This window comes from Cyrtonyx montezumae, unplaced genomic scaffold (assembly GCF_038088225.1).
Source record: "Cyrtonyx montezumae isolate F1298 unplaced genomic scaffold, pur_monq_1.0 scaffold_0, whole genome shotgun sequence".
Lineage (NCBI taxonomy): Eukaryota > Metazoa > Chordata > Aves > Galliformes > Odontophoridae > Cyrtonyx > Cyrtonyx montezumae.
In genome coordinates, this window is record NW_027071824.1 from 21,838,312 (window position 1) to 21,959,804 (window position 121,493).

Sequence of the window (121,493 nt, forward strand, 5' to 3'; positions counted from 1 at the left end):
ACCACATGGTAAGTACAGAGAGCTAACCATCAAGAGACAAGGTCTTATCATATAGTGGAAAAAAACATCACTACCTGGGTATAGTGATGACTGAATACTGAAGAGTAGTTTTATTCCTATTGTGGAGACCTATCAGGTTCAACTAGGAAGAAGGAAGAAAATTTTAAAATGGTCTTTAACACACGAGCATGTTCTGCTGCTTTCTGCAAAAGTGCAGCCATAGCTGCTGTACCAAGTTCTACCATGTTTATGCGACCTACAAAAAAATGCTCAGGATCAGCTGAAAGTGGTATGGACAAAACTGTATTAAATTTTGAACAAGAGAACAGAGATCCGAAGGTTTTATTTCAGTCAGTATAAAACTGTACCTTTCAACTCACTTTTATAAAACAAGATGAGAAATCAGTAATCGAACTAAAACATACAACTAATTTTCAAATTATCTTTTCTATACTGATGGGGTCCCAAAGAAATTATGATAGTGATAAAAATGCATTCTATTGTGCACAGCATGCAGTTCATTGAAATATAGATCTCTGAACATGAGTATGTTCAAGGTGATTGAAGATTTCTTCTTCTGTTTCTGGAGTGAGCTGAATGTTATCTTTGATTGGAGACAGAGGGTCTGATTTTTTACAAGAAGGGAGCTTTTCATAGTCTCTGCCAAAAAAACAGACAAAAATAAAAGTTATGACACTATGCAAGCCCAAAATGAGCCCAGCAACACACATTTTACTACTGCTGAATAATTTGAATCATTTCAGTTATCCTGTGAATGCAACAAATCTATCATCCTCATCTGAAGTGCAGTATGCACCACATTCTACTCTGGGTTGTATGCGCTTCCTTAAGATCCAGGTCTTCTGGAAGACTGTAGTATCACATATATCTTGTGAATGGTAAGGACAGAACAGATCAGAGTCTCGTGTGATCTGCTTGCCCTCAGACAATATAGTTGCTTACAGACAACTTCAGAAGAGCACTTAAATCTGCAGAAACAGCAAGCAGAGCACTCAGACCTAAGGCAGTCCTGTCAGGGGGGAAAACATTTTGAGAAATAATTTATGAACAACATCCCTTAAAGGAAGGAATAGCTATTTTGATTGCATAAAATTAAGCAGTATATTCAAAATACGCATTTCTGGTATACCCCCAGAAATTATCGATCAGCAAAATTGTGGATAAAAGTACGTATGTTTATGTTGGGGGCTAAGTCTTAAAACCACCAGCAGAGTAAAGGAGCACAGTGCCAGTGCTCACTGCCTTATGTCTGCATTCCAGTCAATGAAAGCACGTGATTCTCTAACAATCTTGGTCAGACATTCCCAATTGTAAGCATAGACAAACACTGTCACTACCACTTTGAAACTTGTTCTTAATCTGCATCAAGAGGATAAGAGAATAAGATTTCTAAAAATGTTCATACCAGAAGGAAGTACAATATTTTTGAACAACCAGCTGTAGACTTACAATAACCTAAACCTAACTTTATTAAAAAAAATTCAGACTTAACACAGGCTCAGTCTCTTTTCCACACTAATTACATTTCAGCTTCTAATCCTTATAAATAAAAGACACCTCCTACACAATTAGGGACCATCAATTTTAACAACAGTTCAAAACAATGCACGACTTCAGTACCGTTTTCTAGGTTTCTATCTAAATAATTTATCAGATCTTATTTCCGAGTTTAAATATTCATCTTCTCAGTGCAAAGTGTGCAGTCACTTCACAATTTGCTTCATGTTAATGAGAATGAAAAACTTCACTGAAAAACTGTTCATCTGAAGTTGAGAGAGGTAAATGAAGTATAGAAGGCTTTGTCACCAGGAATTTTTATTTGATCCCAAATGGAAACAGTACAAGTTAAAATACTCACATTTAATATTATTTCTATTATTATAAGTAAATAAATCATCCACACGAGGGAAAAAAACATTTTCTAGTGTCCAAAGAGGCAAAAAGGTCTCTTATAAGCAGAGACCTTGTTTAGCAGTGCTTCGTCATTTCACCAACATTCTGAAAGGAAAACAGATCTAACAAACAGCCAGCCTGAAGTGTGAGAGGTGAAGTTAAATAAAACCAACTTGCTTTCAATCAAGTTTGGCAACTTAGGCTGTTTTTGTATCTAAACTGAAAAACATCTTTTGGTGTTTTTCATGAAAAACCTTGTGGCAATAACTTTCACATAAATTATGTTACATTAAGTGCATTACTTCAAATAAATTGATTTTAGCTGAGTGTTCTTTTTGGTTAGTAAGAAAAGTAATTAGAATTAGAAACTATATTTATTTCAAATTATAACTCATGGCTACACTGAACAAAAAATCTAAACATTCCTTGGAAATGAAGAATTGTGTGTAGAAATATTATCTGAAGCTGTCCTCATTGTTTCCTCCAAATAACTCAACACCTTCTCTGAAGATGACTTTTTCAAGGACTTAAAACTGTAAAAGGTTCTAAGTAAAGGATTAAAGCATCTCACCTTTTAAACTGGAAGTTCCTCCAGAGTTCACCAATGGTAGCTTGTAGTCCCAACTTATTTTCAGCATCACAGTGATTTCTCTTTTGCACAGGTGAAAGCTTTTTACTTAATCCACTTACTTTAGCTGGTACCAACGGCTTGAGTTTTGTCACAATATGTGACCCCAAAGAACTGGATTTGTGTAAACCAGGAACCTGCAACATTTTCAATACCAGAGTATTAATGATTTAAATAAAAGTCTATATGCAGCATAATATGTTGCAAGGCATTTAAAAAAATGTTTGATGTGGTGTTAAATTAATGCAATATGATTTCACCAACACATATTTAGATAGCTTTTCTAATTCAAATCTTCATCTCACATAGAAATATATACAGAAGCTGGTTTCTTACAGCTGCATTCTTTGCACCTTAAATGGCTCCAAAAGTATATTTCTTTGGAAGGCAATCACAGAAGTTTACTGAATGGTTGTTTTCTCATATATTCACATGGGAACACAAGAAAAACTTTTCAAGACAACTTTCACAATTAAGAGAAATTGCCATCTGGTATCACCCTCCAGGATACCTGTGATTCATTTCTTTCATGAAATATAAGTAGAGCAAAGATATCAGCACAATTAACCCCAGGATTATACCTCTAGTTGGATCTACGTGGAACACAGAGCAGTTGTGCTTGGCCAGAACACATCTCAAAAGGCAACCAGTCTTATGTTTGAAGACACCAAGTAATACACATTGCTTCATCAGATAGTTTAATCTAGATACTAAATATTCCTATTATTGATAACACATACCCAGTTTCCAATTCCTTCATCAACTTCCAAACTCTGATTCTGTTTCTTGATATTTAAAGCATTTGAAAGTGGTTTTCACATAACACAACTACCAGCAAATCTCGGTTAGATTATTATATTTCATCTAATCGCCAACCATAATCTCTTCTAATCCTGCCAGTTTTCTAGGGTCAGTGTCAGGCTAACTGGTCTACAGCTACTCAGAGTGCTGCTCCCATTCTTTCCAGGACTGACACAAGGTGATCAAGATGATTTTTTTCCCCCCTTACAGAACATCACACACAAAGAGTACTAAAAGTTGACTTTCACAACATCATATAGTCAGCTTGACTTGTTTTTCTGCCTGCTTGTAGAATACCACTTTTCATAAAATAAAAACTATTGGTATAGGTTTAATCTCTTCTCTTTTGTGCTATACATGTATAATCACAGTACAATAATTTAATGCATCAGCAAATTTAAAGCTTCCTTGGCCAAACAAGTTAATAAATGCCTGTAAGTATTTTAATTTCTTATGTGTGCCTAGTTCTCCCCAGTTTTTGGGAAATAGATTAAGCAAAGATGCATGTCCAGTACACACTAAGAAACTTAAAATGAGAACTGATTACTTTCTCTTTATTTTGCAAACATTAGCTTCTTTATTGAGCGCATACTAACTCATGAGGAAATTATGATCAGTAAAAACCACACGCAGCATGGATGTTCTCACGGGAACAACAAGGCCCTCAATGGAGCTCATTCATGGACATTGATTAGACAAAAGCTTCTATAAGCTTCAATATTAGAATTGACCAGCTATGCATTTAACATTCTAGACTGGAACCACGACAAAAGTTGATAGCTTCCCCAGATTGCCTCTCTAAATTAGTAGGATTCTCTACAGATAAGCTATATTATTCAACAACAAAAAAAAAATACTGGTTAAATGCTTCTTTGCTACATCCAGTACATGCTTACTGTAGAGTGTAATGAAATAAATAGCAAAGATTTCCTTTATTTTACATTTCCAGTAGGCAAACCTAAAGGTAAACTGAGCCAGTAGCAGCATTCTTCATTTCTACCCTCTAGCCTCACTAGTAGTGATTTGCTCCAGCTGACTCAGCAGAGGTACCACTTACAAGTTGTGAGTGTGCCAAACTAACCATTCCAATACAACCTCTTGGGTTTTATTGACGAGTTACTTTTTAGTCAGATGAGCTTTCTAGTCTCACCAATTTTTATTGTTTCCAGCTCATAAAGGTAGCAGAGCAAACACATGGCCAAGAAAATAAGGGAAGCAAAATCTCTTTTCTTAGCAGCCTGCTTTTAAATAACCTTACTTTCATTGTGGATTTTCAGCAGAACTGTATCGCCCAAAGAGCCATCCTGAAGATATGCTCAAATGACATTCACACTACCTCAGTACCCCCACATGTCAAGAATTCCCTAATACTTAAAATATTCATTCTCCAAATGTTATTACATTAAAGATATTTACGCAAACCATATTAAGCACATTATTAAAAATAGTCATACAACTCTGATCTCAAGATGACTTCAGTTCTTCCTTAGTTTTGTTGAAGAGAAGCAGGAAAAGTATTATTCTAACAAATAAACACTATTTTTCATAAACAAGTCTTCCAGAATGAAGCTGGAATTGAAATCTTTAACATAGAAACTAGGAGAACAACCACAAGATGTCACCATCGTATAACACGTACACTACTCCTGCTCTGTAAAGAAGCTTCTGATTTTTATTCTCATTGTCTATGGGAAAGAAACTAGCAGGGGTGTACATGAAAGAACAAAAACATCTTACCTTGACTTTTGAATCTTTTAGCCAATTCTAATTTCCTTAGGAGTTGTCATTAAAAACTAAACATCTGAGAGGAATTTAGAAACTTCATAAAATAGACAGGTACAGCTCTCAAAAGTGCCACAAAGATAGGGAATTTCATTCTTAGACAAAAGAAACCACATAGAAGACAAGTTACAGGCACTCAACAGGAAAAGTAACTGAAATGTGGGCTGTGAAGGAAAATTGACTATTCTTAACTGATCTAATGTCAAAAAATGCCTTTAACTAAAGCAACTATGGAAAGAAGCTGGGTTAAAAGTTTCTCAGGTTTCTAAATTAAAACACTTTCTAATTGAAGAGCAAAAGGCTGCTGAACTAGTTGACTCATCTGTACAAGGAGTGAAAAAAGGCTGTATCACGTGACTTCACCTGAATTGACTGAAATTTGTATCATAAAACTTACATTTTCAGAATCCCAGAAGAAAATAAAGAAGTGGGTTTTTTGAGTTTGCTTGGCTTCTTAGTAAGCAAGCTGCAACTGCACCAGTGATAGGGAGCCTGGATATATTTCATCTCAGCTCTGATAAAATGAGTAAAAAAGCAATTCTCTCTTGCTAAAAGGCACGCTGATACATTGAAAGTTCTAGAACAAACCATTAGACTGTGAAAACTAATTTTCAACATTCAGTAGAACCAGTAGTAAAGTTAAAGGTGTCCTTACCTTGATCTTTGCTACCATATTCTTTCTGTCAGCGCGAACAGAAGAAAATACTGGAGACCTCCGAGTACATTGGTTATCAAACAGTTTTGAATTGGAGTCAGATTCCTTGCAAAAAAAAGAAAAAAAGAAAGTAATTTTGCTTTAAAAATTTTTTAGATTGTGTGTGCTTCCTATATCAAAATATCTATACTAAAAGTAAATTTTCAGCAATTCTAAGAACCTATATAAAATCCTTAGTATATTTTCAGCAAGAAACACTAGCCTGAGACAGAAGTTCTTTCAGAGGACATCTTCATGGGCTTAAAAAGCAGAGAACAAAAGTAGCCTACAACTGCAGTATCACAACTCATTGTGGTAACAGCAAACAAAAGACAAAGAGAAAAAATAGATTTGATTTGAGCCAGAAAGTCAATCTATATTACACAACTACAACAAACACCAACAAGTTTTGTGAGTAGAAGCTATATAATCAGTAGGGTATAAATCACAGAAAATAGGTTGTGAGGTTCTCTTCCTATCTTAATAAAATAAACATAAGTAAAGGTTGAAACACCTAGTTTTCTTACTTTTGCATTTGAATTGTTGTTAGATACCTGTAATATTTTTGAAGACCCTAAACTGCTTTCTGGTGGCTCAAAAGACTTTTGAGACTGGGAGAAACACTGTGGTTCTATTAAGGGAGAGGATTCTTCATCTGATTCACCACACACAGCTCCGCTCTCAGCCTGTATCCCATTAATGTCATCTGCCTGGGATGCCACGCATTTGCTTCTCTGTTCATGAAACTGCTGTGAACATACAGTACGAGATGGACCAGGATTTCCTGAATGATTTCCCAGGATGCTAAGCCACTGGAAGCAACTTCTCTGTCTTTCTCCAGGAAGTGATGAGACAGTCTTTGTTTTTTCAGTTTCTAAGAGTGGAGAATCATCTTCAGCTGCATGTTTTACTTCCAACTGCTTGCATTCCTCCTCAACATCTTCAGTTAAATCACTATCATCCTTTGCTTTAAAATCTAGCGTATCTGCATCACTGCAGAAAAATCTAAAAAACAAACAAAGAAGAAAACAACAACAACAAAAACCTAAGTTTAGTAAAGATTAAAGCAACAGAAAAGAAAGTAATATCAGGAGAGCATTTCATCTTTAAAGTCCTACCCACCAATTTGATTTTTGAATTGCATTTGAAAACAGACTGTTTTGATCACAGGCAAATCACCACCATTTTAATTCTCTAGTCTACCATGAAGGCATTTAAAAGACAACAGTAAAATTATTTTGTTTCAATAGGAAAAAAGCATCTGTAAAAAACATCCCTCATTCACCAAAGATAATAATAGGCCCTCCTGAGAGGAGAGAAACCACAAGATCTACACTATAAAAATTCATATAGTACAAACTTCATAAAAAGTTAAGAAAATTATAATAGCTATACAATAATGAAACTCTTCCATGCTTATTGAGAAATCTAGAAATTATCCAGCTCTTTCCATGCTACTGCAGCAGCTCTTAAAAGTGAGTACTACTCAAATTGTTTCCCACTCACTGAGCATTTATTTGGAGGAAAGCCTGCCATCACTGACAACTCATAGCTTTTGATGAAACCAAACCTCTGTATTAAGGAAGGCATGAGTTAAAGAACATCAATACTAAGAACATTTTATAAAATTATACCTCTCACACAATAATCATCAGATTACTCCATGTAAAAAAAAACAAAACCCATCAGATCCATGACACTCATTTGTGAAAACCAGTTCAAATAGCTGTGGTCAAATGAAAACAGCAAAAAAAATAATTAAAAAACTGAGAAACCCAAAGTCCCTCTTCTCAAACTGTTGGGGGAGATGGAAGGAACATTACCTGAATGGAATTGGCTAAGAAGAGGCATGTCACGTGGACAACCAGGTACTGCTTTATTGAAACAAATCTTCACTGAGTTCTTGCTTATAAGTCAATATACAAGTAATTGCTTATTTATTCAGCAAGGGTAGCTATATTCTATTTTCCACGTTTATAAATATTTTTAAATGAGTTGTCATGAAAATGAAGTATGATCAACACCTGAACAATCCATATGCAGAGACTAGACTGTATTGGGCTGTTTCCCAGCCTTCATTTCTGCAGTTAAAAAAAGAATTTTTCTTATTTTATCTACCTTTGCATCTCACATTGCATGTTTAGCACAAGAAGTCCATCTCCGCTAAAACTACAAGTGCATCGATACAGTTGCATAAGAAAGCATAGAGCATCATTTTATATTTTCTTTTTCAGTATTCACATTATTTCAGCAACCACGATGCTGAACAGTATCTTGCTTCTCACTGAAGCACATGACACAAGTGTACCTGCTTCTTGTTCCTGGAACAATCACAGCATCCATCTGTTTGTTTTTCCTTTGCAGAAAGGAAGCAAATTTATTTCTAACTCTGGGCAGAGAGTTAGAGCTTTCTTTAATAGCAGAATTCCCTGAAGAATCAATGCCTTGTATTGCAGAAATGCTCTTTTGTAATTGATCATCTTCACCACTCTCCTTGAATTTTTTTGCTTTCGAAAATGAGTATTGATTCAACAGATCTCCATCCGAGAGTTCTTCCAAATCTAAAGACAATTAAAGAGTCATTGTAGAAGCTTGTTCTAGAACTAACCAGTTACAAAAGAAATGAACATTACATTGTTTATCCTTACTGCCTTAAAAAGTGTTCCTGACATTACGGTTCAGAAGTTGTTTTTACTGTTACTTTGTATTACAAAAGCTTAAAGTAACTTGCTTTGGAAAGGCAGATGAAGCCAGGGACAAACAACTGAGATTAAAGAGCACATACTTTGAAATCAAATTAAGTTAAAAGACATCTGTCTAGTAAACTAATTAAAAATATCAATGAACTAAAGGGTTAGAAGACCGTCGAGAATAACAAAGGTGAAAATGAAATCCTAGTAGCATAAACAGAAAGGAGGATGCAAAAGAAGAATATAGAGAAAAACGTACCAGGTAAATCACAGTGGGAACAGTGAGCTCCCTCTGTTGAAAGCCCACAGGCTATTTCAGCCCAGATAGTTACAGTGACATATAAGACAATACAGCATAGTTCGAAAGCAGGGAGAAAACAGGAGTAAGGCATACCAAGGCAAGAGAACTGCACAGCACAGTGTTAGCAGGATACAGAAAACTTGTAAGTTTCTACACAGCCAAGCCTCAGCTCTCTAATAGACTATTCTCATTTCTTCACGTGCTACAACCAAGACAAAAGTTAAAACAAAATACACACTGCAGTTTTCTCCATTTTAAAAGATTATGTCTCAAAACTGAAAAGGACAACATTTTATAATAAGGTAAAATCCTTACTTTCATACAACCTTCTTCTGATACTTAACAAAAAACATACCATTTATTCGCCTTTTTGCTAAGAGCTCTTTGCCTGGAAGCTTTAACCCTTTGATACTGATTATCTTCTCAATGCCTTTGGTTGTTGATTTCTCTGGTAAGTGAGTTGTATGAGGAACATCATCATCTGTACTTGGGCCAAGCTTGTAGTCTTTGCTCCAAATGCTATTCGCAGGATTAGCATGTTTGTCATTCCAGCCACGGCTTCTTTGCTGCAGAGGCTACAAAAAGAAATTTTAAATGAGAAACAGGCTCATAAATTTACCTTCTAAATAAGATATCCTCATTTAGTAAAAGAGTGTTTTGACATACACCCATTGTTGACATGGGTGCTGTACAGAAACATTTCCTTTTTTGTTCCCATATTTATGTTTTCCTGACAATTTCTTCTTTTTCTGTGCTACCATAACTTCTTTATTCCAATATGGGATAAGTGGCTAATTGCTCTTCTCAAAATTAGAGACTTAATCATTACTTCTATTAAATAGAATAATTAAACAGAATAATTTTGGAAAATATTTTCTTCACAGTTGAATTTACTTGGAAGAAATATAGTCTCCAATCACTTTAAGAAAAAAAAATAATCTTAATTAGCTATTTCAGTAAATAAGATTAAGGTCTTACCAAAAAAGTCTGGAGGTAAAACAGCCAAATGACAGTCAACAAACAATGACAGTCATATGCTCTAAAGAATAAAGTTTTACTTGTACAGAGAATGAGAACTAAGGATTTGTATTCTGCAAGTCACCTGATTTAGGGTCATCTTCTCTGGATACCCTGATACCAACATTTAGCTAATATAACTTAGTTCAAGTCCCTACTGTAAACTGAAAGAATATAGGCAGGAAAGGAAAGAAAATCCCCCAAGCCTCACGTATCACATCAGGATTTCCATTAAAAACTTCCAAATCACTAGAAAATAATTTATTCCTTTGACTATCCACATACTTATGTTTACTAACATGCCCATTACAGAAATAAGGAAAAAAAAACAAAAATCAAAACAGGGAGCACACCAAACCCCCAGTAAACACAGAAGATTTAAATCTGCAAACACACAGGCTTGGCTGCACAACTATTTACTTACATAAGTTATTTCATAATTTTATACCAGAAGCAAGTAGCCATGATGGAAAAATCCAGTCAGGATTATTCCAAGCGTAACTAAATCATTCATTCCACCACTTTAGTTGTTTAATGTGTTCAAGGGCCATCTAGGTCACAAACGTTTTTCTGCTTACTTTCTCAGAAGATGCAGAGAATTTGAGGGAAAGTGAAGAGTCACACAACACTAGGATAAGAAGGTGACCACAGACTGATTTGTCACCTTCAAAATAATCACAGCAACTCAAAAGACTAACAGCTAGAACAAAGGACTACAGCCAGATAAGCAATTAGCAGGCATAGATCATCAGAACTAGTCAGTCAGAAAGCAATAGCTCTTAAAACTATGCCTTTGTATTTACAAAGACTAGATGAGCTGTAAAGTCACAACAGTAACTACTAGTTTAATTGTTTTCAGTAATCACTATTGTGAGGTTTTCAAAGACTTTGCAATAGTTTGTAGACTAGATGTCACCTTCACCTCAAAGAAATATTAGTACTCTCCTCATGGTCAGAATCTATAGTGAGTTTTCTATTGGACTGCTCTTTGTAGCATACTTCATATGCTTCCAGTACAATTTTTGTTCTAGCAGGATAGCTTGCACTGTCAAGTCAATTACAGATAACAATCAGTTGTATTTTTCCATCAGCGTCCAAACCCGTGTTATTATCTCAGTATGTAATTTTAGAACAAAGGTGTTACCTGCACAGTATTGGGGTTATAGTCATCAATTTGTTCCATCGTATCAATATCAATGTTCCCAAGGGCAATTTGAAAAGCAGTACTATCTCCAAAGTGCCTGCACCCATCATGTTAAAGGAAAATATATCTGAACAGTGCAACAAATGAACTGTAGCATTAAAGTTAATTTGTGATATAGCATTAACTATTATTATCAATATACATGGTTATGGCTCAATATGATGTGAAAAGTCACAATGTAACTGCAGTGCTTGGCACACTAAGCAAGCCTAAAGGTAAGCATTTAATCACTGAAGTCACTGGAAAAATCACCATCTTTCTCCTTCCTAGCATCTGGAAATGACAGAGACTAGCTAGCCTGGAGAACATACACAGATAGCAACTACTTAAACAGGCCTCTCCCTTTTTTCTCTTTCTTTTCCATGCTGAAATTTATGACAAGTATCAAAATAATACTTGTTTCACAGGGAGACATATCTGGTAAAACGGGGAATTTTTAGATCATATACTCACAGCAAGACTTTTAAAGTGACAGATGACAACACATAACACAGGCACAAACTAACAAGTCATGGAACAACTCAAACAGTCAAAGGATAACCTGTACTTTGGAGTTATTTTATGTAGCTGTTTTATATATACATACAATGAAAGGTCACTCTTTATTATTCAGTTATCCACTGCACTTAAAAAAAAAATAAACAAACCTTTATGAACCCCCATAATCTGTAATACTGCTGAAAGAGAAGGATTTAACCAATAGCAGAGGTGCAGTAAAAGACAGTGTAAGACACCACAACTGTTTAAGTTTCCCTCCCAGTTTCAATACAAAAAGGATACCGTCCTGCATAAATTAGTGTTTCTGGATCAATATCGTCAGCATAATCATTCAGAGGAACTAATTTTCTCTTGATGGGATCAAAAACCAATTGATAAAGGAATGTATTATTGGCCCGTGTGAAACCCTGTATGTATTCTTCTGAGACAGTTACATTCATCTTCAAGTAGTGTCCCATTTTCCTAATAACCTGTTAAAAAAAAAAACACAAACAAGCTTGCATTTGAGCATATAATAGAATTCCATGTTTGCCTTCACAAGTATTATTCCAAGCCCTTCAATTTTTAATCAGAATTTCTATTTCTGCACCTAACAGAAACATTATGTGGAGAGAACAGTTTCTTCAAAATAAAACTCAAGTAATTAAAGTTAATTATATTTCAATTACTAGGTATTTTTGTTTATCATTAACTGTAGGATGCATTCTGTCATGATCATCAAACAGGAGAGATGAAGCAGGAAAAACAGCCTTGTGTATTGCATTCTCAAGTCCAGCTGTTTATGATCATAACTATCACAACTAACACCTCAAGAAGTCTTCTCATCCAACAAATAAATAGCTCCAGCACTGGCCAAAATACTTCAGAACATTCTTCTCAAAACAGAGAAAGCTAAGAACCACTCACATTTTCAATTCAGTGCCTTATATAGAGACATAAGCCCCCGAATAGCCAGCACAAAGCTAAATCAAGATTACCTTTATAATATCTGGATTGTTAGCTAATTTTAGTAACTTGCACGCTTTAGCTAACCCAATTCCATGAATTGATGCGAGGTAGTCACAACCAGACAGAATACACATGTAACGGAACTTCTCTTCAGTGAATATATTTCCGAGCTGCTTACAGTTTCCGAGCCGACTTTGATCTATCTCCAGTCCATTTCCAAATTTGTCAATTTTCAAGAACACCTGGAAAATAAAGTAAGAAAAAATAATTGTCACCAACATAGGCTCAGTGTTCCATTCGTACATATGGCAGCTTCTTGCACTCGGTGGAAATAACAGAGGTGGGTGCTATTCTTATCCCTTCAATTTGCCCAATTTATTGTAATGGAATAAGTCAAACGCATCTAGCCACTTCCAACTCTGCTTTCCAGATATCACTGAAAAGCAAGGGCTATTAGTATTTTCTTCCATACCTTTTTACATCCAAAAGCTAAAAGATCAGAATCTTCTGTAATTATGGCCTGAACCATGCCAGTCTTATTAAGATAAGCCAACTGAGCATCAGCTTCATAGGGAGCAACAATACAGTCAACTCCTCGGGCTCGTGCAGCCTGTACACAAACAGGAAACATAAGCATTTAGAAACCATTTTCTTTATTTATCTATATCCCCCACCTGCCACTCTTTTCCCCCGCCTCCCCTCCATCTCTTAAGGTCCTATCTTTCATATTTAAAACCCAAGTTCCAAGGAATTTAAGGTTGATTTATAAAACAGCCTCTCCAGTGTTGGCATATAACATTATGCACACTGATCAGGATTGCATGCTTCATGCTCCTGCACAGTACATTCTGGACAAAGAAAACAGCAGTAGGACAAATGTAATACTATTCTTTTTAGAAAGAACCCATGACTGCAGTGGAAGGATGGCAAAGGAATCTGGAAAGGTTTTTTAAGAAGCCAGAACTTTTTTCAGGATCTTAGCTGAGGTGGGTATCTAATACATTTTGACAATTCAAGATGCTACTTAAGTCAGCTAATGGATTTTAAAATAGCTGTATTTAAATTGACAAATCACTACTATTTATACAACTGGGCATAATAAATCTGAAGTAAAGTTAACCACTTCTAACATAATCCAGTGTACACTGTAGTCTAAGAAGAGGTATAGGGAACATTTTTTTCCTACACAGATGAGGTAGCATTGTAGTTATATAAAAGCATAGTAAGACATACTACTTAATGCATTGATTTTTTGTTTGATATTGTTCATCTCAGCAGCTGTCATGGTTTTATGATTTTAGCTATGGGTACTCCACATCGTACCATCATGTAAGGCAGTGGGAGTTAAAGCATTAATGCTCCAGTCCTGTGGACTGCCAAATTTCCAGGTACCTGGCTCTCAGAAGAAGAACTACATAGCCCCAGAGGTCTTCGCATCCCCATTTTCCACACAGATGGAAAGATAAAACTGCACACAGGTCCTGAGACTGCCCCCCTTTTTGCTGCAGGCCTGCAGTGTGCACTTTGCAGCTGTCTCACCTTCAGCTTCAGAGTAAGACCTTTGGTTTCAGACATACTCTTCCTCGCTTCATTACTTATTAGCTTCAATTACAATTGTATTGTATTATGTTATTTTGCATTCCGGTACCTTATCTAGCCAATTAGTTCTCCTCCTTGCATTGCTGCTGCTGTTTTGTTTTTAGGCCCATCTCCCTACCCTTTCTCTTTTTCCCCCCTTCCCCTTCCCTGAGCGTGGGTCTTCGGGTCCCCCTGCCCCATAAATTACAGAACTGGGCCAAAGCAGCCCATAAACCATTGGCAGCAGCACTGCCAACTTACTTTGATTACTTCATGAGCCATAGCATGTGTAACATTTACACTGCGAGCAAAACAATCCCTTGCTTCTGAAAATTTCCCTTCCCGAAACAACTGCTTTCCTTTCAGAAGATTGGCTTGACGCTTCCTAGAAGAAAAATATCCATCAACTTCTGACTATATTTTTATTTAAAGGAACAGGTATTAGAAAGTATCAGAAGACAGTGATAGAAAAGGCAGGAAAATTGTTTTGCAGTTGAATGTACCCCATATCCATTCTACTGTGTAAAGCTCCAAATATCAGAATAACTGCAAGCCACAAGAGGCACTGACATTGGCACAGTGAAATACACAGTGAGAAAACAACTACTCCAACTGAAATCAGCAGTGAAAAAGTCACACTCATAATCAGGATGAAGTAAAATAAGCATAATGGATTTTGGGAGCACCTGATGCCAAATGCTCACTGGTTTAGAGAAGGGAAGGACGGAGCCATTTACTTCATTTCAAACATTGGAAATTGTTTGCACCGATCTCAAGGAAACAGGTGTTCCATAGTGACTGATGAACAGCAACATTTTAAAGAAAAACTCCCAGAGTTTCAGTAAAATGTACAGTTACATAGGAATAGAATCCAAAGATGAAATAGTTTTATCTGGTTATTCAGAGAGAATGATAAGTAAGGTGGTATTAATTTTAAATGAAGTTATATTACGTAAGAATGTTTTCCAGAGAGATCAATCAACTGAATCAATGAGCTGAAAGGCTTTAACACATTACAGGAAACAGCACTCAGTTTATTTCCTTCCTCTCTAAAAATGCTTTCATTTATGAAACGCATTTCTATTTTTGGAATTAAATCTCTAAGAAGATGTCTGTACAATTTTAAATGTAAACTTAGTGAAGTTAAACAACACTGCTGGAAAGATCACCAAAGATCACTGCCCTAATAAGTTTGAGTCTTTTCAAACTTGAAAATGGACAGTGGCGTTAAACATACCGCTGTGCTGGCTATCAATACTTACTCTCTTCGGGCCTTCTCCACTTCTTTCTTAGAAGGTAGGGTGCATCCATCAAATACCAAAATTGGTTTAATTCCGAACGAGAGAAGCATATCAACAAGCTTCATGCAGAAAGCTACATAACTGTGTCAACAACAGGAGGGGAAAAAAAGAAAAACACTTCACTGATAGAAGATCTTAACAGGCCTTGATGTCCGCATCCACGAGGATACATTTTTCTCTCCCTCATTAAATAGATATAGTCAAGAAGTCCAACCACCCTACAGCTCCCACTGACAGTTCATGTTTTCCTGCCCATCAGTTTCTTTTTAAGTGAAGTATATCTTTTCTCAGAATTCCAAAGGATTTCCACTATTATCAAAGACAAGCAGCAGAGCTGAGTGAAGCTCCGCAGTGTTTCTTACCAATAGAAGAAGGAATTAAAGGTTTGAATCAATTTGTAATCAATGTTTTCTTGTCTCCAGGCAAATACTTAATCAAAATCTCATGAAGTTAAGTCCAGACTAAGCTAGCATTTTTATTTCTAAAGAGAAGAGAGAAAAAATGTTTTAGAAGAAAAATTGAAAACAAGAGGCCAACTTGTTTTAGTTTGAGAGTTTTCTAGAGGGAGGACAAGAATTCACAGCAGCCTGACCTATGCTCCAAAGCTGGACTTGAAGCATGGACACAGCTTTTGTGTTTTTGCTTAGAAATGGGGCTATGCACTGGAGAAACCCACGTTGCAGACAAAGAGCTACTGTTACCAAAAATGTAACGTGCCAAACAAAAAAATAAAGAAAATAACTCGGGCAAGATACCTTGCTTGAAGCCCGAGGCGCGTGCCTGATAAATGAACTGAGCTGCTTTAGCTTCGCTGTTAGCTCAAGAGCTCCCGGGTCGCCGAGACTTACTGTTCCGTGGGCTCCCCCCTGGCCAGCTTCTCGGCGCACGCGTAGGAGCCTTTGTGCAGCCAGCAGTACGCGTCCACGGCCACCGCCTGCCCGCGATACTTCTTGACGTGGGCGGGCTCCGCGGCCTCCTTGATGAACTGCAGCAGCCCCTGAATCCCCATGCTGGGGCTACGGGAGGCAAAGCGCGCGGCGTCAGCTCAGCACCTGAGCACGGAGGAGACGGCGCCGGGCAGCTCACTCATCGCGCCGGGCCGAACCGCCCCAGCCCGCCCAGCAAGATGGGGAACCCTCGAACGCCCGCCTGAGGACAATGAGGCCCGAGACGGCGCCCAGCCGCAGGCGCTCCCGCCGCCGCCGCCCCTACCTCGGCCCGCGCCGCCGCCTGAGAGAGACAACGGTCCCAACCGCCACGAGCCGCCACGAGCCGCCCCGCGCGCCGCTACCGCGCTGGGGGGAGAGGAGGAGGAGAAGCCGAGCGCAGCGCTGCTCCGCTCCGCTCCGCCGCCCCACGCGGCACTCAGCCGTGCCGCGCTACCGCCGCCTCAGGGTTTCAAGCAGCGCGCGCTCTGCGCTGAGGCCCCGCCCCCATAGCGGACTACACTTCCCAGCGTGCTCCGCGCAGGGGAAGCCCCACCTCGCCCCGCCATCAGACGGCCTAATCTCCGTGTGATGCGCCTCCGCGAGATTCTGCTCTCCTAGTCAGAGCACACCGTAACGTTTCCCGATGTTTTTGTTGCGATATAACATAAACCATCTTGCAATGTCAGTGCTGCGGTTCTACTGCAGCAATTTCAAGGGAGGAGTGAGAAGTAGAACGTTTGAAGTAAAGCAATCAGCATCCAGCCAGTTTAAAGTCTGTGATAAACCTTCTTTTCTTTATTAAGTTAACGGGAAGATGTGCTTGCTTGAACTGAAATGAGATTTGCCGTCTAGGCTGATACCTCTTTTAACTTCATTTTACTGAATGCCATTTTGAAGTCTGCAGAGCTCTTTCATAATTTTGACCGTGTTTTATGGATGACTCAGTCAGCAGGGCAGAAAAGCAGTTTTTCGTGACAGTACAGGGCTGAAATTCAATATATTAAAAAGAAACAAACAAAAATAGTACACTGGAATTAAAACTTCATAAGTATATTATGTGCAGTTTGAGAAATGCTTAGAAATACTCTGTCCATAATGACAACGTAAGATCTTTTAAAGCTGAACATACCAATCAAGTTCCTCTTTACTGATCGTTCTTTTATTAATTTTCACCCCATGATTCTGCCTATATTTGGCATGCTCCAGTAGTTTTCAATTTAATTGAAATTTGGATTATGATCACTTATCTTAAGAATATGTTCTTACATAAGTTCTAATGTTTCTGTTTTCCTTAAGCTGTTCTGCTCATGGGATGAAGGATAACCAGGGTAGACAATATAATCTGTGCATACAAATTAAAATGCCAAGAGTAATTCAGTTAAATCTACTTATGACTCTTTTCTGACCTCAGAGTCAGAAACACTGGAGCCAAGGAGTGTTTGTTGAAGAAAACCAGAACCACAGAATTCTTGACTGAAAATTTCCTCTTTGCTTCCTTAGTTTGAAAGGGTGGATACCTTCAAGGTGAAGAGTTAGCATTATTACATCAAATCTCTGAAAGCTGCAAACAGATTTATAGATTTGGAAGGCATCAGGGGTCAGTGTCATCACCCAAAGCAACCTTTTTGTGTTAGTTCCTCTAGAAATGAATCCTGAAAGGACCTCACAAAAGTTTGTCTGTAGGAGTATGTGGGTGATATGCATTAGTGTTTGGTTTGTTAAAACTATCTTCAATCAGATCATATCAAGAGCATGGGCCATATTTCTCATCAGCCGACTATCTTAAATTTCTAATGCCATGTTCAGACCTCAGCCACTGAGCACGTACAGAGGAGAACAGAAAAGTAACCATATCAATTTCCTGTATCAGAGTCACATTTACATCATTTTCAGGTTTGGCACCTGGGCTGGTCATGATTTGCTCACTGCTGGGTGCACGCAGCTTATGCAGTCATTTCTCATTGGAAAGATGAGTGGATGTGATTCTGACATTCTATTCCTGTGCAAATCTCACTGTTTGCTGAAAGTCTGCTGAGGTAAGACCCATGCCCATCAACTTCATAAGAATATGGCTGTGGTATGAACACTGTTCTGATAAAGTAATACCTCATAAAGCTCATTGATCTCAAAAAGAAAACAACCCCAGCTTAGAAGTATTTGAAGTGGATGTTTATCAGTGCCAAGAACATCTGACCTTCTCCCTGTGTCCTGTATTTTTCTAGCCAAGACAAAAGAACATGAACCTGTATGTTGCCAGTGTGTAGCAGAAGCAAGCTGCTCATGAGTAATCCCACGGAAATGAGCAGTGACCTATAATTTGTGTGATCCCTGCTGCCAGTGGGAACCTGCTGCCAGCCATCCCAATGTGTTGCCAACATTTTGATTTGGTCATCTCCTCACTGCTGTGAGTTCTGCAGGTTCACTTTGAATGCTTGAGCAGTAATTCTTGGCTGTGAGTATCTCTCCCCCTGGATACCCAGATGCAGAGTTTTTTGTTTTGTTTCTGTGTTGTTGCTTTTTAAGGTGGAATCATTGGCACAAACAGATTCAAAGTGAAATAATAGTATTGTGGCTAATTATACTTTACCTAATGATTTTTTCCTGGGAGGAAATAAAGATATAAGTGGCAGCAAAAAGAGGTTGTGGAATAACCGCTTACTTTTACTGTATCAGCTATTCAAAGTTCTGGCGGTGCTGGTGATGAGTTGGTTTTGATCTCTAAAAATGGATGTCAGTATAGAGAACAAAAGTATGCTAACTTGTAGTATACCAGCATATAGCTATAATTTCCCTTTTGTGATCTCTGTGTTGTGAATTGATGCATCTGGGTGCAGGTGATGTCAGTGCCTGTGGCAGCAGCTGCAGGACTCGGCCTGCCCTCTAGTGACCTGCTGGTTCAGTGTCCGAAGTGAAACCCAGCGCAGTGGTCAGTTCGGTTTTGCTTTTGAAGGCACCAAATTGGTACCAGCTCACTCTCCCTTTCTTTGTAGGTAAATCTTCAAACTATTCCTGCAGCGATTACTACCAGTTTAAAATATTGAGGATTTTTTAAACCTCACAGCAATATATGTTTACCTACAATAAACAGAAAACGTGGAGCCTGTTACAGAGTTCAATTATTTCTTCTTCGCATGGACGTCCTTGTAGAGAAGACAACAAACAGGTAAATTCTCCAGCATATTCCTCCCTACTTGAAGGTGTTCCTCTGTTAGAGGATAAGAACAGATGTTCAAATCCCTTGGGAAGACGTGTGTTTTGCTATGAGGTCCAAAATACCCTTCTAGACTGTATTACTGTGACTAACATTTTTCTGCTGTAGTACCTATGCCTTATCCAGAAAACCACAAACCAGTCTGAGGTCACTGGTTTCCTCTGCTCTGTCTGAACCTGCTGAGGGCCTGAGCTGTACCTGGGATATTTTCTCCCAGTTAGGGAATCTTACAGAGATACGTATCCAGATTTTTTAAAACAGGATCTACTAATAGTGTTAACAGTATGATTCAATCATTAACAGGAAATTGCAGAGATGCGAACAAACTGGTTTGGCAGGTGATGGGAAAGGAACAGCTGTGTCATCACACTTGAGCTGAAATTCTGAGGCGAAGAAAGCCTGACTCAACCCTTAAAGCAGCTGAGCAGTACCTATGTGGTGTTGCTGTTAATTTTATTAACTTGGTGTTGATCCCCACTGTACTTGAGGTAAGCTAAACCTAGACTTACACGGATGGCTTTTGTTGCTTTCCACAGGTGGTCCGTTTCCCTGATAAAGAGGGATTCTGAATAATACTTAAAATATTTTTCTCCACAGTTCTGGTAATGCAGATGGTGAACTAATAGATAAAGTCTTGGGGAGACCTAGGGAAGCATGAATAACATGCTGATGTGGAGACAAATTTATTTTAAGCTGAAAACTCTAGGATAACAACTGAAGATCCTGTAAGACAAGCAAACAAACTTTATGGCAGCATGTCAAATGTAGGGTGCAGAATATCTTCTTTGCTGATTACTGCTCATTCAGATTTGAGGACAGACATCGCACAGTAGTGGAAGGAAGCCTTATACAGGTAAGTGGGTGCACACTGCTTGCTATGGGTTCTTCAATACTTTCCAATATTACTAGGTGCTGTAATACTCTCAGGCCAAGCCTGATAGACAGATTCCCGAAGTTCTTCAGGTTTTTTATTCTCCTCTTTGGCTGTCCCTCTTATCCTCTGTGTTTCTGCAGGTGATGTGGTGATAATGACAGGACAGACAACAGCACAGACTGTTAATGTACCCAATTACAAGCCCTTCAACTGGCCTTGTGAAGCTTTTTTTAATTCATGAAAGCATCCTTTTCTTGTTCTTCTCACTGACTTTATTAATTCATTTTACATGGTTTACATGGTATCTTGCTGAATTGCAGCTTTCCAAAACATGTCATATTTACTGACGGCTTAAAAGTATCTTAGCTCTCTTGAAGAGAAAGGAAACCTGAAAACTAAAGAGACACACCATAATGAACTCGTATCTATTTGTGACGATTTCACAGTGATTTAGCCTGGTGTTGTCACCGTTCACGCCTACAGCAGCCTGGAGAACAGCTAGAGGTAGAGCTTAGTAGCACTCAATTTTCATCTCATATATTTTCATCTGTAAATAATCTAAAATTTGTCTTTTGCTTTTATGCAGGTACTGCCATATTCCTTTTTGTTGAATTTTCCAGAGGGAAATGAAAGCTATGTATCTGTTCCTCCTTTCCATTCTATATTTGCTTCTGAAGCCCACTAGCAGCAGAGAAGTTATACTTGGCTATAATCATTTTACTGAATATCAAGTGGGCAACATGAACCTGATCCTCTCCGTGCCACATGGTGGGTCAATGGAACCTGATGACATCCCTGATCGAGAGGCTGGCTGTTGGGATGCAGAGACATCTTCTTGTATTTTCTCTCATGAGTGTCCTACTGGAAGCATTCAGAATTATGAGAAGTGTAAAGTATCTACCAAACAAGACAGGTATACCATGGAAGTGGCTCAGGCTCTTGCTGAGGAAATCAACAAAATTACTGATGGTTTCTTTCCACACATTGTTATAAACCACCTACAGAGGTTCAAGATGGATGCCAACAGGGAAAAGGAAGAAGCTGCCTTTGGAGTTCCCCAAGCAGAACAGGCCTGGGAGGATTACATGGAATTTTTGACCACTGCAAAATCACAGATGACAGGGGGACTGATTCTGGATATCCATGGACAAGCACATCCTGAACAGTGGATAGAATTAGGTTATACAATTTCAAAAACTTCTCTTAACTCAGGTATCCTTTCTCCATCAAATTCCTCCATCAGATATCTGGCCAGTCAGCTAGTCGGTGTGTCTTTTGAGACTCTGCTTGCAGGGAACAGAAGTTTGGGTAATTATATCGAAGAACAAAATAATAATTATGTTTGTGTGCCTTCTGTATCCAATCCTAGTCCAAATAATGGGAACTACTATACTGGTGGATACATAACAGAGACATTTGGCTCCCGTAGTTCTGGTGTTGTTGATGCCATTCAGATTGAACTACCACAGTGGGTGAGGGCACCTGAAGAACGTCCTAAATTCTGTAAAGCACTTGCAAAGGCTGTAATGAAATTCTGGCAAACTAACTACTGCAGCCAGTTCAAACACAAGTTTCTGCCATGCTAAAAAAAGTTACTTTAATTAAGATCCTTTTTCATAATATAGTAACGAACTGAAACAACCAAACAACTGATAACACCTAAAACGCTTAAGCCTGAAATATAAATGTGGATGCTAGAGGAAAGATAATACTAATACTCATCAAGCCTATTGACAAACAGTGCTATATCCAGCATTGAAAAGACTGACTGAAAGATATATTTGGAACTATCAATCATCTGATAAGCTTTTCTGTTCTTAATTTCTTTCCTCTAGCATCCTCTAGACAATAAGTGTTTGTTCTTCTAATTAATTCTGCAGTGCTATAGTAGATTGTCTATTCAGTGAAACTGAGTGTCTCTGCTTTTCTTCTGACACTTAAAAAAAGCAAAAGAATGAATTCATTCACTACTTCCCAGAAGCAAGCAGATATTAAGCCACTACCTGGGAAGCAGGGCCACAGCACACATAGTGATTACTGAAGACAATATAATCGTCTCACCTTTCTCCTCCTTTTCACAATCTTTTATTGCTGAGCAGGATGTTGTATGGTGTGGGATATCTCTGGTCAGTTCTCGTCAGCCACACCAGATGTGGTCTTTCCCATCTTCTTGTGCACCTCCATCCTACACATTGGGGGTGGGAAAAAAACACCCTGATGATGCAGGCAACTCTCAGCAATAACCACAACACTGTTCTGTTATCACACTTTTTTAATCACAAATCAAAACAGTTTTCTTCATAGCACTCCATATGCTACTATCTTAATCCTAGCCAGAGTTAGTACATTTCTTACTCTCCAGAGACATCTGCATGGCAGCAATAAAAGTATTTTTGCAGATTTGTGGCCCTGAGTCTTTAAAGCACAGTAAGGTGCTTTTCGTTCTTAACCATCAAGAAGTGGAGTGAGATAATCATATAATAATTACAGTCATGCTTGGATTTTTTCTCTGCTTGAAGAACTGGGACGGATGCTAAGATTATATTTCTATATGCTCAAGGAACCTGCTAAACCACTTGCCTTAAGGTGAACATAATATTTATTTGTCTTGATTCTGTTCTCCACTGAGCTCTGTCTCCATTGGCAATCCAGTTACAGTGGACATCTCAGGTGTATTCCACTGAGGATCTGTAGAAATAAATTGCAAAATTTGAAGATCTAATAAATATATACATACAGTCAGATCTCTTTATAGTGTTTTGTAATGGCACAGACCAAAAAAGTTGTCATGCATGTAGCTTACAAAAGTATCTGATCACATTTTATGTAAATCTGTTGTGATGCCATTGGCTTCAATTTATTTCCTCCTAACTTGTCAAGAAAATAAAACGTAGATTTGCAAGGCACATTAATGGTCAGAAAAACAGAGCATGCGTGCCATCTATTTGAGCAATTATGTACCAGCTCCTGCATTCATTAGGTTAGTATGGATGAGATACCCATCTGTAATGCTGCTTTTAAAAACCAGAAGTCATATATATTTGAGTGCTCTATTCATCCCACCTAATGAGCCATCTAAATGTTTGGAGTCTTGTCCAGACTAGTTCAGTAGGCTCTCCCTATAGAGGGAAATCAGCACTTCTTCAAGGCATCATTCTTTCCATCCCATAATAGGTGTAATTGATAAGGCTGTGGAAGTTCTGGTCTTGCTCCAAAGAAGGAACAACCTAGGAAGCCTTGTTAAGTTCATAATAAATCAATAGTACCCACAGAAAAGTGTAAACTTACAAGGTTTGTGCAGAATCAAGAGTCTTTGTGCTGGCTAAAAGAAAAGACTCTGAAACAAAAGCTTAATTAGATGAGGCTGAACAGGAGAAATAAAATGGTTGGACTACTCACTTTGAAGGATGCTCTCTTCAGCTGGTGTCTCAAGCTTCCACCAAATGGAGAACAGAGTTGGGTTGGTAGTAAGGCAGATGATGTGAGGAAATTAAATTGAGAAACAGTTAACAACAGAGTGAGCAAGTACATGATGTCAATCATTTACTAGTGCTGAGGACTTCTGCTTGAACACCACAGCAAAAGGTGGGAAGCACTTGTACTTACCTCATATATAGGAAGATGCCCAAATACTGAACCCATCACTCTGCTTCTTGACTCAGCTCTTTCCAGAGGTTGTCTAGGAAGCTGATCAAGAGGAACCAAAGTGAGTGCATTACTAGCTCAAGACAAAAGCTTATGAAGAAATCCTATTACTTTTATTGAATAGCGTGGGTGGAATTCATTATATCTGAAGAAGTTAATATCTTTACTCTGTGGTGAATTTGTAGTTTATTCACAGGCTTTGAACGTTTTTAGATTAGAAGGGGATTCTTCTGCTACAGAAAAGAGAAAGCAGATGAGATTCCAGCCTCTTGAGGGACAAAATTTCAGCACAGTTATTAACAACTTTTTTTTTTAAATCGCCTAAATTAAATCAAGTTTTAAATACTTAGCTATATCACCTATTAACACTTTGTTAAGTTTTATACAGGAATCATTTTCAAGTTATTTGTCATGTTTGGCGGATGCATGCTATTAGAGGACAGTGGAAAGCTAGCTGAAGGGTAAGTTAGTAAGAACTCCTTCCCACATGATAGTTTCATCTTAGGACTGTTGGTCTGGCTTACTCTTTTGAGCTATGCAAATCACAAACACTTCTGCAACCGGTTTGGAATGATGTAAGTGAACAAAGGGACATTGCTGTTGTAAACTGTAGGAAACTTCAAATTAGTGAAAATACCTTAAGTACCTCAGTAGTTATCTGCATTCACATGATTCCTTAGACTTACCTACATATTATACGTACAGATAGGGCAGGATATGTAACAGTTATTACACAATATAACAGTCATTTCACCCTAGGACAGCAATATATGGTCCTCTAACATGGAAAAATAATGTACTTAAAACTTGAAGTAGTGCAAATAACTCATATCCACCAAATCTGAAAGTGAATTTAGTTTGAAATGGTTTAATGCACAGAAACTTTCTACAAATATATTTTTTCACACAACTGAGTGTGCTGCAGTAATAACAGTATAAGAAATCACACAGCAATGAAAAACATTCCTCAAGGAATCTATTCCAGACAGATATTGCTTATGTACATTAATTAACAGGCATTACTTTTTTCAGAATGATTGGACATCTGGATTACAATAAATTTATTATATATATGTTATATTTGCACGGTCACTAAAGAGCAGACCTCTAGACTGAAGTGCAAACTGCACTCCTCAGAATATTTTTCTCTAAGGCTAATGAAAAGAAATAAAACCTTTTTCTTAACAAAAGTCCAATCACAAGAAGACTCCAGTGCTAGCTTGTGTGAACAGGCGAGTATTTTCCACTGTGAGTCCTCTTCTCGAATGACTAAGTAAAAGCCGAAGTGGCACTCGCCTCTGCTGGCTTGTCCCACGGTGTACTCAGCAGAATCTCTGACTGGTATGACTCTTACATAAGGGAGCTTGTCCTCTTGTTACTGCCTTGGGGCGAAATGACAGAATGCCTCAAAACTGCAAGCTTGGCAACAAGAAATCCTCTAGCTCCAAGTAGATGAACATTCAGAGGAGATGAGAGCTGATCCTTAGTATCGCAGAATTAGGAAGAGGAAAGAACTGTCTGAGCAAGATGGGGCAATGAACAGCAGAGAAGTATGTTCCATACTCCTTGTCATTTCACCGAAGGTACAAAGAGAGAGTAATAACTTCTACTGACTACTGTTTGGATCTTAATTGGTCACATTAGTATTAGGATAATGGATTGTGGTACATAGGAGATCCACTGTACCACAAATTTTAGGAAAGGATGTTAAGAGTTCATAGCCCTTGCTAGATGTGGGGGGAAGAATAGTCAAAAAGGTGTTAACTGAAGCTTTTCTTTTTTTTCACAAGTGCCCACAGAGTTTGTACTGTTTTTCTTTTCTACTCCAATTCCAAAAGGAGAAGTTTCATTTGTTCCCATGACTTTTGAAGGCTATGCCATGTAAAGATGGAGGAGTTGAGTTAGAGCAATAGAAAGAACTATTATATACAAGCAGGTGCTCACCATTGTTCTAATATTTTCACACATCCTTCTAGTGAACCTTGGATACTGCTTGGACTTCTATCGGACCATGTGAGAATGCTGGGATTTAAGTTTTTTGTGGTTGTGATTGTAAGTTTTTTTAACGCTATCAAGCCAAACAAGTGAATCAGAATGTTCTTTCTTCCACATTGGAATGTAGAAGTGTAAAAAACAAAAAACAAAAAGAAAACCACAGAACTTTCATTGATCTCTCTGTTAATACGTTTTCTAGCTTGTCTACTGAATGAGAAAATACAGAGTTATTTATGGCTACTTTCTAAATGAGAAATTCAGTTGCATTTCCTACTATGTTGCACAGAACTGAAACAAATCAGTAAATACATTAGATACCTTTGGAGAAGCCAGAGCTTTGAAAAACTTCAAGTCCTGAATTATGCCCACGTTTATCCTTTTTTAAAATTGAAGGTGATTTGGTCAGTGATTTCCACCTGTGCACATAAAACAGAAAAGGACAGAGAATTAGAAGCTTCTATCTAAACAGCTGATTTAAATTCAACACTCTTAATTGCCACCAAATAAAATCATTTTGAGGTATAAATTACTGCATATGTTTTCAAAATATAATTTATATTGGAAGCTTCAAATTTGCTATTAAGTGTTCTACCAGCAAAAGAAGAGAGATTTAGGTTAGATGTTGGGAAGACATTTTTTACTCAGAGAGTGGTGAGGTTCTGCAACAGGTTGCCCAGAGAGGTTGTGGATGCCCCATTTCTGGAGGCATTCAAGGCCAGGTTGGATGGGATCCTGGGCAGCTTGATTGGTTGGCAACCCTGTTCATGGCATGGTGGTTGTAGCCAGATGATCTTTAAGGTCCCCTCCAACCTAAGCCACTATATGATTTTATGATATATCTGGTTTCCAAAAATAATCACAAGAATGAAATGATCTAGATTACTGCTGATTCACAGAGATTCTTTTGTAATCAGAAAAATCAAATAGTTCATACAAGCTAAGGAACTGTAAACAACAGAGAGAAACAAGTAAATTTTTTCTGTATGGTTCTATCTACAGGCAGACATTTTTCAGTAGATCATTCATTTAAAGTATGAGCACCTATGCTATTCAGTTTGCACTTTTTTATGCATGTAGTTATTTGAAAATCCAAACTATTATATTAGTTAATCATGAAACAGCTATCCAATAGGAGATTAGAAGTAGTATCATGAAGATAAATAGACTTGAACCAAGAGATGCTCCTATACCCCAAAGAGGAGACACTCAGATACATAACTAACGCAGCCTTCTGCCTAGAAGGAAAGTAGTCCCATACTGCTATTGAGCATACAATTATGTCAGTGTCAGAACAACAGGATCGGAGGTACGTGAATGACTCTACAGTATCCCAGCAAACTTAATAAAATTGTTTTTAAAATGGAACAATTGTTTTTAGGTTCAGACTGTTCACTGTAAGCTTTTCTAATAAAGTTTTGGGTATCCCAAAATTCTAACAGCCTGCAGAACTGAAAAAAATAGGCTAGTGACCTGAACAGTAGAGATAACATGCAAACTCTAATTAGAATAAAATTGGAGACAATTATCTAGTCATTATGATTATTTGATTCAAACACTGATTATCACCTAATTGTGACAGTTAACTAGTTATAATAATAGTTATATTTATCCATGGTTTGTAAAACCTTTTCTTCTTTCCTGAAAAAATAAAGGCTTACAGTAGTTCCTCATGGGAAACATTTTTATTTTTATGACCTTCAGATAAAGGGTGCTCTATAAGTATAATATTTCAGAATTATTCCCCTATTCACACATGTATTTAAGTATTTGAGATCTTACTTGTCTCTCTCTGGCATGCTCTTCTTTTCCATATGCTTGCTTTCCTCCTTAATTATCATAGGAACATCTTTAACATCACAAGGGAAAATCATTCAACTGATATCTGATAATTGCAATTTCCTGGGCTGTCCAAAGTAACCAAGATAGCATCCATTCATGGCATGCCAGAGTCTACAGATATAGTAAAAGCAGTGCCAAAGGACAGAAAGGAAAATTAGAAGAGCAGGAGTGAAAATACATTATCAGGTTCTGCAGCATTGCTCTAAAGTGCAGTATGAGAGTTAAAAAAAAAAATCAGTGAGAATGAAGTTCAGCGTTTACCGTGCAAGTAACTTGAGAGCAGAAAAAAATCTCAGAAGGATGTTGTAAACATCAGAAAACAATTAAACAGTTAATCATTATAATTAAACTGAGGAACAAAGGCACCAATATTCTGAACTGCTCCAACAGTAAGGTGCTGCCACCACAGCAAGGTCTGTACAAAGCTTCCTCACTGACTCCATAAATAAAAAAAAAGAAAAAGAAAAAGAAAAAGAAAAAGAAAAAAAAGGAAAAGGAAAGGGAAAAGGAAAAGGAAAGGGAAAAGGAAAAGGAAAGGGAAAAGGAAAAGGAAAGGGAAAAGGAAAAGGAAAGGGAAAAGGAAAAGGAAAGGGAAAAGGAAAAGGAAAGGGAAAAGGAAAAGGAAAGGGAAAAGGAAAAGGAAAGGGAAAAGGAAAAGGAAAGGGAAAAGGAAAAGGAAAAGGAAAAGGAAAAGGAAAAGGAAAAGGAAAGGGAAAAGGAAAAGGAAAGGGAAAAGGAAAAGGAAAGGGAAAAGGAAAAGGAAAGGGAAAAGGAAAAGGAAAGGGAAAAGGAAAAGGAAAAGGAAAAGGAAAGGGAAAAGGAAAAGGAAAGGGAAAAGGAAAAGGAAAAGGAAAAGGAAAAGGAAAAGGAAAAGGAAAAGGAAAAGGAAAAGGAAAAGGAAAAGGAAAAGGAAAAGGAAAAGGAAAAGGAAAAGGAAAAGGAAAAGGAAAAGGAAAAGGAAAAGGAAAAGGAAAAGGAAAAGGAAAAGGAAAAGGAAAAGGAAAAGGAAAAGGAAAAGAAATCCCTTCAAATGTACATCTTAGCCAAGAAGGAATCAAAGTTTTCTACAATGTAGCTTGAGATTACAATGGCTTAATTTGCAACACTCCTTGTTGAGGACTGAACTTAGCAAGTACTGAAAGCTAAAATGGAATTAGAACAGGAGGACATTTCTAAAATTATGGAACTGTTTCCTATGCAGTCAAAGTCACCTTGTTGAAAAAAAACTACAGTCTTGTAAAAGGACTGACTTACTGGGAAAAGTAGAAATGTTTGCATCAAAAACTTAGTTCTTGCGGGTGCAGAACAGAAACTTCATCCAATGCTGTACTTTTAAGTCCAAGCCTATATATGAGTCCATCAAGAAGAGGATCTTGGTAGGCAGTTCAATTAATTGGCCATAGAAGTAAGAGGTATAAGTCATTTTGTACCCGACTGAACCATCAACAGATGCCGTTACTACCACATTTTTCTGCTCTTCATGAAATAAGTCAATGACTTCATCAGAGTGTGCCATCCAACAGAGCTTCTCCTTTATTTGCTGAGGGGAAAAAGCAATGTAACCACATTTTAGGCGGTTCTGTATGTCACCATGGTTACTGGCTTAGTGGTTTTACCAGCAAGGCTTTCTGAAAATTAACTGATGATTTATCATTCTCTTCACCAAACAGGCTGCAAACAGTATGTGGTAGAAATTCTGCTTAGAAGACAAGGATGAATTCATTCTAGTGTAATCTCTTTTAACACAATGGAATAATGCTACCAGCATTTTACTTATGGCTTTTTTTCTGTTTGTTTTTCATGTCATCAAAATATTATTTGATGACCTTTATGTGCAGGAAACATTTTAGTCCCTGTAGAAGTCTGAGTCCATTTTTTTTTCACAGTTTGCTTTACCCTATTACACTGCTCAGGTTAAGAAAATCTCAGATTTTTCCCTTACATTCTTACTGTTTTGTGGATCTTCTAGGAATGAAACAATGCTCCAGCACATAACATGTCCTTCTGTTTAAAAATGGAAAAAGCAAAATGTCAATAGATTCCATTATTGCTACACAGTTCTTGTTGGTAAACACTCCTGGTAAACACCCGGAAGAATGACAAAAAATCACCATTCAGTGGAAATTATTTTAGTCGAAGTCACTATCTCCCTGTCAAGCACACAGAGTAGAAAATAATACACCATATATTAATATGCAAAGAAGTACACATACCATTTTGAATAATGTTTCTTTGAATAGATTTGAAATGGAAAGAATGCAGTTTTTCCTTGAGTGACATGAGATAATAACAAGAGTTTTCTAGACTATTATCTATTACACAAGCTAGATATGAGTTTCCAAGAGATGAAAAACTATTTTTCTATCTTGGTAAAGTGGACAAAAATTATGATTAACTGCATACATAATGAAGGCCTAATGTTTTACAACCTTCTAGAGCACCCAGGTGGAACTAGAATCAAAGAACCATTTTTCTTATGACCTGTGACTACTCCATTTCCCAATTAGGCTCCCTCTTCCCTGCTGATGTTGCCTCTTACATCTCTGATTTCTACAGCCAGGCAGAGGAATCTTTTGTGTTATTCTAGCCTTCTTACTGGACACATCTGATGTTTAGGACTGCATCATCAAGCAAGCAGAGAGTCTGACAGAGCGTTTGATCCCCTGAAAAGGAAAATCACTAAGGGAAACAAGATTGACATAAGCTCTGCAGATAGGAGAGTGCAGAAGGCATGAGAAGCACATATACTCAGTGGGACAAACACAAAAGGGCAAAGAGAGAGTGTCAGATGAATAGGTAATAGTGTGGATGCTTTTCCACAGTTGGTTAAAATCACGTTGAGTGCACACTACCTTATTGATTTGAATCAATGTAGAGTGGAAACTCCTCTTAATTTTCAGCACTTCAATCTCTTGTTCAGTTTTGAATCAGATGAATGAAAAAGAATAAACACACAAACAGCAGCAATGACAACAAAAACACCTCAATCCATCCCAGTGTTGATAGCATAACCAGTAGGAAACAGTTCTAATAGATATTTTAGAAGAAAAGGGGCACATTACAGGACAAAAATCTCCTACGACAGATGCAGAAGAGGAAGATTTCTAGGGTAAGTATAGAGGTATGAAAGAAAGTCAGGCAGCAGATAAACTCTTAGACTTTGTCCCAAATTAAAGCTAGATTTGATGTGAAATCAAATCTAAAAATGATCTGCTAGCACAGACCACAAGTGCTTTTTTTCCTTATGTAGCTGTGTACCAATGACACCATTACTACATGCACTGTATCAGTATCTGAATCACAGCTCTTGGTACAGCCAAAACATCAGGTTTTTGTTTAGTTATGTTACACCACAGGTGCGACTTTTTTTTTTTATTCTTAGTAGCTTTTAGTATTAATACAGTAATGCAGATGGAAGATGTGAACAGATTTTGTAAATAAAGAAAATTGTAATGTCTTTTTGAAAAACTATTGATAATGCTATCAATTCTAAGCTTTAATCTACCATCCTTTTATACCAGGAAATACCATTTTCCACTGTTTAATTATAGCTTTGATGGAGAAAGCCTAGCAGCATTTGCATCTTCATTTTCAGATTTCTGGCACATTAACAGCACGATCTTCTGTAGTTCTACAAACTGTCCTAGAAGAATAACTAGCACATTCACTTACCCTTACTGCCTGCCAGAAACATTTCTGTAGAGATGTCTGTACATAAAGCTGTCAGGGGAACTGGGTGATATTTTGAAAATGGCAAAATTTCTTTCAGTAATTTCCCCTAAAATAGAATAATTAAAATCACATTTATCTTTATAACACCTACATGAACATAAATTAATTAAATAAATGCATCAGAAGTTGAGTGCTATTTTTTCAATGTGTTCATCTTCACCAGCTTATACCCATTGGGAAAGCTACTGAAAAAGTACTCTCCTAACCTAAAGAATGACCAATATAGCTGAGGTGTATTCTTCTGGTTTGTCATCTCTTTTGCATCAAAAGTACAACATATTTCACTCTTCAGGCAATTCACAACTCAACTGTACCTATCTCTACCTCAACACATACCTCTCATTTGCTGTGAAATATCACCATGCGTTTCATTTTCTACTGGCCTGTCACTGATTGCTTCAAATAGACACATGATGTCTCCATCACCAACCTGTTTTGTTTTCAAGCAAGTACCAATAACCTTTCTCCCCAGAGTCCCTTCAGATCTGGGAGGTGAGGGAAACAGTCACGCAGATAAGGAGAACCTTGGCAGTGTAATGATGATGGTGATCATGCCAGTGATGACAGCACCATCATGTGAACTTGGAAATTCCTACAGGAATCTAAGCACACAAAGTCTGTATCTACTATATTTGTGAACATACCACTGTATTATATATATATTTTTTAAAACAAAACATCAGAAATAGCTACTTCATTATCTTTCTGAAGAATTCTCCCTAGAATTTGCATTTGCTGTTTTACAGGAAGCTAGGGCTTCCTGTTAGGCTCCTCCTTCAATCTGTATTTGATTTTCATCTCTTGTTTAGAATAACATGCCTTCTGGAATAGAGTCTTACTGACTTGATGTGATACAACAACTAAGCCACTGGCATTCTGTTGCATGATTGGCTTTACACGATTGTAGCTACAGATCAGACGTGCTCAGATACTACTCTCTCCTAATTTGTAACCCTACTAGTGCTAACTGGCTTCTGAAATGCTCTGGTCATATTTGTCCTAATCTGAGCCCATGATACTTCACTTTATGTATTTTACTTTCTGAGATGGTACATGAAGTGGGTGAAAAATCAGCTTCTACACTTTCACATAACTTTACAGCCAATTTTCATTATAAATAATGTTTCTTCATTTTCCTGGAAATTACTCTCTGCCATCTTTATTAAAGCAGAAGTAATTTTTGTCTGTGGAAGAAACTATTAATGAAAATAAAACAATGAAATATCTTCTGCTGAAAAATAAAAAGCATATTTCCAAAGATTAGTACAATTAACTTTTTAACATCCCATCACAAAGGCATCCAGAAAACTACCTGAATACTCCATAGGTAGATACAGCCATTTTCATGAGCAGAAGCCAGTACTAGTGAGTATCTTCCTACATCCCTGGGTAATTGTACATTTGTCTTTGAGTACTGCATACATTTATACTTAAGTATGTCTTCTGCTTTGGAACACAAATGATTACATATTTTCTAAACAGTTTTTAGTACTACTTTTAAATGTACAGAAATTACATAACAATAGAAAAAACTAAATTTGAAAATAAACTCCATCATCAACATAGAATTACCATAAAAAGGCTACAGGTATGGATAGAAGACTATTGACAAGAAATGAAAATAATCTTAATGGCCTCATCTAAACTGGACAGTATTATTACTCCATGATCACATGGAACCTTATTCAGAGCAGTAGCAACAGATTTTACAAAAACTGCACATGCTTTCAAGATTGAAGGTTATCATCAGGACAGCTGAGGAACAGTTCTGAAGTTTCTGCATGAGTATTAATTTAGAGACTAATATAAATTTAGCTATTAAATGAAGTTTAATAACTAAATGACACTTACTGTCTCTAAAATCATAGATTTTTATGCTCATATATCAAATTCAAAGCTTTTGATAAATTCAATGTAATGGTCACAGCCTTTTCTGAGTTCCTGCTGTGACTTGACTTCCCCAAAGCTAGAGGTGCTTAGCATCCCTTGTAGATCCTCAGCAAAATGTACATTCACCAGGGGAAAAGATGTACCATGAGTGTCCAATTCATTGAGCAGCTACGGGGCTTAGGGATATGCTGCTTTCAGGGCATGCTTTCTTTGCTGAAAATATTTAGCCTAAATCCAGATTTCAAGTGATCACATTTCTTTTTACTGGGGAAAATCTACTTTCCAGCAGAGGATGTTTAAGGGTCTCAGTAGAATCTGGAGGATCTACATTTTGCAAATGGATCAACTCCCTTTGCACAGCACAGCTTTAACTCTTAAGCACTTGGCTGCCTATTTTTTTATTTATTAAGGATACATAAAAGAGCTGCTCCAAATTTATTGCTCCTGTTTTATTAGTGCTGGCATATGACATCAGAGGCAGATGTTGGTGGTATGACAGTAGAGGTTGAATCTTCCCACCAGTATTCCATTTCATGTTGTTGCCATGTGACAGATGGCAGCAGAAGGGCAGTCAGACAAAATGGTGTCTGACATGTAAGTGCGTATGAAGCAAAGATGTGTCACTGAATTCCTCCATGAGGAAAAAATGGCAGCCATTGACATTTATCAGCACAGTAACTTGGTGGATGGTGCATTTCAGCTGTGGTGACAGCAACACTGAGACGAGCCATGCTCCAGGGAGCTGTGAAGATTTTCATTAGTGCGGCATGCAGGCTATTGTTCACCACTAGCAAAAATGAACAGCTAATGATGGTGGATATGCTGAAAATTAGTGTTTTGCAGCTGAGAATTTTTGCTACCAAATAGTATTATCCTGCTCATTGAATATATTGTAATTTCCATGGAAATAAGTATGAGGCATTATTTTTGGAGCAATCTATGTACTATAAGAAAGACTTTTCCCACTAAAATTCATTTAGGGTTTCAGACAGCTTTTCATAACTTTTCATAAGTAGTTAAATTGTGATGGATTAATGACATTAAAAAGTAGGTAAAAAATGCACCCGTGCAAAAAAAAAAAAAAAAAAAAGCAGGAGCCAAATGGAATAATGTAATTTCATTCAGCCAAGTCTTTTCTTGAGATTATTTTAGAGAAAATTGAAGTAACATGTCAAAATTAACAAATTACATTAACGTTAGAAAAATACCTTGTTCCTGGTATTCAAGCCATTCATATGTATGAATTCTGGGTAAAATACTTTCCTTACAAAGCAGTTACTTCCCCCTCATATATAGGGAGGCAAAAACAAAGAGACAAAACTGGAACTGCAGTTTTTATTATTTTCTGTGGTGCAAGAAAAACTCAGCTCACTTTTTCACAAACATGCCAATTCTACACATAACAGATGATGTGAAATTACTGGGGTGGATAGCTAAGTCTTGAATGGTCTTAAAAAGTCATAGGTTCCTTCTCCAGCACAGAAACATGGATGTGCCACCCCACTCAGTGTAACCAGACATGTTTAACTGTTCACCTTTCTGATGCAGCAACTCATTCTATGCAAGTTTTTGGAATTATCCTGCCCCTCCGTTTTGTTACTTTCAGTGAAAAATTTTTATTCCTGAGCATTCAAAATCACTTCAGATTTATCCTTCTTAAATATGACTTCTAGTTTACTAGGTTTGGAGGATTTTGCCCTCAAAGTAATCACTGAAAAACTGCCAGTAATGACACTACACCTTCCACCTCCTGAAGAGTTACCTGTCATAATGGATGTGGAATATCAACAATACAATAAAAATCATAAAACCATGACAGTACTCAATTAGTATACAATCTGATCAAGTGAAGATAGGTTTTCTACCTCTCCTGTTTCCACTGTGAATGAATAACTGACTAGACATGGATCATTCTTGTCTTGCAATCTTGAATTGCTCCAAAATAAAGTAATAAATAAAAAGGATTTCCTTTGCCTTATATGCTGCAAAATATCTTGTAGCATAATAGTTAATGAACTCTTGTGAGAGCTGTGGGTTCAAACCCATCAGATAGAAATAGGAACTGAGACCATATCTCCAAAGTAGTAAGGAGTACTTTAGCCAGGATCTTACTGAGTGTGAAACAAGTTTTGTATTTCCTCTGTTCCACAAATATCTGATCTAGGCATTTCAAGTTGAAGTGAGCACTTTTCCCTGATCAATTTTAGTACTCTTTGAGTTGAATAAAATGAAACAAGTTTTTAGCTCATGCTAATTCAAAACACACCTTCTCCCTTCTCAGTTAGGCTGCCAAATACTTGCACTAATTAACCGAGAATTTTTAAATTAATGCTACTGATCTACATAAAGTATTTGCTAAAACTATGGAAAATTGATTAGTGACACTCGAAAACACTTGATATGGCATCTCATCTGGGCAGCCAGCCAGCTGGAATCACAAAGACCTCCCAATAAAATGCTGCTACTCTCTAGTGATTTGGCAAAGAAAAAAACTTCTATAAAATGTCTAGAAGTAAGAATAGATACTTCAAAATGAGATTAAGGAGAGTATTTTAATCAGACTTAAAGGTAAGACTAAGAAGATACTTGAAACTAGAAAGAACAATACCATCAATATAGACCAAAGGGAAAAATGCTGAATTGGAAGTAGGTAGATATTACAGTTATGAAAAGACCAGAGTTATGAAGACCAGAGGATAATACAGAAAACTGAAATAATAAAAATTATAGGTTTAGCCAAAATAGTTCTTCAACAGTCCTCTCCAAATGAGTTTATTTCACTTAAAATAAAAATAATTATATAACTTTCACTGGTTGTGTCTCTCTTTTCTTGCTATTTACTGAATGACTCAGTTTTTCCTGTTGACACTTTTCCCCTGTTCAAGGAAGCAGAAATATCTGTCCATCATCTTTAGCTTTTTGAATGGAATACCTTTCCACTGTTCTACCTTTCTCATTTTCAAGATTAACAAAATCACTGCTTAATCCTTCAATCTCAGCTCAATGGATTGTGACACTCTTGTTTCTGTCTGCCTCATTTTTTATGATTAGTTTGGTAATGCCAAATCATCCTCCAAAAACAAACCTAAAGAGTCTTTTTACTGAAGCACAGCTGCATTTCCCTTTTGAAAGTACATCATAATAAAATTAAATCCCAATCTGAAGTACAGAAACATGGTCTATTGGACATTTCTATTTCCCTCTTCAGTGAACGGCTGGAACTCGGGTACACATCTGTGAATGTCACCTCCTTGCTATTGAGAAAAATATTTTGACTAATCACCTGTCCAACAGAACAAGAACTGTTGAATGATTCAACAGCCTATCTACTTCAACATTTGTACTCCAGAAACACCATAAGATAGAAAGAAATTATGCAGTCTTTTGAAAGGGATGTATAAGAGCCTTCCCCAAGGCTACTCGCACATTTCTACCTTGTGTGAGAAATTTTCATATGAAAATGAAAATGCATCTCAAAAATTGTTTGTCAAAGCAAGAGAATGACTTTTTTTTTTCTGAGGTGCATTTCTTTCCAAAATAAAAAGGAAGAAAAGTTAAAATAAACAGTCAAACTACTAATCACATTAGTCGGCAAGAATGTAACACATCTGTGACTATTAGCTGAAGTCCTCCAGAACACAAAACTTCAAAAATAAGGAAATTCTACAGCTCATTGACAGCCACTAAGCAATGACAATGACTTGCTTAGTAAGCTTCATTCAGAGGCAGTGCTGACATTTGAAAACACTATTCTTGATTAAATCATTCCTTTCACAAGTGACTCCTTTAATTATTTCTGCTAACTGCAACGTGGTAACTAGATAGCAAAGTAATTCGACATGGGAGGGAGAAGACCTCAGATAAACTTCTGCTTTAACAACTGCTTGATGATCATCCTTTATAGTTGAGTAGCTTAGAAGTTCCAATATGTTGTTTGGAAGGCTTTTATGAAATGCTGGAGAAGAAAATTCCTCCATACAAACAAGGCTTACATGTATCTGACAGAGTCTGACAGAGGCAGATCTAAAATCCCACAAAATTATTGCACCATTTTCCTGTAGTTATCAAACTATGTCCTTCTCCTTTTAAAACATCAAAGCACTTCATTTTCACAGAAGATACAAAGATCTGCAAAGAACATTAAAAATAATTTTAGTAGGAACAGTATGGACGCTAAAGAATGACCTTTTAACAGCTAACTTAATAAGATGTGTAAATCAACAGTGAATACAACTGCATAATCAATATTATTCTAATGCTATTGTATTTGAGCTAGACAGAAGCACCAGAAGGAAGCAGAAAGTGATAAGTAATGGAAAACTCCCTGCTGCAGAGGATGAGGACTTTCATTTACCAACCTGGCCTGATATACAGGGAGGTTTTCTGCTTGATGGAACCTCGGATTTGGAATATTATGAGGAGGCTGCTGGGGCTTGTCTGACTTTCAGACTACTTAGTACACCCTACTGCTCCCCTGGTACCAACAATCCTGTCAGGAGGCATGTGGGTTGTGTCAAAATTGACTGCATAGCTCTGGGTGTGATAGTCAAGGGCATAGCAGTTCAGGTGGTTTTCTCCTTTGTCTTGCTTATGGAGAAGGAATTGAGGTGCAGTGGACAGATACTGTGGGTCCAAAACTGGATGTGCAGCTTATATCAACAAAGACTTGCTTTTATGAATAGGGGATTGCCTTTAAGCTTTGAAGAAGAAATGGAATGCACATGACAAACTGAAGCAAAAACATCTTTGCCAATATGTTGACAAATTTAGTGAAGAGAAGTTTAAATTAGAATCAGCAAGGGAGGGAAAGGATGATAAAAAAAATCAAGTGAGAAGATGGTGTACCAGGTTGGCAAACAAGATATGTGGTGATGAAGATGTGCAAGACCTCATATCAACCAAATGGAACCAAAGGAATGAATGAGCCTACTCTAAGTACATGAATATGAATAAAGACCTGTCCACAGAACAATGTAGTGGAGAAAGCTGTCACACCTTACCAGGGAAGTCACTACAATAAGATGCCTCTCTGAATTGCCTGTACACCAGTGCACACAGCAAGGGAAACAGGTAGGAGGAATCAGAGATGTGTTTGCAGCTGCAGGGCTTGTTAAACATGAGGATAGATATCACTTCAACACTCAGCTTGGCTTTTATGTGCCACTATTGCTGAAGGTCAGGCTATCTATAGTACTGAAGGAAATTCCATTCTAGAAGATTCCTAATGCAAGGACTTTGACTTCTGTTTTTGTACAGAAGTGTGAAGTGTGTATTCGGAGCTCTTTAACCATGGCAAAAACTATGCACTGTTATTAAGATCTATCTCATAGAAACAATAGCCCTCTTACATGATTTATTTAGACCTTCAGTGTACTGGAAAGTTTTAAATACTTGGTTCTTATCCTGTTGAACCTTGAGATCCTCAAGGGCACAGTAAACCTTTTACTTCCAAATCTTCTGTAAATGATGTGGAACCTTAAAGTGTTTCTCACCTCTGCATTATTGCTTATAGAACTGGTGTCAGAGGGTAGCTGGATATCTGGAAAAAATTTGTTTTTGTAAACTGTCTGGCTTCAGGGACAGCAATTGAACTGGATTTCTTTGTAGAAACAACACTGCCTCAGGAAGCACCCAAGTAACCTTTAGATATCTTTGATTTTCATTACCCTGCTAAAATAATTAGCTTAATGAAAGAAGGGGAAAAATATTTTGTTGCTCATAAGAAAATGGTCAGCAAGTGCACATCAAAAGCTTTTTTTCTGTGCCTAATTAGAAGAACCATTACAAACTTTATCTGACATATGCATTTTAATTTCTCATTTAAACTGAGAAACTTGAGTTACAGCTGCTTATTTTATTAACATTGACAGTCTCCGGCTCATTCATATCTAGGATATTAGCAAAGCTGATGGTGATCTCAATTGTGTGAGAAGAACAAACCGTAGTTAAGCCATTGCTTTGAGTTATCAGTCCCTCCCTATTTTGCCTATCTAAGGACAGATAGCCATGGAAAAGTGTATTATAGTAAGTTCAATCCACTGTTTTTTTCCTGTTTTATTTCTATAAATAACAAAATCTCCAAATCAAACCACAGACTGAGTCCTTATTAGATTCCTATCAGGAACTGTATCTCTTCAGAGCAGGCTCCCAGCAACTATAAGCAAGACCTGTTACCTATCATTTAAGAAAGAAGCCACTACTTAAACTCTTAAGATACTAACTCAACTTTTATTTGATTTTCTTTAACTAAAAATAAGTCACAACAGAACAATCTCTTGGAGAAACGGACTCTCTTCTGATATTACATAGGCCTCATACTTACCCTCAGTGACAATGACTTCTGCTTTTCCACAACATGTGAAGCCATTGACCCCTCTTGGAACAGAAATTCCTTTACAGGTCTGTAATCATCAACAAAATAGTAAGAAGCATTAGGAAAATACAGGCAAGAGCAATTCCACTTCACTCTTCTGTAGTATATAGAATTGCTGTTTGCATAATATGTAATTATTTTTTTTAACAAGATACTGCATAAGTGTCTTAGAAATTAGCATCAATGAAACTGGAACAGGGTGCACTTCCCACTAAAATAGTGTGTCTACAATTTGAATATCTGAATCCTTTGCCAGTCATACTCCAAACAGAATCCTAAAGTGGTGATTGTTGCCAAAGGAAGCCTTCGCAAAATAAGTGATATAATAGAACCACAATTATTTACGTGAAAGGCACTCCAAAGTGATTGGATGTATAGCTATTTTAACAGTGTGATTATTCAGTTGGCTAAATACAATTTCATTTAGCTATTGTATTACAATGCTTAAAGATATGTTTTATAGTGTTTGAAAGCACAGTTAGTCAGTGTTAACTGAAAAAGATCTACCAAGACATTTCCATTTAATGTTTTATAGAAAATGATTGGTGGTAGCACATAGACTTTTGAGTACTCTTCTGATTTTCCAGCCTTTTTCTTACAAAATTAATTCTAGCTTTCCAAAGCTTACAGGAAGCCTCCAAATAAACTGTTCTGATTTAAGCTAGTGAAACCAAATCTTGTGAAATTAAATCTGTAACTAAAACTCACTTGAATATATTTTCATGGATATAAAGTTTAAATAAGTGGATACATGATATACATAGAAAAAAGATTGCTTTGTTACAACTAGAATCTTCCAACTGAAAAGTTAAAGCAGACAACACTGCCAGTGTAATGTATTTTCAGGGGTAGTAAGCAATAAACAAACATCAGTTCTCTCCTGCATTAAACACTAGGAAACAAAAATGTCCAAATATTTAAGCAGTGGTATTTTCTTCAGTGTTAGTGCTTTAGAAATGACAGCTTCAATACAACAAGATGGCATTTTGTAAGGCACTGATCTCATGTTACAAAGCAAGAAGTCAGTTTTTTGAAAATCATCATATATTTACAAGTTGTCCTCTAGTCGCTTTATGTCATCCAAAACAAATGAATGAATGCTGTCTGAGGAGCAGGATCCAAAACAATTTAGGTCAGAAATATACTCTACTTTCAAAACCCAGTCATCACGTAGCTTGCATTTAACACTATGAATACAAATTGAGATGTCATCATTAGCATTCAGCAGCATCTACTGCAACATGCCCATATCTGGACAGGGATTTTGTCAGTAAGTTTATATACAAATGCTAACATTTAATATCCAGGCCAGACACCTCTTTCAGCTCAAAAGCTAACAAATCTTAGAGAGCTAGTGTTAGAGTTGAATCACACTCTTCTCTAGTAATAATGATGCTTCTGTTTAATAAGACACAATAACGCTTCCCTCTGTCTGGCTAAAAGCAATTGTGAATTCTTCCCTGGAAGTTTGCCCTCCAGCCTTTCTGCTGAAAGGTCTACTGGAAATTATAATCAGTTCATTCACACAACAATAAACAAATTATATTACCTGCAATTTTCAAAACCTATTTTCTTTACTAGGTGAGGTTAGTTCACACAGAAGCTGATACTCAATCCAGTGTACCCCAAATTAATATTGCCCAATTTAAAATACTTTATCATAACTTACATATTTAAATCTTTGGAATCCAAGATCTGAAGTTGTGATTCCTTTTTACCTTTACATTGCTTCAATCCAAAGTGATCACTCGTCACCTTAAGTAGGTTAACATAACCTTTGTCATCTCCCATTAGGATATTATCCTCAGCCAGTTGATCAGATATAGTTGCCATGCAAACACAGAGCAGGATTGTTTTCCATTGGTTTGATGATAAAGTAATTATTCTGTGAAATTCAGTGAACAGTTTATTGGGGTGGTGTATTTGCTAAGATTATAAACTGTTTTCTGCTGAAAAAGATGTCGTCTAGAAGAAAATGTGAAGTAGCTGATTTACATAATTATTCAAATCATAAAATAAGCAGTAGAACAGTTTGGAAGTTATTAACACAGACTAGGAATACCAAATGTGCTTGAACAGGCAGGTGCTTGAATTTTTAGGAATTGAGACTGGGCAATGAATACAGTTGCAAACTGTTGTGGTATTTTTCTACATAGAGACAGCCTGGGAATATTATTTGGGGTCAATTGCCTTATACCACCTATTGGTTCCACGGTCTTGACTCCATCTCCTGTTTAATTAAAACACTCTTGCCAACCTAAACTGTCAACAGTTCATATACCATAGGAATCAGCTTCTTCACAGTTCTCTGTATTGCTTAGAAACACTGAAGAGAGATACCATAGCACGTCTGTTTATTATTCCCTTAATCTCAAAAGAGAATTATTTCTTATTTAGCCACAAGACAGTTACAGCTATCACTGATATAATGACTGGAGGAAGCCTGCATGAAAAACATTCAATCCTTCCTTTTCAGAATTCCAACTGAATTGAAAGAAGGTCTTACTCTGATTTACCCGAGTACAGGAGCAAGACTTTTAATACTAAGAAAACAAATGATAAAGTCTAGAGTTTTATCTTATCCTTAAAATATTTACTTTGCTTCTTCTACTCATATCTCCTCAGAACTGCTAAGAAAACCACAGAAACAGGGCAAAAAAAGCTAAGGCATGGATGGGAAATCCTTGTAAAAAAATAAATAATTCTGTAATAAAACAAACTTGCATAAACAAAATTGCTTGAACATGTATCATCAAAATCAAGATGCTTTACACTTGAAAAGTCCAAATAAAAATAATATGGAAAGAAAGATTTTCTTTTGAGGTAAATTCCCAATTCAGAGTCTATGCTGAATCACTTTGGAAGACCTGTCCCTTGTTTTTTAAGGGTCTATGATGTCTGCACACATGCATCAGACATATGTGTACATGCATGCATTAGATATATGCAGAAAAAACTGCCTTGTCAGTTTGTTTGCAACACAGGACAAGATTTTCCTTTTTCTTTCAAGTTAAGACAGTCTAAAAAACACATTTGGCGAGGAAAGTGTTCTTTCTTTAGTGTAAATTACACCATTTCATTGTGTTTCTTCCTACAAAGACGAAAATTGATGCGTTCATCCTGTTGGGCAAAAGGGATATGAGTATACATTGAAAAAAATAGATAAACCTTCAAATGTCCTTTCACCTTTGCTTGATCTAACACACTACCTTTTCCCCTATTGAGTTGTAGTCCCAGACGATGATTGTCCTTTCAGTTACAGCCACAACACATTTCAGCTGAGTTAGGAAATCACATCCATTGATCCAAGCAGTATCCTGATGAAGATAAAAAGGGTAACTAAAGGATTTTTGCTGAGAACTTATAACCTTGTCTGTTGGTTTAAAATACTTTCTAAACCATCTCCACATAAATTCCATATACTCAGCACTAACTGTTGCTAGACCCAGACCAAACTAACAAGACAGAGTTCTCACCTCAGGAGTAGCTCACAGATGCAGTAGCTAGGTTCAGCTTTTATCAGTAATTCACATCAGATGCAAAGACCACACATAAGAAGACAAACAAGTATATTGTTGGTTGAACTCTGAAAAAAGTATACTGAGGATAGCAAATCAAAGTTAAAAGGTAACATCTGTGTTAAAGCAGATTGCTTTCTTTGGATACAGTTTAATTAAAAATAAAATGAAGTTAAAGGCAGTTAAATTCCCAGCTGTAGCTTAATCCCTACCTCAAAAATAAACCCTACAAAAATGAATGTCTATAAAAATAAGTATCTGTATTAAATAATTTAAATACATACTTCCAATAGGTAGAGTTCTATATTTAAATATATGCAGTACATATGCCTGCATTAACCCATCTTTTGAGTATACCTGCAATTATATAAATAAATGTAAAACAATCTTGCAAAGTGGAGACTACTACCTTACAAGGTACGACTATTTGATGTACAAGTACAGTTGTAGGTCGCTTCAACTTCATATAAGATTATTAGAATCTGTTGACTTTTTTCAATAACATGCCACCATCAAGCTCCATAATATTTGTGGTAAAAGATAGGAAGTGTCCACTGGTAACAGATTATGTATGAACTCACAGTTCTACAGAAGTACTTCATGTTGTTTCTGATGGAAAAATATTTTCAGAAAGGAAAACTGAACGGTTTATAAAAAAATCCATTAACTGGGACCCAGTCTACAGAGACTGAGGTTATCAGAGTATTTCTATGAATGTGCTTGTTTTCAGAAATCAGCTACTAGGATATTCAGAAGTTCTGCATCATTTATTAAGAAGAATGAGAGGGCCAGGTTGGAAAATTCAGATTAGTGTTGAGTATAATGGGATAACATATGTAATTGCATAGCAAATATTTTATTAGCTGCAGAGATAACATACTGGTTCTAGTTATCAGAAGATATTACAGTTGCTATGCTACAAAACATCATCTTATCTCTTTGCATTTATTATCTTTTAAGGATTTAGCTGTCATTGAGTTCTGAAAACATTAAAATCAATTGAGGTCAGAAAAGATACATCTTGTGAGATCAGCAGGCGGTCCAGTGAGTGAAATATGCTCTTTAGTCAAAAGTGTACAAAACATGGCAAAGCAGTGCCCAGAAAAGTGAGATAGACCTTCCTAGCCATTACAATGGGAAGTAAATTACCTCTAGCCCTACTTTATAATCAGAAAAAATAACAAGCGGACAAGAAAAAGAATAGACTAGATTATACAGGAGTTGCCAATAACTTGTCATAAACCTGAAATTTAGGCCAAGAATAAAAAGGCATCATGTTTTTGTCCAAAGATTATTTTTTCTTAGATGCCTATTTATAGAGTTCTCTGCTTTGCAAGTCAGTTCTCTAGCTGACATTTTAACAACAACACCAAATGTAGCAGCAGAAGTGTTAAGTTCTGTGTTTCAGTTTACAAATGATGTAATGTAGTTTGATATAGAGTTTATGAAAAGTCAACAGAGAGATGGGAAACAATATTCACCCAGCCACAGCAGTACTTCCTTCTTCAGCAGAATTTTTTTCACATATATACATGAAAGATTCACATCTTAAAAGTTGTACTAAATTTGTCTTGAATAATTCAAGAGAAATTGCTTGAGACCACTGGATTTGCCTTACTTTATAGCATGCTCCAGAGAACACCCAGCAAGAAATTTAGAACAGAAATGCAGAGATTGTTCAACATGGGCAACACTTCCTTCCAGGCTAGTTCTATGTTCAAGGATGTTAGCCTATGGAATAAACAAGCTGTGTAAATAGTAGAGAACGGTGATATATCCTTAAGATTCATAAGGAAAGTTCTTGCCAAAGGAGACTACCTAATGGGACTTGAGACTTATCAGAAACAAATAGAATGAAATCCTGAAGAAAGCAATATGCAAATTAACAGATTGATTTGACACACTGAGAAGCTGCTGAGACAAGAGTCTGACAGACTATAAGCAAAACATGCAGCCTAAATACGGCTTAGGAGTAAAAGATTTATGCGCTTCTCCTCTTAACACTGCAGTACTTGACAGACAACCCAGACAAGCCGCACCAGTATTCACTATTTCTTCCTTCCCTCCTTTCACTCCAGGGCTGTCTTCATTCCTTCATGTCCAAAACAATTTTTTATTTCATTTTGTCTGAGTCCAGCTTCCATTCACTGGTTCTGTCTATGCTATTCCACATTATCTGTCTCTTAAGACATTTCACTCCCATCCTTCAAAAGAAACAGCTTATTCACTATCAGTACTTCCACTCAACAATGTTTCCATGTTGACTACTATTTTTGATACCTGTCAATTGGACTGTCTGTAATCCATTTAATGTGCACTTTAGAATTTTTTTTGCAGTGATCATATTTTAAAACAGAAAGCATGTGGTATGAAGTCAAATACAGTACAGTTTTAGGTTTTACATTTATGCCTCTGTTCTTTCCACTCAGCTACTTAATCTCATCAAGCAATGAAATCAGGTTTGATTGAAGTGACCTGTTCCCCATGAAATATCTGTAACAAAATTGTAACTGATTGATGTGGTATAGTCATAGTTAAATTTCTATTTATTCTGCCATAATACTGTAAAAGTTCTGATGGCTGCAACTGACTTGATTTTGTTCCTAGAACTACTGCATTTCACAGCCTTTCTACTTCACAGTATCTGCAGGGCCAAGACCTCTGTCACTCTAAGTCTCTGTTTTGTAGCATTTTAAGAGAACACTGAATAAAAGAAGGCAGAGGAACCTAAAAATTGTCCTGAAACCCATTAGCTACTTCCTACACACATCATTGTTAAACAATAAATGAAAATTTTGGATTCTAATAATTTACCTGTAAATTCAGTACCTTAATTTGTACAAGGATGCATAGAAATATACATTTTCATCAAATAGCTAATGTTGGTTCTGAATCTGATACTAAAACAAACGTAAACTGCATAACAATTAGTGAGAAAATAGAATTTTTTTCTGCAGATGCAGGAGAAATGCAAAGTCTGAAAAAAGCAAAAGCAGATTTCTCTCTAGCTAATTAGAAATTGAGGTATTACTCACAGTTACACATTATAAGACCACCATAGGTCTTCAACAAATATAGTTCATCTCTTTTTTTTTTTAGCAAGTCCACAGTTATCAATGACTTCTGCTCATGTTAGATATAGATGTTTGATTTTTAATAACTATTTAGGTAAAAGCTATAGAAATGAGAACATTCAGCTTTAACAAGTTTGTTTCAAAGTAATTAAAGAAAACAGCAAACAAACTCAATCCAGTTCTAGAGATATACCTCTCAAATTAAAAACAAGATCCAGTTAATAGCACCATACTGTAATGCTGTAAGACAATGGAAAGCACAGCAACAGCAGTATAATAGCAAAGCCCCAGGATTCAGCAAGTGAGAATATGCTCAAATCACAGATACACAAAATTGTAGGGGTTGGAAGGTACCTCTAGAGATCATCTAGTTCAACTGCCCTGCCAAAGCAGCTCCCTAGAGCAGGTTGCACAAGGTGTGAACATCTCCAGAGAAGGAGACTCCACAACTTCTCAGGGCAGCCTGTTCCAGTGCTCCATCACCTTTACTGTGAAGAAGTACATAACATATATGGGGCAGCTAGAAACACAGAAATAAGAATCTGCAGAAGGTCTCAAATACACAGAGAACACTGTGGAGAGACTTTGCCTCCACTACCTACCCTTAAATGATGTATGGGAAAGGGTGGATTCCTGGCTCCACCTCTTCTGGTCACTCAGGAACACTGCATGCACCTGAGCTCCCCTGGGTTGGCCATGCTTTTCTACCAGGTGCTCAATCACTGATCCAAGTTGTGACTTTATATTTCCAATAAACATACATTTCTACTGCATGGGAAGTAAGTGGAATTTATTCTCTCAACATATTTTATTTCAGAGCAATTGGGGATAAGGATATAGCATCTCAGTTTGAAAAATAATAGCTTAAAACATTATGTTCTGCAAAGATTGAAGTCCTTTAAAAAACATCAAAACGTCCCAGTCAAAAATAGCCAGTTTAATTCTGTTTTCAGTGCAGTAATTAAAGGAAGGATGAGAGGAAGCTGTATGAGCTAAGGAGAAAGACTTTTCAGTGCAAGCATTTAAACAGAAATTTAAAATTAAGGTTGCTCATTTCCTAAAACAAGGCAGAGCAGAAAGCAGAAGAGGAACATTTTTAACAAAAGTTGTGAAAATTTCACAATTCTAATACCAGAAAAGGGAATATAGTAACTGCTAATCTCCCAGACAGAGGGCTAGAAGGATTTTATAGCATTGTATGCAACAATGACCTCTGGTGATTCAGTGATACCCAGCAGCAATGATAGTCCACCCCAAAGGGAAGGAATCTAAGGAAGGATTTCATTTGAAATCACAGTTCTAACAACTATTATACTACAATGCTGAGATGCATCATCATACTAAACCCTCCTCCTTTCTGACCTCTTATGGCAGAGGTCTCCTTGAACAGTGCCAAATTCTGCCATGGTTGCCAAATATTTTCCTGCTGCCACAGTAAAACACCATCCACATCAACTGCTGATTAATTATAAAACTAGTGTCTATTGTCCAGATGAAAAAGATGACCATACAGCCACATACTGCTCACTGCAACAGCAAGCTGGCATCCCAGCTTCTTCCCCTCAGTGTCTCTGGAGACAAGCACTGAATATTGTTCTGATCTAATTCTACCTTTGCATATTTGGACTGGAAAAATTGTTCTTAGGAAAAAATGCAGGAACAAATTGTTACAATTCACTCCTAAATCAGGATGGTAAGAGAAGCTCTAAGTTGATCCTAGTTTGTTGCCAAAAGTCAGCACGTCTTAATGTTCCTTATAGTTTCCACTCTCCACACTGATTCCACAGATCAGATTAGCCTTGCAACAAATTAAATGCAATCCAGGCCAAGATTTGCTAAGTTCAAATAGTAGGGCCGCTGACCTGGAGTATTTCTATTTCATTCTAGAACATTCAGGATATATGAAAAAATCAACAAAGTGTGCTGTCCCCTGGCATAAGACACCTGCAGAGACTTTAAGGTCAAGGGATCACATTGCATTGTTAGGTCTGATGGCAGTGCTCTTATCTGCAGGTTAACTAAAGGAAACTAACTAAAATGTGCCTACCAATCCAACTAGCAAGATGTAGAACTGTTTCTCCCTATTAAACTTATATTTCCATTCAAATTTTACACAAACAAAGGAAGTGTTTGGGCTTATAGGAAAATGTCTTGAAAAGGTAACGAGTAGGAAGTCTACCAATAGACAATTTGTAAGAAAAAAATTCTCATGTCTTTTTATCAGAAAAAAAAGAATCAAATTACCTAAACTTCTGTATAATTAAAAGGAAAAATCTGAGTGTGTTCATCCAATGCCATCCCATGTCAGATTATGCAGAAGTCTCAGGGTCAGAAGACATGTTAGAAAAACATTCAGTTTCTAATTATTTCTCCATAGTACTTACTGAATTTTAATTCAAATGATTTATAAGGAGGAAAATGAACTTACTCTAATATTGGTGGTTGCCAGAACTTTCATCTGAAAAATAAAATAACACATTAGCAATTAAAGTCTATAAACAGTTTTGATGCACCTTGGGCAGAACAGAGCAATAGTAGCCAATAGAAAGTTTGCAGTTAACATCTGAGAAAGATATTTAATCCTACTGGCTGATCCTTTATAAAGTGAGGAATTTTAATTCTTATTCAATCACAGCTGCTTAACTGTTTTTAATGTTTATGATGTTTGATAGAAGAAAAGCAATAAAAAACAAACTTTTTTTTTATAGAACTACTAGATCTACTGTTCTTCTAACAAAACTGTACTTTGAATTGTCTTTCACAGCTAGAACAGAAACTCAAGCTGATTCTGGCCCAGATTACATAAACTAGTGTGAGCAGGTAGAGATAGCACCTCACGTTGCAAATAGGAATAATCATATTGGTACGGTACCTTTCAGCAAAGGTAATTAACGGCAGACAGCACTATATATATCTTGAAAACTAACATGTTGAAAGTCACAGGAAGGTAGGCATATCTGGCACCATTATACAGCAGAGACAGGGTCACCTTTGTCCTCTAGCCAAGATTAAATTCAGTATTCAAAAGTAATTTCTTCCCTCCTGAAACACCTGTAGATGCTCTTTCACTCTATCTTGCCCGTGCTCATCATCCATAATAAACCGTAGCACCTCATTCCCATCCCCACAGTTCCACATTTCACAAAACAAGTAACAGCAATCATGGTATTTCTGTTCATGAAAATGAGATGTACAGTTAGCAGGGGTGGTGTTTGAGTAGAGCTTAACAGCACTATGAAGTTTCACACTGAAATTTACTACATACACAAGCAGTGCAGTGGTTTAAGAAAAAGAACAATAAAGAGACTTTATTTTTAAATCAGTTATTTTGCTTTTTTAAGCTATTCCCAGGTTTCACACCATATCAAACGCTAATTATATGTACTTTTCAAAGAGCAGATAAAACAATATAAAATTGATCTTGTAGAAAGTTTATTTGCACTGGACATCAGTTTGTCTCATTGTGAACAAGCAGAATGTGGCCCTACCTGTATATATGCTTCTTAACAATCAAATGTCTCATATAGCAAAGTTGCGTCAGATTTCCGGATTATATCAGACAAAATATTATTCATCATTCACACATGGAAGACACTAACTTACATGAGATATATATGCATCCAAGAAGACCATATGTTTAATGTCTGCACTTTAAAAGTGCAAGAAATATACAAAAATAAGTTTCACTGTCTGATCGTGAACACATTGCTCATGAGCTCATATTTTAAGCAGAAGTCTTACTGAGCAGCAGCTCCAGGGCAAGTACATTCATAGTCTTTTACCAACGTGCTAAAAAAAACAGATTAGACAAAACAACTCACTAGCTGAGACTTAAGGACAGAACACTTTATTGTCCTTGGCCTTTGACTGAAGAAAATGATGTAAAAGGTGTTAACTCTTTATTTGGCTTTATAGTATGAAGTCAAATTCTAGTAACAAGATTCAGGTGACGGCAATGCTAAACTACAATGTGAGGCAGAAATCATCTTACACTTCATAAAGTGCAAGGTTAACAGATTTAAAAATACAAAACTGTATAAAGTTAAGACAATTTATAAATAACACAGACTATTACAACAGAAAAAGCAACAATCAAACTAAAGGTGAAAAACACTCACCAGAATCCTAGGCTCACAACAAGAAACTACAAAGGAGCAACCTCCAAACAGAAAATCTTCCCCAGGGGTGGTCAGCCCTTAAATGGGGTCATATGAGAGTTGGAGTCAGTTTCCACCCCCTTCTGGTCACACAGGTGAATTGTCTTCACCTGTGCTCCCACAGCTGACTCAGCACTCACCTCAGGTGATCAATCAGTGGTTCAGGCCATGATTTAACAGTTCCCATACACACGTCATTCATGTTTGCCACTAAAAATAGAGCTTTCAAAGAGTCAACCACCTTCAGCAAAGAAATGCAGAGGATTCTCAAGTTCTTGATAAATGATTGCTGTTAGACTAGGATAGATCTTTATTTTGGAACCACCAAATGATTAAGAGCAGACTCAAGTAGAACTATATAGAAGATTTAAATATACATATAGTATGGGAACCACAGCATGAACCACTGATTGATCACCTGAGGCAAACACTCAGACAACTGTGGGAGCACAGGTGAAGGCAATTCATCTGTGTGACCAGAATGGGGTGGAGTCAGATTCCAACTCTCATATGACCCCATTTAAGGGCTGACCACGCCTAGGGAAGGTTCTCTTGTTGGGGGTATCTCTTTCCTGTAGAGTCTTGGGTGAGCCTTCACCATCAGTGGCAGGTATGCTTTTCCTTATTTGCTGATTGTCTTTATGCCATCTGGATAAGCTGTACTAAATATGCTATCTATTTCTGTTATTTTGTGTGGGTGCTAGTGTTTTTGGGTATTCATCCTACTTATGTTGATTTATGGTTTTTTTTCACAGAAAAATGCAGTTTGAATGTGGGCATTTTGTTGTGGAGAGTGCTAGGAATTTAGGAAACTCTTGAAAATGGAGGCTCTTGAAAAAGAGAAACATCAAGAAGAAAAAGGAATGAAAAGGTTCATATAAGACCATGATCTTTTAGGTCATGGAAATAAACCCTTGTCAAGCTAAAGTGGTGCTAGTTACAGAGAGATATATTTGAAAGATTTATGTCTGTGAGAGCCAGCAGAGAGGAAAATGGTCAGAGTTAAGAGTTCTAGGAAGGGAGAGAGACAGAAATGATGAAAGAGAAATGTCAAAGTGACATGTATGCTTCTTCCTTGGCTTCCATGATAAATGAATAATATTACATAAACAATGTAGCATACTTAATATTTAAGAATTCTGATTTGTAAGCTCAGTTGATATGAGGATTGCTCAAAAAGTAATGCCTCCTATTTTATTATGTTGGCTGGCAATGTCAGAGGTGAATTTTGATGGTATGGCAGTAGAAGTTGCTTATATTAAACACAATATTAAAAATCCATACCTCACACCATTCTCTCCTTGCATCAGGATTGCTGCTTATCTTCTTGAAAAAGGTCTTAACATTATGCTCCTTGACTTCTGGACCAAAGAGTGTGTGTGTGGTTCTGTAGAACTTATCATAATCTATCTCATCTGTATTGGAGGAACAACATCTAGAGTTAAAAAGTGACAAGCTACATCTTCTGACCTTGTTTTCCATAGCTCCTGTTTTATTTCTCTTTCAATGTCAGTAACATGCAAGTTTCAGCTCCTCACACTGCATCCATTAAAGCATTTTGCCAAAAAGATGTTCAGCCTTACTCTTCAATACCACCTGCTTTAATAAACATGAGAGAAAACAAATAGATAAAAAAATATCTCGAATTCTTAGTTATTCTTCTCTTCCCTTAGCTCCATAATACAATACTTGTTTTGCTCCTTAAATCTTAGACTCCCACAGAAGTTCATATGAGATGCAGTTGTATGACAGGTATACCAAATAGTACACAATAAAAGGTGACCCTAGTTCAGCATTTCAAGTTGGCAAACTTGCTAGTGAACAGCTGATGTCACAACCCCCTCCACATCACAGAATTCTACATACTGAAGAGCCCTAGGTCACAGACCAGTACCATAGAATCATAGCATGGCTTGTATTCAAGGGATCTGAGATTATCTAGTTCCAACCTTGCTGGTGTGGGCAGGGTTGCCACCCACTAGATCCACTAATAAACTGGGAAGTAAGATTAGCTCTTGGAATCTGGTGAAATTGCTGGTTGAACTTGCATGAGCTTTCTCCTTTCAGATTCAGACACAGGCTTTATCAGGTTTCAATTCTGCTACAGCTGGCACTGCTTTAGTGACTCATGATAGCATTGTCTAGTAAGAGTATACCTATTACAAGTTTGTCCTATCTTTCTGACCTCTCTACTGAAGGAGGAGGAAGAAAGATTACATCAGTTATCTCTAAGACTCATATTGGTTTCTTATGCTTTGGATTCTCTTCAAGTTTTCTGCCAAGAGCTGCTCACCAACTAATGCAGTTAGGAACAGTTACAATTGTGGAGTCCCTTGAATACACATCGTATTTGGTGAAGAACTATAGAGCCAGTTCTCCTTTTACATTTGCTGGTGATAGAACAGTCTGATGACATTTTGGCTTTCACTACTGTTATAAGGCCAGGTCAGAGATCACAGTTAGGTGAGGATGCCTGCTTTTACAGTAAGAAGAGCAGAACAAACCAAAGGTGAGCAAAAGTGTTCACAGCATTTGCCAAGCTTAAGCAAATTTCACATTTATTCATTGATCTTCCTGTTAGTGAAGTTGTTAATTCATTAATGCAAACGTATTTCTGTGATCATTAAATTCCAAAGTTGTTTGGAAAAGTACATTAGAGATAATGAATAGAGGCTGGTATTTTCTGTCATCCAAGAAATAATGAAATAACTAAATAATACATCTGCCAATGATGTTGTGAGAAAGGTTGTCCCTCTCATTCTACTCATCCAGGTAATTTACGCAACATGAGATTTATTTATTTTAAAATCCAGTGCAGACACTGATGCTTTATTAAGCAGATGATTGATCAAGTTTTGGATATGAAAATCTGAGTAAAGCAGGCAGGCTGAAATATCCTGTCACCCTAACTAGAATTCATGCTCCACTGTTTTAGAGAAGCACCATGAATTCATAACCTTTAAATACAAACAAACCATCAGACTTCCACACCCTCTGAATCTCAGATCTTTAAATATCAGCAATTTATCATTTTCAACAGTGTTCTTCTAGAGCATAACTTCCAGAAAGGTATCCAGTTTTCACATGCAGAAGCCAAAAGAAGCCAAGAATCCATCATGTTTGTTCCAGAAGTTAACTCATGTAGTTTAAGTTTAAACATCTCATCTTGTGTGGAGTCCCAGGTGAGCCTCAAGAGGTGAGCCCTTCCTAATTTATTTGGTGTCTTTATACCATCTAGATAATCTGTCCAAAAATATACTGTTCAATTTTGTTATATTGTGTAGGTACTATTAATTCAGGGTATTCACCCTACACAACTCATAAGTGCAAAAATTAAAATTCTTAAAAATTGAAATTCTTCCATAAAACAGTGATGAACATGTGCTATAAAGTTCACATTGACATTGTTTTTTTCTCCTGACTCCATTTTTCACCATGCCTTAGTCATACAGAAGCATTATGCTCCTTGCTATAAAATACATTTGCTCTCCCATGTCACAAACAACAGATTAAAAAGACAATTTAAAAAGACATACTTCCTATGTGATTTTAGCAACTTCTATGCTGGGCTCTTCAAACTTACTGGCCTCTTATAATTTATCAATCACTTTTACCTCCTGTTTGTCATACTAATGAGAAGCCACAGAATAGCAATAAGCTCCTATGGTGGATGGTTCATTTAAAATAAACAGTTTCTATCACTAGTGAATTTTATAGGCTTTCAGTTACAAAAGCTGGTACTAGTGGTCTGACATATATTTACATTTTTGTTTAAGGTTCAAGCTTCCCTAGGAGCAGTATTTATACATCCAGGGCAAGTATATTGGCAGCAGGTGCAAGTATGTATCATCACTTATTTTAACCTATTTAGTAATTAACAGGTGCCACAGAGGCATCAACATGCATCTGCCAACTATGTGTACTGCAGATCCACATGGATTTCTGTAGTCAAGATGAAATTCATGTCATCTCACTTAGGCACCTGAAAGTTATTTATCAAGCCTGGTGGTAAGCCAGTCAACAGTGGAGGAAAAAAAGCACTTCAATGGTGATTTATCTTGCAGGTTTTAAGTGTTTAAATGCCTCATTTAGGAGAGACGAATTGCACCTGCAGCTAGTACAGTTATTCGTACACATGTCATGTGTATTAGAGCTCAGGCATTACTATACATGTTGCAGTCAACTTGCACATATGGCACAGATGTTTCAACAGTATCTCACTACCTCCCAGGGTTACCTATTTGGGCTACCTCCATGCTGCAAGCATCTGTGCTTGCCTCAGGGAACTGTGTTTGAGATAGCTTCTCTCAATTCAGATTCTTGCAGATTTGTCTACCCTGCTTTATGGCTTAAAGTTCACATCTCAATGCAGACTACATTGCATAGCTGGGATTATAAATTTTGTAAGATCAAGCCTTATAATTTTGAACTCTTGCCGTTATGTTTAGACATTTTTTATTATATATTGCATTATCAGCAGATGACATTAGAAAGGGGCTTTTAATGTAGATGGACAAGTGCTTTTTAATGCCAAGATAGAAGGATTCTTCTTTCTATAATTCTTCCTTGTGCTATAGGTAGATCCTGCAGCTATATATAGATACCATGAATAATCACTGGCCTTTCCTCTGCCTTTAAGGCTAAAGAATGTCAAAGAGAACATGAATGAAAACAAATGCTAGGAGAAGACCTATAGAAATCCTAATTAAAAAGCTGAAGACTGGTAACTACTTCTGTTTTCGCTGTTGTTCTTTTTAATTTTTTCTTCTTTTAGAGGTTGCAGTCTGGCTTTCTACTATCCCTATGAAACAATATGTTTTAGAGAGTTCAAAACAAGCAACAAAAACCCACCACCATCTGATCTGTGAGAAAAGGTACTGAGTATTGAGGGATTTTCAAGGACTGTTTTATGGTTCAACACTGGATACATTGTATTCCAGCTTCTTGCTGCACTGTTTTAATCCTATAAGCTCAGCTTCATATATATTTAGTCCTTAGAGATACACCTCCAGTAAGCCACACAAACACCTCCAGCAATTAAAGTAATGGGTTGTAAAATAGTGCAAAAAACACAAAGTAGATGTCCCAGTTTCTTAAGCGTTTCAGCTTTTTAAAAACAGGAACATTTAGAAAGTGATTGGCTAATGAATTATTTAAATGAACAAAGACACAGCTATGTTGGCTGTGTCGGCCTACAATGTTAGGCAGGACAAGTGCTGGGCTAGAACTAGAAGCCAGGATTCTGTTTCCAGTTTTGTCTTTGATCTGGTATGTTACAATAACATATTTTTGTTGGTCCTCATATGAGTTATGATACTGCATTTTCCTGGAAGATGAATGGAACTCTGCTCAAAAGTATTCAAGGTCACTCAAATATCGTTTGTAATTTGACTGTATTAATAATGTGACCAACATAAAATCAAGCATTGGAGAGACTGCATATATGGATCTACTTAATTTTACAATGAAAATGAATCTCTAACCAGGAATTTTGATATCTTTTTCATGTTTAATGTACTCTTTCTCCTATTTTTGAGAAATCCAGAAGACATCTAGAGTGAGTATTTTTGTCAGGTGCTGAAGCTGAATGTTACTTAACAATTCTGAATATATTATGGAATCTGCCAATGGGCAGTGCATTGTCTAAAATTTACTGCTTGCCTCACTAAATCATTCCCCTGTGCCTCCCTATCAATTTTTTTTTCTCTTCACATTTTGCAGGGCAAAATAAGGTATGTTCTTAGTTGAAGTATTTATTTTAAGAGTAGAAGATAGAGATACTTTCACCTTAATGAGGTGCATCACTAATTAGCTCAGCCATGTCTCATAATTATTAGACTTCTACCATGCAGTAGCTGGTAAAAAAAAAAAAAAAATCACAACCAGGATGGTGTATTGATATAATAATTTTACACATTGTCTTTCATGTACAGGTAAATCATGTCTACTAACAAAGAAGCTGAAAGTTAAGCCTTCTGTGTGGGAACTGTTGAGCCATGGCCTGAACCACTGATTGAGCACCTGGAGAAAAGACCTGGTCAGCCCTGGGAGCATGGGTGAAGGCAATTCAGCTGTGTGCCTGAATGGGGTGCAGCCAGGTTCCACTGCTCTTAGGCCTCATTTTAGGGCTGACTGCCACTGAGGAAGGATCTCTTATTAGAGATCCCTCCTTTGTGGAGTTTTTTCAGTGAGCCTGGATCTTCAGAGATGGGTGTGTATTCCATTTTCTTATTCCATTTTCTTCTTTCTTTGTATCACCTCACTGTATTGGTCCTGTTGCCATTACACCTTCCCTAAAACTTATGCTGAAGTGCTACTGGTCTGTTACTGGAATCTTTGGGTGGAAGTAATGCGTTCTTCTACTAATCTAATTTTCAGCATGGAAAACAGATTTGATTTGAGAAAGACTTCTGCTTTTTTTTTTCCAAGTAATGAAGACAGAAGACAAGTGACAAAGTGAACTAGCTTTTTAAAGTAAGTTTCAGTTATGGAATATATCATATTTGATGCATGTGAAAACATTATGTATAAAGCTTGTATTGATAAGAACATTTACATTGATCAGTGTTTTATTTTCCTGACCCATTGCATTCCAGCACTGTTTTGTCCTATAAAATTGCCACAGCAAGCCCATAATATGTATACTGGAATGCATATTGGAAAAGATCAGAATTTCAGTTAATCAGGTTTTTAGTCTTGGTCTGCAAAGAACTGCACTCTTAGGTGCAGTTTAACTCTATCAATACCACTATTCATATTGAGAGGGAAAAACAAGGAAACAAATGCAAAACAAGCAGATAAAGTTTGCCAGGCTGCATTTCCATGAAAATCCTTTTGCTTCCACAGGTTACATCTTTTTCAGCCTAAGCTGAATTTTATCATAGAATCTTATGGCTTGGTTTGGAGGGGGCTTCAGAGATAATTTAGTTCTGACCCCCTGCTGTGGGCAGGTCTGCAATCCACCAGCTCAGGCTGCCCAGGGCTCCATTCAACCTGGCCTTGAATGCCTCAAGGGATGGAGCACCCATAACTTCTCTCAGAAGCAGTGCCAGGACCTCACCAACCTCTGAGTAAAAATGTATTCCTAACATCTAACCTAAATTTCTCTCAGTGTAAAGACATTCCCTTTTATCCTACCACTACTGGACAAAGAGTCTGCTGCTCTCCTGCTTGTGAGCTCCTTTCAAGTACTGGAAGACCACAATGAGGTCACCCCAGAGTCTTTTTGTCTCCCAAGATAAAACAAGCCCATTCCCACAAACTTTCTTCATAAGACAGGCACTCCAGCCCTCTCATCTTTCTTGTGCTGGGTGCTCCAGATGGGGTTTACAAGGGCAGAGTAAGGAGAAGCAATTCTCTCCCTCACATGTGTGAATGCTAATCCACACTAGCACATACAGTGGATGTTCCAATCACAATGCATGTAGGTCAGCTAGTAAAGAAAACAAACCAGAGTCTTCCTGTGGGTAAGACTGACGTTTGTTTTGGCACAATGTTTTAGGCCTGAAGCCATGTGGAGCAAAAATTGCAGTGATATATATATTCAAGGAGAGGCGAAGTTTGGAGACAGTACAGCTAACCTAGTACAGGTGGGGGTTGGTACCACACCCAGGCTACTACCAACTAGACTTGTACACAGGCAGGTTTCCACGCCTTTTTCTCACAATGTACACTGAAAAAAAAAATATAAAAACCTGATGACTTCCCAATGCAAGCATTGGTACCTGCCATGACTTATTTGCCTTGTGTCTGACAGAAAGATTTCCACCTGCCCCACAAGGTTACCCTGCACTGGACACTGCTAGCTACTTTGTGAGGATGCACTGTCACAGCCACCTCAGTGTCAGAGAAGTACCTTGCAGTCCTGGGCAGGTTTAAGTGAAGAACTGCTAACCCCACCTCACTAGGGATGCACGCACAGAAAGAAGCCAGTCATAATGTAAACTATGGAAGGGCTTTCACTGGTGAAATATCTGGATATTGGCTCAGCAGTCTCTACGTCTTCCTGAAGCACGGCTGAAAGGTCTGCCCTGCACGGGCACGGGCTGCTGAAAGCAACCACACCGAGCCCAAACACTCGAAGTACCTCAACACCAGGGCACAGCCCCAGACTAAGCGCGGCCGGGCTGCTCACTGCAGCAAGCAGCACAGCAAAGCCGGGGAGGTGCCATGCCGGGGTCGAAGGGTGTGCCCTCCGTGGGCGGGAAGGCGGAGAGGGCTCCTCCTCCTCCTCCCCCTGCCGCCCTGGGTAGCGGCCCCGCTCCGGCCGGGCGGCGGCAGGCGATGAGCCATGCAATCGGGGAACGGCACGGGCGCGACGAGCCGCCCGCAGCCTGCGGCGGCGGGGCACGAGGTGCCCGGCGAGCGACCGCTCTTCAGCGCCGGTACCTACGAGCTGCTGGCGCTGCTCGTCGCTACCATCGGTACGCTGGGCGTGTGCAACAACTTGCTGGTGCTGGTGCTCTACTACAAGTTCAAGCGGCTCCGCACGCCCACCAACCTCTTCCTCGTCAACATCAGCCTCAGCGACCTGCTGGTGTCCGTCTGCGGCGTCAGCCTCACCTTCATGTCCTGCCTGCGGAGCCGCTGGGTGTGGGACGCCGCCGGCTGCGTCTGGGACGGCTTCAGCAACAGCCTCTTCGGTGGGTGCCGCCGCTCCCGGCCCCTGCGGGCCTGGGTCCCTCCCCACTCCCTGCCGCCCTCCCGGGGATCCCGAACGTGGCTGTCCCGCTCCCCTCCTTCCGTCGAATTCCTCGCAGCCCCGGGGCGAGCTTCCCCCTGCGCGAGGAGCTGCCGCTCGGCGGCCGTCGGGAGCCGCTTTCCGCCCGGGGGGACCGGCGGCCGAGCTCGGGCTGAGTGCGGTTGGTTCCTCCCGGTGCGAGAGGAAAAGTGTGGAGAACGGCGGGAACACGCCGTTAGAGGTGCCCCTACAGACTTAACGGAGTGCTTACTCTTAGTATGCCTCGTTACTGCGTGAGAGGTGTAGGCTCCCCAGCATCCAGACTTCTCTACCTGTAAAACTATCCAAAACGTGGCAGCACCTTGAGGTTTTTTCTTTTGATGAGAGACTCACTGTTATTTTTCTGCCACAGCAGCGTCACAGGAGTATTTGGGCAATCGCTGATTGCTGTGAAATAGGATCTTAGTGCTACAGAGGCGTTTCCATCTAGAAAGCAAATGAACAAACAAAAACCAGCAACCCACGCATCAGGTCTCAATTTTCTTCCCTGAAGTTGCCCTTTACAGAAATCTGCAGGGGATGCAGTCCAGCTGTGTGCTTAACTGACATGCAATCCATTAAAAGGAATAGAGAGCTTTTTTTATTTTATTTTATTTACTTACAAAGGATGTTGTAAAAAACACATTTATGTTTTTAATGGTGAAAGATAGCATCCAGTCAGTAACACAGTATTAAGGTTACTTTTTTTATTCTGGCAGTGGCATGTAGATGAGAGGTGGGTCACTGTGTGCACTTGATATGAGCTCGCAGAAAGTTGGTGTTCTTGAGGTAAAATAATTAATTTAAATAAATTCTTCTGCAAGAATTGCAGCTTTTCTGCCTAACTTTCGCTTCACATAGTGCTGTAGTTTGTTTTTGGTGGGCTGCTTGGAGGAAGGTATATGCTTCCCCTTGATTGATTTGTCTGCTGCTGGATAGCGCAGCCAGAGTGCTGGATCTTGAAAAGCAAGGTGCGTTCAGGAGGCAGTGAGACCTTTGTGCAAGGCTTGGCATTGCGTAATATTCACTGCGAGTGGCTCAGGCTTTTGTTTCCTTGTGTCAGAAGAGAAAGTATCAGAGAACCCAGCTAGCATCAGGCTGTCTACATCAGTCAGCTCACTCAAATACCTCCAGCTGATTCTACAGGACAGATGAATGTTAAGCTCATGCAAGAGAAGTTATGTATTGTTCTGTTCCTATCTTTATCCTTTATGTTTTGCTGTGGATTTTTATTGAAGGCATTTTGTATAGAGAGTCAAAAAATAAGATGCATGCTAAGGTCAATGGAAAAAAATGTACTATAGTAGTCATCTCTTTAATTCCAAAGGTGGAATTAATAGAAACAACGAGATACAAAATGCTTGATCATACATGACCTTTCAATTCTTTTTTTTAGTGATATGTTCTGTCACTGTGTATTCAGTGTTAATGCTTTCTTGCTTCACTTTGATATCAAACTTATTTCCAAAGAAAGGTGGTCACATTTGTGGGTCTTATTTATAGAATGATCCTGATAGAATTATGCAATTTTTGTTTGCAAAATTACATCTTCTTGTGCTTGGCCATATTATTTTCTTCTTAGATGGTGTGTGTCAGTGCACATAATTTTTTTTTATGATGTATTAAAGTACATGTTTTTGTGTGCTGCCTTTTATATGCAAGTGGAGAGTAAGTTCACCACTTAATTCAGGCATTCAATATTCCTGAACATTGCTTTAATCAGCTGCCATGTGAAGTATAAATAGAAAAGTTTTCACTTGACTATTCTAATTTGTCTAACCTAATAATACCAGTTGAAAGGTTCCTTCTCATGCATATTTTTTACTTCCAAATTTTCTACTGGAAATACATAGATTATTCTCCTCTGCCAGTGAAGATTAATAGTTCTCCACCTAACTGAGTAGGACAGGAGAAGCATGTAAATACTGGGGGAAAAAAATGCCCTGCAGGTAGCATCTCTCTTTTCTGTTTATCATCTGGACTACTGCCACCACAGCTTCTATTTTAAATTTCAATGTGTCTATGAAGAGAGCAATGACTTGAGGATATTTTTCTATTTTGGCGGTATCTTAAGAGACTGATTGGAGGTTTAATTCATTGTAACCAGGTATTGTATTATACTTGCGAATACGGTTCTCTTTGTATATAAAAGCCCCATATGTCAGCTATTTTCTTGAGGTGAGGGTTGGCTGGGAGAAAATAGGATAATGAAATCTTATATGCATAATATCTAGTAGTTATTGTTACAGAGTAGAATTCTTCTTTTGAGAACTTCTAGAAATAGTATGTTCTCTGATGAGATGAAATTGACATCTGAAATTGACACTTAAAAGTAGAGGCTTCACTAACTAAGCAAAATATTTGTAGCTTTCAATTTCAGTAAACCAAAGTGATCTAGTAAAGACTATTCTAGAATAAAGGGGAGGTAGGTGTCTCTGATTCTATGGCTGTGGAGTTCATTCACTCATAATATCAAATAGTGTGATGCTACTTTACTGCTGTGGATATTTGTCTTCTGGGTTTGGACACATTTCAGCTCATTTCACACCATATGACCAGAATCTGCTTATTTATAATGATGTGATTATATTCTTGATTTTAAACTTGGTATTTGATATACAAGCTATTTTGCTCCCTTCTGGTCCAAAGGCTGTTTGATTTCAAGCTATTTTTTTTCTTAGAAGAGCACCCATGAAATCAGTCTAAGCTGTCCTCTGCAGTTAGAATAGTTCAGATGGAAGAGTCTTAAAAGGAGTCCATTGGCCTGACAGCTTAACCAAAAGTAAAAGGGCATTATCCAAATTCCTTGTGAATGTTGACAGGCATGGGTCATCAACCACTTTACTAGGTGGTATGTTCCTGTGTTCACACTTGCAGTAAAAAAAAATTTCTGAAACTCTCCCCTGATGCAGCTTTTTGACATTCCCATTTGTCCCGTGATTGGTTTCCAGGGATAAGAGATTATCACCTCTGATTCCACTTCCTTTCTTCAGGAAGTTGAGAGCAATAAGGAGGCCAAATTCTTGGCCTTCTTTTCAGCAAAATAGACAACCCAAGAGTCCTCAGCCTCTCCTTATAAGGACATGCCTTCCAAAAATAGTTATATAGTCTGTAGTTGATGTATAGATGAGAACTGGGAGGAAAGATTTTGGATTTGAGATGTATGAGGCTGAAAAGCACTACCCATTCCGTGCTTATTAATGCAGCTAATTCCAATAACTTCTAAAACTGCCTCTGTGAGGAAGATGAATGGAAACAATTTCAAATAGTGGGATTATATTCATTGTGGACTTTCTAGGACTTCAGTCTTGAGCAAGTAAGGTTTTCCACAATTTAAACTACAGTTTTCCCTGACTGTGAAAACATTTAGGATATGTGATTAAAGCTACTTTAAAACAGCTGTGACTTTCATTTTAAACTGAGAGCTTTTTTCTCAACAAGTTTTGAAAATCAGATTCTTTCCAATTACTGTAGCTAATAATCCAAAATGAGGATTCATTTTGAAAGTCGTGATCATGCAGCTGAAGTTTTAATTGTCACCTATGTTGTTATAGGTGGTGTGTGCTTAATGCAAATGCTAGCAGTTAATTTTTTTTTAGTCTTAGTTAAGTCGTGATGAAACCTGTTTGTTTTGAGAGTCCTCTCTACGTTTTTCATAGAAACTTTAGATCAGAGAATCTAAATATTTCCTTTGCAAAAATGCTTGTGATTGTACCAGACAGTCAGACTGAAAACACTTGAGAACTTTAGGTGTTATAAGCAAACTTACACATTCTGAAACTTCAGTTGAGAAGAAGGTAACAGAGCTACAGATTGATTGTCTTTATGGGCATCTGTTGGCTCTTCACAAATAAGATTTTTAAATGGTAGTGACTGTTGTAGAGCATGATGTGTGCAACAGAAGTGTGCATTTACAGGTTTATCTATTTTATTTCTACATGCTATGAAGGAATGCTACCCCGTAACACCATCTTGCATTACCAATGTATGTTATATGCACTGATTTAATATCAGTAAAAGCATTTTCTGCTACTTGGCAGGCAGCTTTAGGATCTTGTGTTACAGACAGCTGGAGACTTGATCAGCATACTTTCAGCATTAGCAATTTGTCTGAAGTGAATTAATCACTTGCAAGATTGAACCTGGAGGAGGTGATTAATTCCATTGTATTTTTGTAGTTCAGATGAATATAAAATATACTTTCAAGTCTGTTCTGTCCAGAAGTGATTTTTGGCTGCCTAGATTAGGCTGAAGTTAAAACTTGTTGCAAGAATAGCAATGGTAATGCGCTCTTTGACAGAAGGCTTTGACTGTCTTAGAAGAGAATCTCGTTGTATTAGGTTGTAGTTAGCTTGTAGAGCTGCTCAGTCCACCTGAAAGGTGTAACAGTATTTTGTTCTAATTAAGGTTTAGAATGTCAGAGTATACATACATTGTATGGAATGATACTCTGCAGCTCAGATGGACTATAGAAACAAAGAACTGTAGAATCACCAAGGTTGGAAAGACTTCCAAGATCATTCAGTCCAGCTGTCCACCTACCACCAGTATTTCCCCACTAAACCATGTTCCTTAGTACAACATCTAAACGTTACTTGAACACCTCCAGAGACAGTGAGTGACTTTACCACCTCCCTAGGCAGCCTGTTCCAGTGCCTGACCACTCTTTTGGAGGATAATTTTTTCCTCATAGCCAACCTGAACCTCCCTGCTGCAACTTGAGGCCATTCCCTCTAGTTCTAACTCCAGTTATGTAAGAGGAGAGGCCAGCCCTCACCACAAACTCCTTTCAAGGGATTGTTGAGAATGATAAGGTTTCTCCTGAGCCTCCTCTTCTCCAGACTGAAAATCCCAGTTCCCTCAGCTGTTCTTCATAAGGCCTGTGCTTCAGACCCCTCACCAGCTTCATTGCCCTTTCCTGGACACGCTCCAGGGCCTTTACGTCTTTCTTGTAGAGAGGGGCTCGAAACTGAACGCAGTACTTGGAGTACAGCCTCACTCTGTGGTACTCTGTTGCACTCTTCTCCATGATGTCTTACACTGCATAGCTTGAGGTATTTCATGGTTTATCAAGAGTAATGTGGCTTCTGGAAAAACCCAGAGTACAGAAAAAAGAGAATGCCGTATATGAGGTGTGAAGAAACCTACACCAAATGCAGTATTTCCAGTAGGAAAGTTGTGGGTTGTTTTGTTTGTTTTTAACTGGTAAGGAGTTGTGAAGTGTTTCTTATTCTCAGCTCACTACTGGAAAAGAGTACAATCTGCAACGTAGAAATTGCATGTTAATAGCATAAACAAGACAGCACTTTTGTTCTGCTATGTTTGACATATACAATTTAATTGAGAACGACTCCTCTCATACCAATGTAATTCTAGGTTTAATTCAGAGTTAAAACTAGTATCTGTATTAACACAGTGTATTTATAATCAGTACTCAGTACTTAGGGAAAGAAGTATTCTCTGAGATGGAAATCTATCGATCAGACAAGCGTTACCTGTAAATACTGGTTAGTTAAGTCTTCCAGAAGGAGTTTAGAAGTCTCTGATTTGCTAGTAAATTAAATCCATTTTCAGAATGTTGGGCCTTAGTCTTGGACCAAGAATAAGTACCTTCAGTTAAGAGCCAAAACGATATTTGAAATCATGTTTTGCTAAGAGAAAGTATTGAATTTTCATATTTCCCTGCTTTGCTTGGAAAAAAAAAAAAAGTGCAGATTTTCATACCAGGGGCTAATACCCAAATAATATCCATAATGGCTCCCTGTAACGTGCTTTTTTTTTTTTTTTGTAATTTAATCTGCATATACTTCATTATATTAAAATGTAGAACTCATTCAGGATGAAAACTACATAATTTATAGCAAAGCTGCTTAGAGAAGGGAAAAAAAAAGAAAAACTCAGTGTTTTCCTCTGCTGAGCCACAAAACCTGATTCATATGTGGAAAATAAATTGAACTATGTACATATGTAAATAAAATGCAAGGTAACTGTAAGCAGTGCAGGAGTACAGGTGATGTACATAGCTGCTGGGCTAGAAAGATTTTTCTAGGTGAGAATTGCCACTGTTGATACTGATCAAAGGATAGCACTATTCAAAGCACTTTTCTGTGGAGGCAGCACAAGAAGCCCTGCACCTGTGCCCTTATCAGAGCTCCACCAGGATTTTGCTTCATCTAAGTAACAACTTTACATTCAGAGGTTACAGTAGACACTGGAACCTGCTGTTTGCCAAACCGAGTTGATTGACAGTCATGTTTTCTGATCGATTGTTTGATTTTATTTATTTTTGTGAGGTAGAAAGGAAGATAGAATCTTCTTTGACAAAATCACTCAAAACCAAAGATTCATGGCCGCATCATAGCATTTACATAAATTAACTGATTGAGGAGCTCTTCATTTTGTATTGACGACTGTGTATGGCCATCCAGAGCATGGCTTGTCTTTTGCGTCACTATTGCCTCTGCTGAAATGCAACAGCCATTGCCTCACTGCACTCACCTCTACTGTTTGGTCTCCACAGACATTCAGCAAGTGTCAATGAATGTTAATAGGTGCAGTTTTGTCTGCGTGGAGGAATTAAATGAGACTTCTTTGCTTCGTACACTCTTCCATGTCAGATGCCATTCTGTCAGAGTGCCTGTCTGCTGCCATCTGATACACGGCAACAACGCAGAATGGAATATTGTCAGGAAGGTTCAACTTCTACTGCTATACCACCATTAGAGATTCAGCATCAAAGAGAGGAATGTAACATGATATGCTTTGACTAGCATTACATGCCTTATGTAATCAGTAATTCCAAATACACAGAAAACCAGCACTTGCATTTCAGTACATGCTGGCTGACAAGGTTCCTTTTCCTGGTAGAAAGCTCAAGTTTCTTTTTAAGGAGCACTGGTTTCAGACTTGAGCTAAAACTATTTGAAGAATTATGTGCATGTACCACTTAGAGACACTGAACTTTCAATGGCTTTCTTTGAAAATGTCAATGTCTCAGTAAATTATTGGTCCTGAGCTGAACACCTGTGCTTTCAAATTGTTCAGCCAAGGAAGTATGATTTTGATTTTGTCATGACCAAAATTCAGTGCTTGCATATATGCGGGGATGCTATTTGTTAAATGACCTCACTTATCATCTTAGTTTCTTTGAGCTTCTAGTGGAACAGAAAGAAGTGATACAGACCAAGGGATTAAACTAGGAATTTTGCTCCACCATACTGAGAAACAGAATCCTCTTGCTCTGCACTGGTCACAAATGAAGCCTTATATAACAGATAAGCCAACTTTGGCATGAGTTGAATGATATGACTTCTCTTCCATAACCACATCTGTGGATGATTTTGTTATCCATCAGGTAAAAGTTTATAATTTCTGGGTTTTATAAAGATCTAATGGAGATCTTAAAGCACATCCTATGAGATACCTCATCACCATCATACCTCATACCAATCAGCAAAACCAGCATACTATTGACACAGAGGTTAGTGTTTCCCTAGACTTTTTTATTCTTACTTGTACTCCTAAAATTCACATTGCTGGTGCTTAAACACACTATTGTAAATTTGTGTTGCATAATGCTTATGCTTTTTCAAAGTGAGACAAGAAATTTATGGTATCCTATGAAGGTTTCTGATGGATAAAATGACTATTCTCTTTTAAGCAGATCTGCATATTCAACCTTCTCACAGCTGTATAAATATATATTATGACTGATACAAATGAAGTTGTAGAATTGAAACATCATGTGTATGTGTGATACTCATGCTTTTTTAAGATAAAATGTACACATACTTGAATTTGCTCATAATTTGCTGTGAAACCCTTTCGTGTGCAGGCTGTGTTGTTTAAAAGGCTGTGTATGAGAGCTTGATGTCTGAATCGTAAGTGAGATTTAAACTGACACCTGTATGATGAGCAAATTTGTTCTTGATCATTAAATTTCAAAGACCACTCAAACTGAATTCCTTATATCCTAATCAAGACAGAATTATCCTGACTTCGTTAAATTATAGAAGTGTCTGGATAGGCTGGTTTTGAGAACTGAAAATAACACACAATTTCTGTCATGACGCATTGTGTAGTGTATTAGAGGTGGACAGAAAAGGATGAGAATGCAGAAATAATTGAAATGAAGACTATGGTATCTTTATGGTAGCAGCAAGATAGAAAAGGACACTCAAAATAACTAGATCTCTTCCAGACAGAAGCCCTTCAGCAATGTAATGCTTTAGTAGTTGTTCTTTGAAACAGACTTACATGAAGTCTTCAGAGAATCTAAAGTTCTGCTAGTTATTTTGTTCACATTGCAGGTGTATTTCATTTCTTCCAGTTCTTGAAGGCTTTCTTTGACTTAAGTTTCAACTCTGAATTGCCTGGACTCCTAATAGGTTTTGTTATTATTAATTCTCGCATTTTTATATGACAGCTTTTTCTTAAAAGGACAAAAGAAAGGAAAAAGAACAAAGCAAAAAACCTCAGAACTTTGAAGCATTATCTCTCAATAATGAAGAACCGTTTAGAGAAAAGTATTAGCTTATCCTTTTTGCTTGTTCTACCTTCTTTTCTGCTCTCTGTACATAATAGGTCATATTGCAGTACCCTGTCCTGAGTAGTTCTGAAGTAAGAGGAACTGTTTTGATTCAGTGGATAGTGATTACTGAGTTGTTACCTAAAAAGCTTATTCCTGTTAGATTCGTAATACGAGCTTACTAATTTTGCGTGAAATGTTTAATTTGCTACGAGGTTATCAAGAGGATTTCAGTCCAATTTACAGTGTTTATGAATGATTAAATTAAATCTCCTTTTCTTACAGGAATTGTTTCAATTATGACTCTCACTGTTCTTGCCTATGAACGCTACATTCGAGTAGTCCATGCAAAAGTGATTGACTTCTCTTGGTCTTGGCGTGCTATCACATACATTTGGCTTTATTCATTAGCCTGGACTGGAGCACCTCTTTTGGGCTGGAACAGATACACACTGGAAATTCATGGATTAGGCTGCTCAATGGACTGGAAGTCAAAGGATCCCAATGATACCTCCTTTGTGCTACTCTTTTTCCTTGGCTGTCTGGTAGCACCTGTTGTGATCATGGCCTATTGCTATGGCCATATTCTATATGCAGTAAGAATGGTAAGTTGATGGAAATAAAACTTCTCTGAATGGAATATTTTCAGTGAAATGCCGATAGGCTCTGATCCAAATTTAATATATACTAAATTTACACTCTCACTTCCTGTTCACGTTTCAGGACCTTAATGTTTAGCTATGGCGGGGACCATTAGAGAGGATGTAGAGTTGAAGGGGAGCTAACCTAGAACTAAAAAAATCTATTTGTTGAGTAGTTTTACTGGGCAGCATGTTACAGATAAAAGGCAGGTTAGGGAACTGTTCATGCTCACTGATCAATGGCAAAATCCATCTTTAAAAAGAGGGAAAAGAGAGCTTCAGTTGCAGTTCTAATCGTTGAATAACTTTCTCTCCTCACTGCTCTTGAGGAATAATCTGTAAAATTATTCCAAGTGGAAAATAAGCCCTGTTAAACAAGTTTTTCATGTTCAGGTAACCTATTTTAATTCAGGCCAGATCTTCAGGTATTACAAAGTATTAGTTAGTGTTTCATATTCTGTGGATAATAAGTCAGATGACACTGTTTGAGTTTGTGATCAACAGTAAGAGCAAAACTGACAGCTCTTTCAAAGAACATTCACATACATGTTCAATTTTTTCAGCATTTTATCACATGAACTCAGATAACACGGGGAACCTGCTGCCTAGTATTCTGCTTTAGAGATTTTAAAATTTCAGAGTGACAGACTAAGTGGCAGAGAAGTATAGGGAAATCTATTTATCAAATTGTTATCAGCAGTCTTTAGAGGAATGAAAAAAAATGCAGTCCTAAGACACCTAAGTTTTCAAAGGATCAGTAAATACAAACTGAATCTCCTGAGTTAAAGAAAGTTAGTTCTCCAAAGTTTTTATTTTACTTAATATACACAATAAAAAGTCCAGGTAGCATGATGCAAGCTTTCAGAAGAGCTCCAGTTCATAAAATGAACATAGAAGCATCGACACCTAAAACTGTTAGATTTTTACAAGTAAAAATAGAACTATTCAGTGCTTTAACATTTTCCTTTGCCTTTTACAGCTTCGATGCGTGGAAGATTTTCAGACTTCTCAAGTGATTAAACTTCTAAAATATGAAAAGAAAGTGGCTAAAATGTGTTTCTTAATGATCTCTACCTTCCTTATTTGTTGGATGCCTTATGCAGTTGTCTCCCTCCTAGTAACATATGGCTACAGCAACCTTGTAACTCCCACAGTAGCTATAATCCCATCTTTCTTTGCCAAGTCAAGCACTGCTTATAATCCAGTCATCTACATCTTCATGAGTAGGAAGGTAGGTACAGGAAAGAATTCATTTGACTAATTAGTAGCATGTTCCACAGTTAAGGAGCTTAGATCTGATTTACTTTTATTTGTAATGCCCAGATTTTTTTTGTTTTTATTCAAATAGCGAGGATTGGAAAAGGATTTTAGAGAAACACCAAATAATTACAAGAAGGATTTCCCTAGATTTTGGTTATCTCTTTACCTCATTATAGAAATAGAATTTTCTGTGACTTGGGGGCCAGTCAGCGGTGCAAATAGACAAAACAGCCAAGCTCATGTGTCTGATCAGCCCATTGCATGACCAGGCAAAGGCATTGCTGCAGAACAGCCCAGGCCATGCCAGTACTGCTCATGAGTGGAGGTAGGAGTCCCCCAGTCTGCCATCTAGCAGCTCGTCACACACTGATCTTTTCATGGCAGATAAATGCAGTGTTACACTGCTGGAGGATGTGAGAGCTGGCCCTGGATAGAGGTTACTAAACCCCAGGGATGGAGAGGGTGGGAAAGGAGTTATAGAGTGGTTGAACTTCATTTAGAACCTTGATAACAATCACACTCCAAAGGAATATTATCGATTGAGTGATTTTAATGTGGTGGCTCTGACACTGTACATAGATGTCAGACTGATTTGTTTAATCTGATAAAGTTTTTCTAGATTCTGATACCCAGAAGTAAATCAGTAGCAGGTACAAATGCCAGTAAAGTCATAGCCAGGAAAAGAATGATTCAGCTAAGTGTTTGCATTGTGAAGTGCTTTTTACTGACCTCTAATTTCAGATTAATGCCAAAGTGATAAGATTTTTGCTCATCTTCTGGGTTAATTTGGGAATGGAAAAAAACCTCCTTCACTGTTACATTCTTCTTAGATCTGACCTGTTCTTCCATGCTACTCAGAAGTACCACATTAACTCTGAAATATTCAAGGTCTCTGCATGATGACTCTGTGATGTTTTCACATAGTATCAGATCATGTTTCATTGTCATTTTAGGTTCCCTTCCCAACAAGATCTACTGCAACCCCTGTATCAGAGTAGGATTAGTTTTCTGTTATATAACTGTGTTCCAAATTGGCATACCAGAGATTTTCTTGTATGTCACTAGACAAAGTCATTTTTTTTGTGTGTTTTTTGTCTTGTTTGTTTGCATTTGAAATGCTCTCCAAGAGCACTCCAGGCATGCCTTGTTATGAGTTAAAAGGAAGGTGCTGACATATTCCTTGTAAAAGTCATGATGGTCATAAGTGAGCCTTATGTGTGCACAGAAATGGAACTACCGATTGGGTGCATCTTACAGCCCTCATACTTGAATACTTTGCTTTGTGAAGGTGAGACCATAACTGGAGCATTTAGAACAATGCTCCTTCTGGAATTGTCACTTTCTTTACTGATGAGAGCTTTCACTGAATATCTCATATTTTTTAGTCTCAAAGTAGAACAGACTACAGGTATCCTAAGGGGCTTCTACTTGGCTGAAAGACTTCCTTCCCTGTTCAAAGGGAACATTTTAGCTTTGCATTACTGACTTCTGAAATTTTATTTCACATTGTTATTCAATTATTTTGTTCAAATTCCAACCTGTGGAGTTATGTAAATGGAAAACTTCACTTTCATTTAATTTCCCTTTGCCCTTTGTTCCTTCTCTATATTTCCTCCAGTGAAGTGCTTCTGAGAACATTCTTCTCCTGCTCAATGAATTTGTACTTTTTTAAATACTCAAGTGGAACAATACCTACATTGTGTTCTGAGGCTGAGTCCTCTTGTTCTTTAGTGATTGCAGAGATCACTGCCAGTAAAATATTAAATTGTATTTTAGTACCCTCTACTAGCCATGTCATCCTAAATGCTCTTTGGTGTGTGGGGGAAAAGTGCTTGCTAAAGAGCCACTGAGAAAAATGTTGGGAGGAGGGAGGGGAGTTAGCAGAAGTTGGTTATTTTGCATAATTTACTGTATTACTGTGTATGACTGTATTCACTGGATCAGTCTTGATACTGAACACTTAAGTTCACTTGAAGTTGTAATTTTGTGCTGTTTTTTTTTTCTTTTTTCTCTTACAGTTTCGACAATGCCTTTTGCAACTCCTGTGCTTTCGCCTGATGAGATTCCAGAGGACCATGAAAGAGCCCTCGGGAGCAGGGACTGTCAAACCAATACGACCGATAGTAATGTCTCAGAAAGTAGGGGACAGGCCAAAGAAGAAAGTGACATTCAGCTCTTCCTCCATCATTTTTATTATCGCCAGTGATGACACTCAGCAAATAGATGATAACAGCAAACACAACGGGACAAAAGTAAACGTCATCCAAGTAAAGCCACTATAGGGATGAGCTTAAGAGACATTAAGAATCTGATCAACTCCAGTCAGGGACTGTTTGGTCTGAAGATTGGTTTCACTGATAGAGCCAGTGGTCTGCCAAAGGAAGGCATATTAAACTGTGAAGTACTGAAGTAATTCTGCATCAGAAGCTCTGTAGGCAGTTCAATTTTGGTCGCAACATAGAAATCTTCACATCTGTGCCGAATTTGATGAATGTTTTTACTCTGAATTTTCTTAAGCATATCACAGTGTTTATTGGATTGTACTCTACCTGGAGGCCAGTAAAGAGAGGAGTCCTGTGGGGGGTCAGTGCTGATACCTGTCCATCTTTATCAATGACCTGGAGAAGTAATAAGTCCATTCTTGTCACTTTTGAAGATGACGCTAAATGAACATGAGCAATCTTATTCTCAATATGGGACTGTTATTCTGGAGTATGAGGTCAGGCTAACAGAATGAGCTGACAGAAATGTTACTAAATTCAGTGAGGACAAGTGCAGAGTTTTGTGCTTCAGGAAGAGGCATGCAGCTTTGTGGAAAAGGACCTGAACTCCTGCTGAGCAACAAGCAGGACATGAGTCTGCAGCGTGTCAACAAGGAATAGCACTGTCATTCTGGGCTATACTGACAACAGCAGAGCCCGATAGGTTGAGTGAAGTGATTACACCCCTCAACTCATCATATCTACACTGCATCCAATTTTGGAACCGCTGATACAAGAAAGGCACCTGTGAACTGGGGCAAATTGATTGGGTCCACCAAAATTGTCAAGATTTCAAGCACTTGTCTTGTGAGGAGAGGCTGCAGCAGTTGCATTTGAGAAACCTGAAGAAAATTAGTCTTTATGGGAATGTAATAGCAACCTTCCAGTAGTGATGAAAAGGTTTTCAAGAACATGGGACTGGGTTATTCCAGATGATGTGTGCTGAAAGGATGGGAGATGAGCATGAACTGAAAGGATGAGATTCAGATAGGGTATAAAGAAAAGCTTTTAACCCTGAGGACAGCCAAGCTATGGGACGGGTTAGACTAGAGAATTCCTAAGGTGCCTTCAGTCTGAGTTATCCTATAATTCCCTAAACTGCCAGCCCTTCCAGTGCACAGAGCTCTTAGGAAAGAGGGAGGAATATCTGGAATTGGATGGGGTTTAGTTTGTCTTACTTGATGCTTTGCAGGGAAGAAAAGTGATATCTGCAATGATTTGGGCAGTAGTTAAACCAAAAGCCACCTAAAGGCTGTCCATCTGTACTCAGTAAGCCATTCTGTTCTTATACCTTGGTGGAACTCCTGAGCTGTGTTGTGTGAAAGTCATACAAATCAAAGCTCCAGTGAAAAACAGTCAGTGAAAAAAGACAATCAGTTTTGTTTCATTTATGCTTGTTTATTTAAATGTGTACTTTAATATATTTCACAGGAGCCTCATGCTATATTAATGCCAGCCAGCTCTGGCACTGTGGCTAAAGGAGAGCAGGGGAACTTTTGCCTACATTGTAGTGTGAGTAATGATTGTCCTATTTATTTTTAGTAAACGAAACAGAAACAGATTTTTCTCACCTTTGTAAATGTTGGTCATACCAAATGACAACAAGATTCTGCTCTGGACAGGACTGCCTGTCATATTGGATTAATAAGTTTGAGAACTGATTTTGAGTTATGGGAGCTGATTCTCCATTGCATCCATTACACTTATGTGATTTATAAGCTTCAGTCTAATAAATGGGCAATGTGGATCTGCAACATGCAGCTTTTCCATCTTGGTGAAAGCTGAGACAGAAGCTATTAAGAAACTACTTGCTTTCTCAAAGGGTAAATCTTTGTGGGGGCAATGTGAAGAATAACTTCCAGGACCAACAGCCATAGATCTCATGGTTAAGAATAAAACTTCAGATAATGGAAAATCAGATCCCAAATAGAGATGCTTTTTGCCCCAATAACTGAGGATATCACAGTGTTCCTGGGAGTAGGGATTGATGACCTCAACTCAAAAGACATGTTTTTTGCATGTGCTTTTGAAGAGGCAGATTGCTTATACTTGCACCCCCAAGAGCATCAGTACTGGCAATCTGGCCTGCATCATGTTTAAAAGTACGTCTAGAATTTGCTGTGTTTTCTAGATTAAATCACAAGCTAATAGAGAACATGATGAATACTCATTTCTTTAATGTTATTTTTGTTTTGCTATAAATGCATAGATAAGTTGTCTTAGGATGTCAAGGGTTCACCCTTAACGAAAAGCACGTTCATTTCAATGTCTACAACTTTGTTTTCAGCCAGTGATCACTATATCTATGCACTTTTATATTTACAAAAAGAGAAAGATGTACCCTACCATTGCATACATTGATTCCATCCTTCTAACAGAATGTTTGATATTTTGGTGTTTTATGTATATTGAGCCTTCAATAAGTGATTAAATTTATCTTATTTATGTTAATATGTTCTCAGTGAAATATTTTTTCCCACAGAGAGGAAGATGTTTTGATATCACCACCTGTTGGAGGTGGCCTGATTAGGGTATTGTTAGGCACTGAAAAATTAATAGCATTTCAAGTTTGCAATTGGTATTTTGTAGAACAAATATGAATTCGGTGCAAAGAAAAACTGTCCAGATTTCTAAAGTCAAAATTTAAATAATTCATTTATGTATTGTATATGATATGTATGTATATTGAGTATGCTGCAGCCCCATTAACTCATATTTTAAGTGCAACTGTTTTCTATATCTACAGCACTGACACAAAATTCACACACTCCTAGAGAATTTAACTATTGTGATATTTGATCTTTAGAGCATCACCAGGCTATTATTATCATTATTATTTTACAGAGTTTTTAATCACTTTTTAATATCAAATCTTTCTTTGGTCTGGTCTGAGGATGAGTCATAAATGGCTAGTTAATTCCAGTAGAGATAAAGAGACCTTTTCCTCCCATTCCAGGGAATGGAAGAGGAAGACACAATACTGAGATTTGGAAATTTATCTGTTCCTAAAGTAACAGAAATGCAAAGAAAGAGGAAAAAGAGGAGAAAGTATGAGGGACAAAAAAAAAGGGAAGGATACACAGTTTCTGGAGGCATTAAATAAACTAGTTGATAAGAATTTTCATTATCCCATAAAGAATGGTAGGGGCTGGAAGGGACCTCTAGAGATCATTGAGTCCAACCCCCTGCCAAAGCAGCTCCCTAGCCCAGGTTGCACAGGTAGGTGTCCAGGTGGGTCTTGAATGTCTCCAGAGAAGGAGACTCCACCACCTCTCTGTGCAGCTGTGCCACTGCTCCGTCACTGCACTGGGAAGAAGTTCCCATGCACATTTGTGCAGAACTTCCTATGCTTCAGTTTGTGGCCATTTCCCCTTGTCTTCTTTTTTCAAGGCTGAACAGACCCAAGTCTCAGACTCTCCTCATAAGGGAGGTGTTCCATGCCCTTTATCATCTTTGTGGCCCTGAGCTGGACTTTTTCAAGGAGATCCCTGTCTTTTTTGTATCAGAGAGCCCAGAACTGAACACAGTACTCCAGGTGAGGCCTCACCAGGACAGAGCAGAGGGGCAGGATCACCTCCCTTGTCCTGCTGGTGAAGCAATTTTTAATGCACCCCAGGATCCCATTGGCCTTCTTGCCCACCAGGGCACACTGCTGGCTCGCAGCCAACCTGTTTGTCCACCACGGCACCCAGGTCCCTCTCCTCAGAGCTGTTCTCCAGCAGGTCATCCCCCAGCCTGTACCAGTGCATGAAAAGAGAAAGCAACTGTACCATGACAGTTTTAAAGCCAATTGTAATCATTAAGGCTGGAACAGATCTCTAAGATGAATTTCCTTTAACAAGTTTTCATTGATTTTTGTGCATTAGTGGAAAAGTACGTATGATGATTTAGCTTCATGTGCTGTGTTTTGAGGCAGCCATGAATCTAAGGCTGTGTCCATGGCCCTGACAACACAAGGCCTCTGCTGCTGCCCTAGATTTCATGGAGACTGGAAACTATGGGATATGCAATACTGATCTGCAGCAGCTTTATATCCTCCTCCTTTTTCAACTCCTAGAATATGCTAGGTTCATGCTGAATGTAAATGTCTTCATGCAGGAAAGTTGGATTTATAGTATTGAGATATTCTGTTTTACCACAGTGATTAAATCTGTCAGGCAATCAGTATTCACAAACGTTATCCTTTGTGCATTTGTCCTTTCCGTAACAGCAGTAGCAGAGGATGCGGTTTCCTGCCAAAATACTGCAACAGCTAAGTGAAATGGATATTCAGGTGTTGTGTATTGTTCTTTCTGTATGGTTTAGCACAGCTTTTAAGAATATATTTATTCCGAGTTTATATCAACAGCCTTCATCTCAATAGAGGAAATTGACTGTACAATATTAATAGGTAAAAGACAGAAGAAAAATATAATAACGATGGCAAAAGGCTCCACAAATTTCCATTTGACCTACATATAAACAGCAAATATCTGGAATCAGATATTTAAGAGCCTCTTACAAGGAGCACAAGACACCTGCAAAACCTCAGGCAGTGGTAGTGCCTGCAATTCTCCCTGTATGCAACAGCAATATCAAGGCAACATGAAACAAAAACATGCTGTGAAGTTTTGAGGTTCAAAGAAATGGGAGGATGGAGCAGAAAAGGAATGGGAGCATAGAACTGTGTTTGTAGCTGGGGATACTTTTCCTCAGGACTGGAAAGTGATGATGCCTTTGTCTTTGATGATACAAGCATCCCCTAATTTCATCAAGAACAGTGTCCATCACTGCTGATGTGCTTTGGAAAGCCTTTTCTGTAAAATATGAAGAGAATGCATCTATTTATTGGAAGAAAATTATTAGAAAAATCATGAGTCAAAGATCTCTAAATTATTTTTGGAAGATACCATGAACTGGAAGCTTGAGAAAATAATTAGCTACTATTTTCAGACCTTAGTGAATAGAAGTGGCAATGGAAAAAGAAGCAATAAAGAATATAGAATTTTTTTACATTGTTTTGCAGAAAACTTTGGAAAAAAAAAAGTTTACACTAGAAGCATATAAATATCTTAATGGGAAATGTTCAGGAAAAAAAAACAAACATAGAAGAGTAACAGATTTGTAAGCCAGGATGATGTGAACAAAAAAGCAGTGAAGGACATGGAATTTACTTTTCTGAGCAGCAAAGATGTATTTAGTAGCTTGAAACAAGAAGAGGGAGGACTTGGGCATGGCAATTGGTGCTAATGGTATTATGTGGCACTATGCTGAGAATTAATGCCTGTTTCATTGCAGTTAAGGAGCCCTATCAAATCCTCGAAAGGAAAAGGAGAGGGTGAGGTTGGAGCAGTTCTTTCTCTCTCTCTCTTTAACAGATTGATATTGAAGATTTACTTGTAACAAATCAAATCTGAAGAGGAAATTAAATTGATTTTTCACTACAAATTAGAACTCGGGCTATTAGCTACAGTCTCAGTAACAAGCGCTGGGAGGATCTGGCCCTTGAACCGGGTGTTTCATAGAATTTTTAACAGTGCTTTTACCCCCTCTTGTGGTTAGCTCTACACCTACAAGAGAAGAACCTGCGTATAAATCGTGTATTTTCTTTATGCGTTTTCCCTCTATATGAGAAGATTCACTAGGTCTGTTTAAGGTCTACTGTATTTTGGTTCTGTTGTATGTGGCACTGTATTGGAAAAATAGTGGGAATAACATGTCTGTAAATGACAGGAAATCTGGTCTTTCACTGTGGTAACTGGAAGAGGTAATGTCTTTGCGTACGCTGGTAAAAGGCTGCTTTTTATAGATTGTGTAGGTGTGGTGCTGGAGCAGTGTGTTAAAGTGTGTCTAACTCTATTTTTTACTTTACTGAAACTTTCTCCAGACAAAGGTAGAATTGAAGTTTACATGAGGAAGGACAGGTAGCGACATTGGTTTTTCACCTGTCTTATTTATAGATAGGTGATTGAAACAGGCCAGGATATGATGTAGTCTTAATAAATCTTATTTAACAGGCCTGCTGTGTAACAGAAAAGATGATTGCTGCCACCCTCTTCTTTATATTGACTGACTTTTCGTTACATTAGTGAATTTCTGGATGTAACTGAAATGGAATTTTGTTTCAATTATGAGTTGATCTGAGACAAAAAAAAAACAACAAACACCTCTTTGTTTTTACATATGTTTTTGTCTTTGTGGTTTGTCTAGTTGACTAGTATCAATGGAGAGACAATCAATACTCTGTGCCTTTTCTTGGTTTGCTGTGCTGGTATGAGTGGTGTACTGAATGCATGGTCTAGCCTATAACCGATGTCTTCAATTGTGTCTGTTCAAATTCCATCTGAAGTTGCGTTTTAGTAAGGAATGCTGAAGCATTCAGGAAGAGACAGAAAGTCAGGCAATATGCCAAATTCCTTATGTCAAATATGCAAGAAATGCATTGCCTAGATAATGATTTTTTTAATTACAACTTCATTAACACTTGTCTACCAGCTGGGTCTGAGGAAAGCTTGAAGTATGATTTATGCGCTATTGAGTGTGGATTTTAATTATCCTTTTTGAGTTAAAATATGAGACTTTTGTCCACTTCTGAACCCTCTTTCATCACTGAGCTTATTTAACCATTTGAGTGGACAGTAAAGCATTTACCTCCATGACACATAACATCAGTCTAAACTTCCATTTCATATGCCAGCTTCTATTAATCACGAATCACTCATAGAGATAGTTGTAAATGTTTTCTTTGTGCCTCTCAGAAAACAATGAAACTTAACAAATCATGGAAATATGTATGCTCAGTTCCCTCATATTTTTTTAAATGAGATGACAGTAGGTCAGGAGAAGGCAAAAATGTAGGTGTAGAAAGACATTTCATAAACACTAAAACAATGCCTGATCTAAAGATGCTAAATAAAAAAATTGTTCAATTAATGTAGCTGTTTATGGTTACACAAAATTGTTCACCTCATGAATACTAGAGTATTTGAATTTTTTAATAAAAGCTTGGATATAGCCATCTTTTCCTTCCCTGAAGATACTTCCATTGAATTTAATAGCATGTCTGGTTTCCAGAGAATTACTATGAAATGACTTGACAGTGGGGAACATTTGCTTCAGTAACTGTATTGAAACAGCTGATTGGTTTCTATTGTTGGAATAATGTGTGATAGAATAATAATCATATTTACTTTGTGTTTCCTCTAACTACATTTAGTGCATCCAGACCAGAGTACTGTTGTAGAAGACACTCAGCTTTTAAATTTGGGAGAACATAAGCTGCCAGTTTCCAAGGTGAAATGAGAAATCAGTGATTAGAAATAGACACATTTCTGCCTGAAGCGGACAGAACGTTTCCCCAGAACAGTATGTCCCAAGCCTTACCTTTCAAAATTACTATCTCCTAATAACTGGCCCTTGAGCCATTAAAAAAAAAAAAAAAAAAGGACATATAAATGATGATGTCTTTCTCGGAAAGATAATGAAACACAATAGAAATTATGTTCTAAATTGTCAAATATAGAAAAAGTTGGTAACAGTGTCTCTCCTTCTTCATGTAGTCATTTATTCCTTGCAGTTTAATTTTTAGACTAACAAGACATTACTTTTTCTTAATGGAGGCATCTACATTTTTCTATTTTTCAATTTTTCAACTGGTCATAGCACTTTTTCATTAGGATTTCATTCTTTGGTAACAGAAAGCCATAGATATGTAGCTTTTCTCCAGTAAAAAGGGAAATACATCATACTTCCTGAGAACTCTACCTTATTACAGGGAGGAGTGTGAAGACAGCATCAACTTGGCCATGGGGAAATGGTACTAAACTGAGATCAACAGAAATTTTTAAGAGGATGAGGTTGAGTGAGATTGGCAAGCACTTTAATGTATCCTTATACTTACTTTGCAATTAGTACATAGCTATATCTGAACGTAAAGAATTAATTATTCCTAAGGATATTGCAATTTTCTTTTGAAACAGCATAAGTTGTGCATTGATTACATAGCAAGACTGTATTTATCTGAATAAGGCATCACCCTGCAGAGGGAGCCATTGGGTTATCAAGCAAAGCAAAACTATGACATTTTTATTGCTAGAGTTGACTTGTTTTAATCATCTTCTTGGTAGTCTGTCTGTCTGTCTATCTATCTAATATTAATGTTTGCATCATTACTTATGGAGTGTGTTTCTTCAGGTTTTGCAAAGTTCATCTCCTTAAACTGTTCTTCCTAGAGATGATTATAACCTGCTTAATGGTTTCTCTGCAAATGAAAAAAGATAGGAGAAAAGGTCCATCCTGTTCTAATGTAACAAAGGTAATGCTTAATTTGTATGAAATATAGCCTGTCTCACAAGAGTACGAGTTATCTGAATATCATATCTGGGTATAGAGTGCTCTGTGAAAATTGAAGCAGCGTTCTGCTGTGACAGAAGAAAGGAGAAATGAGTTGCTTTCAGGTAGAGGAAGATGCTCATCACCAGGGACAGTCTAATATGCATAGAAAAGAGCTGGTTATTCCTTGTGTTGGTGTGAATCCAAGGAGAGTTTGCATTCTTTCGCAGGTCCAAATATGAGATGCTTTAATCCACTATAAATTTATTTTGTCCAGAACTCCCATCCAAAGACCTAGACTATCTATACAGTATTGCTTCCTAACAAGAATCATTTAGTATTTAGAAAATGCCAGACAGAAGTATTGTCTCGTTTGTCTCTACAACGATGTTCTTAAAAAGACCCCTAACCCTCTCTAAAATTACATCCACAATGATGTCAGCAGAACATTCTGATTCCACAATTGCAAAGATAATCTCTGTCATTCAAGATGACCAGAGACTAGAGAGCCTGAAAAAGCTGTCCTGCCATTTGTGGTTAAAAAGTTTTCAAGTATTCTTTGAAGCAGCTGAAAGGTGAGCTCATGGCTTTTGCCAATTAAAGCAGTTGCCCTCTCCACAGGATAGGAACTGGCTATCATAGGGGGGTGCAGATCTCCTATTGGTCCTGTTGTCAAATTTATCAGCCATCCCTGGATGTGTTGAATACCCAGGTGCCAGGAAGCACCTACATAGCTGCGTAAGTATGGAGAAATATCTCCACTGGCTACAACACAGTTAAGTGGGGAAATACTGCTGGTAGGTAGACAGTTGGACTAGGTGACCTTGGAGGTCTTTTCCAGCCTTGGTGATTCTATGATTCTGTACATACCAAAGTAAATAAATTTTATGCACACAAATATAGATGTCTGAATTTGGACTTGAATCTTCTGCTGCTCAGATCTCTATCAGTGATTCTCTCACTTAAACCTGAGGACTCCTATTTCCTTCCCCCTTCCCCTCTCTGTCTCTTGTCTCTTTCCTTTTTTTCTTGAGTAGAATACTATAAACTTTACCTGGGCAGCTTAATTCCGTGGCAGCTAATCACCTGACGTCTATGCTGTCAGATGTAAAATCAGTTTGTCTACATGCATGATCTGTCCCAGTACTGCGGCTGCCAGTCTGACTTTGCACGTTATGATCATTGCTAATTTTTTATGCCTTTGACACTGAAAAACACAATTCCACTGAACAGTATGATGCTCTTGGAATCATGTTAGAAAACTGAAAAGCATTCAACTGAAATATTTTTATTAGTACTACTTAAGGAGAATCAGACAAACTAAGGTCTTTCAGTCCTTTCTATAAAGTTATTCATCCCAATCTGTAGGGGTTTTATTCAATTCAAACTGAGCAGCTGCTGAAGTGTTATGGACTTGAACCAGAGATAGTGCTATGAGGGCTGCTCCGAAAGTAATGTCTCCTGTTTTGTTATGTTGGCCCATGATGTCAGAGACAGATGTTGGTGATATGTCTGGAGAGGTTGGACCTCCACACCAGTATTGCATTATATATTGTTTCTATGTGATAGATGGCAGCAGAAAGGCAGTCTGACTGGGTGGTGTCTGACGTGGAAGGGTATATGAAGCAAAGGTGTGGAATTGAATTCCTCCACACAGAAAAAAAAGTGCACCCATTGACATTCATCAATGCTTACCGAACATTTATGAAGACCAAACAAGGAATATGATCACAGTTAGGTGGTGAGTGATGTGCTTCAGCAGTGATGACAGTGACATGCATGACAAACCATGTTCTGGACTGCCACACACAGAGGTTGTGCCATGAAAGGAAGAGCCTTGATTAGCTAATTCATGCAAATCATTGGATTATGATTGGGAAACAAAGTATGGAGCAGAATATTAGCTTCAGTGCATTGGAAACAAGGGTAGCAGTGTTAGAATATCAAAAAGTGTGTCCCACAAATGCTCGCACAGGAACAGAAAGAACACCATATGCATTTTTTGTCAGGGCCCATTGAACCAATACAGGTCCAAAGGTGACAGTTTCCTGGATTTACTCATTATTAGTGATGAGATGTGTTGTCACTGCTCTCATTTGGAGTCAAAATGGCAGTCCATGGAGTAGCAACATGTGAATTTCCCATCAGAATTCAGATGCAGCCCTCAGAGAGTAAAGGGATGTGCATTGTCTTTTGGGTTAGGAAAGAAGGAGTCCTTGTAGATTTCCTGGAATCCAGAAAAACCATCAACTTTGACCACTGTGCTGCAATACTGACTAAGCTGAAGGCTCAAACTTCTAGAGTCAGGCCAGAGAAGAAGACAACCTCTCTCTTACAACATGATAATACCATGCCCCATACCACTTCGAAGACTGTGGAGTGCATTGCCAGTCTTTTCTAGACTGTCCTACACTGACTGTATAGTCCAGATTTGCCACCTTCTGACTTAATTCTGTTTAGGCTGAGGAAAGATAGACTATGTAGGCAACATTTTCCTAGTAATGATGCTGTCATAGCAGCTGTGAAGTTGCGGGTTGCCTCTGATGGTGCAGATTCTTAGAAGTGCTGCATGCAGGCTCTTGTTCATCACTGGTGAAAATGCATAGCTAGTGGTGGTGACAGTGTTGAAAAATAGTGTTCTGTAGCTGAGAATTTGCTCTATCAAATAGTATTATTGTACTCTTCGCATTTGTTGTTGTTTCTATGGAAACAAATAGGAGGCATTACTTTCAGGGCAATGTACATACTGTAGATATAGTAAAAGAGAAGGAAAACATGTTCTAATCTAAACAACTTTCCTTAGGAACAGAACATTGACTTGAAAAATACAATTTTTACCTTTCCATAAAGAGTGGAGCACTGTCAATTGACATGTTTACTTTTCCTGAGAATCTTTCAAATCCGATTTTTTTTATTCCTTTAAACTTGTGATCCAAATCTAAAATAGTTTTCAAATTATTTTTATCATTTCATTGCTGGCCAGTGGAGAGGAATTGCAAAATGCTCCCAAATTACGATGGCAGGGATTTCTGTACATTTTTGTATACTGTATTACCTAAGCACCCCAAACTAATTCTCACATTCCTCTACAGAGGTATAGTACTAGATCTTATCCAAGTATCCAAGCTACTGAAAGGTCACACAGGAAAGTGTGGTAGCAAGAGGAATGCTTTCCTGCAGTTTGGTGCTCTTTGGACTGTCCTACTCCTCAATAGACAACACCTCCAACAGAGGTTTGAACCACTGTTCTTGCTGGGAAAGAGGATATATTTAATGCTGCAAACAAGGAAGGAGAAGAAAGCAGGTCCTGCACAGAAAACCACAGGGGTGATTTTTATAATGGTGAAAGTAATCATCTTTCATTAAATAACTTACAACCTCAGATTTCAACACTGCATTCCTTAGCAGCTATTTTGGGATTCAAGAACATTTGAAAGTTATATTTAATTCCAGTGTCTAATTATTTTTTTTATCTTCATTTTAAAAAGCTGTTGATATAAAGGTCACAAAATGCTAACTATACATTTCCCAGGTCATTGCTTTCCAATGACTGTTGCTAGAATGAACAAAAATGTTATGACTATAATGCATATTAAATATTTTAAAGTATGTGTCCGCTCTGGCTATGCTAGCAAACGTGAACATCACAAGGTGTAATGATTTAGAAGAGGTTTTTCCAAAGCTCAGTATGACCACTGAGATTATATAAGAATCTCTTTTAAATACTACTGTTAGCATTAATAGCAGTGTTCGACATATCTTTTTATCAGCTAAAGACTTAATACAGGGAACACTGGTAGACATGGTGGCTTTTTTTCCATAGTGTACCACAAAGTAAGTCACTGTAAGTTTAAACCTTCAAAATGCTGAACAGATAAAAGCTAGCTTTGTTTTCCTGGAGACAGATTTTCCCTTAATTTTATGAAAATAGAACATAGAGGTTGAGTGCCTTCCCATCTCGGAGTCTTAGTTCAACTTCATCATCTGTCAGATTTCCCTACAGTCACTCTTACATTTGCCACTCAGTATTATAGTGCTCCCCTAACAGTAGTAAATTTTAGAAAATTATTAGCAGCTTCACAAATTAATCTGTTTGGGTCTGAACACTTTGCTCTGCTTACATATTGTGCCTGCTCTAGTCAGTATTAATCTGAGGCATTTGACAACTTACACTACAAACCATGGTGTCTCATATACAAAAACAAACAAGCAGTTAACATTGTCTCCTCTGCAAGAAATCTAGCTGGAGGAAATTTTAGCACATGAAGTTAAAGCTCCTATAGGCAAGGGAGATTACTGTAGAGACTGTTCAGATAGCCAAGAATTGACCTTGACTACTAAAATATCATTTTGTGTTAATGGATGAATTTCATCATGGAATGCCTTGCTGGCAATGCCCAAAGCTGTGCCTGGACCCGTGCAGGGTGGACAAGCAAGCAGTTAACTGGGAAAATGAATGTCACTTGAAGCAATGTGTTGCAAGCACTTGGATGAAGCAACACTCAGAGAAGATAAGAGAGCAAAATCTATTTGGAGCTGTAAAAAGAGTTCTGGCTTGGGCAAAGCCACTGTTCGACATTGAATTATGAAGCATCAGACCCATAGCTAGGGCATGGCAAAAGAGACAGAGCAACAAAGGTGCTACCCTGCACATGGGGAGGCAGATTTGTGATAGAGATCTGGACAGGAGATGAGAGCAGAGGAAGTCTGGAGAAGCTGTCAGGAATCTGATGGTCTTAGAAGTATCTGTCTTGTGCCCCAGACAATCCTTCTGAAAACAAAATAGCTGCTTATAAGTGTAGCTCTTCTGCTGGTGATATACAGAAGCTGTATTTTAACAGCTGATTTTCCAGAGACGTCACCAAAAACCACTGAAATTCATACCAAAATAAATAAGAATCTTCTTTTCATGTGGGCTGAATGACAAATTGACATTACAGCTGAGTTTGCTGAGTTAGAGGAGAATATATCTCAGGAGGTCAGTTAGCTGATAAAAGCTGTGCTTTCTCACCATGGAAGAGGTTAAATTCAGTAGGAGATTGATGTAGGCACTGATCTTCAGAGTTAAACACAATCATTTAACAGATGAAATTGCCTTCATTATCTGTGGCTTTTTTTTTTTTTTTAAGTGAGGCTATACCATTTATCCTCGCTCTCTTTGCATTGGTGTTGACAGCTGCTATTGTTTACAGGAAGCATTAGGGGAGAAGCTAAGCTGTAGACCCAGCAGCGCTCCTCAAGGTCAGCTCTTACGTAGTAGTTGTCTATAAACAGCATTGTGTATGTGCCGTCAAGGTCCACGGGCTTTTCATTCCTGGCAACTGCCATTTTCTGTTAGTGGTAATTGGAAAGTAAATCAGGCCTTATTATATATCAAGCCATTGATTCAGAGCTTCATTTCCCCTACTCCTTTTGGTTTGCATGAGTACTGAAAAGCTATTAGTATGAATTTCATGTTAGTACTTAAGAATACTTGGATATCACGAAGGAGCACTGGAATTCAAGGGCAGAAAAAATACAGCACAAAGAAACACACACATTTTAGGGCTTTAGATGCGACATTGAGATCCAGTAAGAGGCAACTATGTGAAATACATAGGGCTGTACAAATTAAACAATTACACAAAGATTAAATTCCTTAAAGCCATCTGTAACAGTAAACTTAGACCCATGTTGGTAGTATTTTGCATTAAGCTGCCCCAGCTGTGCTTTCCTGTTCCCTGTTTGTGACCACTGGTGAGCTGCTCATAGCTGTAGGGTCTCCTGTGCTGTTCTCTGGCCTGCCTCTTCTCATTCCATGCCTGCACTCTGCACTGCAGCTGCTACGGCCCCTGTACAAGGCCCCTTCTGTCAGAGTAGATCTGCATTTCTTTATGCAACATCATTATGTTAGTTGTAAATATCTCATTCTACAAAAAATATTATTTTTCACTTGTTACTATGTAAAAACTTCAGTTATTACTAAAAGAAAATTTATTACAAAGAAAAGCAACAGAAAAGCAAATTAGTCACAGTGTGGTGATTGGAAAAATCTGTTACAGACAAACAAAACGAAAGCAAAGCTTCAGTCCACAATTCCACAGACGGCAAGCTGACAGTCCTTGGTCATCAGGCCTTGCAAATTCACTACAAAGCCTGTGACTTGTGAGTTGCAATGGCAACACTTTCCTGGCATTTGCTGTTTGTAACACTTAAGAAAGAAGCATGTTGGTTTCTGTGTGCAATGGTGTTACGGCATCCCACCAGCTCATTCCAATGCCTCCATTCCTGTCTGTATTTATATTTACATCATCACTTTCCCTTTTGAAGTAGAGGCAGTTATTTCTTTTTCCAGCTGCAAAATGTCAGGAAAGACTTTATTCTGAAGCTGTAGACACCTTGGGCAGAGACAAAGTGTGGAAGGTTGAAGCTGAAAAGGAGGATATAATGAGTAAGGAGTACTTTGAGTTAGGAAACTTAAATAACGTTCTGCAGTCTTACTACCTGCAAAATCTGTGATGAAACATCTTCAAAGCCAGATTTGCCTTCTGAACTCATGCTGTGAGTTGAGCCTGTTATATATGAGAATATATTCTTCCAAGTGAAATACAGGGGCTGACTTTGCAGGGTTAAAAATTGGGGCAAGCTTATACCTGATGTCATTCTTTTAAAGTCACATAGTTTCTGAACCCTGTGTTTAAAAATGTCTGCTCTGAGATCATTCGATAAGTCTGATTCTTCAAGTCTGAGGGAATGATGTGTTCTTTGCAAAGTCAATGTGGAGTTACTATACACTGTACTCTGTTAGGGTTATCTTAGGCTACAAAAGACTAATGAGGATGCCAATACTTCGTTGCAGGAGATGCACCCTTCAGTTTCAGTGACAAAACAGCTGGAAGCTTTACTGTTTTCTTCAGTCCCAACTGTGAATGTGTCCTAGAGGCAGAAAGTACTGATTAACTTAGTGCTACAGAACTGAGAAACTGTTTTTTTTTTTTCAATTTTTAATGTCTGAAATCTGAGACAGAATGGAATTCCCTCAAATCTTTTCTATCAAAAAGCTGTGGCAGCTAAACCAAGACCAACAGGTTGTCTGTCATCTGTCAGTGGAGAGCTGTTATAAAGCCTTCAGAGGAAGCATTTTGCTGTCAGCTGCATCACAGGTGATGGAATGGAAGTATCCTGTGGAGTGAATTTTCCTTACTGAGCTAACTCAGTGCTGCTTAGCAGCATGGATAAAAACAAATTTTCACATCCTTAGCATGAAGAACTGCAAGCAGAGACTTTTTACTCATGTCATGAAAAGGCAACAGTGGAAAGGACAGAGGTAGGATCCAGAGCCAGAGGGAGGGTGTGGGGAACCACTTTTCCTCTCCTGCCACTGCTGGGTGATCAGGAAGTGGGTCAGTAGTAGCTGGTGAGTCTTGGGTTCCCTCTCTTTCTCCTCCACTTTCTTCTTTTCCCATTTTTCTCCTTGTTTTCCCTCTGTCCCTTCAATATATCCCATCCTATGTTACGCATTGGCAGCAAGTGGTATGTGCCTTCCCTGGCTCTCCAGGCACCAAGATCACAAATGTTTTGGTACCCTCAAGCACTTCTGCCACTGCTCAGTCAGGTGACAGAACTGTGGGAGAAGATGGGCAAGCTGGGGAGCACCAGGGAGCCAGAGGAGATAACTGGTGGAGTTGTGCTTTGCCATCCTAGAGACAGATGCATCAGCTTGCCGCAGCACAAGGAACAATGGATTTCAGCAAACTTTCTCACAGTATCCTTCTGGAAAAAAATGTCCAGCATACAGCTAGACAAAAAAATAATGTGATGGGTGATGGGGCAGGCTCAAAGGGTTTTAGTAAATGGGGTTACATCAGGCTGGCAGTCAGTAGTAAGGTTCTGCAGTGCTCTGTTTTAGGGCAAGTTCTCTTCAATGTTTTTGTCAGTGTCTTGGATACAGGACTTGAAGGTATACTAAATAGGTTTGTAGATGACAGTAAATTGGGAAGAACTGTTGACTCCCCTGAGGGTAGAGAAGCCTTGCAGAGAAATCTTGACAAATGGAGGGCTGGGCAACCACCAGCTGCATGAATTTTGCACTTGTGCAGGGGTAACTCTGAAAATCTGTACAGGTTGAGGGATGAGAGGCTGGAGAGCAGCCCCATGGAAAGGCATCTGGGGATTCTGGTTGAATCTGAGCCAGCAGTGTGCCCTGGCAGCCAAAGGGCCAACTATACCCTGGGGTGCACCAGACTCAGCACTGCCACTGGGTAGCTCAGGGGTTTTCCTCATCTACTTTGCACTGTGCAGCCTCACCTTGAGCACTGCAAGCAGTTTTAGGTGCCACAACATAACGACATAAAACTATGAGAGAACATCTAAAGGAAAACGATGAAGTTGGTAAAGGGTCTGTAGGGCAAGGTGTGTGAAGAGCAACTGCAGTCCCTGCTCAGCGCAGAGCAGAGGAGCTGAGGGGAGGCCTGATGGCGGCTGCAGCTCTCCCAGGGAGCGGAGGGGCAGCGCTGAGCTCTGCTCTGTGTGACAGCCACAGGGCCCGAGGGAACGGCGTGGAGCTGTGTCAGGGGAGGGGCGGCTGGGGGTTAGGGACAGTGCTGCACCACAGGGCGGTGGGCATAGAACAGGATGCCCAGAGCAGTGGTCATGGCCCCAAGTGCCAGAGTTAAAGGAAATTATAGACAGTGCTCTCAGAAGCGTGGTTTCAATTTTGGCTAGTCCTGTTTGGAATCAGGACTGGGACTCAATGACCATTGAGACCATGCCAAACCAGGATGTTCTATGATTTTGTGTGGCTGGGATAACTTAAAACCACCTTACACTTTTAGTGAAAAGATCCCACTTCATTAATGAATTCTGAGCCAAAGTAAGCTAGTGCTTTCTCAGGACTTTGAAAGTCCCCAGTACCCCCCTTCATTTAATAGTGTCTGCAATTGATTTTAAAGCACGGGTCCTCTGCCACCTCCATACTTCCCCTCTTTGTCCTAATCAGATGCAACTTATAGCTGATTCTGAGGCCTTTTTTTTGTGGGTGATCTTGACATGTCAGGAAAATAAGTATTGGTAAAAAGATTTAAAAAAAATAAGATGTTTTGAACTTATACATTTGTCCTCTGTAATTAAGTATGCCAGGAGGCACGTAGCTGTCAACGCCATGAGAGGTAGACTTCAGTGACAGATTCTAAAAGGTTTCTCTTAGTGTAAAAACTTCCTGTTTAATTATCCAAAAAGCTCCTCCTCTTAGAAATGGTGGTCAATCCAAGCTTACAAGTGCAGTGGAAAAGGAGAACAGGAAATGTCGCTTGAAGGCATCATTAATGTGTCGAGCTCTTTAATAAGTCAGCACTTGAATCTGTTTATCAACCTGACAGCTGTTTCCCTCATCAGTCTCACATGTGACATCACATTTACTTCTTCATTTCTGAGAATTTAATGTTAATGCAGCAAAACTGGTGTAAAAAGTGACTGGTGTGGGGAATAATGGAGCTAGTAGAAATGAAATCTTTCATTGATTTTTCTTGAAAGGAAAGGTGACCCTACTCTGTGAGAAGCTGTAACCATGGTAGCAGATCTAGTCACTGGGAGAAAAATGATGATGCTTTTACAGTAGGAGGTGGAAATGGACACTCTGAGCTGAACGTTTTCAAGCCCGTGATTGGTTGCTCGAGACATTTTCATTTAATAAGCTTTGACTTTGAAGATGGATTGTGCTACTGTATTTCTTACAGAAAAGAAATCTGTGGGAAGAGAACGTTTTTGGTAATTGGGCCACACCAGCACTGAGAAGCTGAGGGACACCTGTGCTGGAAGAAAGCCAAATCCCTGATGATAACAGTGATCAAGGAGCGGGAACAGGTGTCAGAGATACAACAGGGTGTCCCAGATATGTAGGTACCAACTGTAACTTAGATAAAGGACCTTTACATTACTGCATAAAGGGTCCTTGAAGCGTTAAAAATGGGTCTGGATCTAACCAGTGATTCGGGCCATGGGCAGCATGGGGCGCTTTAAGTCTCTGAAGTGCTTTAGAAGAACTAATTCTCATTATTGTCTGGGTAAGAAGACAGAGCAGGAAGGTCAGCTTGATTGCCTAAACCCAGATAGAAAATCTATGTCAAAGCTGGTGCTGAAGAGCGTGGTTTAAAACCCTGATCCTGCCCAATTGCCCTTACAGCTCCCAGAGCACCTTCCTGAGCCATACAGACACGATCACTGTAATTTCTGCTGCATGTTGTCCTAAAACATGTGCAGCTTCTTTCTGGATTTTGGAGAGATACCTACTGTACCCTACCTATTGGAGACTGATTGTTCCTGATCTGGTGGCTGGGTGCTTGCTCTAGCTTATACACAGCTCACCACAGCATAACTGGGCACTTTTGGGCATACTTTCTCTTTTGCAGCTGTAGCAGGAGCTGGTTGAGGACTGATGCCCATGAAAAATTTAGCTCCTCTGTGTCTCCCCATACTTGCTACAGGCAGTGTTCAAAGCATTGCTGAGGACTAGTACTTAAGCAAGGAGGGCCTGCATGCTCATTCTTCATCTTAAAGAACAATGTTTGCAGTACAGCAGTATTGGTGAGGTACAACTGCTTGCAGTCTGCATATTGTAACTGATTCCTTCTTAGTTTCAATCTCAGTGATATCTAAAGCCCAGTGTGTTTGTTACTTTGGGACAGTTACTGGAAAAAAAGAAAGGGAGCCAAACTATTATCTGGTATATATTTTTGATTAGGATTAACGTACTCCTTCTTATACACTATGATGACACCACAAACCAGTGTATAGTCCTGCAACCCAAGAGAAATATACACCGTTATATTAAAATGGTATACCTACTAGGCAGTGTGTAACCTGAGCAAGAAGCGTGGACAAGAATCAGAAACAGAACACTTGTTTTGTAGCAGCACTTTGATTCGAAAGCATTTATAATCCCTGCTGTGCTAGATAGCAACTCTAAAATTAAAAACACTTGTCCTTGTAATGCTAGGTAAGAGACTCAGTGGCATATTCACAAGCTGATGCTTCTGCTTGTTTTTGTTGGAAGTTGCCCTGTAGAAGTAATTCCTGCAATAATTCACATCCAGCTAGAGTATACAGGAAATAAGAGAAAACAATGTGTGGCTTCAGATGTAACCTTCAAATGCAGTGATAGCAGGAATGCTGCTGACTGTGACAGATGGCCATACTGCATGCTTTTCCCAGTAGGTTATATGCTTTTTGTGCCTAATATCAAATGTTCAGTTTTTTAAATCCAAGCATTTAATCTCAGGCTTTCTTACTGGTTTTACAAAAGGCTGCCACCTTGTTTGTACATTCCAGAGACAGAATTGGCATAAGACTCGCTGCAGAGAGGCCAGCCACATTTCCAATGTGGCCATTAAGAAATCTTTCAACCAGCATGCTGAGTAACTGGTTGCTAACCTGTCCATACTCAAACGAAGGCACCCTGAAGGTTTTGTACCTACAACCCTGTCATGTGGCGTAGCGCAAGCTACTGACTGCAGTGATGGAATGGTTCCCTCAGCCCATTCATGCTGAGCTAGTTTGGGAAGTCATACTCATACTGCTGTGGGCTTTTGTGATCCTTCCCAAGCCACCTTTGGAGGGGAGCCACATATACTGTGGTAAACACCTGCTGCATGAAGCCGAGAGAAAAGGAGTTCAAAAAGATTGATTTGAGGATAATGATAAAAGGACAAAAGCAGAGGTCAGTGAAAAGGGCAAGCGTGAAAGCTAGAGAATCAGAAGATGAGAGGAAAGGAAATGAAAAAACAATACAGCAAGCACTTTAATGATCTCAGATGTGAATTTCAAAGGAGGAGAAGGATCAGACTTCCTTCAGTTTTGGATCATTGCTGGAATGCTTCACTCAGATCCTCAAAAGATGAATTTTCCATCTTGACATGTAACAAGTGATTGTACAGGCTGTCTGGCAAATGTTTTTTTTTTTTTCAGTAGACTCATCTGCTGTTGGGGTTTTTCTGGCACCATTTTTTTTTAATAGAAATTGGAATAGAAATGGTAAGACTCAGTAAAGCAGACCTCTGCTTTTCTCTCATCCCTTTCCTATGAAACCCTGTTCTTCCCACCTCAAAAGTAATTTTGGTTCTGTATGGGGAATATATATATATTCATGATAGTAAATAATAAATAGGATTGGGGAGAGGGAAAAACAGTCACATGGAGACAGGAAAAGAGAAATGATAAGAAGTCAGCATGCTCTCTGGAGGAGAATATCCTGACAGTAGAGGACATCAGGAAAAAAAAAATAATGAAGTAATATAGTTTGTTTTTGCATGGCTTAAGCAGAACTAAAAAGGCATGTCTCTAAATGACTGAAGATGCTTGTTAAAAGCCTTTGGCAAGACTAACTCTTTGTGAGTCAGATTGGTGTATTGAAAAGGCATAATAATATTCCCAAAAGGAGATTAAGATTTCCAGTTTTGCAGAAATTTGTGTTTGTTTTTTTTTCAGTGTTGTGATCAGCTGCAAATTGTTGCCGCATTGCGCTAGAAGTTTATTAATTGTGAAGCCTCATAATGTATAAATGCCTTCTAGTAGTATATGTAGCTCAAATGTCATTTGTAAAATCTTCATTTTGCTTAGCAAAAGTAGTGCTAATGACATGCTCATGAAATGTTTTCATGCAGATTGCTCAGAATAGTCCACAAAATGCTCTGATACACACTGATCTGGATAACTCATACTATTAAAAAGCTCTTTGGGCTTAGATCACAGAATCATGGGATGTCAGGGATTGGAAGGGACCTTGAAAGATCATCTAGTCCAATCCCCCTGCTGGAGCAGGAACACCTAGATTAGGTACAGCTCAGTTTCAAAGTGGATGGTAAATATCAGTGAGGATATGCATATGGATGTGTGTATGTGTACAGACAAAGGAAGAACAAAGGTACACACACAGAGGGCAAAAGAAAATGCTATAGAATGTGAGCCTTAGTCATGGAGTTACATCTGTTAAGTTGTTGGGCCATATTAGATATTTTATACAAAAAATCATATTCCAAAAATGCTAAGCACTGCTTCTAATAAGCAGATGTTCTTCAGATCAAAAATACTTTAAACTTCTAAAATCTCCTAGGAGATGCCCACATCTCCCTCGCTGACAGCTGTTTGGACAGTCTAAGCCAATGAGGGATCAACGAACTAATGAGAAAGTCTTTTGATGGGTGTTATGGTTTTGTGATTTGTGGTATTGGTATTCCACATCATAACATCATATAGTGTATTAAGAGTTGAAGAGTTAATGCTCCAGCTCCTTGGATCATTGATAGTTATGGATATACCTTTCTCAGAAGAGAGGAAGAACTACGTTCCCCAGAAGACATTGCATTGCTTTGTATTTTTACGTTTTTTCGCTCAGAGGGAAAGATAAAAACTGTCTGCATGTCACAAGACACTCTTTCCTTTGGGTTCGACCCAGCTGCCGGTGCTCGCTTCATCTCGCCTTCAGCGTTAGCGTAAGGCCTTCAGTTTATCGGACGCTCTCTCTTGCTCATTTAATTTGATTCATTTGCCTCAATTCCAATTATATTGTATTATATTGTGTTATTTTGCTTTCTGATATCTTATTTAGTAAATTAGCTTTCCTCCTCAGATTGTTGCCACTGTTTTGTTCCTAGGCCCATCTCCCTTTTCCCTTTTCCCTTTCCCTCTTCCCTTTCCTGGGGCGTGGGTACCTGTGTCCCCCACACCAATCGTCACGGAACCGGGCCGAACCTGCCCGTAAACTGTTGACATGGAAGTGACAGACCTGAATATCCATGTCAACAAAAGCCTGAGGCAGGTGCCTGCCTGAGCACACAGAATGCCTCTACTTCAAAAACAAAACATCAAGTGAGCAAGCTAAATCATAAATTACTTCAAAACTTGCCTTTGTTACCAACATTTTTCTTTGCCTCCTTTCTCCTCTTCTCCCTTTCACCATGTGTCGTATTTATTTAGATGGAGGATTCATATCAGTGGATAATTCTGCAATGTTTAAAAAGAAGTTGTATCATAAAGGGAATGACAACTTTTTTTGATTATCTAATTGACAGGCTAACATCTTCCCTACTTGTGATTCATGTTGAAGATCTCAAATGCTAAATTACAGGAAAAAGAAATAATCCTACAATACAGAATTTAGAGGGTGAAGAATGCTGTCAGTAAGGATAGGAGCTTGAAGAGAGCTAGAAATCCAGACTTTTAGGTGTCTGAATCATATGTTCAGTGGTTATGAATTACAGAATTACAGAGGAATGCTAAACTACAGCTGTAGGATAATGAGTAACACTGCATATCAAAATCATGTAGGTCATTGTTTTGCATTTTTTATTAGATATCTGCTTGTTCTTCCATACAACTCAGCAAGGGTGCTCTTTGCCGAGGTTGTATTGCATCGAACACTCTGTTGTGCTCATCATTTTGCCTCATGAACAATATTTCCTTGGGGAAACCTTTTTTTCAGTTACCTCCTTTCTTGTATGAACATGTGGCTTGAATGCTGAACATCCTTTCTTGTCCAGTTACCTTTATTCCTGTTTTGATTAGAAATGCAGGCAAATGTCTAAGACATTAAATTGTTTTCAGATAAGAAGTTAAATACTGAGCATTGTTCAAGGTTTGCTGGTTTTCTTCAGCAATGTCCTTTACCCGACAATGAAATGAGCAGTGAGACTGCTCTGAGAGCTGTCACACAGAGGAAGAGGAGGACTTCAGTTCATGATGAGCAGGGGCTGAGGATACCCATTTGTCATACTGCAGCATGTATTCTTAAAGTGCTGAGGATGTCCAGATAGTGTTTTCTTGCACTCTGTAATTTCTGCCTTCAGACTGCTCCATTATTTGGAATATAAATACCACTGTATCACTAGGAAATATCAAAAACTGCAGTGGGGTTATGTCTGACAGTAATGATGCCCTTTATTTCATATAATCTAGGAAAGTAAATTGTGTAGTACTTCAGTATTCCTCTTTTGAGATCATGGCTTCATTTTTTTGCTTTCAGGCTACGGAATCAATTGCACTTAATAGTTTCACAGGGACAAAAGAAGATGTAATTGAATAGGTAAGTCAGAGTAAGATTTGTGCCCATGGTATGTATTACATGCAGAATTACATGGATATAGTAAGCCTGTACCTGTGCAGGGGACTTCACAGTATGCATCCTGCCTTCCCTTCTGACCAGCTGCCAACATCTGACTGCAGCTGGCTGGCCAGAGGAACACATCAGAAAAAGAGAAAGAGAAAAGCTCAAGAACTGGGGTCCAGAACAAGGCTGTCACTGATTTTCCATTCTTGTGTCTTCTTCAGCAGCTCCTCCAATTTGTGTTTACATGAGTTTACTTCAAATTCCAGTCCCAGAGGAAGGAAAATTAGCAATAGCTTTCATGAAGAGCTTCATTGTGTTGAACATCTTTTGATTTATCTCTAAAATGTAGCTCTCTTGAACCCTGTGAACCAGCAGGCATGAAAGCCACCCAGCAGCAGGGTCAGGATGTTACTGTTCTCTTTGAGAATATCAGTGCATCTGAAAATCTGTCTTCTCCTTTAATCCAGCCTCCCATTTTCTTTCATGATTCAGTGTCAGGGAATCAAAATGCCAAGCAAAATATTTAGTAGCTAATTGGTAGAAGGATCAGCAAAATAAAAAAACTGGGATCAGTGGGAACCAGCTAACCTTATTCTGTGAGGAAATACGTGAATGGATGTATTAGTAGACAAAACAATGTTTGGTTTTGGATTATGTGTACTGCTCTGAACTCACTGCAATCATTTAGGTGACAAACAGCATAGGTTTTTCAAAACAGGCCAGTGACAGGAGGAAGATTTTGTTTTCCCCAGGGCAAACCTGAAACTTTGCACGTGCCTGCATACATGTAATTCCCTTTCGGTGACTGGGAAAGTGGCCAAATGAAAATGTTTTCACGTCAAGGGTAATTAAAAAAAATTCCTTACTACCTGAGCAAGTCTCAGCAGATGCCAGTGAGTACCCATGAATATCAATCAAGAAAATACTTGCTCAAATAAAATCATAAATTAACTAGCTAATTCTATTGGTTACATGTCATCCTTGATCAAAATAATACACCCCTCAAGATGTCTTGGCAGAAAAGTGAGAGTCAGATAAACTAAAAACATGACTGCTCTATGTAACCTTGGGATCCATTCTAGGAAACAAATAAAAAGTCAATGATCTTGGGAATCTCCTTTTGAAGGGGTGGGAGGGGAATACAGAATATCACATGGACTGGATCTCCTTTGCCCACTTTCTTATGAAGTCCTTTGGAGAAATCAGACGGATCTTGAAGATGATTTCCCCTTATAAAACTGTTAGCTTTTCAAAATATTTGTTGACTTTCCAGAGGGGTGCCGCTAGGAAGATGGTATACTATAAGAGGATATGAAGAGTGGACTTTGAGGAAGCAAAAGTAGGATCCATCCTGTTCAAACTAGAACAGGAAAAACAGAAAGCGGACAGTGGTTTGCTGTCTTTGAGCTGGAGACTACATAAATGCTACGCAGAGCAAACACGATAGAGAAGCCACTGCAAATTCTTCAGCACACAAGCAAACCTGCCTGGAAATGCTACAGGGGCAGCAGCACCCTGCTGCTGACAATCCAGCAAAGAAGGTGATGCTGAGGATACACTGCTGGTATGTTTTACTCCTAAGCAAGAGGAAGAGGCAGCTTGTGCTAGGCCACTATTCTGGTTCACCTCTAAAAATTGAGGTTCTCTTGCTGGGGATGGAGAGTGAGTCCTGAGTTCATGTGGCCAAGGCTACTCTGGCCAGGAATCATGTGCCTTCTCAGCTGCCTGATATGTCAGAGAAGTCTGATTTATCTTTCCATCCTAGAAGGGAAGCATTTTCATTCTGAGAAGAATTTGTGCCTACAGCGAAGTTTCTTGCCATGGCATTGACTTCACATTAATAAAATAATAGTCTGAAGTACATGAAGAGAGGTAGCATGAAGTATTATCAGCAAGAAACTTTCTTGAGTCACACGAAGAACATCTTTCTGTAAGTGATTAAGCATTAAAGAAGCATATGCCTCTCACCACTCTGGATCTAGAAAAGAGGAATCAATGAAAGGAGTTTTCCCCTTCCATGACTGCCATTTTTACACTACCAGTTTGAAAACCGTCAGACCTGATTCTAATTTACATGTGAGATTTTTTGCACAGCATGAAGGTGGCCTTAAAGTGTGTGATTCACATTCACGCACACTTCAAGGGCCTTTCATACTGCCAGAGTACCACAGAGAGCAGATATACAACCTCCATGAAAGTGGAGACTGGGTACAGTCACTCTAAAATGGACATCACTTGGCAGGTCTGGATCCAATTGGTGCTGGAGGAGGGAACAAGGCCTGGACAGAAGGGTTTGCGAAAAACAAGTGCTTTATAAAACCATGTCTTTGAGGCTATGTCCTTTACACATAATCTTTTCTTTTTTTCCTCTTTCCTCCTCTGTTCATGCTTCTATTGCAGCAAAGGTCTCTGCTCTAAGTAACAGAAAAAGAAAGAGGAAAATGGCCTTATCATGATTTCATGTGATGTCCCTGGGTAGGTAAAAATAAAGTTGTTAAACAGGTGACCGTGCATGAATGTCACAGAAGTGACAGCACCAGCTCATTTGTACTTTTCCTATATATGCAGAGCTAAGAATATCTGATATGATGTTGGCCTAAAATTTTATCTGTCTGTATCAGTGTTCTCTCAATGACACTGAAACAACCTGGCAACACCCATGTAAATGCCAGATCAGGATCTGGCATGGAAGGCATTATATCAAGAACAGCTAAAGATAACAGGGAGAAGATAATGAGGAGAAGATTTCACTGGGGAGAGCAGGAGACTGATGGAGTATGGCTCAGAGGGCTCAGGATGAGAATGGGTACCAGGAGGAGACAGAGTGCAATAGATGTCCCATTCAGAGAACATGCATGTCCCCTTCTTTCCTCCTATACATAAGAGCTAAGTTATTATCTTTTCTCTGGAATTTTGAATCTGATATACAGATTTTTCTGGTTTTCAGGTCACTGGATACCCTTAGATAACACTAATACTCACTGTCACTGTCTCATCTACGTTTCTTCCTTCTTCGGCTCCCAGTAATCCAAATATACGTCCAGTCATATATTTTCTTCTGTTTTCCCTACAGAATCAAAGCACCTGTATTTTTCATGTAGCTAAACTTACAAACTGTGGCCAACATTTGAGAGAAAAAAAATGTGATGATTGGGAGTAACTGTGTAAAATCATTTTTCAAAGTACTTCAGTAATGTAACAGCTATACTTCAGTAGTGTAAGGACTAAGGGAGGCAATAAAAACAGCTCGTAGTTTTTGTTTTGGTTTTACTCAAGAAAGAAAGACCTTCTGTCTGATCAGAATTCTGTCTCCACAACCTTTTTGTCCTCGGAAGAATTTCCCAAGAGTGGCTGGGAGAAGACCTGGCCTAAGCAGACTTTCAAACAGAAGTTAACAGAAGTGTCTTATAGATGGATCATGTAAAAGCATTTTGTGATTACTGTTGATTTACAAGCCCACAGTCATGAGTAATCCCTCATTTCCTTCCTTCTTTCTTCCACAGGATATTACAAGGCGGACCAGATTGCCAAGAGAGCAAACGAAGGGATGGCACCAAAAGCAGCTGCTGAGTTTGGATTCCTTAGATAGGAACAGCCTGATCAGCAGCAAAGCCCAAAGAAATATTTGGCTTTGGTTCATTTTCTTTAGCACCATGAGGAACAGAGGGAGTGCAGTGACAAAGAGCTGCAGAAGATTCTGCTGCCTAAGTTTTTTTTAATACAGAGCAATGTAATTGTGGAGATTTTTTCATGTACATTACCTATGATAAAAACAGATCAGGTATTTACTAAAAGCCCAAAGAACATTGGTCACATTAAGAATACCACTACCTCGAAGACAAGAGCATATTTTACAGTTTAAATTTACAGATATCTGAAAAGGAGAATTATTCCTATGCTAGATGGAAGCAGGGCCACACAAAGGCTTGATCAGCCTATTTGTTACAGAAACGTGAGTGCATAGTGCAAGACGATTTCCCAATTTATATGGGCAACTTTCAACTTTATGATTTATTCATTCTTTTCAGTTTTTATCTTTGATGTTTGGTTTGCATTTTCTAAAGAGACTTAGGAGGTTAGTGGAGTCTCTCTGTGTAAGGACTGAATGGCCTTGTAAAGAGTTAAAAACAGACAGCAGAGATGCTTTCAATGATCTTTTTAACAGCCATATCAGTTTTTTCAATGCTTGTATGACACTAAGCGTGTGGAGTGGCAACATTCCAGTTTTTTCAAGAGCTGGCAGATAGAAAAGCTCCTTAATAAAACAACAACATATTTTTCTTTCAGATTTGCAGTTTCTAAATGTCACTCTTCTCGCTGATTTTATAAAGATCTTTTCTTACCAAACCAAACCAGAGCAATAGATACACATGAAACAGATATCCTATACTTCAAAGTAAAGAATTTTCCCTTGATAGAATAAAAAAATATAGTGAAACACTGAAAATTATGTCTTCTTCACACCATTTATTAAATAAAACAAATGGTTGCATTCTTCAAAAAAAAAAAAAAGTCATCTAATTGTATGCATAAATTGGCACAGTACACTGAACAGAAAGGATGCTAATTTACAGACACTTTTAGCCATGAATTTAATCTCTGTAAAAGGTTGTCTTCTAACTGTAATTCAATGAATTTTAGTAAATAATGCACCTGTGCTATTTACTGAGAGGTACACTTCAGGATTACTTCCTGACGTGTAACTTGAACAGCAAAATACCTCAAGAAACTGCATGAAGTGAAGAAAAAATCTAGTAATAATCATACTGTAAATAAGATTTTAATTGAACAGAGCCATGAAAGAAAATCAAACAGCAGTCTCACCCCTGCTGTTTCTCCTGAAGACAGAGACAGTATTTAGTGGCCCTCCTTGAAGAAGTCAGTATTTGAAAGACAAAGGTGAAAATTTAGAGAAACAAAACATATTCTCTCTATTCAGAACAGAAACAGCCCATCATTTTGGTACAAACTTCAGGGAGTTCTGGAGTTATCCCATGCTCCTGGGCTGCAGGTGAGTCACCGTGGTCAGTCATGTAATTAGCACTGAGCTCTGTTATTAATAACTCCTACTGGCAGCTAAAATAGCTGCAAGTGATGCTCAGCAGATTTGCAGGTTGCATGATTTTTAAGGTCTTAACTGAGCCAACAGCTTCACCCGTGCCTCAGCAGATACCAACACTGTCTATAATTCTGGGAGGAAGAATACTTTGCATCACCTGTTTCTTGCCTTGCTTGCTTTGCAGTTTGTGCCTTCCAGTGACTCGGAAGTTTGGTTTGTGGCAGTTAGTTTTCTACTGCCTTCTGTTTTCCCGCTTGTGGAAAACAAAGCAAAACAGTAAAAGAATACCCTTTGCTGCAAGCGTAAAGATAAAGCCATGAGAATTGCAGCATCATGTGAACTTCACTTCCTTGATGGATGTGTACCTAAAAATGCTGCCTGAGCTTCTGATTTATGGGGGAGTGTTAAACATATGGGAAGCTCTGGCATGTTTTGGGGGGAGCTGTTTCCTGGATTAGTGTCAGATTGTGGCTGAATATGTTCTAAGGAATAATTCTTTATACAACCACACTGTTCACTTACAAGGAGAGCATCACGGAAGAACAGTCCTTACAGAAAACTCTCAAGCTCAGTAGATATATATTTTTAACCATCCATACACCAAAACAAAACAGGATAGAAGCCAGCTACTTAAAACATACCAGCTAAAGGTAATTTCAGGCATGGACCGAAAACTGGACCAGCATATGAAGGGGTCTGAAAGAATGTACATTAATCAACATCAGTCCACACTATGCCACACCTTGTTGCTGTGCCTTAGCACAGTCAGGTGTCCATATCTAGACAATACTTCAGGCAGACTTCTGATTGCAGCAATTGCAGGCATCCTGCAGGCTTTCTTCAAGTAAATTTACCTGCAGAAAGGGAAATTATGCATGGCTGCCTGGACAATAGGGACATTGGTGAAACATATAGTAAGGCAGCCTTTGATATGTGCTCCAAAACCTTTGAAACCAGTGGAACTGGACACAGCACAGAGCACAGAAAAGCTTTTTTAAAATGAAATTTAAATACAGTATACCGAATGGCTTTGCAAGGCCAAATATGTATTTTTTACAAGTATGATACATTTTAGACAATTCACAGGACCGAATTCTATAGGTGGTGCTGAAGTTTCTCAATAATCTGAATTAAAAGAAGGAGAAGGACTGCAAAGAGGGCCAAAGATGATTAATTTAGATGCAGAGCTTGGCCAGAGTACAAGGTTGAATTTAAAGATGTAAACAAAGTAATTGCCAGTGCAAAATAGAACCATAAATAATATTTGGATATGATAATTTAAGATGTAATTTTGGATAATAGGGGTGTTTTCAGAGAGCAGAGTAGCAGCGAATGCCTTTCCACCCTGGTGCACCACAATGCTATTATCATTTCCTGCAGTTTTTTAAATGAAGTTGAACTGCATTATCTACAATAACTATTTCTGTGTCTTTGATTAAATTCATAAACAGACAATAAGAAAATAAAATTACAGGAAATAATGGGGAACACAGCAAAAATGAAAATATGGAGGATTTTTTACTACAACTGAGGATACCTCGCAGTGGGTGAAATGATAATAAAGTAAAAACAAGAAGTTAGCAAAATGCTTCTTCAGAGGCACTTGCTGAACAATTCATTTCCTAAATGTCTGAAGAAGAGGTGTGGACAGGGGGTCTGTCATGGCATAGCTGTTCTGTCTCTGTATTCTGGTTAGCTGTGATTATGATGCTGTAGTCACACATCATGGAAGTAACTGCACTAAGTATACCTTTTCACACAGGAGCTTCTGCTGGTGGTGTGGCTTACTGGTAGGGTGAATATAGATGTGACTACCATACCCTGGCAATCGCAGGTGTGAGCTAATAGCTAGTAAAAAGCTGCTCAGCTCCCAGTCTCTGCAAGAGATTCTTTATTGCCTGTGTGGGTTTAATTGGGACACCCAAATAGGAAGCCCTGAATCTTCTCCAAGATGCAGGTCTGTGAAGAATTGAAAACTTGTTATTCAATTAAAGGAAAGGAGATTTAGCTGCAAAGGTTATCAGAAGCAGATAGGATCAGGCACTTTTGTTTTACTTCAGAAAAAGAAGAGAAAGAAGACTGTTCACTTTTCCATGTTTGATGCTTTTTTTGCATACTTTTTTTTCCTCGCATCAAATGGCCAGACCAGGAGGGATGGACTTCCAAACTGGAAAAGAAACGTCAGAAAATGTTTTGTTTCAAGAAGGAGAAAAGATATCAGAGACTTCAGACTGATGATTTTCAGAATGAACCCATCTACAAATGATTTTGTTATTTATTTTTAAAAGAATAAAAGCTACATGCGCTGTCTTTTTTCTGCTTCATTCTTGCAGTGATAGACTTTCATCTGGAAGGACTATTGCTTTCCGTCTAGACTTGAATTGTTTTGCTCTTAGCTGCTGGGAGAGAATAAGTTCCCCTTCACACTGAGGCACAGCCTGAGACCTTCTAAAGGTAAACAGATTCTTTTGTTTCTGTGCTTACAGCTGTTGCATCTGAGCAAATCTTCTTTTGCTGCAGCCTGGGACTTTGTTACTCTGCTGTCACTAATGCACTTTCTGTTGTGTTACACTTGTGCATTCCCTTACTGGTTTGGAGTATTTGATTCCACGAGGGAGTAGTATTTAGTGGCGGGGCATCTGGAGTGGATCTTTTTCTGCGTGGAATTCAGATTTTGCTTACTGACAGCATGCTGCAATGCAACTTCCATGTGATAAGATAGAACAGGTGGGGAACCACTTCATTTCTGCTCTGAGCTAAGGTGCATCATATGTCTGTAAAAACCTGAGTGAAGTTTAGTTAGACTTTGTTATAGGACTGCCAAGGATAATCATTCTGGAGAAGAATGTTTTCCTTAACTGGGGAACAGATGACAAACACAGATTTATCATTTTATTTGTATTATATCCTGTGTTGCTATTGGTTCTTTTGCACCTAATCAAGCAATGTAAGTGGAATTTAAGTGTCTATAATGCTTCTGGAAGGTATTTGGTCAGTAATGCTAGAGATCAGTTTTCTTCCCTACCTTTTAGGAACGCCTACAAAATTAGGCGTTAATTTGAGTGTCTCAACATTACTGATGAGACACCGAACATCTGAGGATTACTTCTTGTGAAAAGGATGGTGCATCTCATTTTAACTTGTGTCAATATGTACACAAGAACAGATATAATTTATTGCAGAGATCTTACTATATATATCTACTTGGGAAATAAATACACACATTGTCTGTATTAAATATTGAAAAGCTATCAGATTAAAGTTACTTTTTATCATACATCTTACTGTTAATGTTCACCTAGATGGGACAGCTGCTATATACCAATTTCTGTGTCATCTGGTCTCAGAGATGACAAAATTCCTGTGTTTCCTATGAAAGCAGCTTTACTATGTGGTGACATAGGAAGTATCTAAACTCTCAAGGCTGAAGCATGCCTTTTATTTCATACAAGTGTTTTTAAAGCTGCTTTGCAGAAGTCTGCCATTGGGTTAGCATCCACACTGTCCTTTTAAGTGTGAGCCACGGGGTTCTCTTGCAGCATTCTGACCACTTTTTTTTTATAACAGATATATTCTTCATATTCATTTGCTAGACATAAAATTACATGTTCTCGTGAATTTGCTTGACCTTTAAGAAGCTGAACAACATGGGTGTTTAGTGATTAATGTGGTACAATTCCTTTGTAAACAGAGTTTTCACTCACTTGGCCTGCAGTCAAAGCACCTGAATTAATTCTAACACCTTGTCTTGACAGGAAGATGCAATTATGTTAGTTTCTCAGTTTTTGCAAATACACTTTTATTTAGATTCAGTGCTCAAATTCCAAGCAGCTCAGTGCCCACAAGAGACCTCCTCTGTCATCTTGAGGATTAATTATAGACAGAATGTTAATTAGTTAGCTACAAATCAACACTAAGAATCAGTCTAGATGTAGGTTTTCCAAACTACTGAATTAATACGGTGTTAGCCTTGATGAACTGCAATGAAAATGCATTTTATATGGTATCATAATTGCATGTAATGCCTCTGTAATGAGAGTTCACTTCTTTCTTCAGAGGAGTAATCAATGCCAAAACTCAGGAAAAAAAGTATTTAAGTATGAAATGAAGAGACCAGCTAAACTCTAATAGCTTTTGCCTTGTTTGAGTTGGCAGGGGATCCTTCTAAAATCAGCATCGATGAACGACAGAAATAAAGGAACAGCTCTTTTACACTGAATAGACATTCTCGAAGACCTTGAGACCAGGACTATGCAGCACCATCAGATCTAAAATCTGTGTGCCTAATAGCACAGCATTGAGATAGGAATTGTAACTTAGTGACCGCTTCCATACCTTAGGCCTGTAAGATGTGAGCAGTTTGCAGCTATGCTATGCACGGTGAGTTTTCTTTTTGCCCTTGCATTTTAAAAACTGAAAAAGCAAAGGTATTCCATTTGTCCAAATTAACACCTCAATGGCATTCTCCTCTTTTATGGTGACTGAGCAGTTCTGATGAAATTTGCCTGCTGTTTTTCTCCCTGAGTGCACAGGTGATGTGTCGGGGACAGACAAAGGATAGGAGAACTTGGGAAATGTCTGTGAGGAGCTGGGCACAGAAAAGAGAGCCACAGGTGTAAGGAGACCTCCAGTGCTCCACTGTGCATCCACTGCTTTCAGTTTGGCAGGGATTTACAATTTCTAAACGAGTCACTTTATGTAACGGACTATACCTGAAACGTTACTGATTTCTGTAAGTTAATATTTTGGACACTAACTGTAGAAAATGCTTTAACCCTGTAACCTAATAATATAGCAACATGTTGAAAGGATTTCTATTCTGATAAGAGATCACACTTATTTCCTACAGTCATCACTGTTCTTGCCTATACATGAAGTTAATCATTATGAAAAGGCAGTATATATCATTCTTTAGCAAACTATTGTAAACTAATAAGATGGAAGGATATACTAAGGATAGGTTTGGCCAAGGACCAGATCTGTGTTGGAAGTCATTCACATGCATCACTTTGACACAGATGATCAGAGCTGTGCCAAAGCATTTTTTTTTTTTCCCTCTATCTCATGACTTAACAGTCCTGTAAGTGGAATGTGTGTTACCTTCAGGAGAGAAGGCAGCCAAGCTCCTGGTGCTCCATATGCTTGAATTAAACTGGCCTAATAATTTGCTTGAGCCTACCTAGCTTTTAATTGCCTAGACAGCCAGAATCACTCTTTGATCAGACAGATCTGTTGTGTCACAGAATCACAGCTTTGATTTCTTTCTGATCTTCTCACCTATCAATCTGTCATCAACTGCTAACTGCCTCTGTTATGTGCCAATGAAATAAATTGTGGCTGTGCTTTTCTGGCCCAGTCTGGTAGCATCCTTTCTGGAAAAAGAACAGAAATACAGGCCCAGAACAGAGGCAGTGACTGACACATGGTACTGTATAGGGACAGGCACAACTGTGAATGAGAGGCTATGGGACCCTGCTGGAGATACTCCTGTATATAGGAACCTAGAAATAATCTAATGCTCCCTGAAACCAGTATTTTTCTCTAAATCTGGCTTGTAAAAGATGTAGAGTGAAAATGAGGGATGCACAGAAAATATTTGTACAGAAATACAATGCTGGTTTGCTACATCTTGTAGCTCAGAGAATTACTGAAGTCTCTGGAGTTGTTTTTGTGTTTAGGAGTCCACAGCAAACTTTTCTTCTTTGTTTGTCCATCTGTTTTCATTAGCCCTGTAACTTAGTGTCTTTGGCATCCAAAATTAGGAGATCATTTATTCACCATTTCCAATGTCAACAAATCTGAAAAGGCCCTGTTCTCTTTTGGGGACAGCCAAGTACTTTTCCCCTCCAAGCCTTCTGAAGATGTAAAAGTGATTGAGTATAATGAACTTCAGAAATCCTTTGTTATCAGTGACAAAGCTTGCACATCACAATGGGAACAGTCCAGTGTAAAAGTTACTTATCACTGCTGAATCACTTGATCTTTGCATCAGTTTCTTCTACTGACACGTGGTTCTCACTTTCTAACTTTTCCAGGCCTGAATTAGAATATAGTAAAAGTGACTTATTGCTCTGAGCTGCATTTATTTTCCTGCTTCTCATTTGGCATAAGCTTTCATGCCTGCCTTCAGGAACTAAAATGCAATTGGAATTCCTTACCATACAAGGAGAGCAGTGGCAGTCATCTGTCTTACCAAGTGGCAAAGCTAGTCCTGTTGTGCAAGGCAGAGGATATAGCTGCCACTGACCAGTTTTCAGATTAGCCAAGAAGGGTACTAGTCACAGTTTGGTAACAAAGAAGGAATAGCTTAACCCTTTCTGAGGATGAAAGCTCCTAGAGAAGGCAATCTCCAAGTAAATATGCTTCCTCTTTGGCTGCTAGCCCTTAAATGAGGTTAGGGAGGGATGGACTCTGTATCTACCTCTTCTGGCCCCACATGTGAATTGCTGACACTTGTGCTCCCAGGGCTGGCTATGGCCTCTTGATGGGTGCTCAGTCACTGGTTCAGGCTGTGACCTAATGGTTTCTGTACAGGAGCCCTTAGGAAGTGTCCTGCCAAAAAGGGCCTGAACCGGAGCCCTTCTTATATCCTTAACAAATGCTCATTCAGTTGGGCTGAATTCAGTCCCTGAATATGCTGCTGTAATGCTATAGGTGAGGAGATATATATTAAGAGACACATATGATAATAGATGTAACACTTATAGCCTATCTTAAGGCAACATCTGGTTCCCTTAAGAATCATGGTAGGCTTTATTTTGGATATGCCATGGGAAGTTTGCATCTGTGCACTTACACTACCTCCAGCTTTCAGCACTGAGCATATGCTTGTTGTGGGAGCCTAGGAACCTGAAGCACATTTAGAGTTCCCTGTAACTGTTCCTTACAGTACATCAGCCTGGATTTCATTTCAGTAGTCTGCATTTTTTTAGTGAAACCTTTGGGAAAAGACACAAGGGGAAAAATGGAGTTTTATCTCTGTTTGAATGCAGGATGAACATTCTTCTTCAGAGTGAAGAACAGCAACTAACTTTTGCTTGGGTAACAGCATAGTGTATAGGGCATTTTTATGAATACACATCTCACATCTGAGGCAATAGAAGCTATTTATACCAGCTGCCGAGCTGTCTGTGGTTTCATTTCCCTAATACATTTTCAATAACTACTTCCAATGCAATCTAAGCAGACTGCTAATAATAACATTTTACTTACTTGCACTATCAATTACCCAGTAATTTTTAAAAATGATTTTTCTGTATTGTCTAGCTTTTTACCATGAGTGCTGTTAACCTTGTAGATCTTCATTTAACTTTAGCACTGGTCTACTCTTTCATACAAATATAATGCTGGAATGCATTTGGGAACATAAGACATCTCACAGAAGATTTATAGGTATGCAGGAAAAAAAAGGTGACTATTTTCTTAAAACACAATGTCTCTAGGCATTTGATTTACTAACAATCAGGTTTACAACTGTTGCAAACAAGACTGCAATCACTTCCTGGCAGTGTTTTGCAGGAATGGATCAGGAGATGCATTATGGCTAGAATAGAAGGGATCAAGCAATCAAGAGCAGCAGAAGAAAGCAGCATAGGAAGCTGAAGTCATTTGTTAATGATTAGTGGAAGAAGCCAGATCATAGTTGAGGTCTTGGGGGCCTCACTGTTGTCCTTGTTTTTTGATCACTTTGCTCCATCTTGCATGTGTGAATTTTGGCCCTAGTCATGCAGTATTTCTTTCCAGTGAACAAATAACATTTGGTTCACTTCCAGCAACAAACTTTCTTATACTTAATCAAACAGTTTATTAGAGCATGAAGGAAAATTGGTCATGACTTCAGTTCCTGTACTGCCTGAATTAATAAGCTGGCTGTTGCCAACACTAAACTAGGAAGTGCTAATGATAATTAAAATCTATTTTCACACAGACCTCACAGTTTTAAGGCAGAGAAGTACTTGATACTCATGTGAATTTCCAGACTGTGTACTAAAAATAAAAGGTGCTGCTTTCCACAAGATGATATTATCTGTGGGGAAGAAATAATTAATAATTATTGAATTATTAATACAGGGTGTGATGTGGTATTATTCTCCTTTAGAGTGTTTATGACTATGTATGTGCTCTAAAATCTTTTGTTATGAGAAGTTTGAAACTACACTTTACAAGTATTGCTATTTTTTTGTTAACAAAAATATAACAATGAAAATGTTATAATGGACAGACTATCTTTTCTGTATTTTGCTATTTCAATATTAGCACTATCAGCAGCTTCACTGTCATTTGGCAAAAGTCCATGTGGACTCGTTCAGTCAGGTTTCTCTCAGGTGTGTTTAGGTAAAATACCTTATATTAACAAAATACTCTTAACCCAAGCTGAACTGGTACTGGGTTCCAAAAGATAATCTTATTAATTATTCAACATATTCACACTGTACAGTGAGGAAAATAAGAGAAGGATAATCATACTTTGCTTTCCACTTCATTTTCTAAGCCTGCTTCCTGGATAATTCAATCTACTGGATCAGAGGGAGGGTTGGACAAGAGAGAGACTGAAAATGTTGACTGTCAGAACAACAGGGGATTTGAATTAATGTTCTTTTGCACAGAATGGAAACATATGGGCTGCAGGGTGCAGCTCTCCTTGGAAAATTACTGCCAAAACAGTGCCATCTCTATTAACACAGCTGCTGGCTTGTGAAACACAAATCAGTTCTTTCTTACGTTAACCTTCAAAAAGCACTTTCAGAGTTACTGCATGCTAATACCCCTGTCTCTTTCTGCACTACAACATTGCCTATTAAAACCCTATTCCAAGTCACATCTGTACAGCTCTCTAAGTGTTTCTGTAGGATGAAACATCCTATGGACTACTCTAATGGTAATATGGAAGAATCAAAGTTATGTTCATTCAGCCTCATAACTGTTACTAAGATTTCATTTTCCTCATGTGAAAAAGTAAAGCACACTTATGAAATATCTTCTATTAAAATATCGTCTGTTCCCTGGTATGGCATATTGCTCAATTTGTCTGCATGTCAGCTGATTTTCAAGGCAGAAGTTTTGTTCTCCTACATAATCAGATACAGATACTTCCTTTAGATACTTCTTCCACAGGTGTTCTATTTGCTTTCCCACACGAAATAGTGAGGATCTCTCATTTCTTTACTTGCAAGCTCTGGAATTAACAGCTTCTTCAGATAAAACGTTTAAGATTTAAACTTAAACTCCAAGAATTAAATGCTGAAGTTACAGTGTAATCTAATCTGAAGTTACAGTAATCTAAGGACTGCCTCCAGTGTGCAATCCCTGGTTTCAGTGGAAGCCCACACCTCGGTGAGAACATGCAAGGAAGGAGGGTTATTATTAAGGCTTTGTATGGGAATGAAAGATTTGGTGTTTTCTGTTACAGCCCGTACTACCATATCCTGTATTATCTTACATAACTTCCTTAATTTTTTCAGTGCTTCATCTCTCAATGTAAAATAACACACTACTGTGTGAATTCACTATGGGACTTTGGACTAGACTATAGGCTACAATGTAAAAGGCAAGGCAAAAATGTTATCTGTCTTGCCATTTCTTTTCTCTTTTCCCTTTTTCTCACATCATGTCTTTATTATTTCAAGGCTGTTTTCAGTGCAATCTATAAAATTTGTGCAAATGAAACACCCAGATCTGCTGGGCAACTCTACCTTTTCCTAATTAAAATAGCACTACAATTTTGCAACCCACAGAAGGGAATGGAAGCTAGTATTAGCATTCAGGCACTTCAGATCCCAGTTACTAGAAGGAAAATGGACATGCAACCACAAAGTGGGAAAAAATCTGAACCCTAGCAAAATCGGTAATGTTTCATAAGGAATGAATTCAGTAAATTTTAAGGATGTTATAATTAATGACCATGACTTGTTCATGATTTACAACTTGTTCTTCATTTGGCTACAGTTATTTCAATTTAATGATTTTTATCACTGACTGAAGTTATTCCATTCCACTAATATGTCAAAAGTGATTTGCATGATATAAGCCCTAAAAAAACTCTGAAGTTAATATCTTTCAGTTAATTTCTCCCATCTAACTTTGTGGAAGATATAGGCAAGCTTGCGTTAGTAGTCTTTCTTCCTATGTTTTAGGCAAAGCAAGTAGAAAAAAAATCCAGTGCTGTATCACGGCTCCCACATGAATTTGTGCAGAATTTCCTATGCTTCAGTTTGTGGCCATTTCCCCTCAATCCAATTGCCACGCACTGCTGAGAAGCTGCATCCCTTTGCCTCCCACTCCTTAGATATTTATAGATGTGGATCAGATCCCCTCTGTCTTCTTTTTTCAAGGCTGAACAGATCCAGATCTCTCAGCCTTTTCTCAATAAGGGAGGTGTTCCACACCCTTTATCATCTTTGTGGCCCTGAGCTGGACTTTTTCAAGGAAATCCCTGTCTTTTTTGTACTGGGGAGCCCAGAACTGGACACAGTACTCCAGGTGAGGCCTCGCCAGGGCAGAGTAGAGGGGCAGGATCACCTCCCTTGTCCTGCTGGTGAAGCAATTTTTAATGCACCCCAGGATCCCATTGGCCTTCTTGCCCACCAGGGCACACTGCTGGCTCACAGCCAACCTGTTTGTCCACCACGGCACCCAGGTCCCTCTCCTCAGAGCTCTTCTCCAGCAGGTCATCCCCCAGCCTGTACCAGTGCATGAAAAGAGAAAGCAACTGTACCATGACAGTTTTAAAGCCAATTGTAATCATTAAGCCTGGAACAGATCTCTAAGATGAATTTCCTTTAACAAGTTTTCACCTCCCTCGACCTGCTGGCCACATATTCTTTAATTGACCACAGAATGCCATTGGACTTCTTGACCACCAGGGCACACTGCTGGCTCATGGCCAACCTGTTTGTCAATCAAGACACTCATGTCTCTCCTCAGAGCTCAGCAGGTCTGAAGATCTTATTTAAAAACCACACAGTCCTCTGTCAAAAGCTGTGGAGATGAGACCTCTGGTAGCACACTCTGGAGGGGAGTACTGACTCCAAGATGACTGAATTGCTCTCACTACCACTTGCATCTCCTGTTTCATCTGGGAATAAAAACCTCATTTTGACAGGATGCAGAAACAGTTTAAAAATGTTTCCTATGGCAACTGCTACGCTTCCTCAGATCCTTTCACTTTCTTTTTTTTCATTCATTTTTAATAGGGGAGATATTGAACTACTGAGAAACCATATTTTCAATTTCTCTTTGGTACTTGTGCTTTTGGGACACAGGTGTCATTTGAGCTGTACTTTGACTTTGCATTTGCTTCTTTTAGCATCCACAATAATGGTTAATACAATGCAGATTAAAGCATTGGCCTCTTTTTTTAAGATTGTGGCTGCAAAGAATAAAAATACTTCTGCTTTGTATGTTTCTGTTATCCAAGACAGGTTGGTTTTTTATTTTTTTATCCAGCAAGAGTCTACCTCTTCAAAAATCCAGAAGTCACCAAAAAGGGGGAAAAAAAGCATGCCAGAAAGTGAGAAAACCTAGATTTTAAAATAAATGCAAAGTTTCAAGAGCTGATGAATTATGCAACCATTTTTTCCCTACTTTGCTGAAGAAAGACTGGGTGCAGGTCCCAAACCATATGCTAAAATGTGTGAGAAGAAAAAAAAATCCCATCATATTTATTAAGTGGGTTTATTTTTATTTATTTATTTTTTAGGTTAGCCCTTGCAAAACCCTTCACCCACTTACTGGAATGCATAAGACTATCAAACTTGTACTGTCCCATAGTATTATAATGTCTATAATCTTCTGTGTTTTCCTAGATAGAAGCCACAGTCTGTAACATTAAGGAAAAAGGGTGCTGGGGAATATGACTAGGGCTGCTCTGTAGGAAGGCACGAGCCAGAAAGAATTCCCAGCATAGTCTGTTCCCTCACCGGCCAGGCCACAGCTCCACTGCATCTGGCAACAGCAGGCAGAAATCAGTGCAGATAACGGAGTCCACCTGCAGCCCCAGATGTGGCATGTGATGAATCTGGTCTAGGGTCCTTCCAGTGAGTCCGGTCATGAGCAGCAGGAGACAGGACAAGGCTACAGTGCAGTTCCATTCCATGTGGCAGGCTGGTTCCTTTGCAGAGATCAGGGTAGAATAATGGCTGCTCTCTGTGATTAAGACATATGAATGCCCTCAGAGCCCTAACAAACCATTACTTACATACAACATACGTTATATAAAGTACACACGTTTCAATTAATCAAAGTGCTGCTAGTAATGAAAAGCCTTGCTAATGACAACACTGGTTTTGAATTTTGGTCTACTGCTCTTTGGCTTTTTTGGCAACTTGTGTTTCCTGTTGATAGTGTGAAATAATCTGAACGAGTATGAAGCTGTTGATAAAAAGGAAAAGCAAGCCAGCCAACCATATAAGTAAAAAGGTGTTATAACCTTTGAACTCCAGAAAGTATGCAGGAGCGAGCCACAGGCCTTGTCCAACAAACCACAGAAGGAGCAGTAACACAGCGCGACGCCAGGACATGTTAATATTAGGTATTATGATGGGCAAAAGGCAGAGGTACCAGATGAAGTACTGGGATGTGCACACTTTGTTAAAACTCACAAAAATAGCGGTGTGTAGGAAACAACAAAAAACAAGGTCCTTGTAAAATGCTACGGACACAACCAGGAGCAGCAGCAGCTGGGGCAGGAAAGCTGCGAGCCCAAGGGCAAAACTCCATTTGCTCTCCACAGTTAAATACAACATGTAGAAATAGGGAGAGAAGTTGTGTCGGATATCCCGCCTGGTCAGGTGGTAGAGGTAGGCGTGCTCCAAGAACTCCCAGCCATACAGGCGGTAAAACACCACGGTCAGAGCGGCCAGCACGGATCCAGCGACCGCTCCGAAAAGCAGCACGTCGCGGTTCAGCACTCGGACGACCCTCCGCCAGAAGCCCCCTGCGGCTGTAACCTCGCCCATCCCGCCCCGCCCCGCCGCCCTCTCCCCGCTTCCCCGCAGGTGCAGCGCTATGGGCAGCGCGTAGGTCACCGGGTAGATCTTGAGGTGCACCGCCAGCCCGTAGCACAGCGCGGCCCGCCCCGCGCTGCCCGCTTCCAGCAGATGCAGGGCGGCCAGCACCAGCGCGGCCACCAGCGCCTCCGCGTTGCCGCGGCTGGACACGGCCATGGGCAGCGGGTTGAGCAGCCAGGCGGCGGCACAGCACCCGCAGGCCCGCCCGGGGGAGGCCCCTCGGCGCCGCAGGGCGCGGTAGGCTAAGGCGGCGACCGCCAGGTCCCCGGCCACGAAGAGCAGCTTCCCGAAGAGCTCGCTGAGGTAGACGTTGGGCGTCAGCAGCCAGGCCAGCAGCGGCGTGTAGCGGTAGGTGGCCCGCCGGTAGGGCGACCGCCCCTGGGTCACCAGCCGCGCCGCGTCCGTGAACACCCGGTAATCGACGTCGGTGTACCGCACCCGCATGGCCGCGTCCTGGTGCAGCCCGTACAGTACCAGGCTCACCCTGGCCACCAGCCCCGCGCACAGCGCAGCGCGCAGACCCGCCATGGCCGCACTCGGTAGACAGCAGGACTGCGCATGCGCGGCTGTGGGGCGATGGCGCATGCGCGGTGCGGCGCTGAAAGCTTCTAACGCCGCTGTGCTGGCGGGCTTAAGGCGCCTTCCTATAGGGACCGCTGATGGTTTCGGGGCTCGGCTGATGCTGTTGGCGCGGGCATTCCTCTGGCCTCGTGAGGCGGCTCCGGAGGCAGGGAGAGAAGCATCAGCAACACGCTGTTGTCTGTTAGCAATGGCTTTTCGCTCGGCTGCAGTGAGTGCGGTCCCGCAGAGCCTGAGCAGAGGGTCAGCGCCTGTATGGTGGCTCCGAGCCCTAAAGCTCTACACGTGCTGTATAAGTTCAGAAAGAAAAAGGTAACACCTGTTATTTTGCCCTCTGCAAGTGGCTTTGTTTTGCCTAGGTGTTTGAACTCTCTCTAGAACCATTAGGTAGGCTTCCTTCCGTGTTAATTCCCTCATTTATTTGTCTTAGGAGCAGCACTATGAGCATCAGAATTGAAAAAGAAGTGTTCGCACTAAAAATAAATATCAGTCTCACTATATATTTTAGCAATAGCTTTCATACTTTGGCCTTTGCCATATATTTCTTCACATATGAATTTTGGCTGACTGAAAAGCACATTTATTGCCGCTTTAAATTTTTGTAATGGGTGTTTATTTTTGAGAATAAAACAAAAAAACAAAACCTGGCAGATCTTTCACATTTGGTATGTTAAGTCATGGAAGATGCCCTTACTGGCAGGCTGTTCAAGTGATGAGAGATTTCTGATGGTGTTCAAACTTTTTCTCAGTTGTCTGTTTTGCTTTGTGTAATGATACAGAAGCATATAGGCTAGTGGCCAGTGGGAGAAACATACTGACTGACTCAGAGAATCATTTTTTCTCTGTATAGTTCACTACACACTGCCATATGTAGATCCCTCCAAAAGTGATGCCTCCTACTTATTTCCGTGGAGAATGCAACAAAGAGCACAATAATACTATTGGATAGAGCAAATTCTCAGCTGCAAAACACTGTTTCTCAGCATAGTCACCACTGTTAGCTATGCGTTTTTGTCAGCAGTAACCAAGAGCCTGCATGGCATGTTCCTCAAAATCTGCACCAGTGGAGGTTACCCACTGTTTCACAGCTGCTGTGATGGTGTTGTTGCTGAAGTGTAGCAACACTCACTGTGATCATATCCACTGTTTGGTCTCTTTAAGCATTCAGAAAACATTAATGAATGTCAATGGGAACAGTTTTTTTTCTTCATAGAGTAATTGTCCTACACCTTCGCTTCATCAGCACTTCCATGTCAGGTGCCATTTTGCCAGACTGTCTCTCTGCTACCATCTGTCACATGGCAACGTGTAAAATCTGCCTTCAGTGTCATGGGCCAGCATAATAAAATAGGTGATGTTACTTTCAGTGCAGCCTTAATACTAATCTGAATGTCTTACATAGGAATCATCAAAAGATTTATCCATTAATTTACCGTATGACACCATTAAGTCCTAAAGCTCAGGTATTTCTGGGATGGAGCATGAGGGTAGTTGTTGTTGCTTCATAAGTAATTGCTTAGTCACTACTGCTTTTCTACTTTGGAATGAGAAAGATTGGTGGCGTTTTATCTCCTTCCTCCTTTTATTTCTTTTGTACCACAATAGTTGGGAAGTTGTACAGAAATCTTTGTCACCTCATCTTTTGCAGTGGCTAAGTTTCCCTTTGGAAATGCTAGGAATTAACAGAGGCTTACAGAATCACTGGAACTGAAATCACTTGATATTCTATGGAACTACAAGTCCAAGAAAAATTGTGCACGTAGATACTCATTCCTAAGTTTTTGTTTCATAAAGTTTATTGCTAAACATTAACTTTTCTTCCCATCTTCCTGTTTCTTACTAGGATTGTCTGCGATTCTTCTGTTACTACCTTTAATAGAATATGGTCTATTATTTCAGATACTTTGTGAAAGCTATCTATTGCTGGAAGAGAGTTCATTGCAGTTAATTTGATGTCAAAGTTAAATGTTACTGTTTAAATAATACTAGTTTAATAAATAAACATTTCCATTTGGAGGTCTCTAAGATGCTCTTTTTGTTTGTTTCTGGCAGTTTGTTTTCAGACAAATATTTTATTCTCCTCTGAAGTTAACAGAAGTTGTGAGGCTGTCCCTAGTGACTGTTTATCTGGATTCTAAAGAAGAAAAGGTAGGTGATTTAATTCTAAAGTGTTCTAAAGTTAATAAGATGGAAAAAACTACCTTAGCCATTGTTGTATATTATATAACTGTATGACATTGCCCATGCTGAAAAAATAATTGATTTTCCTTATCAATAATTTAACATCTTGAAAATAAGCCTGAAGCTCTGCAGAGAATTAATGTCTGTCTCAAAAAGGTATTTGGCTTCAGATTTGATACCAGCTTGCTTAACCTGATTTGTCATGTACTGTAGACTTTAATGCAGGAAGGAGGGCAGTCTTATTAAAGCTGTAAATCTGTTGTTCCTGTAAAATGCTGCTTTTATTTATATAAGTCGCGAGGAGCCACTTTTAGAAAATGCTAGAAAATAAAAACTAATAAAACCACTGAGACTGAAGCTGATTGATTCCAGTGCACATGAAAATGGAAACAGTATGAAGGAAAATGTGGAGTGGAGTCGAGTGTAATCATGCTTAAAATATGAATGAAATAGAAACGCTTATGGGAATATATGCACATCTATTTTATATGCACGTGTATGTGCATATATGTAAACAACTTTTCTGACACACACTGTGTATTTGGGCTACATAGTCTCAAAGGTGATACCATCAGATATTTTCTAAACTGGAGGCTACTGAAGAGATGCCAGCAGTGAACTAAAAGATGATTTTGATAGCGTGTAGGAAGGAAGAACTTGGACAATAGGTGATATATGATCTTCAAACTTCTAAAAAGGGAGACTGCTGTGCAATGATTTATTAGGATTCCCTTTCAATTTCTTTGTTTTTTGAACTTGGAATTTTTCCTTAGAAGAGAAATATTCCAGTGTAATGTAATGTATGTATCAACTGCCAGTGTGATTGATAAAGCTATTGGTAGGATCAGCTTCTTGCAGCACATAAAAATTGATAGAAAAAGTGAGTAACATTTATGTTAAATATTTTGGGCTTGGTAAAATAAATGATTTTTGCAAATGTAAATGATGCCTTTCAAATATTTGCATTGTGTTGAACCTCATCTATTTTTGGCAAAAGGAAAGTATGGCTAAGATTATATAATGACATGTTCACTTTTGAATGAATAATACAGTAGGTTTTTCAGAAATAAGATGAAAAACACATTAGATCTCTTCACAAAAGTGTCACTATTATAAATATAAGGTCACAAGTTTGCACTTAGTTTTTTTCTGTTAATATACGTACTTAATACTGATGGATAGATCTCTTCCCTTACTCACGCATTATGCTAGAATGTGGCTAGTCAGAGAATGTGATATGACTTGTAAAGGATTTTTTTTTTCATCACATTATGGTTTCTCACAACATGTTTTAAGTGTTTGCAGGGTTCTGCTTGCAGTGATTATGTTGGTTGTGTGGTAGCGTAGTGAGTAAAATGCTGTAGCCCTTCAGGAAAAACAAGTGCCTGTAGGGAAACCTGATAAAAGTTATTATTTCAGAAAAAAAAAACTACAGTTGAGAAAATGCGTGTGGAAGGATTGTCAGCAAGAATAAGTCTTTCTGAAGTATGATGCTGACATAGGGAGAGATTAACGAAAACATGACCTGATTTGATTTAAGGCAGCCATAAGGGTCCTAAACAGTTTTCAGACATAATACATAAAAAAATAAGTGAATAAGGGAAATATTTTGAGTCTATAGACACAATACAATGTTTTCCAATTATTCTGAGGAAGAAAAGAGACAAAACTTGGGAAGTATCTGTTTCACATTTCTCACATGATTCTTTTATCAAACATAAAAGATAGGTTTTAGTTATAGCAGGAAAAATCTTGTCTTGAGTGTGGGATAGACCACCACCTTCTGTATTGGTGAGACCTTTGCTAATACCCAGTTCCTGAGGTCATATGGAAATAGATGGATGAGGCAGAAAACTGTATTTCAATCTTCTGTTCTCATTTTTTAGATTGACAAGAAGGCATCAAATATAGAAAGAAAATCGTATCAGCTCTGCTACTAAGTTTGTTTTTCTTCTACACTGCTTTCAGAACAGGTGACAAGACATGGAGAAGTGCAAGAAATAATCATCAATAATTTGTTTGGAAGTGGGTCTAAATGACTTCTTTGGCTAAGTGGCTGAAGTAATAAGTGTGGAATTATGGGCTGTAACTCAAAAGTTACAGAGGCTATGGTTAAGGCCAGAATTTTTATGTCATCCTTTGAAACAATACATGCTGGCACTGAACCACAAACCAAGTACTTTCCTGGATAGCTGAACTATGGAAACTTTGAAACTTGATATCTTCTAGTTTACATGACCACTGAATTCAATGGAATCCAATGACTTGAATTTTGGTCAAATGTTTTCCTGAGGAAGAAGCAGTCATAGTTTCTCTAGTCTTCCTCCTACTCACCCCAGTTTCATTTTCTATTTAAGTTCATCCTGCTACTTTTTTTACGTAGGGGAATTCTGGTTTACCTGACAGCCTGTTCTCTTGAAGTTAGTGGGAATTTAATCTCTGAATATTGTTCAGTATTGTGCTACTGCAGTAGAGGTAGGGAAGCACACACAATTTGTATAAACTCACTGGGCCCAAAGCACACAGAAGCAGTTCTGATTAATGAGTCCTTTAATACAGCAGAGAGCTTGTAACCTACCACAGTTCCACTTCGTCCGTTTGAGCATCCTTCTTTGCTGTGCTCTTTTGATCTCCCAGTTAAGAGGACTAGAAGTAGTGTTATACCAAGAAATACTAAATAAACCACCTTAAGGTGGTCAGTGAAAGGAATGGGAATGAAAGGCAAACAAGAAAATAGTGTAACTCTCTCCAGTGACCTCTCTTTGAAGGGGGAAGGTGAAATATAATTTCTTTGCTCTTGCAATTTTATATCAACAACTGTCACCACAATAGACTTCTGTGTATTACTTGACATGCTGTGTTTCATTGTACCTAGAATAAGCCATTAGATTGAGTAAGTTTGTTAAAAATTGGAAATTACTGCTGGCAAGTGCAGATAGCATTTCTTAAGAGTTCCTGCTCAAAAAATTTGTGGATTGAGAGGCTAGAAAGGGAAAATTTACAGAACTTCTAATAAAATGTGCCCAGTCCTTCAGACTGAGTGCTAGGTGATTTTTCTGAGATATAGGATGCCTGCATTTAGAATGGCTTAAGGATATTTTCTACATCCCTGTTGGTACTGTCATGCAGAATAGTTTTGTGAACCTTGGAGAAAGAAGATAGTAGGGAAAGGCAGATCTTAACTGATAGTTTGATCTGAAGCACTGCTTTAGGGTTTGGGTTTTTTTTGTTTGTTTGTTTGTTTGTTTTTTGTTTTTTGCTGTTGTTTGTTTGCTTTTGTTCTTGCTTAAAAAAAAAAAAGAAAAGAAGGAAGGAAGGAGGAAGGGAGGAAGGAAGGAAAAGGCTTTGTACAGTTACACTGAGTATTTCTGGCTGAAGATTTGCTGTAGGAGTAAAGCCCTCAGTTCTGGCAAATTCTATGAGAAACACAACTGACACTATTAGAGATGCCCTTAGTGCTCCTGCATGACAAAGGTCTGCAGCAGGAATTCAAAACACTGGGGAATGAATGTTGTTACATATCATAATCATAGAAATCATACAAATCATAGAACCATAACACCTGAGCATCACTCCTAAGTGCTGTGTTCAGGAATTATCCCTTCTTCCAGAAGGTAACAATGGTCCAGCAAAGTTACACAGAGTTATTGAGACCAGGCTTTGCTGTTCTGTGGCTATGTTCATATTTGCATGTGTTTGTTGAGGTAGGAACAGGTAATTCTACTTATGGATATAATCTCAAATTAACTTGTTCAGTATTGGCTGACATGAACAGTAAGATATGATCTTCACCCCCACTATTTCTTGTGCTTTTAAGCATCAAATGGAATTCCAAGGATATGATGTTGCTTTTTTTTCCCAGCAGAGATGAGTTACAAGTCTCTACTGTAGATAGGTTCCTATGTAGCACTAAAAGGTTTCTAAAATTACTTAATAAAATCAATAACGTGGCTTTTTGCTGTTGTCTTTATGGTCAAAGCTAATCAATGTATCAGGGAAGTTAAGATCTTCAATTGTTTTGTTTTGTAACAAGAAAGAAAAAACACTTATGAAGAGCCGCCTTTCCTTCTCAACAGTAACATCTTAATGTTTCTTCTGTCAATAACCTCGAGAGCATTGTTGCACTTCAACACAGGGTACAAACACTGAAAAATATATTAAAAAAATAAAAAGTCTCCTAAACTTTGCTCTTCTTCTTGTTTCCTGATGGCATTTTGACCAAGACAGAAAGAAGATGACGCATAATTCACGGAGATTGTGGGATCAGTGGGAACATATCACAGTGCTTATGTGAGCGGTTCATATCCTACCACCTAGGTCTCATTTGTAGTGTCATAAGGTCTTGAAGAGCTGTTCACAGAAACAAGAAAGAAGACTGAAGTAGCATGTTGGATGTTTTAAAAAGAATCAGGCCTGTAAATGCTGCATTGGCAATATTTATGAGCAAAATTAGATGGTTTTTGGATTATTATGAGGCTTCTTATTACCTCACACGGCAGCCTGTTTACCCAGCTGTGGTTGTGTGGCTGATTAGAAGCAGCTGCTAGGAAAGGCAGTGCCTGGCTGCTAGGGCTAACTCTGCTGGAATTGCTCCAGAGTATGGAGAGCTGCAACAGGTAACAGTATGCGTGTGGCGAGTGTGTAAGATTTCTCCTGTGAAAATGGTAGAAGAGGGAATGTACTGTTCTGTGAAGAGTTCTGTGATTTCCTGTTCTTCAGTCAGTATGTCTAGAAGAAAGTTCAGGTGGGTTTCTCAGCTCCTCCATGCCTGGAAGAAGGTAAAGTAATGGGAGTAGATGTTAGGTGCTCTAGTTGTGAGGAAGCATGGATAATCCTCTGACTTTCCTAAAGCTTGTTTTGAACTTTACTTCTAAGCTATATCTGACTGGGTAGGAAAGATCTGAATAAAAATAAAAATCCTCTCTTAGCTTTGCTTGTAAAAACTGCTGTGGATAATTGTTGGTACTGATAACTAGATATACAAGTATATGGTATATGAGATAATAGTTTAATGGAAACCACTTGAGTTTCCATGTCTGAAAGATTTACAGTACATAATTGTACTCTGATGGATAAAACTCGATAATCCCTCTGGTAAGGAAATGAAATATCCTTTTAGCTACCTGTAGTGCTTTTGGCCTTGACCAGTCAAGGGCTTCCCTGTCTTATAACATAAGTATTTTAAAACTGGTCAAATATCTTCTGAAATTAAATAGTATATTGCTTCTACTGTTATTGAAAAGAGATGGAGAAAATTGTTTAAGTTATGGAACGGCCTTA

General features: G+C 38.5%; 4 protein-coding genes across 4 annotated transcripts; 1 reads left to right on the forward strand and 3 right to left on the reverse strand.

The window, feature by feature from the left end:
- Nucleotides 1–467: 467 nt before the first annotated feature.
- EXO1 (exonuclease 1) lies at nt 468–16,365 on the reverse strand. Its single transcript, XM_065736370.1, has 13 exons — nt 16,205–16,365; nt 15,318–15,437; nt 14,317–14,440; nt 12,950–13,087; nt 12,507–12,719; nt 11,812–11,999; nt 10,972–11,068; nt 9,166–9,385; nt 8,128–8,380; nt 6,374–6,824; nt 5,781–5,885; nt 2,486–2,679; nt 468–660 (listed from the first exon to the last, which is right to left on the reverse strand). The coding sequence occupies exons 1-13, from the start codon at nt 16,363–16,365 to the stop codon at nt 519–521; spliced, it is 2,406 nt and encodes an 801-aa protein (XP_065592442.1). The 3' UTR covers nt 468–518.
- Nucleotides 16,366–22,969: 6,604 nt separating this feature from the next.
- Nucleotides 22,970–54,849, reverse strand: WDR64 (WD repeat domain 64). The gene is given in 24 exon segments (XM_065735808.1): nt 22,970–23,058; nt 23,770–23,803; nt 23,977–24,057; nt 26,329–26,380; nt 26,382–26,426; nt 27,790–27,960; nt 29,280–29,389; nt 29,792–29,853; nt 31,522–31,627; nt 32,894–33,027; nt 36,640–36,754; nt 37,464–37,524; nt 37,526–37,599; nt 38,964–39,024; nt 39,026–39,138; nt 39,777–39,856; nt 39,859–39,872; nt 40,897–41,031; nt 41,514–41,692; nt 41,694–41,729; nt 43,054–43,161; nt 48,865–48,894; nt 51,878–52,093; nt 54,844–54,849. Coding segments are annotated over 24 exon segments (2,112 nt in total).
- Nucleotides 54,850–58,883: 4,034 nt separating this feature from the next.
- OPN3 (opsin 3) lies at nt 58,884–72,024 on the forward strand. Its single transcript, XM_065736383.1, has 4 exons — nt 58,884–59,235; nt 68,125–68,444; nt 69,460–69,711; nt 71,759–72,024. Exons 1-4 carry the CDS (start codon nt 58,884–58,886, stop codon nt 72,020–72,022), a joined length of 1,188 nt encoding a protein of 395 aa, XP_065592455.1. The 3' UTR covers nt 72,023–72,024.
- A 40,486-nt stretch (nt 72,025–112,510) lies between these two features.
- On the reverse strand, nt 112,511–113,981 carry PIGM (phosphatidylinositol glycan anchor biosynthesis class M). Its single transcript, XM_065736391.1, has one exon. It carries the CDS (start codon nt 113,979–113,981, stop codon nt 112,743–112,745), a length of 1,239 nt encoding a protein of 412 aa, XP_065592463.1. The 3' UTR covers nt 112,511–112,742.
- Between the last annotated feature and the right edge of the window lie 7,512 nt (nt 113,982–121,493).

Excerpts from the sequence above, each read along its gene's own strand:
- EXO1 (XM_065736370.1), bottom strand. The coding sequence starts at position 16,365 with ATGGGGATTCAGGGGCTGCTGCAGTTCATCAAGGAGGCCGCGGAGCCC. Across the intron at positions 14,441-15,317 it reads GTGGAGAAGGCCCGAAGAGA|GAAGCGTCAAGCCAATCTTC; the intron begins GTAAGTATTGAT and ends TTTTTCTTCTAG. Across the intron at positions 8,381-9,165 it reads AGCAAAAAGGCGAATAAATG|ATTTGGAAGAACTCTCGGAT; the intron begins GTATGTTTTTTG and ends AATTGTCTTTAG.
- OPN3 (XM_065736383.1), top strand. The coding sequence starts at position 58,884 with ATGCAATCGGGGAACGGCACGGGCGCGACGAGCCGCCCGCAGCCTGCG. Across the intron at positions 68,445-69,459 it reads TTCTATATGCAGTAAGAATG|CTTCGATGCGTGGAAGATTT; the intron begins GTAAGTTGATGG and ends TGCCTTTTACAG. Across the intron at positions 69,712-71,758 it reads ACATCTTCATGAGTAGGAAG|TTTCGACAATGCCTTTTGCA; the intron begins GTAGGTACAGGA and ends TTTCTCTTACAG.
- PIGM (XM_065736391.1), bottom strand. The coding sequence starts at position 113,981 with ATGGCGGGTCTGCGCGCTGCGCTGTGCGCGGGGCTGGTGGCCAGGGTG.